The sequence below is a fragment of the Equus asinus genome, chromosome 26, assembly GCF_041296235.1.
Source record: "Equus asinus isolate D_3611 breed Donkey chromosome 26, EquAss-T2T_v2, whole genome shotgun sequence".
NCBI classification, from domain to species: Eukaryota; Metazoa; Chordata; class Mammalia; order Perissodactyla; family Equidae; genus Equus; species Equus asinus.
Genome location: NC_091815.1, coordinates 22775374 through 22899131, shown reverse-complemented (window position 1 = coordinate 22899131; position 123758 = coordinate 22775374). Strand labels below are relative to the sequence as shown.

The 123758-nt window shown below is 37.5% G+C and overlaps 3 protein-coding genes and 1 pseudogene across 6 annotated transcripts; 3 read left to right on the top strand and 1 right to left on the bottom strand.

The window, feature by feature from the left end:
* The first annotated feature begins 2751 nt into the window (after positions 1-2751).
* Positions 2752-4503, top strand: LOC106836146 (laforin-like). Its single transcript, XM_044759504.2, has 2 exons — positions 2752-3501; positions 3813-4503. Exons 1-2 carry the CDS (start codon positions 2886-2888, stop codon positions 3872-3874), a joined length of 678 nt encoding a protein of 225 aa, XP_044615439.2. The 5' UTR covers positions 2752-2885; the 3' UTR covers positions 3875-4503.
* An 18672-nt stretch (positions 4504-23175) lies between these two features.
* LOC106836111 (zinc finger protein 569) lies at positions 23176-80120 on the bottom strand. 2 transcript variants are annotated; one of them, XM_014848729.3, is made up of 6 exons: positions 79750-80120; positions 78323-78493; positions 53577-53634; positions 32972-33098; positions 32579-32671; positions 23176-25416 (listed from the first exon to the last, which is right to left on the bottom strand). In XM_014848729.3, the coding sequence occupies exons 2-6, from the start codon at positions 78325-78327 to the stop codon at positions 23609-23611; spliced, it is 2091 nt and encodes a 696-aa protein (XP_014704215.3). In that variant the 5' UTR covers positions 78328-78493; positions 79750-80120; the 3' UTR covers positions 23176-23608. The 2 variants fall into 2 exon arrangements, with proteins under 2 accessions (XP_014704215.3, XP_070355078.1); XM_070498977.1 differs by lacking the exon at positions 32972-33098 and having other exon boundaries at positions 79750-79965.
* An 870-nt stretch (positions 80121-80990) lies between these two features.
* On the top strand, positions 80991-83823 carry LOC123281310 (small ubiquitin-related modifier 2 pseudogene; annotated as a pseudogene).
* Positions 83824-89102: 5279 nt separating this feature from the next.
* ZNF570 (zinc finger protein 570) lies at positions 89103-111517 on the top strand. 3 transcript variants are annotated; one of them, XM_014848763.3, is made up of 5 exons: positions 89103-89558; positions 90375-90458; positions 93967-94093; positions 94420-94515; positions 107544-111517. In XM_014848763.3, exons 2-5 carry the CDS (start codon positions 90426-90428, stop codon positions 108899-108901), a joined length of 1614 nt encoding a protein of 537 aa, XP_014704249.1. In that variant the 5' UTR covers positions 89103-89558; positions 90375-90425; the 3' UTR covers positions 108902-111517. The 3 variants fall into 3 exon arrangements, with proteins under 3 accessions (XP_014704249.1, XP_070355130.1, XP_070355131.1); XM_070499029.1 differs by having other exon boundaries at positions 89131-89558; positions 90265-90458; positions 107544-111511; XM_070499030.1 differs by having other exon boundaries at positions 89292-89558; positions 90287-90458; positions 107544-111511.
* Positions 111518-123758: the final 12241 nt, after the last annotated feature.

Here is a 123758-nt window from a genome sequence, read left to right as displayed (position 1 = left end):
TATAAATGAGTCTGGACTTCTTTTCTATGAACTGTTTATATCTCTTGCTCAATATTCAGTTGAAAAGTGACCTTTTACTTATATAGTATGGAAATTAGCATCTTATGATATGATTGGCAAATACTTTTTTCCAGTTTATTTGTTTTTTGAATTTGTTTACAGTCCTCTTTTGCTATGCAAAATTGCTTTTTATGTTATCTAATTTACCAATATTTTCTTTTAAGGCATCTGAGTTTTGATGCATGTTTCAAAGGCCCTCTGCATCTTGAGATAATTTAAAATTTTTCCCATGATTTCTCCTGTTACTTTTGTGTTTTCATTTTTTTACATTTAATCTTTTTGTGCAAAAACCTAATTTTACCCCATATGGCCACCCCATTTCTCAGATCCATTCACAAATAATCCATCTTTTCCCACTTGTTTGAAATGTCACCTTTAGCATATACCAAGTTACCAGATGTGTTTTGGGTACATTCATGTATTTCCTATTCTGTTGCATTAATTTGTTTGTTCAAGTCTACTATCTCTGTCTAATTTTTTTGAGGGGGGGGGTTTGACATCTCTAGCCATAATTGTGAATTTGTCTATTTCTTTTTTGATTCTATCAGTTTTTATGTGTTTTGAAGCTCTTGTATTAAATGCATAAACATTTGAGATTGTTACGTACTCTTAAGTGATCCCCTTCTCATTACAACACTACCTTCTTTGTCCCTGGTAGTATTCTTTGCTCCCAAGTCTACTTTGTCTGATATTAATATACCCTTTCTAGCTTTCTCTTAATTAGTATTAGCATAGCATATCTTTTTCATCCTTTTAACCTATTTTTGTCTTTCTATTTAAAATGGGTTTCTCATAGGCAGCATACAATTGGGTATTGTTTTAAAAATTCAGTCTGAAAATTTCTGCTGTTTAATTGGGGTATTTAGACCATCCCCAATTAAAAAATAATTATTGAGGTGAAATTCACATAGTATGAAATTCGCCATTTTTAAGTGAACATTTTAGTACATTCACAATGTTGCACAACCACTATCTCTGTCTAGTTCTGAAATGTTTCCATCTCCTGAGTAAAACTCTGGACCCATTAAGCAGTCTCTCCTCATTCGCCCCTCTCCTCAGTCCCTAGCAACATATCTGCATTCTAGCTCTATGGATTTATCTATTTTGGATATTTCACATAAATGAAATCATACAACATGTGACCTTTGTATCTGGCTTCTTGAGCATAATGTTTTGCAGGTTCATCCATGCTTCATCCCTTTCTATGGCTGAATAATATCCCCCTGTATGTATATGCCACAATTTGTTTACCCGTTGATTTGTGGATGGCCATTTGGGATAGTTACACCTTTTGGCTGTTGTGAATATTGCTGTCATGAACATGCACGTACTTATTTCAGTTCTTTGGGGTATAGGCCAGGAGTGGAATTGTTGAGTCAAGTGGTAATTCTATACTTAACTCTTTGAGGAACTGCCAAACTGTTTACTATAGTGGCTGAAGCGTTTAACATTCCCACCAGCGGTGTACAAGGTTTCCAATTTTTCCACATTTACTTTCCTTTTTAAATTCACACTAACACTTACTTTCCTTTTTTAATGATAGCCATCCAGTGGATGTCAAGTGGTACCTTATGTGGTTTCGATTTGCATTTCCCTAATGACTAATGATGTTAAGGGTCTTTTTGTGTGCTTGTTGGTCATTTGTATATCTTCTTTGCAGAAATGTCTATTCAAGTCCTTTGCCCAAATTTTAATTGGGTTATTTGTCTTTTTGTTGTTGAGTCATAAAGAGTTCCTACATAACTCTTTATATTTTGGAGACTAAACCCTTATGGTATACATAATTTGCAAATATTTTCTCCCTACTGTAGGTTATCTTTTCATTTTCTTGTAATATCCTTTGGTGCACAAAAGCTTTTAATTTTTATGAAGCCCAATTTACTTACCAAATGACGTGTGAACAAAGGGATCATTATTTCTGTGCCCGCTTTCTCTCCCCTTCCTTTGCCCTGCCAGCTGGGAGACACTGAGAATTTTAACATCCTCCTTTGTCCCAAAGATGGAAACTACTTGTTCAGGAAGGCAGAGCTATCCCACGTCCTAGACTGCTCACCCCCAGACTCTTACATGAGGGAGAGATGAACATATGATATTTAGGTCACCGTATTCTGAAGTCTTTATTATATCAGCTTAATCTACACCCTAACTTATACAACTCCAGTGTGCCATACAAGTTTTACCATTTTCTGTTTGCGCCATGATGAAGGTTGAGAAGTGCCATGATTTGGACCAATTTTTATTGGTCCCTATTGCGAGCCCCTCCTCCTCAATGTCGTTGCGGGGAAAATCCTTTCCCTCCAGGTATTTAGCTTATTCTGGTCCCAAGACATACATTGAATACCCTTAATTCTTGCCGAAAAATTGGGCATATAGCCTGGGTGTTGGGCGTAGGAAGCCATTGCTTTGCCTTGGGCGGCACCTGGGGTAAAGGTTGGTGGGCCCTGGTGCTGGAAGCCCCCAAGATGCCCCCTCCTCCAGTCCCCCAGGAGCCCAGCACCACAAAAGACTGTACCTGCATCATGGGTTGCCCGGGCACAGTGAGTGAGTGTTTTCTCGAGGGCTCCCTTCCTAGTTGGGAGCCAGGAGCTCCGCCTCCCCCAGGAAGACATTTTCGTTGTGTCCACAGCACTCACAAGTCTTTTTCTCCAGCTCTGCCTGCTCTGAGACAGAGTGATATTAGGGAAACGGAGCGTCCCAAAGTTCATCTTACAGCCTCTGAGCCCGGTTATAACGCAATGAGCTGCCACAATTAACATCATCTGCGGGTCCCTTGGCTTGCTGTTCCCCTCGGACGAGCATCACCAGAGCGCTCCTCTCCCACGACGATGCTCCCAGCTCTGGGGCTTCCTGACCACAGCACCTTCGCGCTCTTCTGGTGGGAGGGTCTCTGGAAGCCTCCCTCCCCGCCCTACGGAGCTTCCTCCTTTCCACCGCTGCCCCGCGCCCCGGTCCCTTCCCTTCCCGCTACGCCCCCGCTCCTTGCGGGAACGCAGCTGCGCAGCCCTAGCTGGCTGAGCGGGACCGCGGGGCAGGGCTTCGGCTCCGGGGCGGGGCGCGGCGGGGCGGGGCGGGGCTTCGGCTCCAGGGCGGGGCGCGGCGGGTGGGGCGCGGCGGGGCGGGGCTTCGGCTCCAGGGCGGGGCGGGCGCCCCTCGCGCGGGTTACAACGCGAAGCGCCGGCTTCTCCCTCCTGAACTACCAGCCCCGGAGCCCTTCGCCCGAGCGTTTCCGGCCTCCCCCTTCCCCCAACTACATTTCCCAGGGGCCACTGCGGCCCAGGCGGTCTGGTGACGCGGCAGCGTGCGTAGGAGCCGTGTTAGGGTCGGCTAGGCGCGTCTGTGCGGTCCCGGGCCGCTGGGTGCTGCGACGCGCTGTTGCGGAGGGGCCGGCCTATGCGGGCCCGCCAGCGGCTGTGTGTCCGGGCTGCGTGCCCGGTTTGCCAGGTCTGTGTCCGTCCGCCGGTGTGTCTTCCAGGGTGCTGCTTAGAGCGTGTGTCTTTGTGACGTGTTGCTACGAGGGTTGAACGTGTGAGGCCGTGATAGCTTGCTCGTGGGCGCCTGCGCGTGACCGTGTCGTGCGTTACCGTGTGTGTGAGGGAGACCGTTGCGGCCTTGCGCCTGTGACGCGGTCACCAGCCTGGTGAGGTGGTGTGCGACTGTGGCTTGCCGGCGTGAGTGCCACTGGGTAACGCTTAGTGACCTAATGATAACCCGGTGTTTGCGAATAGGAGCATTTCTTTCTCTGCCTCAAATAGTGGCTGACTTTGCCGCAGGAGGAGGGCGAGTGTCTGAAAGTCCTTCGGTGGAAGGAGCCTGAGCCTTCGTCTTGCGTGTGGCGCCTCGCCTGGAGGTGGGCGCGCGCCGGCGCCGGGGCCCGTTTGCGGAGTGCGATAATGGCGCTGCGCGGGCGGCGTTTTCTAGGGTCTCTGATCTACGGCTGTGAATCTCCCCTGCTGCTCCCTCCTTTCCCCCAATAGCCTTAGAGAATCCCTGAAAAAGTGATCTTTGGAGAGAAGACAGGAGTTTCAGTCTCAGAGTGAAGGTTCCCAGCACCAAGATTCTCCAGCGTGGCGGACTTGGTCTTGTAATGAGAATTCACAAGTGTTTCTCCGTGTGACCTACAGAGAAGACAGCGGGAGCAGACTCCGCTCAAGGCCACGCCGGCTTACTCAAGGAGGGCTCGTCTCGGAGTCAGAGAAACCTCGGTTCTACGCCGGGCTCCTTCACCCACAAAGCGCGCGACTTTGGATGTTACCTTAACCTCTTTGTTTCCATCGTCTGTAAAATGGGGGAAAATACTTAACATTGCACTTTCCTTTTATGGTTTTCTTTTTTGAGAATCAAATGAGATAATGATATATACAAAGTTCTTACCTAGTTATTAGTATTAATGTCATTATTGCTATTAGAATTATTAAGGTGATTTAAACAATAAATCTTTGAGCATCTCTGGTGTGTGCACCCCCTGTTCAGGAGAGAGAGTAGTGAATCCAGCCCCTAGAGCTGAAGGCAAGCGCTGTGGCAAAATGCAGCCATTTTCCCAGGGATGCAAGCTGCTCCTTGGTGTCTGAGGGACTCAACCCCAGTATTATGGCGGTTTGGGGGGAATAAAGAATCTTCGTGTGTATCAAGAGTCAGAGAAGGAAGCAAGAATGAGTCTCGAATCGTGTGTTGGGAAGCTGCAAGACAGGCCCGGAGCCTTCTATCTCCTTTTTCTTTCTCCAGACGACAGGACTCTGTGCTTCTTACCAGAGGAGCGTGAAGGAAGAAGTTTGCATCACTTAAGCCCTAAAGCCGTGGCCCAGATGAGTTGATATCTTCCCTCTTTCTTCAAATAACCATCTTTTTTTTCATGACCTATGCTCAACATTTCGTCTAAAGTTTGCTATCCTAACAGGCTTCTCTGGGCAATGGGTCCTCGGTTCCTCCCACTCCAGGGGGTGAGAGGGCTGAAGCTATGATCTCAAATTGCCCAATCCCCACTCTTATTGTCCCTGCCCTCCGCACCCTCTCTTCACATACTCAGGAAATTATCCCACACATCCAGGGAACTCAGTGCTCTGCGCAGCCGTGATGATACAGAAATACATGCCTGGAAAGGAATTGGAAAGCTTTGCAACCTGTAGTATCATGTAGAATATTTATCAGCCTATGAGGCACGGGCACTGGCCATCCGGGAAGACGTAGGCCAGGGATGGAGCAGGACCTTGGAAGCCCCCTGCTAGATCTGATATTAACCCTTTAGTTTTAGGATTAGGGGAAATTGGGGTGGGGGGGTGGTCCCAGGATTTGAATAGGTCAGTTTGGGAGGTGGTTGGTGCAGCAGCTGTTTATCAACAGTCTGTAAGCCTGCAAGATGGACCATTCTCTTTGCATTTTAACATTTCTGAAATTGGGATGCCTTTTTTTCAACCAATATTGCCTTCAATTTGATGAAATACAGTAACATTACATCATAAATAGTAGTTTTGTTTTGCTTTGTTTGCTGACGAAGATTAGCGCTGAGCTGACGTCTGTGTCAGTCTTCTTCCCCTTTATATGTGGGTTGCTGCCACAGCATGGCTGATGAGTGGTGTAGGTCCACACCCAGGATCCACACCCATGCACTTGGGCCACTGAAGTGGGGCATGCCAAACTTAACTGCTGTGCCACGGGGCCGGCCCCTAAATAGTAGTTTTTAAGACCAGAACAGAGATAGTTCTCTGACGGGCCACCTGCTTTAGGAGGAATTTAGAAGGCTTGTGATTGGGGCCTTTAGCACAGAGATGTGGGTTAACAGGGTAGGGATTTGGCAGGAAACTGATGGGAGATGAAGCACAGGGTTTGTTGTTCCTGAAGGGTCCAGTTTAAAGTTGAAGCAGTTTGAGTAATGACCATGTATGTGCAGTTCTGGGTCAGCCTTAGCAGCTCTCTGTTCATCAGTGTAGTGTGGCCCATGGACAGTCACGAGTAAGGAGCTGATCTCCTTGACTTGAAGTGTGGGGACTCCCTGGAAAGGTTCCCAGAGGTCCTTGAACTCTCAGAAGTTGTATGTACGATGTTGCATATTGGGGCCTAGGTATATTTTTCTAGGGATCAGATCCAAAACTTGACTTAGATTCCCAAAGAAATATATAACCCATCTCAGTCAGGCTGTTATAACAAAATACCATAACATTTCTTGCTCACAGTTCTGGAGGCTGGAAGTCAGATCAGGTTGCTAGCATGGTTGGGTTCTGGCCACGACCCTCTTCTGAATTGCAGACTGGCAACTTCTCCTTATATCCTCACGTGGACCGAAGAGAGTGCTCTGCTCCCTTCATTGCCTTATAAGGGCACCGGTCCCATTCCTGAGGGCTCTATCTTCATGACCTAATTACCTCCTAAAGACCCCACCTCTAAATACCATTGTATTGGGGATTAGATTTCAACATAGGAATTTTGAGTAGATAAAAATTCAGTCCGGGGGCCAGTCCTGTGGCCAAGTGGTTAAGTTTGCGCACACTGCTTCAGTGGCCCAGGGTTTCGCCAGTTTGGATCCTGGGCACAGACATCGCAGCACTCATCAGGCCATGCTGAGGCAGCATCCCACATGCCACAACTAGAAGGACCCACAACTAAAAATACACAGCTATGTACCGGGGGGATTTGGGGAGAAAAAAGAAAAATAAAATCTTAAAAAAAAAAAATTCAGTCCTTACAATCCCCAAAGTGTTAAGAACCCCTGGACTAGAATCCCGACTATAAGGACTAGCAAGGGTGTTTACAATAATCTTGCCCTAAATCAGTGCCCTACAATGAATGCATAGCCGAGTAATTTATGGTTTGTGCATATCATAGAACTCTGTGCAGCCATAAATTATATTTAACTGCTCAACAATTAGTTACAATTGAGTATAGACAGGATATTAGATGATGTAAAGAACTTATTGTTAATTTTGTTTGGTGTGGTGCCATTTTGTTAGGTGCCATATTTTAGAGGTGTAACCTGAAATATTTCGAGCTGAAATGTCATATCTAAAGTAGTTCAACAAAATAGGCATAAATATTACACTATGTGAACAGTCTAAATTAAACATAGGTGATGATTTTGTGCTTATTCATTGCTCTCCTTTGTATATTTGAAATATTTTACAATAAGAACGTTTTTAAAAAGCATAAGTAGATTTTTTAAAAAGACTTTATTTTCTTAGAGCAGTTTTAGGTGCACAGCAAAATTAAAAGGAAGGTACAGGGAATTCCCATATACCCTCGGCCCCCACACCTGCCAAACGGCCTCTGATTACCTAAGCTGCTCTCTCTGGACTCCATATGATTTTCTTGCAGTCTGCACAATCCCCACTCATCCTGCCTCTTCTGTGAGACTGCACATGAGGTTCCCTTTACCTAAAATTAAACTATCTGTCACTCTCTTCCCAGTTCTCCTGGCGTTTGTTTAACCTGTCTATATTTCTCAGGGAAGGCTGCAGGCCCTCCCCAGAGCTAGGTCAGGTCCTTCTGCTCTCCCAAAGGCTTCTATTACATTAAAAGCATTTATCAGAGTGACTTTTTCTATTTAAAATCTTTTCCTTGAGATTATACATACTGTTTGTAACATATTAAAAAATACACAGATGTAATTTTTATTAGAACTCAGGCGCACACAATTCCTTTTTATCTCCATCTCTAATCCCCTCAAACTCACTGTGTCCTTACGTTTGCGTCTCCTTGTAAAAAATAAATGTTATTTTTTGTTTTTATTTTTAGTTTACACAAACAATATTGCACCATAGACATTTCTTAACTTCTTTCACTGTTGCAAAAACCATGTTCAGTTCTTTTATTCGAACTGCTCCATAACATTCCATCAAATTTCATTTGCCCATTCCCTCAGTGATGGATGCTAGATGGCCTCCAATCCCATCATCAAACACCACCCCTTCAACAGCACAGCAAACAAGGTTTGATTAAAGTTCTTTTACATATCTCCTATGGAAATGTGAAATTTTCTCTGGGGTATATACCCAGGAATGGGATTGCTGTATCCTAGGGTTCACTTATACTTAATTATTCTCGCCAGTAGTGTGTAAGAGTTCCTCTTAGACCACTACCAACACTTGGCATTATCCAGCTTTCTCACTTTTCACAATCACATATGTATAACTTGGTGTCTTGTTTAAATTTTATCTATTAAAAAGTTTGAACATCATTTCTTTGACTTGTTAACTATTTGGTTTTCCCATTCTGTGAAATGACTTCACATCCTTTTCTCATTTTTTTAATTGAGGGTATCTACTTTTTTCTTTTTGATTTTTGTGGTATCGTTGTATATTCTAGTTAATAGTCCATTTGATAGTTATGTATTAATGTTAGACGTTGCAATAACTTCTCTCAGCCTATCATTTTTTCTGGTAACTTTGGGGTCCTTTACTTAAACATTAATTTGGTGTAGTAAAAGCCATCTTTAAAATTCTTCTTTACTTCTTATTTGTGCTTTGTTGGATCTTGTTATAAGGTCTCTCCAACTCAGGTCACAAAAAGATTCTACAAGATTTTCTCCCATTAGTTTTATCTTTCACAATTAGGTTTTTATTCCACCTGGAATCCTTATTTGTATGTGGCACAAGGTAGTAACCCACTTTTATTTTTCTTATGTAATGAGTTGGTTTTCTAATATTATTTTCTAATAGTTTATCATTTCCTCACTGCTAAAGAGTGTATTTCTCTATTCTGTTCCATTGCTTTGTGTGAAAGTTAACAACTGTTTAGAGTGAAGAGTCCACATAAAATCACCCTCACTTCTGATGCTAATTGCAAGTTTGAGAGGTTCCCAAAACTACCCTCAGTCTTGATAATTTGCTAGAAGAACTCCCAGAACTCATGAAGGCTACATGGTTATGGTTTGTTACAGGGAAAGGATATAGATTAAAATCAGTCAAGGGAAGAAATGCATAGGGAAGACTCCAGGAAAAGTACCAAATGTTGTCCCTATGGAGTTAGGACAGTATCGATGTATAACAATACACCGAGTATTGCCACCCAGGGAAGCCCACCTGAGCCTTGGTCTTGAGTTTGTATTGAGGTTCCAGCATGTAGGCATCATTGGTTGTCCGTGTGGCTGATCTCAGTCTCCTGTCTCCAGCCGTTACAGAAGTTGACTGATACCACATGCCCCAAACTCCCACCCTAGATTACACTGTTACTATCTGGTCTGACCAGCCCTGACTCTAAATCACATTCTTAGACTATCCTGTGTGATCCAAGGCACCCAAGTAAAAGACATTCCCATCAGGCATGACATTTCAAGGGCTTAGATATTACCTCCCAAATGCCAAGGGAAAAGATCAGGCCTCTTTTTTGGCGAGGTTAAATTCTTTACCACACAGTCTATTTGTCTGATCTTATGCCAGCACAATGTTATTTTTATTACTTTAGCTCTGTAGTGTGTTTTAATCTGGTAAGGCAAGTCACTTAATATTCTTTTTCAAAGTTGACTTAGCTATTCATGGATTTCATTCCTCTAAATAGGTTTTAGGATAAAGTGGTAAAATAGATTAAAAATTCATACTGGAATTTTATTTGGCATCTCATTGAATTTACATATCAATTTGGAGAAAATGGATATCTTTATTTTGTCACCTGATCCAAGAACATCAGAATATCTTCACATTTATTCAAAACTTCTCCTTTAAGAGTTTAAAAGTTTTTCCATAGAGGTCTTGTGTGTTCTGTGTTAATTCCTAGATACTTATTGCTAGTGTAGAGAAATGCTATTGTTTCCAATAAAATGATCTTGAATCTAGAAAACTAGTCAAACTCTCATAATTGAATAATAGTTTGCATGTTGATTTGGTTGGATTTTCTAAGTAGGTGATCTTAATTTCTTCAAATGTTGACAATTTTATTCCTTACTTTCCAGTCCTCCCACATCTTATTTTTCTTGTCCTAGAGCATTGTTGAGGAATTCTAGTAACATGTTAAACAGCAGCAGTAGTAGTAGTCATTCTTGTCAAAAGTTTCTTCATTATGAACTACATTGTGTGATGGGATTTTGGTGTATAAGTTACATATAATTAAGAAAGATCCTTTTTAGTCCTAATTTGTTAGAGGGTTTTTTTCAGTCACTAGTCCGTAAATTCAATCAAATTACTTTTCTGCACCTGAGATAATTGTATTTTTCCCCCTTCACATCCCAAGGAGCATCACTGGGGTAAACGCTTTTTTCTTTTATCCTGAGGAGGCAGGGTCCTTGTTCCTTTTCAGCTCCGAGTTCCCTGTATCTCTGTCTTTAATGCAGGGCCTTTCTTCCAACTGTACAGGTATAGGATGTCCTCAAATCCTGTCCTTCCCATACAAGAGATGAGAAACCTATCCTTGACAGCTCTTTGCTGTCACTTGTTTGCTCTGGAAACTTGACTCTCTTGAAATCAATAGGATATTTATGGTGGATTAAAAATTGGCTGCAAATCATTTGACATTTTTCCCATTGTGAAGAGATATCTAATTCATCACCTCTTGAATCTGGGATGCTCTTAGTGGTCTTCTTGACCAACAGAATATGCAGAATACTTCAGAATATGCAGAAGTAATTTTCTGGAACTTCTGAGCCTAGGTCATAAGAAGCCTGGAGCTTCTCCTGTTTGTCTTAGAACACTCACTATTGGGATGATCTATTTTGGAACCCATCATACTAGTGAGGAGCTGAAGTAACACTGAGGCCATGTATAGGTGTTCCTGTCAACTGCCTCCACTGAGATCCTAGTCAACAGCCAGCATCAACTGCCAGCCACATGAGTGAGTCATAGCAGATGGCCCAAATTTGATGAAAGACATGAAACTACACATCCAAGAAGCTCAATGAACTAAAACAAGATAAACTCAGAGATCCACACTGGGGCACACCTCATTTTATTGCGGTTTGCAGATGATATTGTGGTTTTTACAAGACCCTCCACCAGCAAAAAGATTTTGACTCACTGAAAGCTCAGATGAGCATTTCTAGCATTTTTTAGCAATAAAGTATTTTTTAATTAGGGTATGTACATTGTTTTTTTCAGACTTAATGCTATTGCACACTTAATAGACTACAGCATAGTGTAAACATAACTTTTATATACACTGGGAAAGCAAAAAATTCATGTAACTTGCTTTATTGCAATATTCACTGTATTGTGGTAGTCTAGAGTCAAACATGCAATATCTCTGAGGTATGCCTGTATAATAAAATTATCAAAAGACAAAGAGAAAAATCTTAAATCTTGAAATCAGCAATAGAGCAGAGACTTGTCACAGACAAGGGATGCTCAATGAGATTAACTGCTGATTTCACATCAGAAACCATGAGGGCCAGAAGGCAATGGGATGAAAAATGTAAAGTGCTGGGGACAAAAAACCCTGTGAACCAAGAATTCAAAATTTGGAGCCAGCCCTGATGGCATGGTGGTTAAAGTTTGGCACTCACTCCTTCGGCCGCCTGGGTTTTCTTCCCTGTTGCAGAACCACACCACCCCTCTGTCAGTTGCCATGTTGTGGCAGCTCACACAGAAGAACTAGAACAACTTACAACTAGGATTTACAACCAAGTACTAGGGCTTTGGGGAGGAAAAAGAAAGAATTCAAAATTGGCAAAACAGTCCTTCAAAAATGAAGGAAAAATTAATATGTTTCCAGATAAACGAAAGCTAAGAGAATTTGTCTCTATTAGACCTGCCCTGTAAGAAAGACTAAAGGGAGTTCTTAAGGCTGAAATAAAAGGACATGAGACACTAACTCAAAGCCATACAAAGAAATAAAGATCACTGATAGAGGGAACTTCATCGGTGTATACATAAAAGCTAGTATTATTGTACTTCTGGTTTGTAACTCTCTTTTTGTTTTCTATGTGATTAAAAAGACAAATGCATACTATAAATCTATGTCAATGGGCATATGATGTATAAAGATGTAATTTGTGAAGTTAAAACATGAAAGTTTGAGATGGAGCTGAATAGGAGCAGAGTTAATGTGTTACTGAACTAAGGTGGTATCAATTCAAACTAGATTGGTATAAATTTAGGGTGTTAACTGTAATCCTCATAATAACCACTAATAAAATAACTAAAAAATAAATAAAAATGGAATAAAACTGGTAGACTAGAAAAAGGCATTATTAGAAAAATTGAGAAACAAAAATCATATAAGATGTATAGAAAACAAGTAAACAAGTAGCAAAGCAGCAGCAACTCCTGAATGATCAGTAATCACTTTAAATATAAATGAATTAAACTTACAAATTAACAGAGGAAGCAGAATGAATTAAAAAAATAAAAAACCTGATGCAACTATATGCTGCTCACAAGAGAGTCGTCTTATACCCAGAGACACAAATAGGCTCAAAGTTAAATGATGGAAAAAGATATTCCATGCAAATAGCAGCCAAAAGAAATCTGGAGTGGCTATAATAATATACAAAATGAGTTTTAGGTCTAAATTGTTACAAGAGACAAAGAGGAAATTATATATTGATAAAAGGGTCAATGCATCAAGAAGGTAAATTATATAAGCACCAAACAACAGAGCCTCAAAATATATGAAGTAAACATGGACATAACTGAACAGAAAAATAGTTTTACAACAATAGTTGGAGACTTAAATATCTCACTTTCAATAATAGATAAAATCTTTAGACAGGAGATCCATAGGTAACTGGAGGACTTGAACAACACTAAAAACCAACTGGCCTTAACAGACAGATTTGGAACACTCCACCCAACAAAGCAGATACACATTCTTGTATCTTGTATCTGCACATGGAACCTTCTCCAGGATAGACCGTGTGTTAGGCCATAAAGCCATTCTCTTTTAAAACAATTGAAAGCACACAAAGTATCTTCCCTGACCAAAATGGAATGAGGTTAGAAATAAATAACAGAAGGAAAACTGAAAAATTCACAAATATGTGGCAATTAAACTACCACTCTTAAACAACCAAATGGTCAAAGAAGAAATTACTGGAGAAATTAGAAAATACTTTGAGATAAAGGAAAATGGAAACACAACACACCAAAACTTATGAGAGGCAATAAAAAGCACTTCTCAGAGAGAAATTTTTAGCTGTAAATGCCTACATTAAAAAAGAAGACAATCTCAACCTAACTTTACACCTTAAGGAACTAGAAGAAGAGGAGCAAACTAAACCCAAAGCCAGCAGAAAGAGGAAAATACCAATGAAAGCAGAGAGAAACAATAAACGGAAAAAAATAATCAATGAAACCAAAAGTTCATTCTTTAAAAAACTCAACAAAATTGACAAACTTTAGATAAACTGTTTAGGAAAATAAAAGAGAATATATAAATAAAATCAGAAATGAAAGTGGGGACTTTACCAACCTTACAGAAATTAAAAGGATTATGACAGAATAATACAAACAATTGTACACCAACAAATTAAATAATCTAAATTAAATATACAAACCTCTCAACACACACAAATTACCAAAATTGATTCAAACAGAAATAGAAAATCTTAACAGACTTAGAACAAGTAAAGATATTGAACTAGTAGTTCAAAACCTCCAAATAAGAAAAGCCCAGGACTAGATGGCTTCACCAGTGAATTCAAACATTTAAAGAAGAAATAAAACCAATCCTATTCAAACTCTTCCAAAAGTAGAAGGGGGGGGGGAATAATTTCTAACACATTCTACGAGGCCAGCATAATCCTGATAACAAAGCCAGACAAAAATACCACTAGAAATGAAAGATGAATATGTTTTGTGGGTAGAGATACAAAAATCCTCAACAAAATAGCAAACTGAGGGGCTGGCCCCGTGGCTGAGTAGTTAAGTTCGTGTGCTCTGCTTCGGCCACCTGGGGTTTCGCTGGTTTGGATCCCAGGTGAGGACATGGCACTGCTTGTCAGGCCACGTTAAGGTGGCGTCCCACATGCCACAGCTAGAGGGACCTACAACTAAAATATACAACTATATACTGGGGGGATTTGGGGAGAAAAAGCAGAAAAAAATATTAGCAAACCGAATCCAACAATACATTAAAAGGATTATATACAGCATGATCAAGTGGGATTTATCCCAGGAATACAAAGTTGGTTCAACATAAGAAAATAAATCAATGTAATACACTACATTAATAGAACAAAGGGGGAAAAACCCACATGATAATCTCAATTGGTGCAGAAAAAACATTTGAAAATATTCAACACTCTTTCAAGATAAAAATGCTCATCAAACTAGGAATAGAAGGGAATTTCCTTATCATGATAAGGGACATTTATGAAAAACCCACAGCTAACATCATCCCCAATGATAAAAGTCTGAAAGCTTTTTCCCTAACATCAGGAACAAGACAAGAATGTTTCACCACTGGTATTCAACATTATACTGGAAGTCCTAGTCAGAGAAATTAGTCAATAAAAATAAATAAAAGGCATCCTAATTGGAAAGGATGAAGTAAAACTGTCTCTATTTGCAGAGACATGATTCCATACATAGAAAATTCCAAAGTAGCCATATAAAAACACTAGAGCTAATAAACAAATTTAGGAAAATTACAGAGTATGGGATAAGCACACAAAAATCAGTTTGTTTCTATACACTAGCAATTAACAATCCAAAAAGGAAATTAAGAAAATAGTTCTATTTATAATAGCATACAAAAGAATAAAATACCTAGGAATAAATCTAACCAAGGAAGTGAAAGACTTGTAGACTGAAAACTATAAAATGTTGCTGAACAAAAGACATAATTAAATGGAAAGACATCCATTTTCATGATTGGAAGATGTAATATTGTTATATTGTCTGCTCGGGCCGCCATGACAAAATGCCACAGACTGGGGGGATTGAACAGCAGAAATTTATTTCTCACGGTTCTGGAGGTTGGATCTCCAAGATCAAGGTGTCCACAGGCTTGATTTCTCCTGAGGCCTCTCTCCTTGACTTGCAGATGGCTGTTTTCTTCATGTGTTCTCATGTGGCCTTTTCTCTGTACATGCACATTCCTGGTGTTTCTTCCTCTTCTTAAAAGAACCCTATTCCTACTGAATTAGGGCCCCACCTTTATGACTTCACTTAACCTTAATTGACTCCTTAAAGGCCTTGTCTCCAAATACAGTCACATTGTGGGTTAGGCCTTCCAAATAAGAATTTGGGGGCATGCAGTTCAGTTCATAACAACTGGTAAGATGGCAATACTTCCCAAAGCAATCTACAGATTCAATGCAGTGCCTATCAAAATTTCAGTAGTCTTTTTTTTGCAGGTTGCAAAAACTGACTCTCAAATTCATGTGGAATTTCAAGGGGCACCAAATAGTCAAAACAACATTGAAAAAGAAAAACAAAAGTTGGAAGACTCTCTCACTTCCCAATTTCAAAACTTACTTCAAAGGTACCATAATTAAAATAGTGTGGTACTAACATAAGGGTAGACATATGGACCAATGGGATAGAATTGAGAGTCCAAAAATAAACCCACACATCTACAGCCAAGTAATTTTTGACAAGGGTGCCAAGACCATTCAATAGGGAACAAATAGTTTCTTCAAGAAATGGTGCTGAGACCACTGGCTAACTACATCAAAGAATAAAGATGGACCCCTACCTCATTGCATATACAAAAATTAACTTGAAATTCACCAATGATCTAAATTTAAGAGGTAAAAGTATAAAAGTCTTAGAAGAAAACGTGGGGTACATCTTCCTGACCTTCGATTTGTCAATGGACTTTCAGAGTTGACACCAAAAGCACAAGAAACAAAATAAAAGATAAATTAGAGTTCATAAAAATGATGAACTTTTCTCTACGAAAGGACTTTATCAAGAAAGTGAAAAGGGAACATACAGAATAGGAGAAAATATTTGCAAATCTCCTGTTTGTTTTTGTTTTTTGTCTTCTGGTTGGATTTTTATTTGATTTTGGTAAAGAAAGAACAGGGAAATCAAGCTGAATTAAAACTTAAAAGCATCTCCTAAAAAGGTCTAGACTCACCTGGATCATTAACTAGAATTCTTCCCCCTCCCCCCCCACCCCAGTTTTCCTGATATATAATTATCAGACCACATTGTGTAAGTTTAAGGTGTACAGCATAATGATTTGACTTCCACATATTGTGAAGTGATTACCACAATACATTTTGTTAACATTCATCATCTCATATAGGTACAAAAAGAAAAGAAAAAGAGAAAAAAAGGGTTCTTTCCTTGTGCTGAGAACTCTTAGATATACTATCTTAATTGGAGTTTGTACCTTTTGACCACCTTCATCCACTTCTCTCTCTCTCCACCCCTCACATCTGGTAACCACAAATCTGATCTCTTTTTCTATGAGTTTGGGTTTTTTTGCTTTTGTTTTTTGGATGCCACATATAAATGATATCATACAGTGTTTGTATTTCTCTGTCTGATTTCACTTAGCAAAATGCCCTCAAGTTCCATTCATGTTGTTGCAAATGGCAGGACTTCCTTCTTATTTATGGCTGAATAATATTCCATTGTGGTATATATATATATATATATATCCCACAACTTCTTTATCCATTCATCTGTTGGTGGACATTTAGGTTGTTTCCATGTCTTGGCTATTGTGAATAATGCTGCAGTGAACGTGGGGGTGCAGGTATCTCTTTGACATAGTGTTTTTGTTTTCTTCAAATATATTCCCAGAAATGGAATGGCTGGATCATATGGTAATTCTGTTTTTAATTTTTTGAGGAACCTCCATGCTGTTCTCCATAGTGACTGCACCAATTTACATTCCCACCAACAGGACATAAATGTACCCTTTTCTCCACATCCTTGCCAGCATTTGTCTGTCTTTTTGATGATAGCCATTCTAACAGGTGTGAGGTGACCTCTCATTGTGGTCTTGATTTGCATTTCCCTAATGATTAGTGATGTTGAGTATCTTTTCCTGTACCTGTTGGCCATTTGTATATCTTTTGTTCAAGAGATTCAAATCCTAACACAACTCAGCTTGGTTGTGTCTCTGGTTATTTCAATTAAAAAAACACATATATATTCTACCACCAATCTATTATGCTGTCAGAATTTTCTTGAAATTCCCTATGTTCTTTTCATACTATAGATTAGACCTAAAACTGATTCCTACTTCACCCCTCACTGCTTCAATTCATGTTTCCTTGTGTACCCAATAGGCTAGATCAGCAAAACTCACAAGGCTGACCTCAATGGTCAGTTTGTATATGTGCCATAGTACCCCTAATAATGGTGTTGTGGAACTTACACATGAGGAGACCTTCTTGGATGGTGTGCATGGCTCATGAGAAAATAAAATTGATAAAGAGCTTCTTACTTGGACTCATTTTACTCAGTATTTTTTCAACTGTGGTTCAAGGAAGTAATTGCTGGTTATATCCCACAGTATTTATCACTGATCCTTCATGCTGTTGGCTTAAGAGAGCAAAGTTCCTTCTAAATTATCAGTCTCCAATAGATTCTTTAGAACTCAGGCTGCTGCAAGAAAAGAATGATGGGATTTTTCTGTAAAGATCACAAATAGTCCTGTAATGGGCCAAACTAATTTCTCTCTTTAGTATTATTGCTTCAGCTGTTTTTGTTGCTTCTTCTATTTTGGCCTTTAATGATCACCTAACTTTCTTCCAGTATTCAGCTTTAAAATCCCATTCCAGAAGCTAACTGCTCAATCATCCCAGAGGAAAAAGGAAAACCTCTTAAGATTAGGAAGAAGGCAAGGATGTCTTCTTTCACCAGCACATCATACTGGAAGATTCAGCCAGTGAAATAAGACCTGAAAAGTAAATAGAATGCATGCAGATTGAAAAGGACAAAATAAAAAACTGTCCCTATTTGCAGTTGACATCATTTTCTACATAAAGAATCAAAAGGAATCTACAAACAAATATCTGCCCCACCCCCCGCCCATGTGAAACTTAGGTTTAAATCTAACAGTGTATGTACAGGAGCTGAATACTACAAAGCACAGATCAAAGAAATCAAAAAAGATCTAAATAAATGAAGAGACATTGTGTTTATGGATTAGAAGGCTCAACATAGTTAAGATTTCAGTTTTCTCCCAAATGATATAAAGGCTTAATGCAATTCCTATAAAAATCTAAGCAGGATTTTTGAAAAAATAGACTGGGTGATCCAAAGTTTATATGGAAAAGCAAAGGAATTAGGATAAAGCAATTTTGAAAAAGAAGAATAAATTGAGAGGAATCACTGTCTAGCTACAGTGATCAAGACAGTGTGATATTGGTAGAGGGATAGACACATAAGTCAATGGAACAGAAGAGAGTTCAGAAATAGACTCACACAAGTAGTCCACCTGATTTTTTTTACAAAAGTACAAAACAATCCAATAGAGAAAGGATAATGTTTTCAACAAATAGTGTTGAAACAATTAGAAATTGTAGGCCAAAAAAAAAGAATCTCAACCTAAATCTTACACCATATTAAAAAATGAACTCAAAATGTATCATAGACTAGGTAATTTTCATATCGAACTTTAAAATGTTTGTGCATCTGAAAAAAATGAAAACAAAACAAAAGCAGTATTTTTAGGATAAAAATAAATGACAAAAGAAAGATTTGTGTCCAGAATATATTACAACACTAAAAATAAGGGAAAAAAGTAATGACTCATTAGGGCCACACCCAGTGGCAGTGAGGTGAGGTAAGTTAGCTCTCTGCTTCACCGATAGGGTAGTATCAGCCAGGATGAACTTCCACACCTGCCCAGAAGCAATGAGGTAGAACTAGGTGGTTCCAGGCAGTGCTTCTCAGCAATCGCTTCTCACCCTCTTCCATGTTATCAGGGCACAATGGGGAGCTGAACTTCTACCCCCACCCAACAAACTCTAGAAAAAAGGTGGTGCTAGTCAGCACTCTGTTTCCCCTCCTTCATCCTCTCCACTACTGTTTCAGCTGAGCTGGATGGGGAGCTGAACTTCCATTTCTACCCAGTGAAAATGAGGTGGGTGTCAGTGCTTCACTTTTGCTTGGGTGGAGTCAGTGGAGCCCGACAGGGCACTGAACATCCACCCCCACCTGAACCTTCAAGCTACACCTAAACAGGGTGACTTCCTGCAAAAAGAAAGGTTAAATAGGATCTGGAGTCTCACAACACAGCATCCAAAATGTGTAGGATACAATTGAAAATCATTTATCATATCAAGAAACAGGAAAATCTTACACTGAATGAGAAAAGACAGTCAAGACTCATCAACACCAAGATGACTGGACTCATCTGACAAGGAATTTAAAACAGCAATCATAAAAATGCTTCAATGAACAAATTATGCACATACTTGAAACAAATAAATAAACAAAATCTTAGCAAAGAAAGGGAGAATATGAAGAAATGAGATATTTTGAACAGAAAAATACAGTAACCAAAATATAAGATTCAAAGGATGTGCTCAAGAGTAGAATGGAGAGGACAGAGGAAAGAATCAGTGAACTTAAAGATATAACAGGAGGGAAAAATATGCTGAGTCTTAGAAGGAAAGAAGAAAGTGTGAGGCTGACAAAGCATTTAAATAAATAATGGCAGAAAATTCCCCAACTTTGGCAGTAAACATAAGCCCACAGATTCAAGAAGCTGAGCAAACCCCAAACAGGATAAACTCAAAGAAATTCATGTCAAGACACATCATAATCAGACTTTAGAAAACTAAAGACAAGAAAAACGTCCTTGAAAGCAGCTAGAGAGAAAAGACACATTAACTATAGAGGAACAATGATTCAAATGTCAGAGACTTCTTATCAGGAAACATGAAAGCCAGAGGAAGTGGCACGTTTTTCAAGTGCTGAAAGAACAGTCAACCCAGAATTCTATACCAGCAAAAAATACCCTTTAGGGAAGAAGGTGAAATGAAGCCATATTCAGATGAAGGAAAACTAAGAGAATTTGTTGTCAGGAGATCTACTCTAAAAGAATGACTGCAGGAAGTTCTTTAAGCATAAGAGAAATGATAAAGTAAGGAAAGGTGGAACATCAGGAATGAGGAAAGAACAACAGAAAGAGTGAAAATATGGGTACATTTAATGGACTTTCTTTCTCCTGTTGAGTTTCCTAAATTATATTAGATGGTTGAGGCAAAAATGACAACACTGTCTCATGTAGTTCTTAAGGTATATAGAGGAAATGTTTAAGACAGACAATAAAGTTGGAGAATTAAAGGACCTCAGTTGAGATCAGGTTTAATGGAGAAAGCAAAGTCTCTTCCATAAATGATGTTGGGAAACCTGGACAACCACATGCAAAAGAATGAAAGTAGACCATTATCTTACACCATACACAAAAATTAACTCCAAATGGATTAAAGACTTGAATGTAAGATCTCAAACCATGAAACTTCTAGAAGAAAACAGAGGCAGTACACTTTTCAACATCGATCTTAGCATATTTTCAAGTACCATGTCTGACCAGGTAAGGGAAACAATAGAAAAAATAAACAAATGGAAGTACATCAAACTAAAAAGCTTCTGCACAGCAAAGGAAACCATCAACAAAACGAAAATACAACCTAACAACTGGGAGAAGATATTTGCAAACCATATATCTGATAAGGGGTTGATATCTAAAATATATACAGAAGTCATTCAATTCAACAACAAAATAACTGACAACCCAATTAAAAAATGGACCAAAGATCTGAACAGACAATTCTTCAAAGAAGATACACAGATGGCCAACAGGCACATGAGAAGATGTTTGACATCACTAATTAGTTATCAGGGAAATGCAAATCAAAACTACAATGAGATATCACCTCACACCCATCAAAATGGGTATAATTAACAAGACAGGAAATAAGTGGTGGAGAGGATGTGGAGAAAAGGGAACCCTCATACACTGCTGGTGGGAGTGCTAACTGGTGCAGCCACTATGCAAAACAGTATGGAGATTCCTCAAAAAATTAAGAATAGAACTACCATATGATCCAGCTACTCCACTGCTGGATGTTTATCCAAAGAACATGAAAACATGAATTTCCAGAGATATATGCACCCCTATGTTCATTGCAGCATTATTCACAATAACCAACACTTGGATGCAACCTAGGTGTCCATCGAGGGGCAAATGGATAAAGAAGATGGTGTATATATACACAAGGGAATACTACTCAGCCATAAAAAGCATAAAATTTTGCCATTTGTAACAACATTAATGGACCCTGAGGATATCATACTAAGTGAAATAAGTCAAAGGGAGAAAGTCAAATACTGTATGATCTCACTCATAAGTAGAAGATAAAAACAACAACCAACAAACACCTAGAGACAAAAATAGGATTGGTGGTTACCCAAGGGGAAGAGCAGATGGAGGCAGGTGAAAGGGGTGATTATTTGTATGGTGATGGATAGTAATTATATAGTAATGTACACCTGAAATTTATGTTATAAACCAATGTTACCACAATATAAAGAGATAAATCAGAAAAAAGGAAAAAATAAAGAATAAAATAAATAAAAATAAAAAGAAGAAATGAAATACTGATACATGCTACAATACGGATGAACCTTGAAAACACGTTCAGTGAAAGAAGCCACTCACAAAGGACCACATATTGTATGATTCTATTTATATGAAACATCCAGAATAGGCAAATCCATCAAGACAGAACAGAGATATGGGGGATGGGGGAATTGGGTAGTGATGGCTAAAGGAAGGGGGTTACTTTTGGGGGGAATGAAAGTGTTCTAAAATTGTGGTGATGGATGTACAACTCTGTGAATATATTAAAATCTATTAAATTGTATTCTTTAATTGGTTAAAAAATATTATCTCAACAATTGAGAATTTCTTTTGTTTCTTCACTGCTTTCAACCAGGGAAGAACTTGTATTTGAAATAAAAATTAAAAAATTGACCTCAAACAAATGCTATATACTGCTGACTTTTATTATCCTAATTAACATTATCAGAAGCAAATTATTATTTTAATTCAGGTTTGGTTTGTGTATTAGTAAAGATAACTTTCCATAAATATTAGTATCTGATCAAAAATAAGAATAAATTTTAAAATTGTTTCTATAGGTCCAGATTTCCTCCACCCATCTGATTCTTATTCTATAGAAAGACAAAAATAAAGGCAAGAAAGAATATTTTAAAATCAACATAATTTTGACAAGATTTCTTACCACTGTCATATTTGCTTTTTCTTTTATTAAAGAAATATTACAGATAAATATAACAACTCCCTCCAGACCTTTCCCAGTTCCTAAAAGGCAACCAATGTCATATATGGATCCAGGATCAATACACAGTACTGTTCTTTGCATTATTAAATTTATACAAATGTTATATCATGTTTCATTGTACATTTTGCTGTTTTCTCTCAATATTATATATTGTGATCTATCCATGTAATAATTTGTATCTCCCCTCTAAAACTGTATTCTACCATAGAAATAATTACATCAACTAACCTATCTCTCTACTAATGGAAATATGTTATGTCCAATTCAGAGTAATACAAACCATGATGCAGTGAACATAGTGATAGAGATATATCTCTGCGCACATATGTGGGTGCCTCTGAAGCCAATACACCAAACTAGAATGGACTGTTCCATATTCATGTGTTTTTAGAGAAATCCTGTTACTCTAAATTAATATTCTATTTCCATCATAGTTTTAGAATTTTGCTTTTTATATTCTGGTCTTCAATCTACTTGAATTTTACTTTTGTATGGCATAAAGTAGAGCACTAACATTTTTGCTCACATGAATCTTCCATTAATTGAACAGGCTATGCTTTCTGCAATGATCTCAATAGCACTATCATACACAAAATTCCCATGTCTCCTTCCTCCTAACCTCAATTTGTTTCCACTGATTGATTTACTCATCAAGAACATTGTTTAAATGACGCTAGCTTTAAATCAAGTATGTGATGATATCTAGTAAACTGTGTCTTCTCTTTTGTTTTTAACATTTTTTCCAGCTATTTGTGCTTCTTTACATTCCTATATGAAATATTGAATGTTTGTGAAATTCTTAAAATATAACTAGTGAAAACTTTGAGTGGAAGTACTTTAAACTTAAACTCAAAGGTGTGTGAGAGAATTTATGTTTTTTAAAATGTCAAATCTTTTCAGACAATATCATTTTTCTCAGTGATTCAGGTGTTCTTTTGAGCCCTTCAAAATGTTTTATAACTTTATAGATATCTCTCTCAAAATTCATTGTTGTGTTTATTCTTGGATATTTTATATCAACACATTTTCTAATTAACTACTTCTCATATAAAAGGTTATTTTATAGTTTATCTTTCTTCACAATTTTTTCTTGCTTAATACATTGGCTAGAAGCTCAAGTATCATGCTGATATGCTGACAGCAGATACTTTGTTTCAGATTTTAATGAGAATGCTGAATAAATATCATCAATAGATAAGATGTCTGCTGAAGGTTTCTGATGACCAGCTTTGCATTATACAATTTGTCAGCTCTGTAAGAATTCTTATGTTTCACAAATGTGTGACTTCTTTGAAAGACTTTCCCACATTCATAGTTTTTTCCTCTAGAACTGATTATGTAATGTGCAAGGAGGTACTAATTCCTTCTGAAGGCTTTTCCATATTCACAATATTCATGAGGTTTCTATTTCTAATGAGTATGAATTCTCTGGTGTCTAACAAGGTGTGACTTTTGGCTGAAAGCCTTACCACACTCATTACAATGATAAGGCTTCTCACCTGTATGTTTTCTCATATGAAGTGTAAGAGATGAGATTTGAGAGAAGGCTTTTCCACATTTACTACAGTCAAAGGGTTTCTCACCTGTATGACCTCGTATATGTATAGTAAGGGATGAACTTTGGGAGAAGGCTTTCCCACATTTATTACATTCATAGGGTTTCTCACCTGTATGACCTCTCATGTGTACAATAAGGGAAGTTCTTTGAGAGAAAGCTTTTCCACATTCATTACATACATAGGGCTTCTCACCTGTATGACTTCTCATATGTAAATTGAGCAATGAGCACTGAGAGAAGGCTTTCCCACATTTATCACATTCATAAGGCTTTTCCCCTGTGTGACTTCTCAGATGAAGAGTAAGGGATGCAATTTGAGAGAAGGCTTTACCACATTCATTACAATCATAAGGTTTCTCTCCAGTGTGAACTTTCTGATGTGTAATAAAGTTTTGCTTTTGGCTGAAGGCTTTACCACATTCATTACATTCATAGGGTTTCTCTCCAGAATGAATCTTTTCATGAGCAATGAGATTTGATTTCTGGCTAAAGGCTTTGCCACATTCCTTGCATATATAGGGTTTTTCTCCAGTGTGAATTCTCTGGTGTCTAACGAGATTTGACATCTGAATGAAGGCTTTCCCACATTCATTACATTCATAAGGTTTCTCTCTAGTATGAATCTTCTGGTGGGTAATGAAGTTTTTTTTGTGGCTGAAGGCTTTTCTACATTCCTTACATTCATAGGGTTTCTCACCAGTATGACTTCTCATATGTACAGTAAGGGCTGAGCTTTGAGAAAAGGACTTTCCACATTCATTACATTCATAGGGTTTCTCACCTGTGTGAATTCTCACATGTATAATAAGCATGGAAAACTGAGAGAAGGCTTTTCCACATTTATCACATTTATAAGGTTTTTCTCCTGTGTGGCTTCTCATGTGAAGAGCAAGGGAGGCAATTCGAGGGAAGGCTTTACCACATTCGTTACATGCATAAGGTTTTTCCCCAGTATGAACTTTCTGATGTGCAATGAGGCTCTGCTTCTGGCTGAATGCTTTTCCACACTCATTACATTCATAAGGTTTCTCTCCAGTATGAATTTTTTCATGATCAATGAGATTTGATTTCTGGCTGAAGGATTTCCCACATTCCTTACATGCATAGGGTTTCTCTCCAGTATGAATTCTTTGATGCCTAATGAGATTTGACATTTTAATGAAAGCTTTCCCACATTCATTACATTCATAAGACTGCTCCCTACTGTGAATTTTATGATGTTTAATGAGTTTTTCCTTGTGGCTGAAGGCTTTTTTACATTTTTTACATTCATAGGGTTTTTCTCCAGTATGAATTCTCAGGTGTCTGATGAGATCCAAGGTTTGGCTGAATCCTTTTCCACAATGATTACACTTAAACGGGGTTACTACAAGATGGGATGAGCTATTGCCAAATGATTTCACAGGTTCATTATATTTAAGGATTCTCTCATTATTACAATAGACAAAATTATTATGTTCTAAACACTTTCCAAATAAGTCATAGCCATACAGATTATGACTGGAAGGAAAAAAGTCTGAATTCAGAGTAAATGCATTTGCAAATTTCTTATGACATTCATTGACTTTTTCTTCAGTCAGTGGTTTTGTGAATTTATCTTCAAGTTGTGTCAAAAGTCTGTCCTGGATTTTCTGATGCTCCTCAATTCCCCATATTTCTCCTAAAACAGATTGCAAATAAATGTCACTTGTAACTTTTTCCAATATTAAAATATCAAGAAAATTTCAAAAAACATGCTATTATGGGATTGATTCTTGGCTTAAGGCCTAGTTTCCCATTATTAAGCAAATTCGAGGCACATATATGTCCTATTTCCTAAGCTTTAGGAGATTCCAGGAAAGGAAATATGAATAGACACAGATATTTATGAATACAAATAGTTTTGATTGCTTTAAATGAGATCTGAAAGAAAACAGATAAGTTGCTGGGTAAAAGGGAGAACGAAGAATGTACAAATAAAATAAGAAGCAATAATGACAGAGAAAAAACAAAAACAGGAAGTTAAAAAAAATCATAGAACTGTTTTGTAAGACTCTATTGAAACACACTTTTATAAACTGTTTTCACAAGCAATTTTCTGGAAAATGTAAATTACCAAAAGTAACTATTAAGATGTAGAAAACCTATATAGACCAATTTCCACAAAATAAACAGAAAAATATGAAAAGCAGTCCCCTAAAAACAAAACAAATAGAAAAGGCCTAGAGACAGTCACATGGGAATTTTAACAAACACATAGGGACAGCTCTGATGCTATATAAGATTTTTTAAAGGAAAAAAAGAGAATTCCTCATTTCGGGGGGTGAAACAAACAAAATATTAATATCAAAACCTGAGAAAGATGACAATTAAAAAAGCAAACCAGCCACCAATTTCACTTATGACTATCAATGCACAAATTCTACATAAAATATCAAAATGACCCAGGAATGTAAGTATGTTTTTCCCCCAGGAATATAAGTAGATTTCTTCTAGGAATATAAGTATGTTTCAATAGTAGAAAAATCTATTACCGTAAGTAACTATATTAATAGGTCAAAAGTGAAAAATCAATTAATCTCCAAAGATATTAAAAAGATGATAAAACTCAACATCTATTTTACATAAAAAACCCTTTATAAAATAGGAATAGACAGACACTCATTTAACTTGAGAAAAATCCCAAAGCACTCACAGTACAGTTAGGAATAAAAAGAAGATGAGTGCTTATCACCATTATTACAGTGCTGGATAGTGCATTAAGTAAGAGAAAGAAATGAGAGGTATAGAAACTTGGAAAGGAAAAGTAAAATTAGCATTATTTATCAGCAATGAAACTATTTAAATCAAGTCACCTGAAAAATTATAAAAAGAAATTAATTCACTATGTATAGTAAGTTAAAATTCAGTTTCAAAAACCTTCATATATACAAACAACTATTTAGAAAATATAACAGAAGATTACACTTACAATGGCAACAAAAAACATGAAAAATCTAGGAATAAATTTAATAAGAAATGCCAAAAAATTAGAAGAAAACTTTAAAATGCACATAGAGATTTGAACAAATGGAAGGGTGTTATGGGTTGAACTGTGTGCCATCTCTAAAAGATATGTTGAAGTGCTAACCCCCTGGACCTCAGAATGTGAAGTTATTTGGAAACAGGGTCACTGCAGACACAATGAGTTAAGATGAAGTCATACTGGGGTCGGGTAAGCCTCTAATCTAATATGACTGATGTTATAAAAAGAATGTCACATGAAGAGACAGAAGCATGGGGAGAACACTATGTGAAGACAAAGACAGACTCGAGTCATGTGGCTACAAGCCAAGGCATGTCTGGGGCTACCAGAGGCTGAAAGAGGCTAGGAAGGGTCCTTCTCTTACAGGTTTCAGAGGGAGCGTGGCCTTGTCAAGACCTTGATTTAGTATTTCTAGCCTCCAGAACTGTGAGAATAAATTTCTGTTCTTCTAAGCCACCCAGTTTGTGGTACTTTGTTACAGTAGCTCTAGGAAGCTAAGACAAAAGGCATATCACATTCTTGGAAAAGAACATTGAGCAGCAAAGGTGACAGTTATTCACTACTTAACCTATCAACTGAGAGTGGTTTCGATAAAAATGTCTGAAAATACAAGTGAGTAATAACTCAAAGGAAAATGATGCTTGGGTTGCCACCATAAAGAGGAAATGGGTAAGAGAAGAAGAATTACTTTTCAATATACATCCTTTTGTACTTTCAAAAATTTGTACTACAAGCATGTATTATGTATTTTTAAAAGTAAATAAATTTTCTGAACGCTGAAGTAATTAATAAAATGAGAACAAACAAAGGAAGGAAAAATTGGATGAAAGAGCTGTGAGATAAAACTGGAAGAGCCTATCTAGCATGACTGGAGAGAAAGTAAGTATAGAGAGTGGAGGGGAAAACACAGAGTGAGAAATTGAGCTTAAATACATGAATTTATCTTTGATGCTACCCCAAACCACACTAATATGAGATATAGAAATAAAAAGGTATAAACGAATGAAGACCACACCTCTACCCTAGAGAAGATGGGAGATTACCCTCTTAAGAAATGGAAGCAGAAAGGCTCTAGAATCAGTGACCCCAGGCAGAGAAATAGAGAGAAAGGAACTGGCTCAGTCACAGAGAAAGGAAGTGAAAGTCTACATACTGAAAGGTGAGACAGTCAGTCCTCTGGTGCTGCTTAGATCCAAGATGGGAAAATGGAGAATTTTCTCTCTCTGTTAGACTGAGAATAAAGTAAGAGGAAAAGTCCTGTGAAGCTGTAAAGCAGATAAAGTGAGAGACATGGCTGCAGATTATAAATGCATAAAAGAAGGCAGAGTACTAAACTTTTCGGTCACCTCAGTTCAAGGAAAAGCAAAAGATGCTGAGGGAGAAGGTAAGATTAGGTTGTCAAGGTAACATCCAAGCAGAAGTGAAAAAGAATTCCAAGGGGAAGGTCAAAATGTGACAGAAAGGACCTGTTTTAAGATGGTGGAATGAAAAAGTAACTGATCTCTTTTCTTCTCTACAAACAATGAGAATGAAAAGTCACTGATTCTTCAATGATCCTGGGGGGTGCTGTAACCCCAATTATAAAGAGTTAGTGTTGACAAATACAGTGCAGGCTGGAAAAGGGGCAGAACGGAAGTAAAAGGAGACAGCTGAATCATGCTCATCTTGGGCAGAGCAAGCAGCTGACTGTCAAGATGGACGTCACACCTTGAAGGGCAGAATTAATTACCCCATGATTACAACATTGAAGTTTGGGAATGTAGACCTGATATCCCAAGATATGTCAGGGAAGCCAGGACTGAACAAGGAAACACTCTGACATACTATCTTCTTAGGAAGAAGTTTGTTGGGGTGAGAGCACAAGTTTCAGCTATGAGAAGACTTACAGCTTATTTTTGGGATGAGAAGAAATAAAGTGTAAACATACTTACACACACACAATCGTGCAGAATAAAGGGCTTCAATGTGAAGCACAGATGCATTCATTACATCAAGGGTTGACAAACTTTTTCTTAAAGGATCAGATAATAAAAGTTTTAGGCTTTGTAGGTCATATAGCCTTTGACACAACTATTCAACTTTGCTGCTGTAATGTGAAAGCAGTCATAGACAAGATGTCAATGATTAGGTGTGGCTGTGTTCCAATAAAACTTTATTTACAAACAAGTGGCTGGACTACAGGCCATAGTTTGCTGATCTCTGCTCTAGATCAGAACACTCATTTTCCTTCCCCAACATCATCCTTCTTTAAAGCAGGTCAAGGAAGAACTATTCTCACTCAAAAATGGAAAGGTGCTGGAATCAGATCTATGAAAAGCATTATAAGAGAAAGAAAAAAGAAACATTATATTAAAAAGCAGAAAAAATGAACAATTATGGCACATAGTAAATTAAAATCTTGACTAGATGTATTGACACGAATAAAAAACAATGAAAATTAAGTTTATAGCATCTATAAATCAAGAGCTCAAAATATAAATTAAAAATTAACTGGCAGAACCAAGGAAAGAAATGGAAGAGAAAAATAAAACCAACTGAAATGAAGGAGACCATGCAAGTGTGGAAAAAGAGAGAAAGACTAGATAGGACTTTATTATTGAAATTATGGTAGAGTAACCTCACATTGCAAAACAAAAAGAAAATGGATAAAAGAGAAATTATGATGCATCGCTGGGAGCATAAATCTCCAAGAACACCTCAATACTGTGCACCAACCACAGCTGAGCATCATATACAAAAAAATAAACAAAACAAAAATAAACAACTATTAGCCAAAACCAGGTCTGAGAGAGGGAATTACAAAGCAAGCTGGAGGATGAGTCTGACCTGAGTACCTATCCAAACAAAAGCCCTGTTACCTGAAGTACAAGTCCCAGGTCAGCAATACGGAAGAGAAGCTCAAAACTGAAGTTCCTACAAAAAGCCAGGACCTCCAAAAGATGTTCAGCTGGTCCTCACTTGCTAATGCCTGTTTGCACCCACCAGGAGCACATGCAAATCATCTTCAGAAGACAGCAACTTTAAGTGAGGACAATACAATTATTCAAATTGGGGGCCAGCCCAGTGGCATAGTAGTTAAGTTTGTGCACTCTGCTTCAGTGGCCTGAGGTTCACAGGTTTGGATTGTGGGTACAGACCTACACAATGCTCCTCAAGCCATTCTCTGGTGACATCCCACAGACAAAACAGAGGAAGACTGCCACAGATGTTAGCTCAGCGACAATCTTCCTCAAGCAAACAGAGGATGACTGGCAACAGCTCAGGGCCAATGTTCCTCACCAAAAAAAATCATTGTAAATTAAGATTTAAAAAATTTGAATTCAAATCAGCAATCATCAAGCAGGCGAAGAAGCAGGTACAATAAATGAGTCAACAAAAACAAGATATTTAAACCTGAGGGCTTAAAATACTGGAATTGTCAGATACAAAATACAGAAGAGCTATGTAGAGTATTTTTAAAGAAGCAAAAGATAAAAACACAAACCTGAACAAGCCACAGAAATTATTAGGAAGGACAAGAATGACATGAAAACAAAAAACAAACAAAGTAAAAAGAAAAGAGAGAGAGAAATTTCTAAAAATACAAAATACTACTACTGAGAATTTTTTAAAAAGTGGATGAGTGAAAAAGATGAATAAATACAGTTGAAGAGAGTTAGTAAACTGGAAGATATAGCTGAAATAATTACTGAGACAGCAACACAGAGAGATAGGGTGGTAGAAAATAGCAAAGGAAATGAAAAACAATGTGGAGGAAAAAACAAGTAGGTCTAGTATCTATCTAATAGGAGTCCCAGAAGTAGAATGCAGAGAAAATGAAGGAGAGCCAATATGCGATAATGCGGGCTGAGAAATTTGCAGAATTAATGAAAGACTTAAGAAGAGAACACTAGGGTAATTTTATAACAACAGATTTGAAAATACAGATGAAACGAATTGTTAAATATAACAGATGACCCTGGAACATCAATATATGATAAACTTTTACAGACACAGAGGAAATTTAAATATTTGTAGAAATTACATTGTTCAATTCTGTGAAAATTAATTTTAAAACCAGGATTAAATGGATAATTTTCTGGAAAAATATAACATTATAAAAAACTAATGCAAAAAGAGAGAAAAAACATCTACACAGAACAGTTATAAAAGGAACAAAGAAAAAAAGGTGTCAAAGAACCTTCCCTCAATAATCCACAGGGTTCAAATAGCTCAACAGGGAAGATAAACCAGAATTTTAAGGGAGTTATACACCAACGCTATTCTAAGTGTCCCAGAACATGAAGGAAAGCTTCCAAATTCTATTTATGAAACCAGCGTAACATTGTCTTCAAAGCCTGAAAAAGTTAGAACAATTATTTAAATTCATAGCAAACGTGAGGATGAGTCATTATTAAGAAATATGTAAACATAATTCACCCATATACATAAAAGGGGAAAAAAATCATGATAATCTCCTATAAGAAAAGATTACTATTTTAACTACAGGAACATTAAAAAAACTCAAGGTGAGGGGCTGGCCCCGTGGCCGAGTGGTTAAGTTCGCGTGCTCGGCTGCAGGCGGCCCAGTGTTTTGTTGGTTCGAATCCTGGGCGCAGACAGGGCACTGCTCATCAAACCACGCTGAGGCAGCATCCCACATGCCACAACTAGAAGGACCCACAACGAAGAATATACAACTATGTACTGGGGGGCTTTGGGGAGAAAAAGGAAAAAATAAAATCTTTAAAAAAAAAAAACTCAAAGTGAATAAAAGTACTTCAAAGAGGAATGACCAACTGCAAAAAAATACTGGAAAAACATATAACAAAGGGCTAATCACATTAATATGTTGAGTTCACAGAAATTAAGAACTCAACAGAAAAAACGAGCAAAAGATACAAACTGTTCATAAAGAAAGAGATAGATTTAAAACATATGAAAAGATGCTTGTCTTCGCTCACAATAAAGGAAGTGCAAATTCAAACTATAAGTTATATTTCACCTATCAAATTGGCAAAGATTTAAAAAATGCTAACAGACTATGTTGGTAGAAATTGTTAGTACAAATATAAATTGTTACAAACTCCTTGGAGGGCAAAAAAGGACCTGGCAATAGCTATCAAATTAGAAATACATGTATGTATGTGTATGCATATATACGTATATATGTGTATGTATATATACACACATACATCCATGTATACACAAACATGCGTGCATATATACATGACAATGTCGCAGAATATGGGCGCTAACAGAAAAGGAGCTCTGACTGTAAAACTTTTCTTGAAGTAAAAGGGTTGTAGCCATTACTGGGGAAGTATGAGAGCAAAAGCTAAACATTACAGTGGGAAGTATGACTATGGGCACAAAACACGATGCTAAGGCATTTACAATGGAAGGAAGAAAAGAAAGTAGAGAGTAAAGGACTATAAATGTCAATAGGTTTATTTGAACAACTACAATTCCATGAATATCTGAATGCAAAAAGAAAGAATCCTATGTGAAAAGGTGGGCAGAGACACCGAAGATGCTAAAAGCAGAAAGATTATCAAAGTAAAGCTGGAAATGAATTAGGAAATGTTGATATCTAGCACACAGGTGAAAAGGCCAACTGATCCTTTAAGTTCTGTGGAAAGAAGTTCTAAGGATAAAAGCTAAGAATGTTATCTAGAAATGACATCCTACGTTTATAAAGAATTCACAGCAATTGTCACCATAAAAGTCTACAGTCTTTAGGAAAACATCTTTGAAGATTTCAGAGAGATCAATTACTCATGGATTAACCATCAGAGGGTCTGGCCCCTCTTCACCTGTCTGGTTCCCTCCCACTAACCTGGCCAGTGTCTCCTTAACACATCTTCCTCCACCCATGGTTCTTCTTCTTGCTCCAACTTGAAAATCACATCAGGTTTGGTGAATGGACAGCCTGTCAAAGAGAAGTGACATACGATTTTGGCATAAATACTAAAACAAAGAATCATTCAAGAATTGAGGCTGGCCCAGGGAAACTGGTTTTCTAAAGGACAAGAAACGTATGTTTTCTGGAGATGCTGCCCCCTGAAACATAACAGATGACGTTTTGTTTTGAAAGCTGCTCATTCAAGTGAGCAAAGGCATCTAAAGGCAAATTCACTCTAACACTTAAAGGTTCCACACATTTCAGAAAAGTGGGGGAAAAAAGGTACTTTAATCTCAGAATTTGAGTTATATAGGAAACTACCCTTACCCACTGTGATTAAGTTGTTATAGTTTTCTAGCATCACATTCCGGTACAGGTTCCTTTGAGCAGGATCCAATTGCTGCCATTCTTCCTGGGTGAAGTCAATAGCCACATCTTTGAATGTCACTGTTCCCTGTAACAAAACACTCCTACTCAATCTGAAGTCATCCATCGTAGATGATATGGACAAAACATATTGAACTGTGTTCTCATGGTACGCAAAGGTAAGAAGTCAGAAAAAAATTTACCTGGTTTTGTTATTTTCTAAAAGAAAAAAACCTCATATTAGCAACATCCTGTTAGTTTATGTTCATTCACTGAATTAGCAAGCAATATCTTTAATAATGACCATGGTTAAAGAGATCTTGGGCACCAATTTATACTGCGTGTGGAAATGGGGGAGTATAAACTGTACTCAAGTTAACTGGTTTGGGAACTCACTAGATGCCTGTGATTCGCTGAGGCAGGAAAAATGAAAACAAGATTTGGATGGAAGCAGAAGCAGGGAGAAAACGATAGCAAAATTTGAAGTACAGTAGGATATCCAACTGGAGATATACATTGATTTAGCAGTTGGACATACTGTTCACTAGATTGGGATAAATCCAGAATGAAATGAGGATTTATTATTTATAAGCCTATAATAAGTGTCTACAGACATGAAAAAGGGATATGAATGCTTAGAGTTCATGTATCTTGAAAGATGAGGGCTTTCTTCAACTAGACAGATGAAGAGCCAGACAGATGACAGAATCATACAAATACCAACAGACAAAGAAAAAGATTCATTAGTAAGTTTTTCTAATGGTCTGAATTAGAATTACAACCAGAGCTATGAGAAAACAGTATCAAGAAAGCTTTAGAATAAGTTTCAGAAATAACATGATGGTGACAAATTTCTTCAAAGCAATGTGATTTGAATATTGAAATATAATGCACTTTTCCCAGTTAAAAACTGAAATGCCCAAAAGTATATAAACATAAGAAAAAAAACTTCAATGGTACTAGAACAAAGAGAGCTGTCCATATTTCCTACCCTTTGAGGAATTTCTACAAGAGATGGAGTGAGATAAAAAGAAATCACCAAGAGTTAATTCACAATCAACGTCTCTAAGAATTTATTTCCAGGTCCTAAAAGGACCCTATGAACATGAACACTTACTAACACTAACGGTTCAGAGTAGGCTGTGGGACTGATGAGGAATCCTCTTTTGGAACCCTTTTCTCTGAAGATCAAGGTCTTTGAAATAAATAGGTTTAAGAAAACAAAGATTATGGTTGAATAAGACATCCCTTATTTGTGTCCCCCCGTCACCACAATTTGGCATCCATCCATGGACAAAAGTGCCTTCATGGGAGCTGTGGGATCCAGCACCATATGCCAAGGAAACTACCCTTACCCACTGTGCTAAGGAGTCTCAACCACCCATACGTTGGGTAATAGGCAGACAGACTTCAGTCCTGGCTGCAGACACTGCAGCAACCCATGAACTGACTCTAGCCCCTCTTGGTTGTGGTGCAGGAGCCCCTAGAAAAAAACCATCTTTGACAATCACCCATGAATGACAGAGCCTTTGTGGAAGTTCAGGTCTTCAGCAGAGAAGTTTCAGCACACCGCTGAGACTAAAAATATGAGCTTGAACTCATCAGAGAGGGTAAGATGAATGGTCTTACATTTTACTCACCTCACCTGTCCCCTGAGGCAGCACAGCTTAGGAAGATCTCACCTTGAGAGATCTTCTTGGCCCGTGATCTCATCCATGGAGGAAAGTGAGAGTGTGTGAGTGAGCACCTGGCTTCCTAGCTGTGCAGGACAGTGGCAAAGAGGCTCATTTCTCTCTCGCCCCACCCAGAGTACAGGATTCTGAACTGTATGACTGGGGGGTGGGAAGACTCTGTGAGGGGGGCAAACGGGACTTTCATAGGGCATTAAAGGGATGCAGATCCCACTAACTGCGTTGTAGACTCTATCAAGAAGCCTGCTGGGTACGCTTTACTTGTAGATACCCCCAACTGCCCCACAGCACCCCCAGAGCTCTGCAGGCTTGACACACACCCAGACCCCTACCCCGTAGCTGGGGCCCTGTGTGCACTCCTAATGGTCGTGGTGAGAGTGAGCTTTAGCAGATGGCTAGTGAGCATGTTGAGAGAGTCAGCATGAATTTGCAGGCCAGAGAAAGACGACAAACGTGAGCTCTAGCACCACCTTTGGGAAAACAAAAGTCAGCAAGCACCCTGCCTGGTGTATTGCACGAACAGGGAAAGAATACAAACTTTAAAAATCTGCTACAAGAGGGGCTGGCCCCGTGGCCGAGTGGTTGAGTTCGTGCGCTCCACTGCAGGCGGTCCAGTGTTTTGTTGGTTCGAATCCTGGGTGCAGACGTGGCACTGCTCATCAGACCATGCTGAGGCAGCGTCCCACATGCCACAACTAGAAGAACCCACAACGAAGAATACACAACTATGTATCGGGGGGCTTTGGGGAGAAAAAGGAAAAAATAAAATCTTTAAAAAAAAAAATCTGCGACAAGAGAGCAAGAAGAGTGGAGCGGGTGGATCCACTGAAGCTCTGAGAAAGCCTCAGAATCGCCAGCAGGACTGATGGGAGTTATTCCTCTCCTGAAAGTAGTTAATAAAGACTGAAGGAGGTGACTGCTATGTCAAATGCAAAGACAGCAATGCAAAACTTCAAGGAAGACAGAAAATCAAGGAAACATGATACCACAAAATGATCACAATAATCTTCGAGTAACTGATCCCAGAGACTTGGAGATCTGTGATTTACCCAGTAAAGAATTCAAGATAGCTGTTTTAAGAAAACTCAAAGAGCCACTAGAAAACACAGAAACACAATTCAATAAGATCAGGAAAACAGTACATGAACAAAATGAGAAGCTTAACAGAGAGAAATCAAAAAAAGAACCAAACAAAAATTCTGGAGCTGAGGAATACAATGAATGAAATGAAAAATGCCATAGAGAGCATCAACAGCAGAACAGATCAAACAGAAGAAAGAACTTGTGATTAGAAAACAGGAACTATGAATTATCCAGTCAGAGGAGAAAAGAGTGAAGGAAGCCTATGAGAATTATGGCACACCACCAAATGAAATATATTCACATTATAGAGATCTCAGAATAAGAAGAGAGAGAAAAGGGGCAGAAAGCATATTTAAAGAAATAATGCCTGAGAACTTCCCAAATATGTGGAGAGATTTTAATATCTAAGTTCATCAAGCTCATAAGTCACCAAACAAACTCAATTTAAAGAAATCCTCTCCAAGACACATTAAAATAAAACTGTCAAAAATCCAAGACAAAGACAGCATCTTAAAAGCAGCAAGAGAAAAGAAGCTTGTAACTTACAGAGAACCCCTATTAGGCTAACAGAATTTTTGGCAGAAACCTTACAGGCCACAAGAGAATGGGATGATATATTCAAAGCACTGAAAGAAAAAAAAGCTGCAAACCAAGAATATACTATCCACCAAAGTTGTCCTTCAGAAGTGAAGGAGAGAGAAAGACTTTCCCTACAAATGAAAGCTGAGGCAGTTCATCACCACTAGACCTATCTTACAAGAAATGCTGAAAGGAGTTCTTCAAGCTGAAATGAAAGGAGGCTAATTAGTAACATGAAAACATATAAATATACAACATACTAGAAAAGGTAAGTATATAGTCAAATTCAGAAAATAACTGTAATATGATGCTGTATTAACCACCTAACTCTAGTATAAAGGTTAAAGGACAAGAGTATTAAAAATAACTATAGCTACAATAATTTGTTAAAAAATACATAATATAAAAAGAGGTAAACTGTGACATCAAAAACATAAAAAAGGGAGTAAAATGGTAGAGTTTTTGTATGTGATCAAAGTTGTTAAGTTACCAGTGGAAAACAGAATGTTCTATCTATAAAATGGTTTATGTAAGCCTCATGGTAACCACAAAGCAAAACCTACAGTAGATACACAAAAGAAAAAGAGAAAAGAATCAGAGCACACCACCACATAAAAGAATTCACTCACAAAAGAAGACAGCAAGAGAGGAAGAAAGGAATGAGACAACTACAAAATAGCTAGAAAACAATGAACAAGATGACCTAAGTCTTTACCTATCAATAAGTACTGCAAATGTAAATAGACTGAATTCTCTAATCAAAAGTCACAGAGTAGCTGGATGAATAAAAAAATAAGACCAACCAGTATGTTGTATACCAGAGACTCACTTCAGCTTTAAGGACATATATATAGGCTCACAGTGAAGGGAAGGTAAAAGATACTCCATGCAACCAGCAGAAAGAGAAGTCAAGAACACAATCGCATTTACAGTCACAATAAAAGAATAAACTGTCTAGGAATAAATTTAACCAAGGAGATGAAAGACCTATACAATGAAAACTGTAAGACATTACTGAAAGAAATCAAAGAAGACATAAAGAAATGGAAAGATAGTCCATGCTTATGGATTGGAAGAATAAACATAGTTAAAATGTCCATATTACCTAAGACAATCTACAGATTCAATGCAATCCCAATCAGAATCCCAATGACATTCTTCACAGAAATAGAACAAAGATTTCTAAAATTTATATAGAACAAAAGACCCCAAATAGCCAAAGCAATCCTGAGAAAATATACTATTTTCTTCAAAATATACTAAAAAGCTATAGGAATCAAAACAGCATGGTGCTGACACAAAAACAAACAGATCAATGGAACAGAATTGAAAGCCCAGAAATAAAACCACACACCTATGGACAGCTAATCTTTGGCAAAGGAGCCAAGAACATACAACAGAGAAAGGATAGTCTCTTCAATAAATGAGGATGAAAGTAGACCTTTATCTTACACCATACACAGAAATCAACTCAAAATGGATTGAAGACTTGAATGTAAGACCTGAAACCATAAAACTCATAGAAGAAAATACAGGCAGTACACTCTTTGACATCAGTCTTAGCAGTATCTTCTTGAATGCCATGTCTACTCAGGCAAGGGAAACAAAAGAAAAAATAGACAAATGGGACTACATGAGACTAAAAAGCTTCTGCAAGACAAAGGAAATCATGAACAAAAGAAAAAACAACCCACCAACTGGGAAAAAATATTTGCAAACCATATATCTGACAAGGGGTTAATTTCCAAAATATATAAAAAACTCATACAACTCAAGAAAAAAACGAACAACCCGATCAAAAAATGGGCAGAGGATATGAACAGAAATTTTTCGAAAGAAAATACATAGATGGTCAACAGGCACATGAAAAGATGTTCAACATCACTAATCATTAGGGGAACGCAAATCAAAGCTACAATGAGATATCACCTGACACTCATCAGAATGGCTATGATTAACAAGACAAAAAATAACAAATGTTGGAGAGGATTTGGAGAAAATGGAACCCTCATACACTGCTAGTGGAATGCAAACTGGGGCAGCCACTATGGAAAACAGTACGGAGGTTTCTCAAAATACTGAAAATAGAAATACCATATGACCCAGCTATCCCACTACTGTGTATTTATCCAAAGAACTTGAAATCAACAATCAAAGAGGCTTATGCACCCCTATGTTCACTGCAGCATTATTCACAACAGCCAAGGCGTGGAAGCAATCCAAGTGCCCATCAACTGATGAATGGATAAAGATGTGGTATATATATACAACAGAATACTACTCAGCCATAAAAAAAAAGGCAAAACCATCCCATTTGCAACAACATGGATGGAACTTCAGGGTATTATGTTAAACGAAACAAGCCAGAAAGAGAAAGACAAACATTGTATGATTTCACTCATATGTGGAAGACAAACATATAGATAAGGAGAACAGACTAATGGTTACCAGAGGGGAAGGGGGAGGGGTGGATGAAAGAGGTAAAGGGGCATATACATATGGTGACAGATAAAAACTAGACTCTTGGTGGTGAGCATGATACAGTCTATATAGAAATTGATACATAATAATGTACACCTGAAATTAAACAATGTTATAAACCAATATGATCTCAATAAAATAATTGTTTTTTTAAAAAAGGTACCCATGCGATTGGAAACTAAAAGAGAACAGGGGTAGCTACACTTACAATAGAAAAAGTAGATTCTAAGCCAAAAACTGTAACAAGAGACAAGGTCATTATAAAATGATAAAGGGGTCAACTCATCAAGAAGATATAACAATCATAAATATATATGCACCCAACATTGCAGGACCTAAGTAATAAGCAAATTACTAACAGATCTGAAGGGAGAAAAAGACAACATACAATAATAGTAGGGGACTTCAATCCCACTTTTAACCATGGATAAATCATCCAGACATAAAATCAAATAAGGAAACACTTGATTGACCAAATGGACCTAAAAGACATATGCAGAATATTTCACCCCAAAGCACTAGAATACATATTCTTTCCAAGTATATATAGAACATTCTCCAGGAAAGATGACTTGGTAAGTCACAAAACAAGTCTTAGCAAATCAAAGACTGAAATCATACCAAGTATCTTTTCTGGATACTAGAAAGCAATAACAAGAGGAAAGCTGGAAAATTCACAAATACGTGGAAATTAAACAACACACTCCAACAACCAATGGGTCAAAGAAGACATCAAGGGGCTGGCCCAGTGGTGCAGTGGTTAAATTTGCAGGTTCCGCTTCTCCGCAGCCCGGAGTTCGCCGGTTCAGATCCCAGGTGAGGACAAGGCACCGCTTGGCAAAAGCCATGCTGTGGTAGGCGTCCCACATATAAAGCAGAGGAAGATGGGCATGGATGTTAGCTCAGGGCCAGTCTTCCTCAGCAAAAAGAGGATCGGCAGTAGTTAGCTCAGGGCAATCTCCGACCCCCCCTCCCCCAAGAAGACATCAAAAGGGAAATTAAAATATATCTTGAAACAAATGAAAATGAAAACACAACATACCAAAATCTATGGAATGTAGCAAAGGTAGTACTAAGAGGGAATAACGATAAATGTCTACATTAAGAAAAAAGATCTCAAATAAACAATATAACTTTACTTCAAGTAACTAGAAAAAGAAGAAAAAACTAAGTCCAAAGTTAGCAGAAGGAAGGAAATAACAAAGGCCAGAGCAGAAATAAATGAAATAAAAACCAGAAAAACAATAGAAAAGATCAACCAAATTAAGGACTGGTTTTTGAAAGATAAATAATATTTACAAACCTTCAGCTAGACTGACTAAAAAAAAGAGAGAGGAGTTAAATAAATAAAATGAGAAATGAAATGAAAGAGGAGACATTACAATTGATACCACAGAAATACAAAGGGTCATAAGAGATTAGTATGAACAATTATATGCCAACAAATTGGATAACCTAGAAAAAAATGGATAAATTCCTAGAAAAAGATAACGTACCAAGACTGACTCATGAAGAAACAGAAAATCTGGACCAATAACAAGTAAAAAGATTGGATCAGTAATCAAAAATGTCCCACCAAAGAAAAGCCCAGGACCAGATGGTTTCCCTGGTGAACTCCACCAAACATCTGAAGAATGCACACCAATCTTTCTGAAACTCTTCCAAAATACTGAAGTGGAGGGAACACTCCCAAGCTCATTTTATGACGCCAGCATTACCCTGATCCCCAAACCAGACAAGGACACTACAAGCAGACTATAGGTCAATATCCCTAAATGAATATAGACGCAAATTCTCAGCAAAATATTAGTGAACCAAATTCAACAGCATGTTAAAAGGATCATACATCATGATCAAGTGGGATTTATTCTTGGGATGCAAGGATGTTTCAACATATGCAAATCAATAAATGTGATATACAGTATCATCAGAATGCAGGATAAAATCATATGATCATCTCAACAGATACAGAAAAAGCATGTTGAAAAAACCCAACATCATTTCATGAGAAAAACTCTCAACAAATTGAATAACACACCTCAATGTAATAAATGACATCTATGACAAGCCCATGGCTAACATCATACTCATGGTGAAAGACTCAAAATTTTTCCTCTAAAATCAGGAACAAGACTCTCAGCACTCCTATTCAACATAGTACTGGAAGTCCCAACCAGAGCAATCAGGCAAGAAAAAGAAATAAAAGGCATCCAAGTCAGAAAAGAAGTAAAATTGTTTTTGTTTGCGGATGATATGATCTTATATATAGAAAATCCTAAAGACTCCACCAAAAACTGTTAGAACTAATCAACAAATTCAGTAAAGCTGCAGGACACAAAATCAACATACAGAAATCAGTTGCATCCATATATTAACAACGAAATATCTGTAAAAGAAATAAAGAAAATAATCCCATTCACAATAGCACCAAAAACAATAAAATACTTAGGAATAAATTCAACCAAGGAAGCAAAAGATCTGTACTAATGGAAGAAGACACAGACAAATGTAAAGATATCCTGTGTTCATGGATTGGAAGAATTAATACTGCTAAAATGTCCATACTTCCCAAAGCCATCTATAGATTCAATGCAACTCCTAAGAGACTTCCCATGGATTTTTTCCACAGAAACAGAAAAAAAAGTCCTAAAATTTACACAGAACCACAAAAGATTCCAAATACCCAAAACAATCCTGAAAAAGAAGAACAAAGCTGGAGGTATCACCTTTCCTGATTTCAAAGTATAGTACAAAGCTAGTTATCAAAACAGTATGGTACTGGCATAAAAACAGACACATAGATCAATGGAATAGAACAGAGAGCCCAGAAATAAACCCACGCATATATGGTCAACTAATATTTGACAAGGGAGTCAAGTAGACTCAATGGGAAAAGGACAGCCATTTTAATAAATGGTACTGGGAAAACTGGATAATCACATGCAGAAGAATAAATTGGACCCCTAGCTTATACCACTCACTAAAACTAACTCAAAATAGGTTGAAGATGTAAAAGTAAGACCTGAGACTGTAAAACTCCCAGAAGAAAACAGAGGGAAAAAGCTCCTTGACATTGGTCTTGGCAGTGATTTTTTGGATATGACACCAAAAGCCCAAGTGACAAAAGCAGAAATAAGTGCCACCACAGCAAACTAAAAAGCTTCTGCACAGCAAAAGAAACAATCAACAAAATGAGAAGGCAGTCAATGGAATGGGAGAAATTATTTGCAAACCATATATCTGATAAGGGGTTAATATCCAAAATATCTAAAAAACTCATATAACTCAAGAGCAAAAAAACAATCTGATTAAAAAATGGACAGAGGACCTGAATAGACATTTTTTCAAAGAAGACATACAAATGGCCAGCAAGTACATGAAAAGATGTTTGACATCACTAATCATCAGAGAATTGATGATTATCTCAAAATCACGAGATACCATCTCACACCCGTTAGAATGGCTATCATCAAAAAGACAACAGATAAGTGTTGATGAGGATGTGGAGGAAAGAGAACCCTTGTGCACTGTTGGTGGTAATGTAAATTGGTACAGTCACTATGCAAAACGCTATGGGGGTTGCTCAAAAAATTAAAAATAGATCCAGCAATCCCACTTCTAGATATATATCTAAAGGAAATGAAATCAGGATCTGGAAGAAATATCTGCACTCCCATGTTGAGTGCACAATTATTCACAACAGCCAAGATATGGAAACAACCTAAGTATGTGTCTATGAATGAAAAGATAAAGAAGATATACAACAGAATATTATTCAGCAACAAGAAAGAAGGAAATCTCGCCATTAGCGATAAGATGGGTAGACCTTGAGGGCATTATGCTAAGTGAAATAAGCCAGAGAAAGACAAATACTGTATGACCTCACTTATATGTGGAATCTTAAAAAGCCAAACGCATAGAAATGAGAGTAGAATGATGGTTGCCAGGGGATGGGGGTGGGGGAAACGGGGAGATGCTGGTCAATGGGTATAAACTTCCAGTTATAATGTGAATAATTTCTAGAGATCTAATGTACAGCATGGTGATTATAGTTAACAGTACTATATTATATACTTGAAAGTTGCTAAGAGAGTAGATCTTAAATGTTCTCATCACAAAAAAGAAATGGGGGCCAGCCTGGTGGTACAGTGGTTAAGTTCACACATTCTGCTTCAGCAGCCCGGGGTTCACAGTTCGGATTCCAGGTGCGGACCTACACAACCGTTTCTCAAGCCATGCTGTGGCAGGTATCCCACATATAAAATAGAGGAAGACAGCCATGGATGTCAGCTCAGGGCCAGTCTTCCTCAGCAAAAAGAGGATGATTGGCAGCAGATGTTAGCTCAGGGCTAATCTTCCTCCAAAAAAAAAGAAATGGTAATTATGTGACAAGATGGAGGTGTTAGCTAATGCTATGGTGCTAATCGTTTTGCAATATATATCAAATCAACAGGTTGTATACATTAAACTAACACAGTGTTATATGTAAATTTTATCTCAATAAAGGTGGGAAAAAAAAGAAACCAAAGGCAAAGAGTTGGGGCCAGCCCAGGAGAGTAGCCGTTAACTTTGCACGCTCCACTTCAGCAGCCCAGGGTTTGCTGGTTTGGTTCCCAGGTGCCAACCTACATACCGCTCATCAAGTCACACTGTAGCAGCATCCCACATAGAAGAACTAGAAGGACTTACAACTAGGATATACAACTTCTGTACTGGGCCTTTGGGGAGGGGAAAAAAAAGAGGAAGATTGGCAACATATGTTAGCTCAGGGCTAATCTTCCTCACCAAAAAAGCATACCTAAAAAAAAGCATAGCATTATTAAACAACTCCTGAAAATCCAGGAGGTTGTTGGGACTTTCCCTTAAAAGACCAAAATAAGCTTGGACAAAAGCACTTGGAGAGGAAGTAGGGCTAAGGAGAAAACAATGCAGAAAACTGGTCCTAGTATAATGGTTTTACTAGTTATACTGAAAGACAAGAGCACATAAGATGAATTCTTTCCAATGCTGCTTCAGCCTCAGATTTCTCCTCAGGAAGTTATATTTTCCTCAGGAAGATGGATCAATAAACTAGTAAATAAATTTTAAAAACCAACACCACAGATTTGGCAAGAAAACCCTAATTGCACCCAGCTCAAGAGTGAGAGAATCCAAAAAGAAATCATTAAAATAAACTTGAATAAAATACTTAATAAAAATAATTTAGTAAATGTGAAAGCATAAATAGCCTAAAAATGAGAAATCTAGAACTTAGATACATAAATCTCCATATTTAAAAGTTGATATTTTAAGTATAAATAATGAATTAGGCAAATGTTTAATAAAGAAAAAGAAATTCAAAAAAATACAAAATTAGGAATAAATACTAAAACAAACTGAATCTCAATGAAAAATCTCAATGGAATGAATAATTTAAAAAGAAATAGGAAAACAACATTGATCTAAAAAGAAAAAAAAGAAATCCAGAAGAATGTGATACTGTGGCACAGACTATTACTCCTCTACCCCAGTATTTATGCTCCCCCTTTCCCAAAGTTTTGACTGGGCACATGGCCTCCTGGAATAAATAATCATTCTTTAACTCCTTGGAAACTAGAGATTTTTACATGTCCAAGGTTCTAGTCAATGAGATGAAAGCGGGAGTATTATGTACAACTACCGGTAAGTGGGCTGAAAGGGATGAAGTATACCTTTTTCCCCAGCTTCCCCCTTCCTGTGGACTGCTAAGGAAACACAATGGCTAAGGCAAAGATAGTCATTTGGGACAAAGAGGTAGAAGGCACCTATTAGAGGACAATTAGGTAGAGCAATGAAATAGAAGGGTCCTGGTTCTCTACGCATTGGAGATTTAGGACTAGCACTGTTTTTTGGTACCTGAACTTCTGTATGAGAGAGAAACAAAATTCCGTCCTGTTATCTGAGATTTCTGTCACAGGCAGTTAATAACACTAGGTAAATCCATATAGACATATAAAAATGTTCACACCAAAAAGAGAACATTTCAAAGTACCACCTTTGTGGCAGTCATGGAAGTGTGCTCTTAGATCCCCTTCAAGAAAACCAGCTGTGAGAAGCATAGTTGGTAAACATCCTCCAGCTGCTCCATCTTCGCTTCTACTCTTGAGTTCATGCTGAGACCATGCTATTCCCAAGCTACTTCCAGCCAAAGACTAAGCACAGTGAGAGTATGAGCGCCTGGACCATTTCTACTTGATGTGGGACTGCTCTAATCGGAAAGCTTTGGTCAGCAACTCTCCATTGGCCTGGCTGAGACTTTCTTGCAGCTTCATGATGGTCTGAGTTGGCAGAAGAAAGAACCAGTAAGCTTAAAGATCAACAGATTAACAGAAACTATGCAATGTGAAGAAAAGAAAGAAAAAAGAATGAAGAAAAATGAGCAGAGATGCAGAGAAATCTAAGACAGCAATAAGTGTACCAACACATGCATAATGTGAGTACCAGAAGGAGAGAAAGGACAGAAAAATATTCAAAGAAATTATGGCTGAAAACTTCCTGAATTTGATTTAAAAACACTAATATACATATCCAAGACACTCAATGAACCCTAAGCAGGATAAACACAGAGTTATGAACCTAAACACATCATAATCAAAATGCTGAAAGTAAAGATAAAGAGAAAATGTTAAAAGCAGCAAGAGAAAACCAATCCATTATCTACAAGGCAGCCACAAGAAAATTAACAGCTGACTTTTCATCAGAAACAAGGGAGGCCAAATGGCAATGAGACAACATATTCCAAGTGCTGAAAGAAAAAACACTAATAATCCTATATCTGGTAAAGTTATCTTTCAAAAATGAAGATGACTATACTAAGTTAAAGAAGCCAAACACAAAAGGTCATACATTTTATGATTCTATTATATGAAATGTATGGAACAGGTTAATCCATAGAGACAGAATGTAGATTTGTGGTTGCCAGGGCTGGGAGGAGAGGGGAATGGAGGAGTCGATGCTTAATGGGTATGGGGTTTTACTTTGGGGTGATGAAAATATTTTGGAACTAGACAAAGATTGTGGCTGCACAACATTGTGAACAGCATTGTGAATACCACTGCATTGCTGACTTTAAAATGATTAATTTTACGTCCTGTGAATTTCATCTAAAAAAAAGTGAAATTTATTCCCAGATAAACAAAAATAGAGAATTCATTGCTAGCAGACTGGTCTCACAAGAAATAATAAAAGAAGTTCCTCAGACTGAAAGGAAATGACAGCAAACATTAATTCAAATCCTCATGAAAAAATGAAGAGCTCAAGTAAAGCACTAAGCAGAATGCAGAGCACACAGCAGGCTTGTCAATTCAGTTTTATTTTCCTAGGCATTCTGTTCTATGTTTCTGAAGAAATGAACTTTTTATTTGCAGATGAAAACTTAACATAGCAACAAAAGAACAAGATGATGTGATGTTCTTCCTCTAGGGCTACTTTTCTTACTTCTGGATGGATGTCCTTTGTCATCAAGAATATCTCGAGACCTTCTGGGGCCATATTTTATATTACCTTGGGCCTAATGTCAGCACTCAAAGACTCCAAACATGTGTGCCCAGTATACTAGTTAGGAAATGCTTTTTTAATGTATGTTTCCTTATTCCTCATGCCCCTTCTCCATTTTAGCTTTACTGAAAGAAGGAAGACAGAGGGTCAGATGGCAGGGGAAAATCTTCTCCTTCGCCCTGGAGGATAGAGAAGAAAGGCTATGGAGATAGGGAGGTAGGCCGTGAAATGTTTGCTCAGAACTCCCCACTCCAGCGCATTAACGTGGAACGAAAGAGAGGCAGTGAGTTAAGAGGGCAAAGCGCCGTGGTCAAGTCGGGAGAAGGACTTCACTGTAGCCCTTGGTTCCCATATAGCATACATACTGAGTAGGGAGTAACAGGACGCTTGCAGAAGGCAAGGTGACCCCAGAGGCTGTGGGCTATATGGAACCCTGGCACTCTTGGGAGGACATGACAGACTCAAGAGAAGATTATGGAGGCAGCAAGACCCAAAGGAAGCCAGGTGAAGGGAGAGGCCCTTGGACCATGACTGAGCTGAGAACTGTACCACAAATTCACCAGCTACAGAATGCCCAGAAAAAGAAACAAGCTAAATTACATTCATTAGTACTGAAAGCAGCCAGCACATATCCACGGAGGATCATAGGAGATCCCTTCCTCCCAAAGCTATGAAGATCTTCTTCCATGTCTCAGACACCACCTTAAGAGAGGACTGGGGTATGGAGGGGATCTTAATGACTGAGTAATTATTCAAAGAAACAATTTACAGATTGGACTAAGTTTTGAACCAGACTGCATTAAAAGTAGCTTTTTTTTTTTTTTCATTCTAGTAATCAGAACTCATAAGGGATATCAGAAAAAATTTTAAAAATACACTATATTTTCAATGCACAGCTCAGTGTAGTATGAATAATTCTGTGATCCTTACACACATAAAATCATTAAAAACATAAAGTTAAGGGACAAAAAATTAGGGAGTATGTATGACATGAAGAAGTAAATGACTTTCAGACAATGTTCAAATTCTCTAAAGAATTTATAATCACAAAATTTACTTTAATAAAACAGCACTGCCTTGGACAAAAGTCATAATTTTGAACATCTTGTCCAAAACAGCATTCACTGCGCACTTGTGGTAGGCACTGCAGGAAATCTGCTAAATAAAATAATAAGTGCTTACAAGACACTTATATCTTGGCTCCACCTTAACTTTTTTTTTCAGCTAAGGAAGATTCACCCTGAGCTAACATCTGTCACCAATCTTCCTCTTTTTTTTTGCTTGAGGAAGATCAGCCCTGAGCTAACATCTGTGCCAATCTTCCTCTGTTTTCTATGCAGGTCACTGCCACAGCACAGCTGACGAGTGGTGTAGGTCCCCGCCAGGGATCTGAACCTGGGAACCTTGGCTGCCAAAGCCAGTGCACCAAACTTAACCACTAGGCCCCAGCGCTGGCCCCTCCACCTTACCTTTTAATGCCAGAAGTCAACCTAACAAAAATCTGCTTTCAAGAAAGTCCTGGTGTCTGTCATGTATACCTTATTATAAATTAAATTAATGTATTAACTCTCCAGGAAGAAAAAAAGTACCCAACTGCCCCCCAACCAAGGTTACAGGGTTAGTTTAACACTCAAAAATTGATCATTGTAATTTACCACATTAATAGAAAAAAGGAGAAAATTGTTTGATCAAGATCGTATATAAAAGAAAATACTTGACAAAATTTAACACCAATTTATGATAAACACTCTTAGCAGTCTAGGAATAAAAGGAAATTTCCGTCATCTGGAAGATTATTAACAAAAAAAACCTACAGCAAATATCATACTCACGAATGATTGAAAGTGTACCCCTAAGACAGAGAATGAGACAAAGATGACTGCCACCACCACAACTATTCCATAATATACTGAATGTTTAGCAATTCAAATAACCAAAAAAGGGGGCATGAGGATTCAAAATGAAGAAAACTATTTGCAGATGACATCCTTGTAAACATATTTCAATTCAAAATAAAAATCTCAGCAGTTTCAACTGTGAAAATGGACTAATTCTAAAATTTATAAGGAAGTATAAATAGCCACAAATAGCTAAAGCAATGTTGAAGAAAAATAAAGATGGAGGAATCATTTGCATTAATCAGATATCAAGATTTATTATAATAAAGATATGATAATTAAGATAGAGTGGTAGTGACATAAGAAAACAAATAAAACAATAGAAAAGGACAAAGTCAGGAATACATATGCTAACATGAATTGTCCTGAAAACATAATGCAGAGTGGAGAAAAAGGGAGGTGCAAAACTGTAAGCCCATTAAGTTCCCAGTTATTTAAAATTCTAAAACACAGCAGCATTATGTAATGTTTATACATACAAATCTGTGTGGTAAAAATACAAAACCATGGACTCTGTGGACGTACTTAATATTCATGAGAGGGAGTGCCTCTGGGGACAGAGTATGTGCACTATTCTAATTATTTTATTGAAAAAAACTGAAGCAAAAGTAACAAAATATTAATATACGTTAATTCCGGCTATTTATTCTACTCCCTCTCTCTTCCTAGATTTTAAACCAATAAAGAAGGAAAGAAAGAGAAAGAGAAGACAGAGAGAGAGATGAAACAGCAGCTCTGCATTAGCTCTCCTATTCTGTGTTCTAACTCACTGACTTGATTTTTATTCTCACCAATTCCTTCTTCTAGTTTATCATTTTGTTTCTAATTTCTAGAGCTATATATTTTGTTCATTTTATGTTTATTAACTTTATTATTCAGCCTATAGGTTTTCTCTGCATTTTTTTTTTAGATGTTCTGTAGCAAATTTTTATGTCCTTCTTAAGCTGAGTTGCTTATGATAATTTAAAAAGTGCCTTCTGGAAGTTTTTCTTTTTGAATCTTTTATCATTATCTTCCTATTTAATTGTACTGTGGAACATGTATAGGTTATACTTTTGAAATTTACTGAATTTTATTCAGGCCTAATATATGGTCAGTTTCTTAGTTTACCTCATATCTAAATAAGAGATATTAACTATTTCCAGGCTATAAGCTGTTAATTAATTAGCTCTATCAAATTATTATTGGTAGTTACATTCATTTTGTTGTCTACGTGATCCATCTAGCATGAGCTAAGACAGACCAATGAAAGGCCTCTATTGACACATTTCTTATTTTTCAGTGTTCCTTATATGAATTTGCTGTGGTTTATTTGGTACAGAAGTAGTCCTAACCACTTATCTTTCTTATCTACTGCACTCATCATCATTTTAAAGCACTGTGCTTTTTGTTTGTTCAAAGCTTACTGTCTTGAATTTTATCTTACCTGATAGTAACGCATAGATTTTTCCTTTTTTTTAACTGCATTTCCTGGCTATACTTAAACAATGTTTAAAATTTCTCTGGGTCAAGAGCTTCCCATCTGTTAGATGAAAGCGTTGGAATAGATGTTCTCTTAAGTCTTCTTTGAATATTTAATCATTCTCAAAAGAAAAGGGAACAGCTAGGAAAATGAGGAGATTCTTTAAAGAATCCTGGATTTTTTGACAGACTGAGAACTTAGAGAACTCTCTAATAGAAAATTGTGGTTTTATAATTATCATACATTTATTTACTGCCTAGAATCCAGTTGGCAATTTGCCTCTGATAGTTCACTGTTTCAGGAAACATTACCTATTCCATAGTAGGCTTGTGAGGAATAATATAATACTCAGCATCTGCTATTAACTTTCTCATCTGGGTTAACAGCACCTTTTTTCAAAAATGGAACTGTGGCAGTAAGTTTTGACTCCTCCTTCTTCTTCAACAACTAGGTAGAGTGTGTGAAGAAGTTCTTTTAATGCAGTCTCAGTCGGCAACACCTTGTAAATCTCATATTTCATATAACATATTTTCACTATATGTTAAAACAATGAAACAGAAGGATTAAATGATTGATCCTTTTTCTGATAGCTCAGAGGTGTTTTGAGGGTCTTATAGGACTTGAGGTTTTCATTATGAATATTAATTGTCACTGAGGAGCACAAGAAAATAATTCTTATTTGAGCCCTGGAGTTACGAGTTTTTAATCAATATGCTACTGAGTTACCAGATGTGCCCAGCACTGGTTTAGGTCCTAAAAATACAGCAGTAAGAAAGACCCAAGTTCTAGTCCTCTTGGAACTTACACTCTACTTGGGAGAAACAAATGAAAACATAAACAAGTGAATACGTCAGATAAGACAGTGTGATGGTTAATTTTACGTGTTAACCAGGCTGGGCCACAGGGTGCCCAGACATTTGGCTAAACATTATTCTGGATGTGTCTGTGAGGGTGTTCTACATGAGATTAACATTTAAATCAGCAGACTGAGTAAAGCAAATTGTCTGCTCGAATGTGAGTGGGCCTCATCCAATCAATTGAAGGCCTGAATAGAACAAAAAGGCTGCGTAAGAGGTGCCTGACTGTTTGACCTGGGATATTGATCTTTTCTAGTAGCTTTAATAGCATGTTCAAAGTTCCTGAAACTTGGTCTGTTCCAACAGGAGAAATATGGTAGCATCACTGAAAGACAGTGAACGAGGGAGGGTGTAGCATGAGATCATGGTAAAGACACAGGCAGAAGGCCTATCATGTAGGGTTTTGTAACGGACAGTAAGGAATCTGAATTTTATTCCAAGTGTAATGGGAAGCCATTAGATGGTTTTAAGCAGAGAAGCTACTGCCTTAGGTTTCAAATGATTGCTTTGGTTGTTCCATGGAGAATGACAAGAATGGATGCAGGGAGACTAGTAGGCAGTTACTCAAGTACTTCCAGGTAAGAAACGATACGGCCTGAGTTACAGCAAGATCTATGGAAATGTTGACAAGTGATCAGATTCGAGACATGATGAACTTTTTAAAAACTGGACTAATCTGATGATTTTTTTAAAAAATCATTTTATTTGCATTTCATTAACGAGTGAGACACAGAGACAGTGGTTAAGATTAGAGGCTTCACAGTCATACTGCCTGGGACTGAAGCCTGATTCCACCACATCCTTCCCCTCTGCCCTCGAGCCAGTTTCTCAAATCTTTCTGTGCTTGCTTCCTCACTCATGAAAAAAAAAAGGAAAACAGACTCCTTATGACGATTATATAAGGCAATCCATGTAAAGCTTTGATTAACAATAGACAGTAGTTTTATTATTATTTGCAATTTTCTTGGGCATTTGTTCTCTTTTATTTTTTCAATCGTGAATTTCTTTTTCACCTCCTGTACACAGTTTCCTACTAGATTTTAATTTGGTTTGTAAATATGTATTTAAATACCAGACTGGGTCTGCCATATGTATTACTAAAATTGTTGCCAAGTTTTGCCAATTTACTTTATTTATGGTGATTGTATCAAAAAGGAAAATGTAATTTTTCTGAATGCAAATTTAGTTGAGCTTCTCTTTTATTGCCTATGAGTTTGGTATTATAAAAAAAGGCAGGCTAGTGAGCATAGAAAATACACTCGAGATGGTTGTCTTGGAGTAACTGGAGCTCTCATACGCTATTAAGAGTGTAATTTTGGACAACTACTTTGGAAAACTGTCTGGCAGTATCAATAAAAGCTGCTCTTATGAATAACCTACGACTCAGCAATTCTACTTTGGCATATATACAAAGGAATGTGTACATTTGTGCAACAAGAAAGTTCATAGCAACAATATTTGTAATTGTCCCAAAATAAAAACTACCTAAAAATGCCAATCAATAATAGAATAGATAAAGTTGTGGTTTATTCACATAACTAATATACAGCAATTCAATTAAATGAACTACAACTACCTGCAAGAATTCAACATGAATCTGACAAAGTATTAAACAAAAGAAGCCACATACAGAATACATACATTATATAAAGTTAAAAGATAGGTAGAAGTAATCTATGGGGATAGAAGTTGAAGAGTGGCTACCCTTGGGGTGGGACTTATGACTTGCAAAAGTACACAAGGAGTTGAACGGGTGTTAGGGTAATGTTGTATTTCTTGATCAACTGCTTGTGCTGGTTACACAGGTGTATTCACTTTGAAAATTAACTGAGTTTGAGGAAAAAACTAGAGATATAGAAAAGCTGCTAGATAGGGACACATGGTCAAAGAAAGGTGCATCTTAGTATACCAAAGCTTTGAGCTGAGGGTAGAAAGGCGGTAAAATGAGATATGTTCAATAGCTAAGAGTGCAGGATAAATCTGAAAGAGAAAGATTTTAAAGTATGTGTAAAGAAAAAGGATGAATTTCTGAGGAAAAGGAAATATCCTTGAAGAGGAGGCAGATATTACTTATTCTAAGAGTAAAATAAAGAAGAAATAAGGAGCCATGGATTCAATGTATTAAAATGACAAGTATTCAGAAAAACCATGTATAGCAGGCATTGTTCTAGGGGCTGGAGATACAGCGATAAACCAAATAAAACATTCTCCCTGTTCACATTCTAGTGGACTAAAATTATAAGAATTTACAAGAAATTATTACTTTAGATTGTAGCCCAATCTATACCAAATGCCCATTAAAAAATATAATTATGTAAGGTCATTTGACAGAAAGACATCTCTTTATTTCTTCAGATATGCTAGTTTTTGTTTTTAAAAAAATGAGGTATGACACGCATAGAATAATGAGGCAAAATGTATTAATTAAGTATAAAATGACACATTTTTATACATTTATATATTTGTGTACCCACCACCCAGGTCAAAATACAAAACATTTTCAGCACTCCAGATGATTCTCTCATGTTCTTTGCCAGCAAATACTCCTTCAGGGGTAACCACTATTCTGACTTCTCTCATAGATTAGTTTTCCTAGTTTTCAAACTTCATACAAATGGATCCATATAGAATGAACTCTTTTATTTCTGGCTTCTTTCACTCCACGTGTTTGTGAGATTTTCCATATTGCTGTGAGTAGCAATATTTTATCCTTAAGTACAATGCCAATTATGCAATGAATTTCTGCTCTGGTTTGCTTTACCAATATAATAATGAAATTATTGAAATTGAAAGTGAAGCCCAGCTTTAATCTCTCTGAATGAATGCATTTCTGCATAACTATATTTTAACTCTTCCCTGGTCTTAATCTTCCAACTCTATTTGCTTTGAAAGTATGTTTTATCTATATAGGATTTTCCAATTTACTGTATGGATTACTCCAATCACCTTAAACTGCACTGTAGAATAAGGCAGGTAACAAATACACTATTAAAAATTTACCTGGGACTCAGTCATTTCCTCTTCTTTTTGGGAATGGACAGGGCCTGAGAAGGCAGCGCTGGAGAAGAGAATAAAAGCCATTAGACCAGGGTGCTTTGTGGTTTCAGAAACCTGCACCCACAAGGTAAATTAAAGGTCACCCTGTAGCAAAATGATACTTGGATCCATCAGAAAAGCCAAGAATATTCAGACCACAGAGGTGCTAATAGGTAAAGGATGACTGGTATGCTCATGTGGAGCTTAGGCATAAGGTGGACAGAAATAGGAGTACAGGGGCTGGCCCCATGGCAGAGTGGTTAAGTTCATGCACTCCACTTTGGTGGCCCAGGGTTTCCTTGGTTCAGATCCTCGACATGGACATGGCATCGCTCATCAGGCCACGCTGAGGTGGTGTCCCACATGCCGCAGCTAGAAGGACCCACAACTAAGATATACAACTATGTACCGGGGGGATTTGGGGAGAAAAAGCAGGAAAGGAAAAAAAAAAAAAAGATTGGCAACAGTTATTAGCTCAGGTGCCACTATTAAAAAAAAAGAAATCTGAGTGCCTATGTGGGAAACATCCCATGAATTTATCAATAGCTCTGTATCAGAGAATGAATAGTTCACATGCAGCAAGAAGACACGTAGCTTCAGGAAAGCACATAACCAAGAAAATTGTGAAAACGCAAAACACCTAAGGTATTTTATTGTACTGAGACATTTAAAAAGATATATTAAGTAAATAAAATGGAAATTTATCCAAAATGGTGACACAATTGTATTTCAAGGAAGGAGTAAGAAGTTTGTGTGTGTGAGTGATGTGTGTCAGAGGTATTGGTGGTGGTAAGAGAGTTAAATCTTATCTTCCATAGTGAAAAAAAGAAAGTCTAAATTTGAAAAGTGCCAAATGATAGCAGGATAAACATGTGACTTAGAAAATTGAATAAATAAATCAAGTCGCAGTTAAGGGTTGAAAGTGGTTCTTTCTGGGAACAGGAATTAGTGATGGGGGAAAAAGAAACAGCTATAGTTTTTCTTATTATTACGACAAGTCTAGTAGCACTAGCAGCACTATTCGATTTTTTTAAACCAACATTCACATATTATTTTTACCAAAATACATATTTAATCAAGAAAACACATACCATTGCAATAGATTCAAACAATACCACAGTGTCTAAGTAGCAACACAGATGTCTCCCCACCCCATGCTCAGCCCACTTCCCAGTTTTAATTTGATAGAGAAAAATTTATCTATTAATTTACTGTCCTGCTTTTTTTTGGTGGTTGTTTGTTTGTTTTAATGGTCACACATTTGAAGTTTTTTCCCAAGGATCTTTTAAAAGAAACTTTAGGCCAGATGGATTACGGTGGGAAAGAACAGCGACCTGGGAGCAAAGAGATTTGCCTTCCAGTCCTCTCTCTGCCACTAACAAGCACTGTCGCCCTGGACAGCGATCCTTTAAGAGGACAGCAGAATAAGATGGTCTCTAAGTAGCTCCTCAGCACCAGGACTGTGAAATTCTGTAAAGGAGAGGTGATACATTCCTAAGGATGGAGAACCAGCATATGACTAGAGGCCAAATGTGGCAGATAATGTTACTGTCTAAAAATAGCCATTGCCTACACACTATTCCTTGAAAACTGAATCCCAATTTTATCATCATGGCAATGTACCTTCTCCCAAGGATGAATCACGACTGACCTAGGTCAATGAGGATAATCCCATTCCACTCAGCTGCCAGGTACTCACCTTCCAAGCATCCCTCACAGCTAAGAGTTACAGTGTGACGGAGTATTGGTCAACAGGAGTGAAGATGATGTCTACTGGGAAGGAGAAGGGGCAGAGCAAAATGGCGGGGTGAGCTGACCTGGGATTCTCTCCCCTCCAAAATACAACAAAGGATTGGAAAAACTGAATTTCAGAGAATAAGTCTAATGCCAACACGTTAGAGACCTACAATGCCAAGAAGGCAGAGAACATAAACCTGCGGATGGCCTCGGAGGCGCTGGAACGGTAGGAGAGAACGTCGCTCCCTCCCCTAGAGTCTGTGATTGCTGCTGCGCGGTCCGGGAAAGAGTGGGAGAGGGGCTGCGCGACCGGGAAATCATCCAGGACTCCTGCCGCTGATTTAGTGGAAACCCACTGACGGGGGGAAAGCTTCCATGCGCGGGGAGCCCATAAACCCAGGGCCTCGGGAGACCAGAGAATAGAACTAACCTGAATCCAGATTGGTGTATGAGAACAGCAGCCCCCCCCTCCCGGCAAAGCCACTGGCGCCACCATCTTGCCCGAAGGCGGAGAGCTCAGAATGCGCAGGCACTCGACCCCCATCTAGTGGCGACAGGCTGTAACTGCAACAGAATTCTACCACCATGTGAAAAAACCGCTCCTCTACCATCCAGCAATTTATAAAAGCCCCAGACCAGAAGGAAAACAATAAAAACATAGAATTAAGTCCTGAGGACTTGGAATTAGGTAAACTAAGTGATAATGAGTTCAGAGCAGCTATAATCAAAAAACTCAATGAAGTAGACAGAAAGATAGAGAAACAAGCCAATGAGTTCTGGAGTTACTTCACAAAAGAGATTGAAATCATAAAGAAGAATCAAACAAAATTACTAGAGATGAAAAACACAATGGACCAGATAAAACAGAATACGGATTCCCTCAATGCCAGTGTAGACACCATAGAAGAGCAAATTAACATAACTGAAGATAGACAGGCTGAATGGCTCCAGAGAGAGGAAGAAAGAGACCTAAGAATGAAAAAAAACGAGGAAAATCTCCGAGAGATAGTGGATTCAATGAGGAGTAAGAACTTAAGGATCATAGGAATTCCCGAGAACATGGAAAAGGAAAATGGAACAGAAAGTGTGCTTAACGAAATTATTGAAGAGAACTTCCCAAATCTAGGGATTGACGGAGAAATGTGTGTAGAGGAAGCTTTCAGATCTCCTAGATTTATCAATGTAAAAAGACCTACTGCAAGGCACATAGTAGTACAATCGGAAGAAAGAAAGATAAAGAAACAATACTCAGGGAAGTAAGAAAAAAGAAGAGAACCTACAAAGGAGCTCCTATCAGACTTTCAGTGGATTTCTCTACAGAAACCTTACAAGCTAGGAGACAATGGAGTGACATATTGAAAGCTTTAAAAGATAAAAATCTTCAGCCAAGAATACTCTATCCAGCAAGAATTTCCTTCAGATATGAGGGAGAAATTAAATCTTTTCCAGACAAACAAAAGTTAAGGGAATTTGTAACTAAAAGCCCTCCACTACAAGAAATCCTCAAGAAGGCTCTCATACCTGAAAAAAGAAAAAAGGGAGAGAAGGGTCACAATCCACAGACTAGGGAGACCGATGGATAGAACCAGAACAGGATAGCAAATATTCAACTATAGCATTAGGGTAAAGGTAAGGAAACTACCAAAACAAGGACGATCTTCTCACTCTAACTACAAATTCATAACACCAGTTGGAATAAGAAATGAAAATAATTATTTAGGAGAGGAAGAGCAAAGGGTCTAAATCAGTATTGGTCAAGTAAGTAAGAAACCACCAGAGAAGAGACTATATTATACACGAGATTCTAAATACAAACTTCAGGGTAGACACTAAAATAGAATACAGAACAGAGTCACAAATCATAAATAAGGAAAAATCTAAAAAACCCAGCATAAGAAACTACAGTATTAAATGTGTAGGCTAAAGCACACAGGAAAAGAAACGCAGGAAAACAAGATAATGAGCGACAGATTGACAGCATTAAGTCCACATGCATCAATAATCACTCTCAATGTAAACGGATTGAACTCTCCAATAAAAAGACACAGAGCGGCAAAATGGATTAAAGAATGAGATCCACAATTTGTTGCCTCCAGGAAACACACCTCAGCCCCAAGGTCAAACACAGGCTAAGAGTGAAGGGGTGGAGGAGAATACTTCAAGCTAATAGCAACCAAAAAAAGGCAGGTGTTGCAATTCTTAAATCAGACAAAGTGGATTTCAAAATAAGACAGGTAAAGAGAGACACAGAGGGACAATATATAATGATCAAAGGGACACTTCATCAAGAAGAAATAATGCTTATAAATATCTATGCACCCAACACAGGAGCACCAAGATTCATAAAGCAACTATTAACAGACCTAAAGGAGGATGTTAAAAACAACACAATAATAGTAGGGGACCTCCACACCCCACTCACATCAATGGACAGATCATCCAGACAGAAAATCAACAAGGAAATAGTGGAGCTAAATGAAAAACTAAAACAATTGGACTTAATAGACATATATAGATCACTCCACCCTGAAAGAGCTGAATACACATTCTTCTCAAGTGCACATGGAACATTCTCAAGGATAGACCATATGTTGGGAAATAAGGCAAGCCTCTACAAATTTAAAAAAATTGAAATAATAACAAGCATCTTTTCCAATCATAATGCTATAAGGCTAGAAATTAATTACAAGAAAAAAGCTGAGAAAGGCACAAAGATGTAGAGACTAAACAACACACTACTGAACAAGCAATGGATCATTAAAGAAATTAAAGAAGAAATCAAAAACTACCTGGAAACAAATGAAAATGATAGCACGCCATACCAACTCATATGGGATACAGCAAAAGCTGTATTAAGAGGAAAACTCATTGCAATACAGGCACATCTTAAAAAACAAGAAAAATCCCAAATAAGCAATCTTAAACTACACCTAACTGAACTAGAGGAAAAAGAACAAATAAAGCCCAAAGTCAGCAGGAGAGAATTAATAAAAATCAGAGCAGAAATAAATACTATTGAAACGAAAAAGGCGGTAAAAAGGATCAATGAAACAAAGTGCTGGTTTTTTGAGAAGATAAATAAAACTGACAAACCCCTAGCCAGACTTACAAAGAAAAAAATGGAGAAAGCTCAAATAAACAAAATCAGAAATGAGCGAGGAGAAATAACAACAGACTCTGCAGAAATACAACGGAGTATAAGAGAATACTACGAAAAACTATATGCCAACGGAATGGATAACCTAGAGGAAATGGATAAATTCTTGGACTCCTACAATCTCCCAAAGCTCACTCAAGAAGAGGCAGACAATTTGAACAGACCAATCACAAGGAAAGAGATTGAAACAGCAATCGAAAACATCCCAAAGAATAAAACCCCAGGATGGCTTTCCTGGGGAATTCTACCAAACTGTCAGAGAGGATTTAATACCTATCCTTTTTAAGCTATTCCAAAAAATTAGGGAAGATGGAACACTTCCTAATACATTCTATGAGGCCAACATCACGCTGATACCAAAACCTGACAAGGACACCACGAAAAAAGAGAACTACAGGCCAATATCACTGATGAACATAGATGCAAAAGTTCTAAACAAAATTTTGGCAACCAGAATTCAGCAATTCATCAAAAGGATCATACATCATGATCAGGTGGGATTCATACCAGGGACACAGGGATGGTTCAACATCTGCAAATCAATCAACGTGATACACCACATCAACACACTGAGGAATAAAAACCACATGATCATCTCAATAGATGCAGAGAAGGCATTTGACAAGATCCAACAGCTGTTTATGATAAAAACTCTGAACAAAATGGGCATAGAAGGAAACTACCTCAACACAATAAAGGCCATATATGACAAACCCATAGCCAACATCACACTCAATGGGCAAAAACTGAACGCCATCCCCCTGAAAACAGGAATGAGACAAGGATGCCCTCTATCACCACTCTTATTTAACATAGTACTGGAGGTCCTGACCAGAGCAATCAGGCAAGAACAAGGAATAAAAGGAATCCAAATAGGGATGGAAGAAGTGAAACTCTCACTGTTTGCAGACGACATGATCTTATATATAGAAAACCCCAAAGAATCCATTGGAAAACTCTTAGAAGTAATCAACAACTACAGCAAAGTTGCAGGGTACAAAATCAATTTGCATAACTCAGTAGCATTTCTATACTCCAATAACGAACTAACAGAAAAATACCTCAAGAACACAATACCATTCACAATCGCAACAAAAAGAATAAAATACCTTGGGGTAAATTTAACTAAGGAAGTGAAGGACCTATATAATGAAAATTACAAGGCCTTTCTGAGAGAATTGGATGACGACATAAGGAGATGGAAAGACATTCCATGTACATGGATTGGAAGAATAAACATAGTTAAAATGTCCATTCTACCTAAAGCAATCTACAGATTCAACGCCATCCCAATCAGAGTCCCAATGACATTCTTTACAGAATTAGAACAAAGAATCCTAAAATTCATATGGGGCAACAGAAGACCCCGAATTTCTAAAGCAATCCTGAGAAAAAAGAACAAAACGGGAGGCATCACACTCCCTGACTTCAAAACATACTACAAAGCTACAGTAATCAAAACAGCATGGTACTGGTACAAAACCAGGTGCACAGATCAATGGAACAGAATTGAAAGCCCAGAAATAAAACCACACATCTATGGACAGCCAATCTTCGACAAAGGAGCTGAGGGCATACAATGGAGAAAAGAAAGTCTTTTCAACAAATGGTGCTGGGAAAACTGGAAAGCCACACGTAAAAAAATGAAAATTGACCATTCTTTTTCACCATTCACCAAAATAAACTCAAAATGGATCAAAGACCTAAAGGTGAGATCTGAAACCATAAGGCTTCTAGAAGAAAACGTACGCAGTACACTCTTTGACATCAGTATTAAAAGGATCTTTTCGGACACCATGCCTTCTCAGAGAAGGGAAACAATAGAAACAATAAACAAATGGGAGTTCATCAGACTAAAGAGCTTCTTCAACGCAAATGAAAACAGGATTGAAACAAAAAAACAACCCACTAACTGGGAAAAAATATTTGCAAGTCATGTATCTGACAAAGGCTTAATATCCACAATATATAAAGAACTCCCACAACTCAACAACAAAAAAAGCAAACAACCCAATCAAAAAATGGGCTGGAGGCATGAACAGACATTTCTCCAAAGAAGATATACGGACGGCCAATAGGCACATGAAAACATGCTCATCATCACTGATCATCAGGGAAATGCAAATCAAAACTACACTAAGATATCACCTTACACCCACTAGAATGACAAAAATATCTGAAACTAATAGTAACAAATGTTGGAGAGGTTGTGGAGAAAAAGGAACCCTCATACACTGCTGGTGGGAATGCAAACTGGTGCAGTCACTATGGAAAACAGTATGGAGATTTCTCAAAAAATTAAAAATAGAACTACCATACGATCCAGCCATCCCACTACTGGGTATTTATCCAAAGAGCTTGAAGTCAGCAATCCCAAAAGTCCTATGCACCCCAATGTTCACTGCAGCATTATTTACAATAGCCAAGACGTGGAAGCAACCTAAGTGCCCATCAACAGACGAATGGATAAAGAAGATGTGGTACATATATACAATGGAATACTACTCAGCTGCAAAACAGAACAAAATCATTCCATTTGCAATAACATGGATGGACCTTGAGGGAATTATGTTAAGTGAAATAAGCCAGCTAGAGAAGGATAATCTGTGTATGACTCCACTCATATAAGGAATTTAAAAATGTGGACTAAGAACAGTTTAGTGGATACCAGGGGAAAGGTGGGGTGGGGGGTGGGCACAAACGGTGAAGTGGTGCACCTACAACACGAATAACAAACACTAATGTACAACTGAAATTTCACAAGATTGTAACCTATCATTAACTCAATAAAAAAAATAAAAATAAAAAAAAGATGTCTACTGGGGGGAAGGGTTATGGAAAATTTTTGTTTTCTGTTTAAAAAAAAAAGGATAGACATGAGAATAAAGCTCAACCCTCTTTTTTGTCTTGAACATGGATATGATGCTTGGATATTTGGCAATCAAGTCTATACCTTGAGGTAACAAGCATGAGAACAAAAAGTGACCTGCTAGAGGTGATGGAACAAAAGACAGAAGCAGCCTAGGTTTGATGACATGAGGTAGCCATGGAAACAGTTTGGAATCAACCTCCAATCCTCCTGTTAAGGGAGATAATAAATGCCTTTATTGCTTAAGCCACTACTAGATTCAACTGAAATAATCATTCTAAATAAAAACATCAAGTTTGGTGGTAAAATGATACAGGACTCAAATCAGAATGACCCAATGAGGAGATGTAATAAAGTAGAGGGACATGTTTGCATGTTTAAGGGGAAATAACCGCATTTTCCCAGGTGTGGTTCTTGCTCCCTCACCAACTTTCACTGCAATGCCCATCTCCCTCCCCTCACCCATTTCCTTTCCTCAGCCTCACCTCATCTCTGAGCAAGGTGAATATATAAACAAACTGTGGTCCGTCGATATAATGAATACTACTCTGTGGTAAAAAGGTGTGAACTGTTGATTCACACAACATGGATAAATCTTAAATACATGTTGCTAAGTGAACAAAGCCAGACCCAAAGCCAACATATTGCATGATTCCATTTAAACAATATCCTGGGAAAGATAAAACTGTAGGAACAGAATACAGAGCAGTGGCCGCCAAGGACTGGGGTCGGGGAAGCAGTGACTACAAAGTAGACTCACCCTGGAAAATCTGGGGTGACTAAACTTTTATATATGGTACTCTGCTGGTGAATACACGAAATTGTCAAAATCCATAAAACTATCCAGAACAAAGGATGAATTCTACTGTATGTAAATTTTCATAAATTCAATGAGAATGAAGGTGGAATCCAAAATGGAACGGATCATGCTTTTTGTCACACAAGGTCATGTTCTTTGTCTTACAGAGGCCATGCATATTTTCCTCTATGTTTTATCCTAGAAGTTTTAGGTTTGATATTTATGTCTATGCTCCATTTTGAGCTAATATTTGTAAAGGTGTGATGTGTGTGTCAAGGTTCCTATTTTTTGCATATGGACATCAAATTGTCCAGAACCATTTGCAGAAAAGACCACATTTTTCCACTGAATTGCTTTTCATTTTTATAAAAATAAAGCTGACCATATTTGTGTGACACTATTTCTGGGCCCTCTATTTTATTCTACTGATCTGTGTCTATCTTTTCACCAATAAGTATCATACTGTCTTTATTACTGAAGCTTTAAAGTAAATATTGAAGCTGGTACCGTGAATCTTCTAACTCTGTTCTACTTCAGAACTGTTTTGGCCACTCTATTTCTTTGCCTTTCCCTATACATTTTAGAATCAGTTTTGTGATATCTACAAAAAAGATAGCTAAGAATTTGACTGGGATTGTGTTTAATCTGTAGATAAAATTGAGGGGATATGAAAACATGAGTTTTCCAATCCATGAATGCAGTATATTGCTCCATTATTCTTTTCTTTCTTTTACCAGGGTTTTTTTTTCATTTTCAGCAAACAGTCCTTGTACATATTTTGTAAAATTTAATTCTAAGTATTTTATTATTAGGTGGGGTAATAAAATGGTATTTTAAAATTTTATTTCAAATTCCAATTATTGATTACTCAAATATAAAAATGAAGAACCTTTATACTGATTATGTAGGCTGGAACTATGTTAAAATTACTCAATAATTCTAGGAGCTTTTTTGTAGATTCTTTGTTTGGGGTTTTCTACTTAGAAGATCATATTGTCTTCAAATAGAAACAGTTGTATTTCTTCCTTTCCAGTTTGCATGTCTTTTATGTCTTTTTCTGGCTTTACCGCGTTGGCTAGGACTTAGCACTTGGGACTGCGGTGAATAATAGTGGTAAGAGAGGACATCCTTGCCTTGTTCCCAGTCTTAGGGGTAAAACATTTAGTATCTCACTATTAACTACAATGTTAGCTATAGGGTGTTTTTTAGTTTGTTTTTGCTTTGTTTTGTCTCTTAAGATAACCTTTAGTAAAGGACATTCCTTTCTATTCCTAGTTTGCTGAGAGTTGTTTTTTTCTGGGGTTTTCTTTTTGTGTGTGTGAGGAAGATTGGCCCTGAGCTAACATTTATGCCAATATTCCTCTATTTTATGTGGGATGCCACCACAGTGTGGCTTGACAAGCGGTGCTAGGTCGGCGCCCAGGATCTGAACCTGCAAACCCCAGGCCACTGAAGCAGAGCACACAAACTTAACCACTACACCACCGGGCCAGCCCCAAGAGAGGTTTGTCTTCCATGAATAAATATTGAATTTTGTCAAGTTTTTTCTGCATCTAGTGAGATGAGGATATGGTTCTTCTTCAGCCTCTTATTACGGTGAATTACAGTAACTGATTTTCAAATAATGAACTTGAAATTCATAATGCATTCCCAAGATAAACCCCATTTGGTCATGATATATCCTGTTTATATATTGCTAGATTCGATTTTTCAACTCAATATTGAGGATTTTTGTTTCTAAGTCCATAAGAAATATTGGTCTGTCGTCTTCTTGAAATGTCTTTGCCTGGTTTTGGTATCAGTATAAGGCTGGCCTCATACAATGAGTAGGCAAGTATTCTTCCTCTTCTATTTTCTGGAAGCGTTGTATAGAATCGTTATAATTTCTTCCTTAGATGTTTGCTATTTCACCTGTGAAGTTATCTGGCTGTGGAGTTTACTTTTCAGAAGGTTTTTAACCAGAAATTCAATTTCATTAATAGATATACAATTATTCAGGTTATTTATTATTGAATAAATTTTGGTAGTTTGTGTTTTTAAAAAAAATCTGTCCATTCATTCCCCTTCTTTCTATTTGCTTTGGGTTTAATATGCTCTTTTTTTCTCTCATGTCTTAAGGTGGAAGCGTAGTACTGATTCAAGCTCTTTCTTTTCTAATCATTTATAGTATTTAATGCTATGTATTTCCCTCCAAGTACTGATTCAGCTGCACACCACACATTGTAATATGTTGTATTTTCATTCAAAGTGCTTTTAAATTTCTTGTGAGAGTTCCTATTTGACCCATAGGCCATTAAGAAATGTGTTGTTTAATTTCAAGTATTTGAAGACCTTCCCACATATCTTTCTGTTCTTGATTTCTTGTTTTATTCTGCTATGGTCTGACAACATACTTTGAATGACTTCTATTGTTTTGAAGTTGCTGAAGTTTTTTATGGCCCAGAATACAATCTATCTTGGTGAATGTCCATGAGCACTTGAGGAAGATATGTATTCTGCTGTTGTTGGGTGGGGTGTTCTATAACTGTCACTAACATTTGAACACCGAAAAATTGACGCTGAATACCTGAATGTTAGTTGATAAATGTTTTCTAGGTCTTTTATAACCTTACTGATTTTCTGCCTCCATGTTTCATCAATTATTGAGAGGAGCTTTGAAGTCCCCAACTATAACTGTGCACTTGTCTATTTCTCCTTTTAGTTCTATCAGCTTTTGCCTCATATATTTTGAAGCTCTGTTGCTAGCTGCATATGCAGTTAGCAATTATGTCTTTTTAGAGAACTGACCTCTTTATCATTTATCACTATGTAATGTCTCTCTTCATCCCTGATAATATTCCTTATTCTTGTCTACTTTGTCTAATATTAAAATTGCTACTCCATCTTTCTTTTGATTTGTATTTCTGTGGTATATTTTCCTCTATAATTTATGTTTAATATATCTATCTTTATATTTAAAAAGGGTTTCTTGTAAATAGTATTTAGAGTATCTTTTATCCAATGTGATAAACTCCATCTTCACTTTTAACTGGTATATTTACATCAATGACATTTAAAATAATTATTGACATACTTGGATTAATATCTACCATCTTCTTAGCTGTTTCCTATTTGCTCCATTTGTTCTGCTTTGCTCCGTTTCCTGCCTCTGCTTGGTTTAACTGAGCACTTCAATTATTTTATGATTCTGTTTTGTTTCCTCTATTGAATTATTATTTATACCTCTTTTGAAAAGATACTTCAGTGGTTTGCCTAGGTTTTACAGTATACATTTCTTATTAATCTGAGCCTACCTCCAAATAAGGCTTCATGGCTTCACTTATGGTATAAGGATCTTACAACAATACATTCTAAATTCCTCCCTCCCATTCTTTGTGCTACCATCATATTTTTTACTTTTACCTATGCAATAAACACACAATAGGTAGTTACAATATTTACTTTAGATAATTTATCTTTTAGAGCAATTAAAAATAAGAAAATGAATCTTATTTTACCTGCATTGATTCCAATTCTGATGCTCTTCATTTCTTTGTGCAGATCCAAGTTTAACTGATATCATATTACTTCTACCTAAAGAACTTTCTTTAAGAATTTCCTATAGCGAAGGTCTGTTGGCAATGAATTCTCTTAGTTTTTTATTGTCTGAGAAAGTCTTTATTCTTCATTTTTGATGAATTTTTAAAAAAGATTTTTACTTTTACTTTTCCTCCCAAAGCCCCCCAGTACATAGTTGTGTATTTCTAGTTGTGGGTCCTTCTGGTTGTGGCATGTGGGATGCCGCCCAGGATTCGAACTGGCGAGACCCTGGGCTGCTGAAGCAGAGCACGAGAGTGAACTTAACCACTTGGCCACAGGGCCGGCCCCTGAGGGATATTTTTTCTAGGTAGAGAATCCTGGATTGACAGTTTTCTTTCAGCACTTTAAAAATGTGTCTCCATCATCTTCTTGCTTGTGTGGTACCTGATGAGATGTCTGCTGCATGTGAATCTTATCCTTGTTCTTTAGTAGCTACTGTTTCGTTTTCTCTTGTTGCCTTCAAGATTTTCTTCATCTCTGTTATTCAGCAGTTTAAATATGATATGCCTAAATGTGTTTTTTGTTTGTTTTTATCCTGCTTGGTGGTCTCTGAGTTTGTTGGATCTATGGTTTGATGTCACTAATTTTGGAAAAGTCTCAGCCATTATTTCTTCAAATATTTTTTCTTCCTCATCTTTTCTCTTCTTTGGGATTCCAGTTATGTATATATGAGACTATATATATGCATAATTTTGATTTCCAGCATTTCTATTTGATTCTTTCTTATTGTTTCCACCTCTGTGCTGAAATTACCCATCTGATCCATTACCTTTTAGTCATGATTATTTTAAACTCCCATTAGGTTCTTCCAACATCTATATCATATCTAAGTCTGGTTCTGATGATTGCTTTGTTTCTTTGAAGTGTTTTTTTCCTTGCCTTTTCACATATCTCAGAATTTTTGTTGAAAGTTGGACATCTTAGGTAGTACAGCAGATACAAAATTAAGCACTTCTTATGCTTAGAAATGAGCATGCCTTTCTCTGTCCTAGGTTTTCAGTGCGGGGTTTGTGCTAATCTAGTCACCAGTTGGGTGGAGTCTGAGGTTTGTCACTGTTATGGCTACATTTGGTACACCACAGGCTTCAAAGTCCTCTATGTTCAAGGTATGGGTTGGTTTGCTAGGCTTGTTTTCTCAATGTTATGTTTCTCCCTTGGCTTTGGGTATTCCATTTGTGCTGCTCCCCAGAGAGAATCTCTCTTGCAGGTCTCTCAAGTGTATTCCATTATTATTTCTATTTGATGCTTGTTATCTTAGTTGGGAGATAGGTGAGTGGTGGAGAAAAGAGGTTTCTTATGTTCTCACTAAGCCTTAGTCTTAGGCAGGTACTATGTCCATGGGTCACAGGGATGTGGCATTCACAAGTGCTCTTGCTTCTCCTCCAGCTGTAGTACTAGGCCTAGCACATACTCCTTCCCCATTCCCAAAGGTAGAGCTTTTTTTCAATTCCCTTTCCTAAACTGCAATAGGTTTCAACTTGTGCCCTAAGGTGACAGTTTTTGTCGCTCTTCATTATGCAGATTAAAGTTTTTGTACTGTAGGAAAAATAGGGAAATGGGTCTGGGCTGCTATTCTGCTCCCCAAGCCAGCACTACAAGGAAAAATTTCTCAGGACTCTCCTCCATCGTCCCTATGAGCATCCAATGGGATTCCTGGAAAAAAAGCCTACAAGAGTCTGAAAACTCCTCAAATTTGCAACTCCCTCAGTGGTTTTACACTCTTGCTAGTTGTGTCTTCTTACTGGCTTGCATGGTGTCTGGCAGTGTCTACCCCAGGTGAATGAAGCCTCAAGTCCTCTTTCTCCCAGAAGGCATCTGTTTTTCCTCAGATTTTAGGTTACTTGGTTGCCCTGTAAACTCAGTTCCCTGATGGGCTCAAAAAAAGTTCTTAATTTGTCATTTTTCCAGTTTTTTCCTTGTAAGGGCATAAGCCAACCTCTTTCCAGCTCTCTATGTCCCTGAGTAGAAACCCAAAGTCCCTCCATTACAATAAACTTTTGAGAAATGCTATGTTTGGAAGGCACACAGCAAAAGTCCGCCAGCTTATTTTGGTACGGGGCTCAAAAATGTCTCCCACATGAAGTTAGGATTAAGACAGTATCTTAAAGTTAAGTAAATTAGCTATGTTGGAGTAGTAGGTGGAGAACTGTTATAGGCAAAGCAATAGCAATTGGCAAGGCCTCAGGGAAAAGAGAATATAGTATATTGGAGGAATTCAAAGTTAAGCAGACTAATCAGGGAAATACCTTAGAAACAAATTCTCAGACTAGATGTTCTATTCATAGCAAATGTTATTTTTCTTTCTCCTTTGCAAAGAACTTACTGTGAGGTATATCAATTTGCTCAGTTTCTAAAGTACTATGCATAATTCTCTCCTGAAATGAGCTCTAATACAGTTAAAATACACATAACTTGGGCATCTACAACACCATCACCACCATTATCATCATCATCATCATCATCATCTATGCCTGACTGAATCCAAATTTTGCCAAAAACCCAAAAATCATTTAGAGCCCTACCCCTGGCTGCATTTCCCAAAGCAATTCTCTATACAGCCTGAGCTAACTTACACACTTGGGGATATGGCTCCCTGGTGAATAACTGAATATTTTCTTTTCACTACCCCCCAAACGTCTCTCCACTATTCCCATGTGTCCCTGGATTCCAGGTCCTACCACTCCATTTGGCAATACGTTTAAATTCTGGGGGCGGGGGGGGGGGGGTATGCTATTTATAACTATGTATTTCTTAAAAAATACAGAACACTTGCTCCCTTAAAAGCCACTGCATATGACTGTCCCCTACCTGAAAACCATCTCCTGATTACTGATCAGCTCCATCTTTCATTTGACCAACGCCTTCCTGTCCTTAAAGAAGTCTAATTAAGAACTACTTTATCCCTTGATTGGGATACCCTTCTATTTTGATCTATCTTACTCCTATATCCCATGGGCTTACCTGATTTGTGGCATTTATCATTCTGCAATAGAATCTGTTCATTTGTCTCCCTAGGACTATGAACCACTTATGACAGGGACCACTTACATGGCTTCTTCATGGCCTAGTACAATCACTTACATATGAAAGGGTGCAGTAAAAGTTTGTGCAGTGAATTTAAAATAACTATGATTAATATGTTGAGGGCTCTAATGGAAAAATTAGGAGAACAGATGAGTAAGATGAGCTGAGAAATAGAAACTATAAGAAAGAATCAAAAGGAATGCTAGCAATCAAAACTACATTAACAGAGGAGTACCTAAATATATAAAGCAATTATTAACAGACATAAAAGGAGAAATAGGCAGTAAACACTCCACTTTAACACTGCACTTAGACTAATGGATAGATCATCCAAACAGATGATCAATAAGGAAACACTGGCCTTAAATGACACATTAGACCAGATGGACTTAGTAGATATATACAGAACATTCCATCCAAAAACCACAGAATACACATACTTTTCAAATGCACATGGTATTTCAAATAAACAATCTAACAGTGTACCTAAAGGAACTGGAAAAAGAAGAACAAACCAGCCCCAAATCAGTAGAAGGAAGGAAACAATAAAAATCAGAGCAGAAATAAATGAAATAGAGACTAAAAAAAAGGAAAAAATATCAATGAAACTGAGAGCTGGTTCTTTGAAAATATAAAGGAAATTGACAAACTTTTAGCTAGACTCACCCAGAAAAAAGAGAGAAGGCTCAAATAAACAAAATCAGAAATGAAAGAGAAGAAATTGCAACAGACGCCTCAGAAATACAAAGTTTTTAAGAGAATACTACAAAAAGGTATATACCAACAAATTAGATAATCAAGAAGAAATGGATAAATTCTTAGAATCATACAACCTTTCAAAACTGAATCAAAAAGAAACAGAGAATTTGAGTAGACCAATCATCAGTAAGGAAAGTGAAACAGTAATCAAAAACCTCCCAAAAAACAAAAGTCCAGGACCAGACAGCTTCCCTCATGAATTCTACCAAACATTCAAAGAAGACTTAGGGGCTGGCCCGGTGGTGCAGTGGTTAAGCACACACATTCCGCTTCTCAGCAGCCTGGGGTTTGCCGGTTCAGATCCTGGGTGCGGACATGGCACCACTTGGCACGCCATGCTGTACTAGGCGTCCTACACATAAAGTAGAGGAAGATGGGCATGGATGTTAGCTCAGGGCCAGGCTTCCTCAGCAAAAAGAGGAGGACTGGCAGTAGTTAGCTCAGGGCTAATCTTCCTCAAAAAAAAAAAAAAAAAAAGAAGTATCAAAGAAGACAATACCTATCCTTCTGAAACTCTTCCAAATAATTCAAGGGGAGGGGAAGCTTCCTGACTCATTCTATGAAGCCAACATTACCCTGATATCAAAACCAGACAAGGACAACACAAAAAAAGAAAGTTACAGGCCAACATCACTGATGAACATAGATGCAAAACTCCTCAACAAAATACTAGCAAATCGAATACAACAATACATTAAAAAGATCATACACCATGATCACATGAGATTTACTCCAGGGATGCAGGATGGCTCAACATCCACAAATCAATCAATGTGATATACCACAAAATGAAGAATAAAAATCACACAATCCTCTCAATAGATGAGGAGAAAGCATTTGATAAGATAGAGCATCCATTTATGATAAAAATGGGTATAGAAGGAAAGGACCTCAACAAAATAGAGGCCATATATAACAAACCCATAGCTAATATCATTCTCAATGGAGAAAAACTGAAAACTATCCCCCTAAGAATAGGAGCCAGACAAGGATGCCCACTTTCACCACTCTTACTTAACATAGTATTGGAAGTCTTAGCCAGAGTAATTAGGCAAGAAAAAGAAGTAAACGGGATCCAAATTGGAAAGGAAGAAGAGAAACTGTCACTATTTGCAGGTGACACGATTTTATATACAGAAAACCCTAAAGAATCCACCAAAACTCTTTTAGAAATAATGAATACAGTAAAGTTGCAGGATATGATCTCACCATACAAAAATCAGTCGTGTTTGTATATACTAACAAGGAAGTAGCAGAAAGAGAAATTAAGAATACAATCCCATTTACAATTGCAACAAAAAGAATAAAATACCTAGGAATAAACTTTATCAAAGAGGTGAAAATCTGTACACTGAAAACTATAAAACGTTGGAACAAACTGAAGAAGACAAAAAGAAATGGAAAGATATTCTATGCTCTTGGATTGGAAGTATTAACATAGTTAAAATGTCCATACTTCCTAAAGCAATCTACACATTCAATGAAATCACTACAAAAGATCCGATGACATTTTTCACAGATATAGAACAGAGAATCCTAAAATTTATACAGAACAACAAAAGACCCTGAACAGCGAAAGAAATCCTGAGAAAAAAGAACAATGCTGGAGGTCTAACACTCCCTGATTTCAAAATATACTACAAAGCTATAGTAACAAAAACAGACACACAGATAAATAGAACAGAATTGAGAACCCAGAAATAAACCCATACATCTATGGACAGCTAATTTTCGACAAGGGAGCCAAGAAGGTATAACAGAGAAAGCAAAGTCTCTTCAATTAATAATGTGGGAAAACTGGACAGCCACATGCAAAAGAATGAAAGTAGACCATTATATTACACCATACACAAAAATTAACTCAAAATGGATTAAAGACTTAAATGCAAGAACTGAAACCATGAAACTCCTAGGGAAAAAAAAAAGGTAGTACGCTCTTCCACATTGGTCTTAGCAGCATATTTTCAAGTACCATGTCTGACCAGGCAAGGGAAACAACAGAAAAAATAAACAAATGGGACTACATCAAACCAAAAGCACAGCAAAGGAAACCATCAAGAAAACCAAAAGACAATCTAACAATTGGGAGAAGATACTTGCAAACCATATATCTAATAAGGGGTTAATATCCAAAATATATAAAGAACTCATACATCTCAACAATAATAAAACTAACAACCCAATTTAAAAATGGGCAAAAGATCTGAACAGACATTTCTCCAAAGATGATATACCAATGGCCAATAGGCACACTAAAAGATGTTCAATATCATTAACTATTAGGGAAATGCAAATTGAAACTACAATGAGTTATCGCCTCATGCCCATCAGAATGGCTATAATTAACAAGACAGGAAATAGGTGTTGGAAAGGGTGTGGAGAAAAGGGAACTCTCATACACTGCTGGATGGAGTGCTAACTGGAGCAGCCACTATGGAAAACAGTACGGAGATTCCTCAAGAAAACAAGAACAGCACTACCATAGGATCCAGCTATTCCACTGCTGGGTATTTATTCAAAGAACATGAAAACATGAATGTGTAAAGATACATGCACCCCTATGTTCACTGCAGAATTATTCACAATAGCCAAGACTTAGAAGCAACCTAGGTGCCCATTAAGGGATGAGTGGATAAAGAAGATGTGGTAAATATACACAATGGAATACTATACAGCCATAAAAATCTATGAAATCTGGCCATTTGTGACAACATGGATGGATCTTGAGGGTATCATGCTAAGTGAAATAAGTCAGAGGGAGAAAGTCAAATACTGTATGATCTCACTCATAAATAGAAGATAAAAACAACAACAAACAAACACACAGAGAAAGAGATCGTATTGGTGGTTACCAGAGGAAAGGGAAGAGGAAGGACAGAAAAGGGGTGATTAGGCATACGTGTATGGTGATGGATGGTAATTAGTCTTTGGGTGGTGAACATGAAGTAATCTACACAGAAATCAAAATATAATGATGTACACTTGAAATTTACATAATGTTATAAACCACTGTTACAGTAATAAAAAAAGTACCAAACAAAAATAAAATTAAAAAAAAATACATTAACAGAAATGAAGAACGCCTTCAATGGGTTCATCACTAGATTCAAAATAGTTGAGGAAACAATCAGTGAATTTGAAGATAGGTCAACAGAAACCCCCCAAACTGAAATGCAAAAAGAAAAAATAAAAAACAAAATAGAAGAGAACATCCAAACTATGGGACGACATCAAAAGGTATAACATATCCATAACCGGAATACCAAAAGAACAACTAAGTGAAACAGAAGAAATGTTTTAAGTAATAATGGCCATGAATCTTCCAAATTAACGACAGACATCAGACCACAGACCCAGGATGCTCAGCGAACACCAAGCAGGATAAATACCAAAAAGCCACATGTAGGCATATCATACTCGAACTGAAGAAAATCAAAAAAGAGAAAAATATGCAAAGAAACCAGAGAGAAATAACACCTTACCTCTAAAGCAACAAGGATAAGAATTACAGCAGAATTCTCGTCAGAAACCATACAAGCAAGAAGAGAGTAGAGTGAAATATTTAAAATGTTAAAAGAAAAAATCTACCAACCTAGAATTCTCTATCCAGGGAAATTATCCTTCAAAAGTGAAGGAGAAATAAAGACTTTCTCAAATAAGCAAAAACTGAAAGAATTCATCACCAATAGACCTATCTTGCAAGAAATGTTAAAAGTGAGGAAAAATGATATAGGTCAGAAACTTAGATCTATATAAAGGAAGGAAGAGCATCAGAGAAGGAATAATAAAGGTAAAATAACATCATCTGGTTCTTTTATTCTTAATTGATCTAAAAGATAAATGTCTATTTAAAGCAATAATTATAACAATGCATTGGGTAATTACAGCACATGGATAAGTGAAATGAATGACACAATGTCACAAGGAATGGGAGGGAAGAATTGGAAAATCTGTTATAAAGTCCTGGCAACATAGCATTTTTGGAAAGTGAACTCAGATTAGTTAAAAATATGTATTATAAACTCTAAAGCAACACTAAAATTTTTGAAAAGCATAAATGATACAGTAAAACTGAGATAAAATGAAAGCATATAAAATACTCAATGAAAACCAGAGAAGTTAGAAAAAGGAAGGGGAAAAAAGAAAGAGCAAACGGAACAAATAGAAAACAGTTATGAAGATGGTTGACGTTAATCCAATTACATAAATAATCACATGAAGTATAAATGGTCTATACATACCAGTTGAAAAATAGATTGCAGAATGGATAAAAACATCAACACCCAACAATATGTGTCTACAAGAAACTCACTTTAAATATAAGCACTCAGATAGGTTAAAAGCAAAGAGATGGGAGTGACATCAGTAAAAATGGAAAAGTAGGGAACTCTAGGGGTCTATCTCTCCCCAGAAACTGAAAAATCTGGCAAAACCTGTCAGAATCAACCTTACAGGAACCGTGGGAGATAGTGAAATGTTACAACAATGAAGTGAACACTTAACCAGGAGAGAGGCAACTTGAACATGGTAGGAGACCCGTGTGGCATTCTAACTAACCTGAATAGGTGAATACAATTCACAAAAGAAACAAAAACTCTAAGCCACTAGGAATAATTCGACCAACAGCTGTGTGAGAGCCTAATCAAGAAAACATATTCAGTTTATTGAAGTTTAAAAAAGTGGTTCTAAATAAATACCATGCTTAAAAACAGGAAAAGTCAACATGGTAAGGATGCCAGTTTTCCCAACAGTATCTATAAAATTAATATAATTGCAATCACAAATCCCAAGAGGTTTTTTTCATTCAACTTGTCAAACCAACCTTCAAATTTAAGATGAAAGAGCTGAAAAAAGTGAGAGGAGGAAAGACATGGATAGTAAGCTACAATTTATCTAAGAAAAGCGACATGAATTTATACACAAAAACACATTTACTTCTATTAAAAAATGGAATATAACTCCCCTAAAACTAAAAAATGCTAAAAAACAGTTAGTAATAGGAGTAGAGAAGGAATAAGGTGGTAGAGATACAAATAGAATAAAAATGTTTTGTATATTTGTTTTGCATATACTTTAATATACTTTGTTTTGTATATTTGATTCTCTAGCTACCTAAATATTTTACACAATTATAAGACAAAATTAAAACAAATGTTAAAACAAAAGCTATACCTAAAAATCAAAATCAAAATGAAACAAATGAACCTAATTATATATCACACTTGTGGCTTAACCACACAGAGAAATTAGTTCTAGTTACTACAAAGCACAATAATTGGACTGTTCTTCCCTAGAGGGCCATATGCTAAGGACAACAGATCCATAAAGAAATGTTAAATTACTTGCAGTAGGAATATTCTAAGTATTGATAATATTGCTCTGACACTATCTTATTTATATATGCATATACACATCTATAGATGGACGGATAGATGAACAAAAAAAATACAAAAATAAAACCAAAGTAAAGGCCCTGTAATTTAAAATTTTTTAGACTGGAAATAGCAGTTTGAACTGATGAAGCCTATTCTGTTAAAAATAATTCCTGCTAACTTAATGAATCTTGAAAACATGCCAAGTGAAAGAAGTCAGTCACAAAACACCACATATAGTATGATTTCATTTATATGAAATGTCTGGAATAGGCAAATTTATAGATACAGAAAGCAGATTAGTGGTTGATTATTAAACTGGGGGGAGGGAAGGGAATATGAGATTGACTGCTACTGGGTATGACATTCCTTTTGGGGGGACAAAAATGCTCTAAAATTGTATTATGGTCATGGGTACACAACCCTGTGAATCTATTTTTTTTAAAAAACATTGAATTGTACACTTTAAATGTGTAAAATGTATGGTATGTGAATTATATCTCAATCAAGCTGTTAAAAATTTTTTTAAAATATATTTCCTAGCTCTCTCTACACACACACACAGAAGCCTAAAAACAATGACTGTGCCAGCAGCAATAAGCACTGCAATTCTGGTCTCAAAATACCATTTCCCAATAAGAGGAATCAGGCCACTGTAGGGAAATGCCTGATGCCACACCCAGGGCCAGAAATGTTCGAAATGATCCTGAAGTAACCTGTCACACCAGAAATGTTGTACACTCTCACAGACTTCTGGGGATGTGATAAAAAGACTCTGAAGCCATCTTGAAGAGATAACCAAAAATGGGAATATTTGAGCTTCAAAAAGAAAATAACTACAATAGTTTGAAACATACCAAACATGTTAAAATCCATGACTATGTAATAGTAATAATAACAAGAACTCATTGGGAAATGCTAGGGAACCAATTCAATAGCCTGAAAACCTATAAGAGGGAAAGAATCAATTTATTCTGCCTTCCCTGTACAAACTGTACTTCAAAATAACCAGAGTTGATGAGGGAAATTTTTCTCTTTAGGAAAATATTCCAGGTAGTAAGTGAAGAAGGAATGATAAAACTCTAATATCATCATTTTGTAACCCCTACTGAAATAAAGCTGAAATCATCCATGTTTTTTAAAACCAGTACGGTGGTAAAAAGAGGGATTGTTGTATTTTGAAAACATTTTACAACTAAAGGGAAAAATATCCTTCTTTCTCTCTACCTTACTTCCGCTAGTACTTCAACCCAACAGTCTTACAACCCCATCAGGAACTTGCACTCCTTCATTCTGCCAATTTTTTTTTTACCATTCCTCACCCGCTTCTTATCCTCATTTTCCAACTTACCTGGCCTAAAATCCACAATCAATATAATTAATACCTGTCAACTTAGACTCCCCTGCCTCTCTCTCACACTATTCCTACTTATCTCTTGCAAGCAACACTTTGGTTAAACCCAACTCTCCCTGTCTGTGGCTACAACTGCGCAGATGAACACTGTGGGAGAAAAATCGAACCACCACGTGGAATGGGCTCACTCTAAATTCACGAAAACTAACATCAAGTGGGTCTTCGGTGCTGCCTGGAAATCATATTATATTTCTCTACTCTATTCTCTGTCCCACTTTCCTAAGTGATTATTTTATTCTTTTCCTCTTTCCTCAAACCCCTAACATTTGCTCTTGTTATTTAAGGACATGTCTACAGTATTCCTCCCCTTTCGCTCCTGCATCAAGTTTCGCTCTCTATTGAATCATTTCAATCAGTATACAGAGTTACCATATACCTCCTAACTCCATCTACCATTCCATTTTACTCCTGCCATTTACAGAAAAACTTATAGAGTTGTCTATACTTGGTATGTCCCATTTTTCTTCTCCAGTTCTCTCTTTGGCCCCATACTCCACTCTTCAGGGTCACCAATGACTTTCACGTTGTTAAATTCAATGTTCCTTTCTCCGTCCTCATTTTACTTGGCCTCTCAGCAGCATCTGACACCGTTCTTGTTAAAACTATTCTTCTCATGGTTTCCAGGCTATCATACTCATCTAGTTTTCTTCCAACCACTCTAGCTAGTCCCTTTCAATCTCTTTTGCTGGTTCCTTCTCACTTCCCAGACTTTGTACCGTTGGAGTTACCCAGAGATAAGTCCTTTACCTCTACATTTTTCTATCTACTCTACCCTCTAAGTGATCTTATCAGTCTATCGGCTTTCAAAATCATTTATATGGGGACTGGCCCTGTGGCCGAGTGCTTAAGTTCGCGCACTCTGCTTTGGCAGCCCAGGGTTTCGCCAGTTCAAATCCTGAGCATGGACATGGCACCGCTCATCAGGCCATGCTGAGGCGGCATCCCACATGCCACAACTAGAAGGACCCACAACTAAAAATACACAACTATGTACTGGGGGGCTTTGGGAAAAAAAGGAAAAATAAAATCTTTTAAAAAAAATCCATTTATATGCTGATAATTCCCAAATGTTATGTCTCTAGCCTAGATCTTAGATCATTCTTTTAAACTTCAGACTTGAATATCCCACTGCCAACTTAATATCTGCACCTAAATGTCTAGTGAGCATCCCACACTTCACATAATATAGTCCAAACTGAAGTCTCACTATCTCCCTACGCCCCAAGTCAGTGCTTCCTACTTTCTTTCCCTTCTCAGTTAGTGACAACTCCATTCTTCAGGTTGCTCAGGTAAAAAATATCGTGTCATCCTGTCACACTTACACTCCACATCAGTTCTGTCAGCAAATTATGTCAGCTCCACCTTTAAATTACATCTGGTACATGACTACTACTCACCATTTTTACCACTCTGGTCCAGGTCGCCAACATCTTTTCCCTAGATTATTGCAATAGTCTCTTGATTGGTCTCTCTGCTTCTGCCTTTGCCCCCACCCTCCTCCTCCATTTTTCTTCCTGCAGTCCTCTCATCAGAGCAGCCAAAGCAATCCTCCTAAATTGTAAGCAGATATCACTCCCATGCTCAAAACTCTCCAACAGCTTCCCATCTCATTCAGAGTAAAAGCTAAGATCATCAACATGGCCCATAAGGCCCAACCTGATCTGCCCTCCTTCCGTCTACTCACCATTCTTCTCTCCTCTCTCACAGCTCTCCTACTCGTTTGCTCTACTTCAACCACCAGCCTCTTCATTGTTCCAGGCATGTTCCCACCTCAGGGCCTTTATAACTGTCGTTCTCTCTGCTTGGAATAACCTTCTCTCAATTACATGCATAACTAGTTCCTACACTTCCGTCACATCTTTATTATTACATTTTCAGGATGCCTTCCTGGCTACCCCATCTAAAACTCCAACTCCCATCCCTAACTATATATCCTCCTGCTTTGCGTTTTCTCTTAGAATTTTTCACTATTTAATATATGTTATATTTAAATTACTTACCTCATTTATTATCTGGCCCACAACAAAGTACCATGACAGCAGGGAGTTTCTCTCTTTTGTTCAATGCTACGTCCCAAGCATCTAGAATTGTTCCCGTCACGCAGACAGCATTCAATAACTGGCCCGTGGATGAATGAATCCTTAATATGTGAAGAACTCTGGAAAAGAAATCTGAAAATAGAACACTGCTTTAGAAAAATACTTTAGAAAACAATTCACAAAAGAGATTTTTTAAATGCTTGACTTTAGTAGTAATCAAGCAATTGCAAATTAAAGAAATTATTTTACATCTATGAGGTTAACAAAGATTACTAGTATTAATGATATCCATTGTTATCAAGGGTGTATGAATACAGGCAGTCTCATACTATGCCCATAATACTGTAGATTATTGGGAATTTACAGGAGAGTAATTGGATAGATAGGGAGCCTTTATAGCGCATATATTTTGACCTATCAGTTTCACTTCCAGGAGCCTGGCCCCCAACAAAAAAATAAATTAGGAAATTGCACTAGGAAACATGTGCCAAATAGTCGCTGATAAACACATTTTTTATAGTGGCAAGAAGTTGGAAAGAATCAAATTACCCATCAACGTGGGTAAATGCATTAAAATGTTTTCTATGAGAAGCTTTAAAATGATGACATAGATCTGTAATTGTTTAAATGGAAAGATAGTAATTGCGTACCGTTAAATGACAAAGCTGGGTTACAGAACAGTATGTATAGTCTGACTACAATTTTTAAGCTATTATGCACATAAATAATAATACAAGAATGCATGTGTAGGTATTCAAAGAGGGAGGGGTTAAAACATGGGAAGTCAATTTTGATAGTAGCTGATAGAATTACGAATGATTTTGGTTTTCCTTGAGCTTTTCCGCATTTTGCGATTTGGGGCAGGGAGTTGGGGGCAAGGAGCAAGAAGTCTGTATGCACACAAAACAACGTGGCTAATACACGAAAATAAGATTTAAAATAACCAAATATTAAAATAAAGTGCTGGGGCTATTGATATCAAACATAAAAACATACTTCCAATGACCATAACCGAAGGAAGGAAGCACGGATACAGTCTCACAATCTACACACACAGCCGTACCCTCTCTTCCAATCACGGGGGTTCTCATTCACTCGCGACCCCGCCGTGATGCAAGCTCGCACCCACGTTCGTACCGAAACATAAAGGAAAAGCACATCCACAAAATCCGCTTAAACACACGGTCCCACGGCCACACTGAGCCACAGACAAATGTCTGGCAAATACAGGCACCTCACGCCACACGCCCACGGCCTCGGGCACCACCCGAGGGGCACAGCCCGGCCGGCATCCTCCTCCAACACCACAGCCGCCGGCTCCGCAGGCCCCGCTCCCACCCAGCACAAAGAGTCCCAGCCTGGGAGCTCGCGGCTTCCCGAGGACTCACCGCCGAGTCGCAGACACAGGCCCCAAGTCCACACTTCAACGCCCCCCGAATGGCACAGCCGGCGCGGGCGGAGGAAGGGGCACCCCGGGGTCAGCGCCGGCAGCCGCTGAGGCAGCACAAGCCTCGGTCCGTTAGGCGCAGGACAACACTTCCCAGCGGCCCCCGCGGCTCACCGGGCGGGACTCGCCTTCCTGTTTGCGAGCGGCGGGAGTAAGCGACCGCGGCGGGCAAGGGCGCCCGGATCTGCCCAGGACGCTCAGCTTAGAGTTCTGCCGCAGCGGCCTCCCTAGAGCCCGGCCCTCGGAGCAGGGAGTGCAAGCTGGCGCTGAGAAGAATCCGACAAGGTCCGCACCTTTCCTACCCCGGACTACATTTCCCAGAGGCCCTCGCGGCCCACGTCTGTTTTCTGCCGAAAGTCGCTTTCTCCCTGCAGTTGGCTGGAATCTTCGGGTTTCCAGGGTTATGGTACCTGATGAGTGAAGGAAGCACCGCAGAATTGGTTTAGTTCCGTCTGGCCCGGGCTGCCCCGGGGACTGGACTTCAGCGGAGGAGTGGCATTGTGTGACCCTATGTGGGAGATTTTGGCTGGGGAGTTTTATGGGGACGAGAGATTCTGTGGTCCAGTGACTCTTGGGGTCGTGCGAATTTGCGGCTATTTGTGTGACCATGGTCGCGTCGTATGTTGTGCCCGTTTGATTCTGACCCTGCAGTTTTGTCAGAGACAGCGTATTTGTGTCAATTCTTTGTGTGTATTTCTGCTTTTCTGACCCGCCCCTGTTACAATATTGAAACTTATAAAGTTAAGTCAGTAAACCAAAACAAGTCTCCAAAATATTAACTGGGAGAAATTGTAGACATTTGTGAGTCTGTATTACTGAAAACACCCGCACCCATGCTTTTTTACACTGTTTTACTCCACATCTGGTGTGTGTTATATGGACAAAGGTGATGCAGGGAATTTAGAAAGATATTGTTGAAGAAGGCGAAGACATTGAGCCATCAAATGAAAGTTCACGTCAAGAATTCAACGTAGCCTCAACATCAGGAATGAAAAATGTAAGTGGGAAAGTGGAGAAGTAACCAGGAGCAAAAACCTTAGGATCTAGCAAACTGGACTGTGTGTCCCTCCTGCCCTAAAAGACCTGATTCTTTCTTCGGCATTTCATATGGGTTCTGCTCCGACTTCAGAAGAATTAAAAAACAATTGACACAGTTGAAGACTCATTGCAATAGAGACTAAAATGGAGAAAGCATCTATGAAAACACTAGTGTACGCTTTTGTGCTATGGTGTGTTGGCAAAGAGAACAAAAAGCTACAGACCACGGCATGTGAAATATCAGGAACTTGTAGTCGTTGAAGGTATCACAAGGGCTTCTGGCTCCTAAGCTTCCATCAACCTACGCGAGCCCCGAGGACTGAGTTATCTCTAGGATGCGGTAGAACTTAGTCTTCTCTTCCCAGCCTTCCTTTCACTAAATGATAATGATCACTGTTTCAGAGTAGTGTGAATCTTTGTCTGGGAAGGGACAAGAAACTTCCCATCAAACACCACGTAGAACATGTCTTCCATCTAAGTTTTGCTTATTTGTCATGTGTCTTTACCAACAGTACATATTTTTCTGTCTACTGTAAGAATTCTTTCTGCTAATCATTCTGTTCAGAAATGAGAGAAGAACAGAGTTTGTTCTATGTCCATCCACCTTCCTGATTTCACTTTTTATACTTGTAGATGTCTATTTCTCCTTTTATTTCTGTTAAACTTTGCTTTCTATATTTTGAAGCTCTCTTAATGGATGATACATATTTAGAGTTGTGATAGCTTCTTGTTGGATTGATCTAATAGGCAATAATGGAATTTACTCTTGATTTATAATATTGCTTTTTGTCTTATTCTATTTCGATATTACTATATCTTCACCATCCTTTTGGCTAGTAGATGGTTTATCTTTCTCTGCTCTTTTACTTTTAACTTTTCTATTTATATATAATGAGTATGTCTCATTAAACAGCATTAGTTTAAATAAATATGACAATCTTACTCTTTAATTTGACATGTGTAGTGAATTTACATTAAATGTAGTTGGATTTTGGTCTGCCACCTTAGAATTTTTTTTCTTTTTGACCTAGCTCTTTAAAAAATTTAACTTTTTATTTTGAGATAATTCTAGATTTTCATGCAGTTGTAAGAAATAATTTAGAGACATCCATGTACCCTTTATCCAGTTTCCCCCAATGGTAACATCTTGCAAAACTATATACAGTATTGCAACCTGGGTTTTGACATTGATACAGTAAAAATTTAGAATATTTCCATCATCACAAGGATCCTTCATGTTGTCCATTTATGGCCACACCCACTTCCCTCTTCCCCGCAGCCCCTTCCTTAAAGCCTGGCAACTCTAATTTGTTCTCCATCTCTATAATTTTTCCTTTCAAGAATATTACATAAATGGAATCATAAAGTGTGTAATTTGAGTATTGGCTTTTTCACTCAGCATAATTCCCTAGATATTCATACATGTAGTTACATGTGTAAATAATTCATTCCTTTTCTTGCTGAGTAGTATTTCATGTGGATATACCACAGTTGGTTTAGCCATTCACTCATTGGAGGACATATGGGTTGTTTCCAGCTTTTGGCTCATATAACTAAAGCTGCTATGCAAATTCATGTATAGTTTTTTTGTGTGAACATAAATTTTCATTTCTTTCAGGTAAGCATCTAGGAAAGTTTTAGAAGGAATTTGGCAATTTATACCAAAGAAAAGCACCTATCTGGGATTTTGATTGAGATTGTGTTGAGTATATAGGTCAATTTGGGGAGAGTTGACATCTTTCAAATAGTGAATCTCATGACTCTTGAACACAGTATATATCTCCGTTTACTTAGGTCTTCTTTAATTTCTCTCAGTAATATTTTGTAGTTTTTAATGTACAGGTAATGTAATCTTCTGTCAGATTTACCCCTAAGTATTTCAGAGTTTTTGACGCTATTGTAAGTGGTATTTTTTTATTTGAATTTTCAATCATTCACTGCCAATATATAGAACTACCAGTGATTTTTGTACCTTGTGGTCTGTTACCTTGCTAAACTCACTTAGTATTTCTACTAGAATTTTGGAAGTTCCATTGGATTTTCTACATAGATGATCATGTCATCTGTGAAAAAAGACAGTGGTACCTATTCCTGTCTATTGTGAATAGTGGTACCTATTCCTATTCCAATCTGCAGGTACAGGATGGACCCACACCCAAAATTTGCTTGGGATGTTGAAACTGATGACACACCGCGCGCGCACACACACACACACACACACACACACACCCCCAAGAGAGTATGAAAAGTTTTATTATCCACACAATGAAGTTTTCTAGGGAAAGCAGGGCAGGCTTCCCTAGAAAGTCTGCAAATGGTTTGCAACAGCAAGGAAAAGACGTTGGCATGGAGTGTTTATGGCAGATGCTTACTTGGTTTAAATCTTCTGCTTGTGCCAAGGGAGGGAGCACCTGAGCTTGCCCAGATATGGGGCATAAGAGAAAGAAGAAGGAGTGAAGCTTAAAAGCTGTGAGCAGCTTCTGCGGCTGCTCCTAGTACTGTTTGTGTGCTCTTTCCGTGCAAACCTGGTGAAACAGCAGCTGAGGAAATTCAGGCCCTCTCCACGGCTGAGGAAAAGCCCAAGGAAGGAGTCAAAACTGACAACAACAACTGTAATAATTTGAGGGTGGTGGAGCAGGAGGCCCTGTGGTGCAGTTTAAGATTAAGAGGCGTACGCCACTGAATAAACTAATGACAGCCTATTGTGAATGGCAGGGTTTGTCAATGAGGCAGATCAGAGTCCAATTTGATGGGGAGCCAATCGATGAAACAAACACACCTGCTCAGTTGGAAATGGGGGGTGAAGATACAATGGATGTGTTCCAGCAGCAGACAGAAGGTGTCTGCTAAAAAAGGAACATTCTACTTTACTCCAGAACTCTGTCCTCTAGACCAAGAAGACATTCTCACTTAGAAAAACACTATTTGGTTCCACCACATCCTGACTACTACAGTATAGTTTTCTCTAGTCTTTCATTTTGCCTTTCCCCATTCCTTCATTGTACATAAAGTAACTGGTGTATGTGCACAAGCATACTGCTTTTTCAAAACATTGCTTTAAATAGCCAATGGTATGTTTTGATTGACATCAAATGGAGATGGGATGGGGAAAAATACTGGTTCTGTGAAAATACTCCCTTTCTATTAGTGGCATGCTCCTTCAGCTCTTATCTTTATATTCTGGTAACTTATTTTGCTCTCAGTTTAACAAAAAAGAACAACATAAGAATCCTTGCATACCTTGTTCAGTTGGAGAGTTTTAATGTTTTTATTTATCATTGTAAAACCAAGGGCAATTTTATAACTGTTTTTTGTACATAGCTGTTATATGTAGGGCAATCTGTCTTTGAGTAGGGATAAATTAAAAGAAATGAATCCTAGATAGCTTTACGTTCAAGTCAAGCATCTTGTTGTTTAAATAAACTTTTTTTTAAAAAAGCAACTATACATAACCAAACATCTAAAAATGGAATCAGACTCTTCATTACACTATCAAATCTGTATGCTATTTATTTCTTTTTCTTTCCTGATTTCACTGGCTAAAACCTTCCATACAAGATTGACTGGAAGTGGGGACTTTGCTGTCAAAGTGGATATCTTTGCTGTGCACCTGATGTTGGAGGGAAGGTATTCAGTTTTGTATTAAGTGAGATGGTAGCTGAAGGGTTTTGGTAGATGGCCTTCGTTGGGTTGAGAAATATTTTTTCTTTTTCTAGTTTGCTAAGTATACTTATCAGGAATGGATATTGATTTTTGTCAAATGCTTTTTCTGCATCCATTGATATGGTAATAATGTTTTTCTCTTTTAGTTTCTTAATATGTTGAATTACTCTGGGCTTCAAATCTTAAACCAATCTTATATTCCTGGGATAAACACTGCTTGGCCATTATGCCTTATCATTTTTATATATTGTTGGATTCAATTTGCTAAAATTTTATTAAGAATTTTTGGCAAATAGGTTCATGAGGGATATTGGTCTGCAGTTTTAGGGGGAGTAATGTTTCTGTCTAGATAACTCATAGAATGAGTTGGGAAGAATTTCCCTCTTTTCACTATTCTAGAAGACTTTATATAGCATTGTTATAATTTCTTCCTTAAATATTTAATAGAAATTAAAATTAAGTAGAAATGTTTAATAGAATTTCCCAGTGAAGACATCTGGGCCTGGTGGTTTTTTGTAGGAAGGTTTTAGTTACAAATTCAATTTATTTTGTAGATACAGGGCTATTCAGGTTGACTACTTCTTTAATACATCTTGATAATTTGTGTTTGTCAAGAAATCTATTTCACTAATTTGTTTAATGTATTGGATTTAAGTTGCTATGATATACTTTGTTATCCTTTTAATATTTGTAGACTCTGTAGTGATGTCATCTCTCTCACTCCTGATGTGGGTAGTGTGTGCTATCACCCTTTCTTTCCTGATCATTCTGGCCAGAGCTATAATCTTTATCAATCTGAAATAATTAGCTTCTGCTTCATTGATTTCTGTTTTCTATTTCATTGATTTCTGTTCTCATCTTTATTTCCTTTGTTTTGCTTACACTCTGTTTAGTTTACTCTTCTTTCTCTAGTTTCTTGAAGTAGAAAATGAAGTTATTGTTTTGAGACTTTCTTCTTTGCTCATATAGGTATTTAATTCTATATATTTCCCCCTGAATACTGCTTTAGTGGCATCCCATGATTTTTATACAATGTGTTTTGATTTTCTTTAGGTTCAAAATACTAATTTCCTTTTTGATTTCTTCTTTAGTCCATGGGTTATTTAGAAATGTGTATGTTTCTAAATATTGGGTAATTATCCAGATATCTTTCAGTTATTGATTTCTAATTTAATTTCATTGTGGAAAGAGGCTTGTTTTGCAGCACAGACTATGTTCTATCTTTGTAAATGTTCCATGTGCATTTGAAAAAAGTATTTTTTGCTGTTGTTGATTGCAGTGCTTTATAAATATCAATTATTAGGTCAAATGATAGTGTTTTTAAAAGCTTCTGTATTTTAACTGATTTTCTATCTACTTGTTCTAATAATTACTGAGAGTGGTACTGGAATCTATAACTTATAATTGTGGACTTGTCTCTTTCTCCTTCTGGTTTTATCAATTTTTGTTTCTTGTATTTTGATGCTATTATTAGGTGCCTAAACATTTACGATTATTTCACCTTGAAGAACTGACCACTTTATTATTATGAAACGATCCTCTTTATCCTGTAATATGTTTTTGCTCTGAAATCTACTTGTAGATATTAATACAGCCACTCCAGCTTTTTTTAAAAAAACAGCTTTATTGAGATAAAATTCACCACCATACAATTTACCCATTTATAGTATGATTCAATGATTTTTGGTATATTACATTATTAAATTTTCATATTATTGTAAAATATATATAACATAAAATTTGCCATTTTAACAGTTTTTACGTGTACAATTCAGTGGCATTAAATACATTCACAATGTCGTGCAATCACCACCACTATCTATTTCCAAAACTTTTCATCATCCCGAATGGATACTTTGTAACCACTAAGCAATAACTCCCAATTCCTCCATCTTCCCAGCCCCTGGTAACCGCCACCCTATTTTCTTTCTCTATGAATTTGCCTAATCCAGATATTTCATATAAGCAGAATAATACGATATTTGTCCTTTTATGTATGGCTTACTTCACTTTGCATAATTTTTTCAAGGTTCATCTATGATGCAGCATGTATGAGAACTTTATTCCTTTTTATGGCTGAATAATATTCCATTTTGTGTAACTATAGAACATTTTGTTTATCCATTCACCTGTCGATGGACACTTAGGTTGTTTCTACTTTTTGGCTATTTTGAATAATGCTGCAATGAACATTGGAATACAAGTATCTGTTCAAGTCCCTGCTTTCAATTCCTTTGAGTGTAAACCCAAGAGTGAAATTGCTGGGTTATATGGTAATTCTATGCTGTGCTTTTTGTGGAGCTGCCAAACTGTTTTCCATAGCAGCTGCACCATTTTATCTTCTCACTGTTGTTGTACAAGGGTTCCAAGTTCTACACATCCTCATCAACACTTGTTATTTTCAGTTGTTTTGATAATACCCATTCTAGTGGGTGTAAAGTGGTATCTCGTGGTTTTATTTGCATTTCCCTAATTACTAATGATGTCGAGCATCATTTTATGTGTTTATTGGCCATTTGTATATCTTCTTCAGAGAAACATGTTCAAGTTCTTGCTTATTATTGAATGGGTTCTTTGTCTTTTTGTTGTTGAGTTTTACGAGTTCTTTATGTATTCTGGACATTAAACCCTTATCAGATAAATGATTCACAAATATTTTCACCCATTCTGTAGGTTGTCTTTTTACTTTCTTGATAATGTGCTTTGTGTACAAAAGTTTTTAATATTGATGAAGTCCAGTTTATCTGTTTTTTCTTTGGTTGCTTATGCTTTTGGTGTCAGATATATCTAAAAATCCATTGCCAAATCCAAGGTCATTCCAGATTTCTTTACACAGCATTAGCATAGTGTATCTGTTTCCATCCTTGTACTTTTAACCTATTGGTATAGGTATATTTAAAGTGAATTTCTCATAGGCAGCATTTGGTTGAGTCCTGCTTTTTTTATCCCATCTAACATTCAATGCCTCTTAATTGGGATGTTCAGATCACTTATATTTAATCTTATTATTGATATAAACCTTCCATTTTGTGATTTGTTTCCCATCTGTTATTTGTTCCCTTTTGCACTTTCTGACTTTTTTTGGATTGAATTTTGGTTTTGTTTGTTTGTTTGTTTTTTGCTGAGGAAGATTAGCCCTGAGCTAACATCTGTGCCCATCTTCCTCTATTTTATATGTGGGTCAATGCCACAGCATGGCTGGTGAGTGGTGTAGGTCCATGCCCTGGATCTGAATCTGCAAACTTGGGCCACCTAAGTGGAGCATGCCCAACTTGACCACTAGGCCACTGGCTAGCCCCTGGACTGAATATTTTTTATGATTCCATTTTATTTCACTTGTTGTATTATTAGCTACAACTCTTGTTAGTTTAGTGGTTGCTTTAAGGCTTAGAATGTACATCTTTTACTTATCACAGTGTTTGTTCAAGTGATATCATATTACTTCACATAGACTATAGGAACCTTACAATAGTTTGTTTCCATTTCCTTCTCTTCTCCTGGTCTTTGTGCTATTGTTGTCATACAATTTGCTTCTATACATGTATAGATAGATAGATATAAAAACCCTAACTACATTGTTTTTTATTTTTATTTAAACAGTACTTTATCTTTTGGTAAGATTTATATAATAAGAAAGTCTTACATGTGTATCCTGTAGTTACCATCTCTGGCAGTCTTCATTCTTTTGTGTAGATCCAGATTTCTATTTGTTATCCAATTGCACATATATTAGGCCTCTTGAAGTCGCCCTTCCCCTCACTGATATTCTATTCACTATTTTTAAGTTGATTTTCTCTGTGTCTATCCCAGCACCGGAAACAACATCTGGCATATAGTCAGGAGCTTTCTAATCAGATACCACAGGGCAGAATTCCCCACAGAAACCCACATCCATTAGTCTAATCCTCAACGTGTCCCACGCACTATCTATCACACTCCTACTCCACTCTCCACCAGTCATTCCCTTTCTATCGTAGCACATTCTCCCAGTTAACATCACAAATGTCAAACACAGAAGCACACACGTGGTCACAGGATCGCAGCATGCACACCCCAACCCACAGAAGAATTTTACATAATTACTCTCACAAAAATACACATACAATCACAGAATCAAAGGGTCAGGCAGCAACTCACAAAATCACAGGTGACAGAAGCTTGTTGTGAGGAGATAATAAACAAAAACTTAAAATGTAAACACTACTGTTCTAAGGGGATATAGAGTCAGGTTAAGAAGCCATGGAGCCCCAGGGGAGAGGTGTGATGGGCAGGCCCTCTTTGGAAGTGCGACATCTGTATCTGAATGTAGGGAGTAACGGAACTTTGAAGATACCTGCAGAAGAGCCATTTTAGGAAAAGGGGACACACTCTCAACCACCACCGCCAAAACACAAAAACAAGAACCACACGCAAAGAGCGACACTCTCTGCCCCGCCCCCGCCCGTCTTCGACGTAAACCAGTCCGGAACCTGGAACGCACCGGGGGAGGCGGGACTGGGCGGAAGTCTAATGCGCACTTGCGCACCCTACGCCCCGCCCCCTTTTTCGGATACCTCCGCTCTGCTAGGAACGCGCCTCCCACCCACTTTGCGTAGGCGCGCGTGCACCAGCGTTCGCACGCAGACCCCGCCCCCTGCGGCTGCCCCGCGCCTGGAAGTTCTCCGCCCCGGTTGCTAAGGGAGCTGGGCCGAGCGCTTGTGCCTGCGCACTTGGTCTCAACCGGCAAGCGTCCGGCTCGGCCCCGTGCCCGTGGCGGACGCAGGCTCGGAGCTGAGAAGATTCCGGACTTCTGGGCTCCTGCAGGGCCAGCGAGAGGCCGGCGTTACGAACCCCCAGCGGCGGCGTTTTCTGGGCAGGACTACATTTCCCAGTGGCCTCTGCGAGCGCCGGGCCGGTGGCCCCTTTGTGTCCTCCGGAGGCCCAGTCGCTTCTTTCCGGGCCCACGGGGGCTGGAGTCCATCCGTCTCCTAGGGCTGGAGGTGGGCCGGAGTGGAGATTGCCGGAGCCTTCGGGGCGGGGCGGGGATCTGCCAGCAGTACAGTCCTGCAGGTAGGGAGCGGGCTGAGGAGTGGCCTGTGGGTCGCCCGAACGCCGGCCCCCCGGGCCCTCTGTGTGACTCTACGTGTGACGCCGTGGTTGATGCCGTGCACTGTGAGACTGTCACCCGATGTGCGTGTTCACGTACCTGTGTGACTGTGGGTGCGAGTGAGTCGATGGTGCCGCAGCGTGTGAGACTGTGGGTGGCGGTGTTGCCGAGCCCTCGGCCTCTTTGTGACTGAGGTGTGTGAGACCGTCGGTTGTGACACCTAGTATTTGAGGCTTGGGGGTATGGGAGCCGGTGACCGTGTGAGACTGTGAGCATACCCATGGCCGCTGACTGTGATGTGTGGAAGACGGTGGTTGGCGCTGTAGTTTTTCAGAATTGTTGAGTATTGGGGCCGGGGTCGGGGAGACTGAGTGAAACCGTGTGTAGCTTAAAGCTAGCGGAGTGATGACAGTGTGCGACCAAGTTTCGGAACCGCTGATACATTGGAGAGGAGAAAGACTGTGGAGTCGGAAGGACCTTTATTTGATCTTGGTGCTGTTATTTATTAGTTGTGTGTCTTTATGTAAATGATTACATTCCTGGGAGTTGTTATTTGTAAAATCTAGAAAATCTATTGTTGTAATAATAAATTAGGAAGTGATTTAGGCACGGGTTAAATAGTATGCAGACAAATTCCTAGGTCTCCATTATGCTTTTTCTCTACTGGAGAGGATGCTCCTCTCTTTAACAGGAGGAAAGTGAAGCCGAAAAATTATAGGCTGGTGATTCTGGATGCTGCAAGGAAAGCCTGTTTTCTCATGTTCTCTTCTCCATCTCAGTCATCTAAGGACACTCCCATTTCCCAAGAGAAGAGCCAAGAGGAGGAAAGAATGGCGGTTGGACTTCTGAAAGCCATGTACCAGGTAGGCTGGTGTTTTCTCTTTTCTGAAATATTTTCCTGCTTTTCCAAACAAGGCAGACATTAACTTTCCTTCTGCTGAAACTTTTCTGGGTAACCAGTCATGTTGCTTCTTAAAACTTTCCAGTGGATTCGTACGTCATTCAGGATAAATGCTTAAGTCCTTGCCTTGGCCTGCAAGGCTCTACATAATCTGGTCCCTGACTATCCCTCTGACCTTATCTAATTTTTCTCACCCTATCTGTAACTCACCCTCTCAGTTCCAGCCATGCTAGCTTCCTCGTAGTGGGTTGAGTATGTTCTTAACTGATGGCCTTGAACTTGCTGTTCCCTCTACCTGGAATGCTGTTCTACCAGATACAGACCAACTTATTCATTCTAGTCTCTGCCCAAACATTGTGCATTTATGTAACAAATTTTTATTAAGCACCTAGTAGGTAAGAGGGCTTAGTCCTTGGTCCTCTGCTCTGTCTACACTCACTCCTTTCGTGATCTCATCCTATCTTATGGCTTTAGGTACCATCGATATGCCAACAGCTACCAAATTGTATGCAGCCCAGACCTCTCTCCTGACCTCTCGACTTGTATATCTGTCTGCCTACTCAGCATCTTCATTTTCTTATGTGATAGATACCTCAAACTCAAACATCTCACACTGATTGAAATGAGCCATTGGAAGTTTGGGGGCATAGGAATGACGTGATCTAATTCTCATTTTAGTGGGATCGCTCTGGCTACTATTGGGAATAAAACAAATGGGACAAAGATAGAAACAGGGAAACCAATTAGAAAACTCACATCCTCCCCAAGCTCAGTTGCTCATGCTAAGTCTTCCCTCAGGAGGTTCTGTTTATTCCGCCTTCAAAAATTATCCAGCATCTGAGCACTTTTTTTACTACTACCACTGCTTCCGTTCTGGTCTGAACTGTCATCTCTCACCTGGATTATTTCTGCTGTACTCTCCTAACTTGTCTTTCTACTTCCACTCTTACTCTCTTAGTCTATTCTGAGCAGAGCAGTCAAAGTGATCTGTTACACATGTCGTATTATGTCATTCCTATTCACGGTGGGGATAGAAATAATAGAAAGTATAGATGACTCTTTCAAATAATTTAGCTATAAGGGGAGAAGGGAAATGGGTAATAACTGAAGGAGAAACTGGTCAACAAGGTTTTTTAAAGATGAATATATGTTGATAGGCTGATGAGATTCAGTAGAAGGAAATTTGAAGATGAAGAGGAGAGAGGAGGGAATTGCTGGAACACTGTGCTTGCGTACGTGAGAGGAGCTGAGATCTAATGTACAAGTGGAGGCATTGGCCTTTGCTGGGAAAGTGGGCTGCTCCTTGATAGTAGTAGGAACAAGTTAGAGGATATGGGCACAGAAGCAGGTAGATGTGTAAATGTTGTGTGAGTTTGTGGAAATTTTCTTAGAATGACTTTTGTTTTTTCAGTGAAACGGAAAGCAAGGTCATCAGCTGAGAGTAAGGATGGGGTAGAAGTATTGTGAAGGGAAAGTAGCAAATGGTCATATAGGAGAGTGGTGGAATGAATGGACTAGAGAAATGTATCATGTAGGTAGCATTTTGGCCCGGTTGAGCTTAGTGCTCATGAATCTAAAGTGAGACCAATTAGCATGGTTGGTATGATTTTCTATAGCAAAGTTAGCTGTTCAGGGTACTTAACTAGAGTATGCTGAGAGATGGCTGTGGTTTACCTAGGTGAATACAGTTAAGTGAGAGAGGGTAGGGAAGTTGAGGATGTATGCATAATGGTTGTGCTAGGAAGTGAGGGGATGCAGGAATAAGAAGCAGTGAGAATGTGGTAAGATCAGTGGTTTGTAGGTTCTGAAGGTTCAAAGAATTATCCTAATTGGGGTAACAGAGGGCAAAAGTTATAGTAGGAGGTGGAAGTCAGAGTGGGAGAGTTGAGATTATGGCGGGTTTGGTACTTCCTGGTAATGACAAGGTCTAGGGCATGACCATGGGAGCAGATGACTGTAGAAGTGTGGAGGACAACATATTGGAGGAGAGGGGGTTGGAGAACTGAGAGGCCAGGTTGTTGGGAGGATTATTTATATGGATCTTGAAATGACCAAAGATTATGATAGTAGCAGCATTGGAGAGAGTGACAGTGAGCCAGGTGCTGAAGTGTGCAAGGAGTGACGGAGAATTGGTATCTTCCTGGCGTTGGTAGATAACTGAAACAAGGAGGGATAGTGATGATATAGTCTGACTTCAGGAGATAGGTGTCTTTTAGGGAGGAGAGAGGAGCATAGTCTGGAAACAAGCATAAGGTGCAGAGAGGTCACCTGCCTCAGCTCCGGTGCTGTGGTACAAGGAAGGTGGGAAATAAGACAGTCGGCAAGTGCCAGGGCTTTGGGGAAAGTAGTCCTCTCAGCTGGGAGCCATGTTTCTGTAAGGGCATAAAGGTGGAGGGAGCTTTGTTATGCTTCAGACTGGTTTGACTGTAATTATGAATGGACTTTGAAACTAAGTATTATTGTCATTTGTTAGAGGTCAGATATTTTAAGGTTAGAATTTAAGCTCCTTATAGTGACATTGTAATTGTTTTCATTGACGGTGTAAATTAACTTAAGTCAAAGAATCAGTTGAAAAATGTGTATGTCATATATAAAAATATACAGTTATTATATATATATATATATATATATAAGCTAAGGCTTATATAAGAAAATTTTAAACATTTTGGAAGCATATATACCGTATGAACCAAACTCTAAAAAGGAACGTTTTTGCAACATATGAGGGATGTTATTGCTAGGGCAGAGAGGGAGAGATTCACAAAACTTCATATAATTAAATAAGAAAAAAGATTACTGAGTGTTGAAAAAAACCTTTTTTTTTTTTCCCTGCTTTTTTTCTCCCCAAAGTGCCCCGGTACATAGTTGTGCGTTTTTAGTTGTGGGTCCTTCTAGTTGTGGCATGTAGGACGCCGCCTGAGCATGGCTTGATGAGCAGTGCCATGTCTGCGCCGGGATCCGAACAGGCGAAACCCCGGCCACCAAAGCGGAGCACGTGAACTCAACCACTCAGCCACGGGGCTGGCCCCTCTGGTCTCATTTTTAATCCTCTTATAGCTTCTTGAACTTTTCAAGCGACTCATTTTTACTTAAGTTTATTTGGCAAATATTTGAATGCCTCACGTGTGCCTGATACTGATCCATAACTGGGGACATGGCAGTGACCAAAACAAAAACGTACTCTGCCTTCATGGAGCTTACATCTCAGTGGAGGTTGGGGAGTGGGCTATAAATAACAATTGAGTGCTGTGGAGAAAAATAAAGCAAGGTTAGGAGAATAGGGAAGTGGGGTAGGAGCATTGCTGTTTTTACACAGAATGATCTCAGAAGTAAAAGCCCTGAGGGGCAAGGTACTTGACAAATGCGAGGATGTAGTATCAGCGGGAGGCCAGTGTGCCTGGGGCAGGATGAAGGAGGTGAGTATGGTGAGAGATGAGGTCATTTCACTTTGTTTATTTGTTTCATTTCAGGAATTGGTGACCTTCAGAGATGTGGCCGTAGACTTCTCCCAAGAGGAGTGGGATTGTCTAAATTCTTCTCAAAGGCATCTGTACAGTAACGTGATGTTGGAGAACTACAGGATCTTGGTATCACTGGGTAAGAACATCTTCTCCTTGCATAATTGAGCTTCTGTGCACAGGGGCTCTTTGCTGTCTATCGCCATTGTAATTTTTGGATAGCATCTACAATTCTTGGCTGAATGTCTGCCAATGTAATGGTTTAATATTTGTAGTGTTAGCAATGGATAGGTCTGTTAGTAATCTACGTCAGAAGCTTCAGCTTCCCTGTCCTTTGAATACCTGTCTTTTCCACATTTTTTCTGGCTTCTTGTGAGCTCCATCTTCCCTTATGATCAGAGGATTGGATGTGAGTTCTGGGATATCCACAACATGACCAAATTCTGTTTCTTTACTTCTGTGCAGGACTTTGCTTTTCTAAGCCAAGTGTGATATTGTTGTTGGAACAAGGGAAAGAGCCCTGGATGGTGAAGAGAGAGCTGGCAAAAGGCTTGTGCTCAGGTGAGTGAAGAGGAAATGGGCAGGAGAAACCTTTGCAGGTGACAGCTCAGTTTGACTCAAAGGTATCACCTCTTCACTCTTCTTTATTGGCATGGTCTTCTCAAATGTTCTAGGTATTAGTAGAAACTGTGGACCTTTTAGAATGTTCTCCCAAATTTGTTATTTTTAACTCTCTCCCCTTTCACACTTTGCCCCCTCCTTTCTAGTAACTCATTTATCTATTCTCTGAATCCCGTTCCTTTCCAGTTTCATAAGCGTCTTCCAGTCTTTAAAAAATCTTTTGCTAATCTGATAAACTTCTGAGCTCTACAGACAGCTGTAACTGGAGTACCACGGTGAAATCTTGACACTTATGTGCAGTAAAATTTTGGGCAAGTTACTTAACCTCTCTGTGCTTTTGTTTTGTCACCTGTAAAATAGGGTAATGCTTTTAAAGTGCTTTGATTAGTTTGTATCTCATGTTATGAACTCACTAGCTGTTAGCTGCTGTTGTTATAGTCATGTGCTGCATAGTGATGTTTCAGTCAGTGATGGACCGCATCTGTGATGACGGTCCTGTGAGATTAGTGCAGTAGAGGTGCAGTAGGCTGTACCATTTAGGTTTGTGTAAATACACTCTGTGATGTTCTTACAACGATGAAATCACCTATCGATGTACATCTCAGGATGTATCCCCGGCATTAAGCGACACTTGGCAGTAGTGGTAGGAGTGTATGTCCAAATGCCTCATTTTTCTCTTAATGGTCAGTTCATTCATTTTTCCATTCCTTTAATCAACATTCATCAAATTGGTACTTTAAACAGAGCACTTGCAAGATTCTGGGTGTATATAATATATATATACATCTATATAAATAATCAAACAGCTGAAAGGCTAGTAGCAGATCCTATATAGCTGTAAATGGCGTATGTGAAAAGAAAGCTGACATAAAGGAAGCTCAGAGAAAGAAGTGAGAGGCAGAGGTGTCTGGGTAACTCGGGAGATGATGGTTTTTAACAAAAACACAGGTCAGAAGCTGGAAAACATTTGAAGGAGAAGAGATTCAGAGTTTAGCTTTGTCATATAGGACGGATTTTCAGACAGACATAGAAAGCATTAAGGTCAAATGCAGGACTAAAGTTCAGAAGAAGATTCGGGTTAGGGTAAACACCTCTGTCAACCCCCCCACCCCCTCTCCCCAATCTTTTATGTCCTTGTGCAATTTTCTAAGAAAAAATTACGTGGAACTGTAGTGTCAAAGAATATATGATTAAATTTTATTTATTATTAAATAAATCATACGCACATAAATGTATTTTAGCATATAAATGTAGTTTAAATAATAATAGAACAAAAGCCCATGTACCTACTTCTTAGCTTAAGAAATAGAAGATTGTCAGTCATTTTAGGCCCTTGAGGGCCCCTGCCTGATGGCCGATCCCCACCTTTCCCTTGGTCACCATTAGCCTACAATTTTGCTTGTCATTTCTTGGCTTTTCCTTATAGTTGTGTCATGTGTCCCTAAACAAAATACTTATATTTGCATATTTTCAGCTTTTTGTGCATGGGATCATATTGTACGTGTAATTTTGACTTTTTTAACTCCGAATCATATTCCTGAGATTCATCCATGTTGATTTTAGTAGCTGTGGTTCATTGAATTTTTTTTCCTGCTGAAGTGTAGTGTATTCCACTGTGTAAACCACAGTTTATCCATTGAAGGTCACTTGAGTTGCTTCAGTTTTATGCTGTTATACATGTTACTGCTATAACCTTATTATATGTGACTACTGGTGCACGTGTGCTGGAGTTCATGTAGAGAATATAGCTAGGGATTTACTAGATAATGCTATTTTACTCTCCAAAGTGCTTGTGCTAATTTCTATTTCTAACAGCAGTGTGTGAGAACACTTATTGCTCCACACACAGAATCGACAAATTGAAAAAACTTTTGCCAACTTGGTGTGAATGAAATATTACCTCCTTTTCCTTGCCATCTGAATGTCCGCGATAGCTAAAGAAATTAGGCATCTTTTCATATTTGAAATGGCCATTGGATTTCCTCTTCTGTGAAATTCTGGCTCAAGTCTTTTGCCCATTTTTAGCAAGGTCATCTTTTATATATACATTTGTAGTTTATATTTTTCATTTTGTTTTAAGAAACCTTTCTGTATGCTGAAGTCCCATAGATATCCTCAAATTGTCTGCTAAAGGTTTTCCTTTTATATTTAGGGCCATAATCCAATCAAAATTGATTTTTGAGATTGAAGTAAGAATTTAATTTCTGTGCTTTATGAAAAACCAGATGTCCCAGACATTTTTTGAAGAAATGAGCTCTCTTTTGCTCATTGTTCTGAGTGTTACCTCTTAATATATCAGGTTATAGTAAATTTATGGGTCTGATTTTGTGCTCTGTTCCATTTCATTGATCTCTGTTTCCTCATGTCAGTACCACACTGGCTTAATTAAAATAGTTTATTATAACTCAGTTATCTGTCTATTAGGGCAAGTCCCTATACCTTGTTTATGTTCTTTAGAATTTCTTGTTTGCCCTTTGACCATCTAAATAAAGTTTAGGGTCAGCTTGTCAGTTTCCACCAGAAAACAATGAAGAGCTATTAGCTTTCGATTCAAATTTTATTTTATATATCAATTTTGGAAATTTTTCTATTTGTAAACAGGTTTCTCTCTCCATTTGTTTAGATTTTTAAATTTCCTTCAGTATGTTTTATAATTTTCTCCATAAAGACCATGCACGTCTTCTGTTAGATTAATTCCTAGGCATCTTAGTCTTGTTGCTGTTAAATGTTGTCTGTGTTTTCCATTTGGTGCTCATCTATAGAAATGAAGTTACCTTTTATACATTGACCTTATATCCAGCAATGTTGCCAAGGTCTCCCATTAATGCTAGTAATTTTTAGATTTCTTTGGAGTTTTTTCTGTAGGCAGGCGTATCTGTGAATAATGGCAATTTCTTCATTTTAAATTTCTGTACTCTGAATTTCTTTTTTCCTTTTGCCCTGCCTGAGATCTCCAGTATAGTCTGAATGGAAGTAGTGATAGTGGCATTCGTGTCCACTTCTGGTCTCAGTGAAAGTGCTTTAATATTTTGTTGTTAATAATTCTGATAATTAAAGGTTTTTGATAGATACCCTTTCATGACTGTTTGCTAGAGTTTTGATCGTAGAAAGCTTTTGAGTTTTAACAAATGGTTGTCTGTATCTGTAGATGATTAGATGGTTTTTAGTTTTTCATTTGTTAATGTGATTTGCATATTAGGTTTTTAATGTTGAACCAACCTTGTATTCCTGAGAAAACCCATCTGTATATCTTTTTCTTTTCTTTTTTTTAAAGATTTTACTTTTCCTTTTTCTCCCAAAGCCCCCTGGTACATAGTTGTGTATTTTTTTTTTTTAGTTGTGGGTCCTTCTAGTTGTGACATGTGGGATGCGGCCTCAGCATGGCTTGATGAGCAGTGCCGTGTCCGCCCCCAGGATTCGAACCGGCGAAATCCTGGGCTGCCAAAGCAGAGCACATGAACTTAACCACGTGGTCATGCCGCTGGCCCCCTATATCTTTTCCATTCATAACTGGCTGCCATTTGTAATATTTTTAAGTTTTTTGCATCTGTGTTTATCAATGAGGTTAGCCTTCAGTTTTTCCTTCATGTACTTATCTTGTCAGATCTTGGAATCATGGTTGTCCTAGCCTCGTAAAATCTGTTGGTAAATATTCTTCTTTTTCTTCCTTAGAAGAATTTGTGTAAAGTGAAAATTATTTGTCTTTTGAATATTTGGTAGAACTGTGTTCATCTTGGCCTAGGATTTTTCTTGTGAAAAGAATTTAAACTAATAATTCAATTTCTGTTGTTAGAAGATTGTATGTTTTCTATTTCTCTGTAGTCATGGAGTTATGGTATTTTTTCTAAAAAATTATACTTCTCATATAAGTTTTCAAATTTACAAGGTAAAGTTGTCCATTGTTTTCTCTTATCTAAAGTTGCTAGTATATGTAATTATGACCTCTTTTTCCTTCCAAAAAGGGAGAAACAGATCTTTCCAGGGGTTTAGCAATTTTTAGTTGTTTTCAGACATTTTTCACTTCACTGATCCTCTCTTTTTAAAAAATTTCATGTACTTCTCCTCTTTATTATTTCGTTCCTCTTACATTTATGTATGCTACTCTCTTTTTAACTTTTAAAATTAGATAATTCATTGTTTTTGAGGCTTTCTCTTTTCTATTATAAGCATTTAAGACTGTATTAGGAGTATATTCTGCATGTTTTGATATGTAGTATTTTTCTTATCATGTATATCTAAGCATTTTCTACTTTCTATTCATTTCTTCGTGACCTATGAATTATTTGAAAGTTTTAAGTTCCAAATTTAAGTTTTTTGTTTCGTTTAACTACATTGTGGTTAGAGGATGTTGTCTGTTTAATACATATTCTTTGACATTCTTTGAAACTTGTTTTCTGTCTTAGGGGTTAATTTTGGTGAATATGCTGTGTGTCCTGGAAAATAACATCTGTTTTCTGGTTGTGGAGTTCAGCATTTGATATATGTTCATTGGACTAACTTCATTAATTTTACTGGTCAAATCTTGTGTGTCTCTATTGATTTTTAAAAAAATCTCTTTGAGTCAATTACAGGGAGACGTTAAAAACTTCTACCCTAATGGTGAATACATACATGTTTTTGTAATTCTGACCACTGGTTCTTTATATTCTGACAGTGTTTTATTAGGTCATATATTTTTGGAATTGTTTTGTCTTTCTGGTGAATTCTTCCATATATTGTTATTATCCTCTTTAAACCTAGTGGTGATTCTTCCCTTAACTATTTTGCTTAGTGTTAATATAGCTATATTAGCCTTTTTTGGTTAATATTTATTTGGTATAGTTTTTTCCACCCCTTCACTCTCTTGCTTTTTATGTCTCTTGTAAACAGTATATAACTAAACATTTTTTAGTCCAGTCTGATAATCTATATCTTTTAACTAAATGATGGTAGTCAGTTACTTCTTTTTGGTATTACTAATAGAATTAGATTTATTGCTACCATCCTATTTTCTTTTATAAATTCTCCTTTTTCCATTTTTTCTTGTTTCTTGACTTTTTCTCCATCTGCTAATTTGAAAGTTATACAGTCTGTTTCTATGCTTATATTGGTTATCTTAGAAAATTTAACATTTATAATCACCTTACCAAAATCTAAAGTTAATCTTTATCTTTATTTTCCTCCCTTTGAAAATGTAAGAACCCTGGAATAGTTTAACTTCACTTAACCTCATTTCAGTTCTTATTTCTTTTACTCCCATAAACTAATGTTTTGTTTCATGAGGTTATAAAATTAGACCATTATTTTGTTTAGTAAGTGCTGTTTAGATTTACCCACATTTCATTTTGTTTGTTCACAGTTCTTTCCTATGTCCCAAAACTTTTTCCTGAATCAAATCCTTTATCAATAGATATAGTATTCCTATAAGCTGTTTTGTTATTATTACTGTGCTCATTTGTTTTGTAATTTATTTTGCTATGATGCAAGAACCTTTTTTTATATATACAATCATAAATTGATGGTTATTATTTTTATCAGCACTTTAAAGATATCATTCCCGTTCTTTTCTGGCTTCTGTTGTTGCTATTGAGAGGTCAGTTCTCATTAATATTGTCTTCCTTGCTACTTTTGGAAATGTCTGTCTTTTGTCCTTGTTATTTTATATTTTCACTATGATGTATCTAAATGTAAACTTCATTTTAGCTGCTCTAGTTGGGATTTATTATGATTTTTGTGTCTGACATTCTAGTCGTTAGTGGGTTACGTGTAATTATCAGTGGTTGTTTCTTCACATAGTGCCACTCCCCTATTCTCTGTATTTTCTTCCTAAAACTCCAGTTAGATGTCCCTAAGACCTTCTTACTCTGCAGGGATAAACTGATGCTCCTAGCTTCAGTCCTCCCTTACTTACTTGAAAGTGCCTTCTGGAGTCTTTTTGACTCTGGAAGTTTGCCTTAATTTCTTACCAGCTTTGCAGCGCATCTAAAAATATATTTTCTATATTTTATACAACATTTTAAGTTTATTTTATTTTTTTATTTTTCCTTTTTCTCCCCAAAGCCACTCAGTACATAGTTGTATATTTCTAATTGTGGGTCCTTCTAGTTGTGGCATGTGGGACACCACCTCAGCATGGCCTGATGAGCAGTGTCGTGTCCGCGCCCAGGATCTGAACCAGCGAAACCCTGGGCTGTTTAAGCAGAGCCCACAAACTTAACCACTCGGCCACTGGGCTGGCCCCTTAAGTTTATTTTTAACCAGGCAGGTTTGTCTTTATTACTAGTCTGCTGTATTGCTGGATAGGGATCCTATGCACTACTGAAAGGATCTGGCTACTCACTGCTGTGTTGCTCCCTCTAATTTTATACCCATATACATTCCCTCTGAATGAGAAAGAATACATCCACACCTTTTGATAATGTGATAGATTAAATATAATATCACAATGTATTTTCCTGATTTACATTTCTTTGAATAGATGAGGTTGTTACTGTTACATGCATTTATTACCCTTTTTTTTTTTTAAAGATTTTTTTTATTTTTTTCCTTTTTCTCCCCAAAGCCCCGGGTACATAGTTGTATATTCTTCGTTGTGGGTTCTTCTAGTTGTGGTATGTGGGACGCTGCCTCAGCGTGGTCTGATGAGCAGTGCCATGTCCGCGCCCAGGATTCGAACCAACAAAACACTGGGCCGCCTGCAGCAGAGCGCGCGAACTTAACCACTCGGCCACGGGGCCAGCCCCTATTACCCATTTTTAAAGTTTTGTGTGTGTGTGTGAGGAAGATTGGCCCTCAGCTAACATCTGTTGCCAATCTTCCTGTTTTTGCTTGACGAAGATTGTGGGTCCTTGCCACAATTGTTTGTTGTTGCCACAGCTAACATCTGTGGCAGTCTTCCTCTATTTTGTATGTGGGATGCCACCACAGCATGGCTTGATGAACAGTATGTAAGTCCACACCCAGGATCTGAACCAGTGAACCCTGGGCTGCCAAAGCAGAGTGCACGAACTTAACCACTCAGCCACTGGGCTGGCCCCTAAAGTTATTTTTAAAGTTGTCTTTTTGTATCATTTGCCTATTTTTAATGGACTGTTTGTCCTTTTTGCTTATTTGTAAAGTTTGTTCCTTATTAAGGATTGTATTCTTTTTCTTGTGTTAAAAACAGACTAAAAATTTTTTTAATTATGGTAAAATACATGTAATAAAATCTACTCTCTTAACCATTTTTAAGTATATAGTTGAGCAGCATTAATTACATTGATATTGTTGTGCTACTATCACCAGCATCCTTCCACAGAACTCTTCATCTTGTGAAATGGAAACTGTGTACCCATTAAACAATAATTCACCATTCTCCCCTTCCCCATGTCCTGGCAACCACCATTCCATTTTCTGTCTATGAATTTCACTACTCTAGGTATCTCATATAAGTGGAATCATACAGTTTATCTTTTTGTGACTGGCTTATTTCCCTTAGGATAATGTCCTCAAGGTTCGTTCATGTTGTAGCATGTGTCAGAATTTCCACCTTTTTTAAAGCTGAATAATATTCCATTTTATGTATATACCACATTTTGTTTATCCATCCGTCTAATGATGGGCAGTTTGGTTGCTTCCATCTTTTGGCTGTTGTGAATAATGCTGCTATGAACATGGGTGTACTAATATCTCCTTGAGACCTTGCTTTCAGTTCTTTTGGGTATATACTCAGAAGTGGAATTACTGGTTCTTAGGTTAATGCTATTTTTAATTTTTTGAGGAACTACCATACTGTTTGCCACAGCAGCTCTATCATTTTATATTCCCACCAATAGTGCACAAGGGTTACAATTTCTTCAAATTTTCACCAACACTTCTTTTCTTTTTTTTTAATAGTAGCCATCCTCATGGCTATAAAGTGGTGTCTCATGGTTTTGATTTGCATTTCCCTAATGATTAGTGAAGTTGAGCATCTTTTCATGTGGTGGTTCTCCATTTGCATATCTTCTTTGGAGAAATGTCTATTCAAGTCTTTTACCTATTTTTAATTGTGTTTTTGTTGAGTTGTAGTTTTTTAATTATTCTGGATATTAACCCCTTTTCAGATTTGTCATTTATAAATATTTTCTCCCATTCTGTGGGTTGCCTTACTCTGTTGATTGTGTCCTCCAGTGCACAAAAGTTTTTGATTTTCATGAAGTCCAATTTGTCTACTTTTTCTTTTGTTGCCTACGCTTTTGGTATCATCATAAAAAATCATTGCCAAATCCAGTGTCATGAAGATTTTCTCTGTGTTTGCTTCTGGAATATTTAGGTCTTAACATTTAGGTCTTTGATCCATTTTGGGTTAAATTTTGTGTACGGTGTAAAATAAGGGTCTAACTTTATTGTTTTGCATGTGGATATCCAATTTTCCCAGCACAATTTGTTGAAAAGTTGTTCTTTCCCTATTGAAAGCTGTTGCATCCTAGTCAAAAATCATTTGATTGTATGTGTGAGGGTTTATTTCTAGGCTCTCTGTTTTCTCTTCCATTGGTCTGTATGTCTCTCTTTATGCCAGTACCACACTTTTTTGATTACTATTGCTTTGTAGTCAGTTTTGAAATCAGGAAGTGTGAGACCTCCAACTTTGTTCTTCCTTTTTGAGATTACTTTGGCTATTCAGGGTCCATTGAGATTCCATGTAAATTTTAGGATCAATGTTTCTGGTTTTTGAAAAACATCTTTGGGATTTTGAGAGGTATTGCCTTGAATCTGTAGGTAGCTTTAGGTAGTACGGACATCTTAACAATATTAACCCTTCTGATCCACGAACATGGCATGTCTCCATTTACAAGCATACCTTAGAGGTATCGTGGGGTGAGTTCCAGACAATCACAGTAAAGTGAATATCATAATAAAGCAAGTCACATAAATTTTTTGGTTTCCTAGTGCATATAAAAGTTATGTTTATGTTTCACTGTTGTCTATTAAGTGTGGAATAGCATTATATCTAAAGAAACAATGTATATACCTTAATTAAAAAATACTTTATTGCTAAAAAATGCTAACCATCATATCTGAGCCTTCAGGGAGTCGTAGTCTTTTTGCTGGTGGAGGGTCTTATAAAAAGCGCAGTATCTGCAAAGTGCAATAAAGCGAGGTATGCCTGCATTTATGTCATCTTTAATTTCTTTCAGTGGTGTTTTGTAGTTTTCATTGTATGTGTCTTTCACCTCTTTGGTTAATTCTTAAGTATTTTATTTTTTGATGCTATTGTAAATGGAATTGTTTTCTTAATTTTCTTTTCAGTTTGTTCACTCTTAGTGTTTAGAAATGCAACTGATTTGTGTGTGAACTTTGTATCCTGCTACTTTGCTGAATTTGTTTATTAGTTCTAACAGGTTTTTTTTGTGTGGAGTCTTTAGGGTTTCTGTGTATAAGATCATGTCATTTACGAACAGGTAATTTTACTTGTTCCTTTCTAATTGGGATGTTTTAAATTTGTTTTTCTTGCATAATTGCTCTGGCTAGAGTGTCCAGTACCATATTGACTAGAAGTGGTGAAAGCAGGTCTCCTTGTTTCGTTTGTGATCTTACAGGAAAGCTCTCAGTCTTTCATCATTGAATATGATGTTAGCTATGGGGTTTTAGTATATTGCTTTTATTAGGCTGAAGTAATTTCCTTCTATTCCTAGTTTGTTGAGTGTTTTTATCATGAAAGGGTGTTGAATTTTGTCATATGCTTTTTCTGCATCAAGTGAAATGATGATATAGTTTTCTTTGCTTCATTCTGTTAATGTAGTATATTACATTGGTTTTCATTGAACTATCCTTGCCTTCCAGGAATAAATCCCACTTGGTCACGGTGTATAATCCTTAGAATGTGCTGTTGAATTCAGTTTGCTAGTATTTTGTTGAGGATTTTTACATCAATGTTCATAAAGGATATTGGTCTTTAGTTTTCATATACTGTCTTGGTCTGGCTTTGGTATCAGGGTAATGCTTGCCTTGTAGAATGAGTTTGGAAATCTTCCCTCCTCTTCAGTTTTTTGGAAGAGTTTGAGGAGAATTGGTGTTAATTCTTCTTCAAATGTGTGATAGAATTCACCACTGATACTGTGTGGTTCTAGCCTCTTCTTTGTTGGGAGGTTTTTGATTACTGATTTAATTGCCTTACTAGTTATGGGTCTGTTCACATTTTCTGTTTCTTTATGATTCAGTCTTGGTAGATTGTGTGTTTCTTAGAATTTGTCCATTTTATCTTAGTATTCAAAAGAACATTGCCAACCAGGGAGCTCTCTTGAGCTTCAGTGTCCAGAGTGTTTTTGTTTGTTTTATTATGTAGGCATGATTGAGTGAAACATTACCCAATGTGACTCAATCTCCAGCACTCCTTCCCTTTCCAAAAGTCAGGCTGATATCATGATGGCTCAAAGCTCCAACCCTATAATCATTTGGTCTTTCTGGCATGGCTAGCCTCCATCTGAGTCATCTCATTAGCAAAAAATATCTCAGGGTGCATAATGACTCACCTTATTAGTATAAACTGTCAGGTGTGGTCCAAGGGGCTCACTATGAATAACAAAGACACTCCTTCCACGAGTTTAGAGGTTACCTCCTGGGAACCAGGGACAAAGGCCTGCTAAATTCTTTATTACACAGTTCTTTAAAAAAATCACAATGAGGCTCTGATTGTAATTGAATGAAAAATAGATAAATTTAGTGAGAATTAATGGCTTTACACTGTTGATTCTTTATATATGAAAGCAAAGTGTGCATTTTCTCCCTTTATTCAAATTTTTTGAGGTGGGCCCCTCATTAGAATTGTAAAGCTTTTGCTCATTTCTTGTAAAGTTTATTTCTAGGGTGTTTTCCCTCTTTGTTTTTGTTGTCAACGTTAAAGGTATCTTCTGAGGTTATTTTCTTTATGCTTCCTTCTATTGCTTTTTAAAATTGGTTCTATGGGACCAGCTCCATGGCCAAGTGGTTAAGTTCTCGCACTCTGCTGCAGCAGCCCAGGGTTCAGATCCTGGGCGTGGACATGGCACCGCTCATCAGGCCACGTTGAGGTGGCGCCCCACATCCCACAACTAGAAGGACCTGCAACTAAGATATACAACTATGTACAGGGGGGGTTTGGGGAGATAAAGCAGAAAAAAAAAAAAAGATTGGCAACAGTTGTTAGCCCAGGTGCCAATCTTTAAAAAAAAAAAAAGTAAAATAAAATTGGTTCTAAAATTGCAACATACTACATTCTTATTTGAAAAAAATAAAGATGTACAAATAGTATATCTCCCCCATAGCCTCTACTTTGTATTGTGTGCCTTTTATTTATCTAATGATTCATTTGTGGTGTTTTGCAAGTCATAACACATACATAATTCTTTTTAATGGTTACTTTTATTAGCCGTTGTTCTTAGTATTAATTATTTTTGTGACTTTTATTGACTAATGTATTCCAATACTATTTGTGTAATTTTGGTAGTGTATTTTATTCTTTTCAGTATAAATCATCAAACAAGTTGATTTTTATTATAACCATTAATTTAATATCCCGTGGTATTAATGTTCTCAGTCCTGATTTCTTTTGTTGTTTACATTTATTCCTTCTTAATCTCTTTTGCTTTCTTCTCTTTTCCCAAATATCTTAATGTTGGAGTGCTCTAGGGTTCATTCCTGGCTCCTTTCTCTTCTCTTTATCCACACTCATTCTCTTGGTAATATAGCCTCCTTAAGTACATCTATATGCTGGGAACTCCCAATTTAAAATCTCTAGTCCAGAGCTCTCTCTTAAACTCAGTCTTATGTGTCCATCTGCCTTCTCAACATTTCCATTTCAAAGTCTAAGGATACCTTAAGTTTATTATGTTCAAAACTGAACTCCGCATCTTCCCTACCTCACCACCTAAACCTGCTGTTCCCATCACTGTTGATGCCTGTTCCATCTTTCTGTTGCTCAGACCATAAATTTGGAAGGCATAATTGTCTCATCATTTCTGTTCCATTCCATATCTAATCTGTCAGAATATTTTCTTGGTTTTTCCTACAAAATACACCTAGAATCTCACTCCCTTGCTATACCTTCATTGATATCTCTCTAGTTTGAATCGTTGTCATCTCTCACCTGGATTACTACAACAGTAGGTCTACAACAGTAGGTCCCTTTGCTTCTCCCCTTGCCCCTACCTTCCAGTATCACTCCTCTACTCAAAACACTTCAGTAGCTCTCCATCCCACTCAGAGTAAAAGCCAAATTCCTTAAGAAGCCTAGAAAGCTTAAATAATCTGGTTATCCTTTGCCTCCTGACTTCATCCCCTACTACTCACTCCTCTCCAGCTACGCTCGTCTTCTGGCTATTCATCTAACAAATCAAACTTTTAGGCTATTTCTTCTGCCTAGAATGCTCTTTCTCCAAATATCTAAGTGACTAACTTCTTCATTTCCTTCAAATCTTAGCTTAAATGTTAACTTATTAATAATTCCTACTTTTGACTTCACCAACACTCCTGATCTCTTTTACTTTGCTTTTCTTTTTCTGTAGCACTTAGTACCTTCTAACATACGATAAAATTTACTTATTAAGCATGTATTTCCTGTCTCTCCCAAGAAGTAAGGTCCATGAAGGTGTAAGGATCTTTGTTTTGTTTACTGTGATATCAAAAGCATCTAGAACAGCACAAGGCTCAGTGAATCTTCTTGAAAGAAGCAACTAGAAGAATGGAGGTTATTTCAGTGCCTGTATTATTCATTTATGCACAAAATTATAGCTGAGTCCACCCCCTTCCATAATTCCTTCTTGACTTGAGATTTACCTACTGACTTTCTTATAGTTCTGATCATTCCTTCTCAAGTTTCTGTCTGACCTATTTTCAATTTCTGTTCTTGTACACTTTACAACTATGAAAGCCAGTGTTCTTGTGGGTTTTATTTGCTATTAAATTCACATACTTCACTTTATGAATGTACATTCGTAAATGTACCTTCTGGTACATCAGAGAGGAGACATTTTTTTCTTATTGTTTTTCAGGCTGGGAATCGGTGTGTGAGACTGAAGAATTAACCCCAAAGCAGGACATTTATGATGCACAATCATCTCAGAAGATAATAGAAAAACTTACAACCTGTGGCCTTGACTACTCCAGTTTGAGAGAAGAATGGAAATGTGAGGCCCGTTTTGAGAGGCAACCATTGATTCAGAAGGCATGTTTCAAGGAAGAGACAATCACTCGTGAAGAAGCCCTTATTGATAAAAGAGGACGAGAATATAACAAATCTTGGGGAACTTTCCATCCAAACACACTGCTTCATACACAAGAGATAATTCCCAAAGAGGAGAAAGTACATAAACATAATACACATAAGAAAAGCTTTAAAAAAAATTTAATGGCTTATAAGCCCAAGAGTGTGTATACAGAGAAGAAACTTTTGAAATGTAATGACTGTGAAAAAGTCTTCAGCCAGAGCTCATCCCTTACTCTTCATCAAAGAATTCATACTGGAGAGAAACCCTATAAATGTGTAGACTGTGGGAAAGCCTTCAGCCAGAGATCAAATCTTGTTCAGCACCAGAGGATTCATACTGGAGAGAAACCCTATGAATGTAAGGAATGTAGGAAAGCCTTCAGTCAGAATGCACACCTAGTTCAACATCTGAGAGTTCATACTGGAGAAAAACCTTATGAATGCAAGGTATGTAGGAAAGCCTTCAGCCAGTTTGCCTACCTTGCTCAACATCAGAGAGTTCATACTGGAGAGAAACCCTATGAATGTATTGAATGCGGGAAAGCATTTAGCAATAGATCATCCATTGCTCAACACCAGAGAGTTCATACTGGTGAGAAACCTTATGAATGTAATGTCTGTGGGAAAGCATTTAGCCTTCGTGCATACCTTACTGTACATCAGAGAATACATACTGGAGAGAGACCCTATGAATGTAAGGAATGTGGGAAGGCCTTCAGCCAGAATTCACACCTTGCTCAACATCAAAGAATTCATACTGGAGAAAAACCTTATAAATGTCAGGAATGTAGGAAAGCATTCAGCCAGATTGCCTACCTTGCTCAGCATCAAAGAGTTCATACTGGAGAGAAACCCTATGAATGTATTAAATGCGGGAAGGCTTTTAGCAATGACTCATCCCTTACTCAACATCAGAGAGTTCATACTGGAGAGAAACCTTACGAATGTAATGTTTGTGGGAAGGCTTTTAGTTACTGTGGATCCCTTGCCCAACATCAGAGAATTCATACTGGAGAGAGGCCCTATGAATGTAAGGAATGCAAGAAAACCTTCAGGCAGCATGCACACCTTGCTCATCATCAGAGAATCCATCTTGGGGAGTCACTCTCACCACCCAATCCAGTCAATCATCAAGTCCTGTAGACCCTATCTCATCAATATTTCCAGAATTTATACTCTTTTTCTCCATCTCTAATGTTGTCACCCTAATCTAAAATTCATCTCACCCGGATCACTGCTATAACTTTCTAACAGGTCTTCCTGTATCAACTTTTGGTCCTGTTAAATTAATTTCCCACGACGCTGATCTTTTTGAAGTGTAAGAATACATACATCATTCCCTCCAGTTAAAACTTTTTTTGGCTTGCTATTGTTCTTAAGCTAACATCCACAGTCTTTTAAAATTACCTGTGAGGTACTTCATTATCTGGTCTTATATACCTTTCAGCCTTGTTTTATTCCAGTCTCCCTCTGTGGGCACTAGGCACTTCCCAGGACTGAGAGCTTAGATTTGGAAAATCCTAGCTCTACCACTGGTGTGGCATTGTGTGACTTTGAGTAATTTGCTTGACTTTTCCAAACCTCAGGGGTTTTTTAATTTTTAAAATAGGGATAATAAAGGATACTGTATTATAGAAATGTGAGTATTAAATGAAATAGTGTCTGTTGTAGATTGATGCATATTAAGTAAGAAATTTGCATGTAAAGTACTTCACATAGTGCATCAAATATAGCAGCTATCATTATAAATAATAATAGCTCATATGTATTGAGTGCCTACTATGCACCAGGCACTGTTCTACATGTTCAGCATATATTAACTCGTACTCCTTACAGCTAAAACAAGATTCCTTAGTGGACAAAGAACATCCCTGGGAAGCAGCAGGTCAGAATTGAGAAAACCTAAAAATTTTAGAACATAAGTGAGAGCCTTTGTATTCTAGGTGAGTAATCAATATAGACACAAGTAGTAGAATTAATAACACTTATAATGAGTTTTAGGAAGTTTCTAAAGAGAATCAATTGAATAAACCAATTAAAATGAGGATTCACTGAGAAGAATACAGAACTTATATTTAGATCAAGAAATGAATAGAGCATATCACAATTAACTCCAAAAAACCAATAAACATGGAAATTCATACTGTCCCATAAAAAGGCACCAGGCCTAGGTAATCATATGAGTGAATCGAGGAAATTTCAAACGGATTTAAACTGTTCCATACCATAGAAAAAATATAAAGTTTATAAATTTTTTATTCAGTTTTTGTAAAATTGAAACCAAAAGGGGATCAAGGGAAGAAAACTGCAGACAAATATATACATATAGGTTTTCATTCATTCAGTGATTTTGAGTAGCTGCTATTTGCCAGACACTGTTTTAGGCATGAGGAGACAATGGTGATCAAAGACCCTGTCTTCATGGAGTTAAGCTCCAGAGGCTGAGATAGTTAATACAGGCATACCTCATTTTGTTGTGCTTCGTTTTGTTGTGCTTTGCAGATATTGCATTTTTTATGAGACCCTCCATCAGCAAAAAGATTACAACTTGCTGAAGGTTCAGATGCTGGTTAGCATTTTTTAGCAGTAAAGTGTTTTTAAATGAAGGTATGTACATTTTTTTCAGACATAATGTTATTGCATGCTTAATAGATTACAGTGTAGTGTAAACATAATTTTTATATGCACTGGAAAACCAAAAATTTCATGTGACTTGCTTTATTGCAGTATTTGCCTTATTGTGGTGGTCTGGAACCGAACCCGCAATATTTATGAGGTATGCTTGTACTTAAATATAAAACAACAGATTTTCTAGATCCAGAAAACTGAAGAGTAATAAAAAAAAGTTGAGGAGTATTATATAGCCTAGGTTGAAGAGCTGCAAGATAATTATCAGTTATTCCTAATTCACAAATTCATTGCAATTCAAACCAAAATTCCTCAGTGGGCCTTTTTGCCCTTGAACCTAACAACTTTGTTCCGAAATTCATCTGTGAAGTGTGAATTCTTAAGAACAGCAAGAAAATGATTGAATCTGATCTATGTGTAGAAATTTTGCATATGATAAAGATGGATCATATCAGTAGACAAAGGATGGATTTGGGGGTGTTAATACAGTACTATTGGAAGTAGTTGTGTTTAGGATAATTTGGCAATATCTGGTAACATTGAAGATGTGGATAAATCTTTGACCTAGCAATTCCACACCTAAACCTCTACAGAGTCTTTCCTCCTGTGTTCAGAGAGAGGTACAGGAAAGTCCACTTCAGCTTTGTTTGTGAGAATGAATTTTAAAGCAATCAGAATAACCATGAGGGTGAATATATTAGAACCCAAGTTAAAATGAATGAACTAGAGACACTTCTATCAACATGGATAAATCTTAAAAACAATACTAATGAAACTGAACCAGAGAGTGTTTTGTATGATATGATACCACTTTTTTATATAAAGTTTAACGACATGCAAATCGATGCTGTGTACGTTTTCCATGGCTAAATACCATATAGAAGTAGTGTAATAACATTCATGGAAATTGTCATCTAATTCAGAACAGTGGTGACCTCTGGGGAGGGAGAAAAATGAGGAAAAGATGCAAAGGGAGATAATCTTTTAATCATTTATTTCTTTAAAAAATAAGCAGATATGGCCAATTCTTATAAATCCATAAAGCTGGTTGTGGGTTTATAGGTAGGTTCTTATTCTTTGTATTTTTCCATATATTTAAGCTATTTCATAATAAAAAAATAAGGAACATTTAAATATTTACTTTTGTCAGTTATTTCCTCCTTATACCTCAGGCATGCCACTGGTAGTCTCATCTGTATTCACCATTCTCTTCAGAAAGAAGCTCACATATAGTAGACTTCCAGATGCAATCATTGGTTTTTTTTGTTTATTGGCACCTAAGCCCACATCTGTTGCAAATCATCTTTTTTTTCTTCTTTTCTTTCTCCCTGAAGCCCCCCCCAGTACATAGTTGTATATTCTAGTTGTAGGTCCTTCTGGTTTGTGCTATGTGGGACACCACCTCAGTGTGACCTGATGAGTGGTGCCATGTCCATGCCCAGGATCCAAACTGGCAGAACCCTGGGCTGCCAAAGCGGAGCACACGAACTTAACCACTCGGCCATAGGGCCACCCCCAATCAGTTAACAATTTGGTGACTATCTTTCCATGTGTCAGTGTTTGAAAATGACTGTATTTTTACCTTGGGGGTTTTATAACCTACTCATTATGTATTTTTCCCCATCATTTTTTTCTCCCCCCAGCTTTATTGAGGTAGATTGACAAAATTGTGTGTATTTAAGGTGCACAACGTGATGTTTTGATATATTTATACATTGTGAAATGATTACCACAATCAAGCTAATTAACATATCCATCATCTCACATAGTAACCATTTTTTGGCATGTATGGTGAGAACACTTGAGATCTACTCTCTTGCAAATTTCAAGTATACAGTACATTATTAGTAACTGTAGTTACCATGCTGTATATTAGGTCTTCAGAACTTATAACTGAAATTTATACCCTTTGATAAATATCTCCCCTTTCCCTCATCGCCCAGCCTCTGGTAACCACCATTCTCTCTGTTACTGTGAGTTCAACTTTTTTCAGAGTTGACATATAAGTCAAGTCATATGATATCTGTCTGTCTGTGTCTGGCTTATTTCTCTCAGCTTAATGTCCTCAAGGTTCATCCATGTTGTAAATGGCAGGATTTTCTTCTTTGTTAAAGGTGAATAATACTCCATTGTATATATACCCGTATTTTCTTTATCCATCTGTCTGCAGGCACTAAGGTTGTTTCCATATCTTCGCTACTATGAATAATGCTGCAGTGAACAGAGGAGTGTAGATATCTGTTCGAGATCCTTATTTTATTTCCTCTGGATATATACCCAGAAATGGGATTGCTGGGTCATTTGGCAGTTCTGTGTTTAATTTTTTGAGGAACCTGCATACTGTTTTCCATAATGGATGTACTAACTTACAGTCCTACCAAAAGTGTACAAGGGTTTCCTTTTCTCCACATCCTTGCCACACTTATCTTTTGACTTTTGGATAATAGTCATCCTAACAGGTGTGAAGTGATACCTCTATGAACTTGTTGTAGTTTTGATTTGTATTTCCCTTATAATTAGTGATGCTGAATGAACATCTTTTCACATATGTGCTGGCCATTTGTCTTCTTTTGAGAAAAGTCTTTTGAGGTTCTTTGCCCATTTTTAAATTGTTTTTTTGCTATTGAGTTGTATTAGTTCCTTGTATATTTTGGATATTAACCCCTTATCAGATACATAAATCATATTTTTTTTTTTTTAAAGATTTTATTTTTTCCTTTTTCTCCCCAAAGCCCCCCGGTACATAGTTGTGTATTCTTCGTTGTGGGTTCTTCTAGTTGTGGCACGTGGGACGCTGCCTCAGCGTGGTCTGATGAGCAGTGCCATGTCCGCGCCCAGGATTCGAACTAACGAAACACTGGGCCGCCTGCTGCGGAGTGCGCGAACTTAACCACTCGGCCACGGGGCCAGCCCCCATAAATCATATTTTTTTTTTAAAGATTGGCACCTGAGCTAGCAACTGTTGTCAATATTTTTTTTTTTTTTTGCTTTTTCCCCCCAAATCCCCCCAGTACGTAGTTGTATATTTTAGTTGTGGCATGTGGGACGCCCCCTCAACATGGCCTGATGAGCGGTGCCATGTCCGCGCCCAGGATCCGAACCGTGGAAACCCTGGGCCGCCAAAGCGGAGCATGCGAACTTAGCCACTCGGCCACGGGGCCGGCGCCAATATTTTTAGTATCTCATAAGGGGTTAATATTGCCTCCCATTCCGAATATTTTCTCCCATTCCATAGTTTGCCTTTTTGTTTTGTTGATGGATTCCTTTACTGTGCAGAAGCTTTTTAGTTTGATGTAGTCCCACTTGTTTGTTTTTGCTTTTGATGCTTGTGCTTTTCGTGTTAAATCCAAAAAGTCATTGCCAAGATCAATCTCATGGAGCTTTTGGCCTATGTTTTCTTGCAAGAGTTTTATGGTTTCAGGTCTTACGTTTAAGTTTTTAATACATTTTGTATTAATTTTGTGTGTGGTGTAAGATAAGGGTCCAATTTCATTCTTTTGCATGTGGATATCCAGTTTTCCCACACCATTTGTTGAATAGACTACCTTTTCTCCATTGTGTATTTTGGGTGCCTTTGTCAAAAATTAGTTGATCATACATGCAGAAATAAATCCATCATCATTGTTAATGTTTACAGAGCACCATTGTGTATGCACCATGATTTATTAATTCCCTGTTTCCAATCTAAATGCCTAGCATTTTCATGGGCTAATTACTATCGTTTCAGAACTCAGTTTTCTCAGCTGTTAAAGGGAGATAATTTTACCTTTGTCATAGAACTGTTACATGAATTTATGATACCACATATTAAATGCCTAGCAGTACTTAATGCTGGCTATTCTTATATAAAATGCACAGGGGGAAGGAGAAAGGAAACTGGAGAAGGGAAATGGTGTGAGGTTATTACAGTAGAAATGGGGTATAGACTGAAATATACTTATAGGTATGTAGCATTCGGGAACAAAGGTACACAGTAACTCCGGGTTAAAAGATGTATGCCTACATTAATTTAGTCCTTATGGTTATAATCAGTATACAGAATTTTTGTTTTGGTAGTTTACATTTTTTAAATTATATTTTCATTATTTACAAATCAAATGGAAACACAAGCAATGAAAAATATGAAAGAAATTGTCTTTGTCAGAACTTGAGAGAGGCCCCAGACCTACATACGTGCATGATTGAGAGTATCAACAGGAAATAGGATGGCAGAATGGAGGGGAGCACTTGTCTACCACACTCCAACCGAGTGGAGAGAAAGTTAGTAAAAGCAGTAGATAGGAGATATTGCCCTCCTCTGCTCCCCTCTTACCTCCACCCCTTAGACTGAGATGTATAGATGTACAGCGCTATAGCTCAGGGCCTTCCAGTAGTTAAGGAAATAAGTACTGAACTTAAATACTTTGGTCATAGGTCCCTAGGATCTGCAATATCACTGTGCTGCCTAAATGCTATGCGCATAAACAGCTCTGAGGTGGGCTGTACTCACCAGGCAGCCAGGTATTGAACAGGAATATGCTCCATAGATTTTAGACTGACAAGTGGATACAAACAAGAGACTTTCCAAATTTAAACTTCCCAGTTTCTGAGGCAATTCTCTCTTCATCTACCTCTGTCTCTACTGAATGAGAAATATATTGGATCAGTAATTGTCAGAAAATAGTTAAAATAACTCTAAGCTCTTGGCTTTTGTCTGGGGTCTCTGAAATCTCTGATGGCTTTCTTAGCTATACTGAACTACCTGGATCAGCACTGCCCCATAGATAATGAGCCATATACTTTAACTTCAGATTTTCTGGTTGCCACATTAAAAAAGTAAAAAGAAGTTGAATTTAACTTTTAAATATTTCATTTAACAAACTATATCTAAAATATTATTTCAACATGTAATCAATATAGAAAGTACTGAGACATTTTACATTTTTAAATTCAAGCTAACCACCTTTCAAAGTGCTCAGTAACCACACGTGGCCAGTAGGTACCACATTGGACAGGTGGAACCTTTAACAAAAGGAACAGGCTGATGGAGAAAAAATGCTAAATATATGAGAACACTCCAGGGATATAAAAGATGGAGGCCAATCAGAACAAGTGACACCCAATGAAACAATTCAAAGAAAAAAGGAAAGAATTTTTCTAAAAATTCTAATTGTATTCTCAGTGCAGTAAAAAGGGAGAGTGCTGGAAATTTAAAAAAATCAAAGATATGACTCAAAGGAAAAAGAAACAGAAAATGAGCAGAATGGATATTGTAGACATTTTGAATATCTACCTGAAAATCAAATGGCAGGAGTACCAACAACCTCATTTGAAGAAGTAAAATGTCCGATACTGTCAGGAAGGGAAGGGAGCTCAACCTCACCAATGAGTGCAGGATCCTGTGTCTGTCTGTCTGTCACTCACTGTTTCTCTGGGTGCCTTGCTGTTGTGTAGGAAACCAGTGAAAGAACTAAAAGCAGGAACAGGTAAAAGAGGTTGTCTCACAGAGGCAAGAGTGTAAATAAAATCCCTTTGAAGAGTAATTTGGCAATCTTCAAAAATATGAAATGCAAATACTGCAATCCATGTCCATATGTGCGTATATCTTGTATGTTATAAATAAACATAAGGGAAAATTCACCCTTAGCAGTGAAAATTAAATATAAATTGATATAAAAGGCACACGAAGAAAGAAAACTGGATAGATAACCAAGTATAATATGATTAAAATAGTATTTTTAAAAATAAAGGTTTTCATAATTCTTCATTTCTCCAAGAGGAAACTTCTGGTCATTCCTGCTTACACTCTGACTTCTGTTCTTGTCATTCTACTGAAATATTTGTCACCAAGGACCATTTTTCTTTTTGTAATTCCAAAGGTCTAGGCTCTCCCTTTCTAAGTCTGGTTCTCTTCTAAGTCTCTTGCATGTGCCATTTTCGTCTTTCTTCTTGACAGCTAAAACCATATTGTCTTAGTTCTTGTATTTCCTTAGAAACCCTTAGCTCTTCTCTCTCAGTGTTCTCTCTTCATAACTGATTTCATGACCTCCCAAGATGTCAGCCACCACTTCTGTGTGGTCGACGCCACAATCATAGCTGTTGTCCCAAGGGTCTTCTGATATTCAGTCTCACTGATCTACTTGGATTTTTCACCTAAATCTCAAACCTTAAACGTTCCAAGACAATTGCATCATATATATATATATTTTATGAAACCAACTCTTCTGATTTGTCTTGATATGTAAATACCACAGTTTCCGTCCAACTCAATCAAACTTAAAACTAAAATTTCGAATATTCTCTAGACTCTCATCTGTAGTATCCTTTTGAAAATTTATTGTGGAAATTTATGTGAATACTAAATTATTATGTGGGCATAAATTATTTATGTGGGCATATTATTATTCTCCATTACTTTAGGTGTTATTTGAAGTTTTTGATCAAGTTAATGTTCTCCATAAAGGTCAAGCACATTTTTGCTGGGTTTATTCCTAGGCACCTTATTTCTTGTTTTGTTGTTTCTTTTGTAAATTATGTTTTTTGAGGTACATTTTCTTCTTTCTTGCTGATACATAAAAATACAATGGGTTTTTGTTTAGTATTATAGCCCATACCTCCCATCTATAATTTTCTATAGGTTTAGATTCTCTTGGGTTTTCTGTATCCTCTCTGAATAAGGACAAGTTCTTTCTTAGTCTTTTTATTGTGTCTTCTGGCCTTCCCTTCCCTCTCTGCCCTCCTCTCTCTCCCTCTCCCTCCCCACCTTCCTTCCCTTCTTTTTATACATCCATTTTATTTGCCTTCTAGAACCTCAGTATAACGGTGAATTGAAGTAGTAGTGCTAATTATCCTTGTCTTGTTTCTAATTTTTAAGGAAAGATAATTCTGATATGTTACCTTTTAGTATGATGATTATTGTAGGTTTTTAAGGTAGATACTCTTTTGTCAGATTAAGGAATTTACCCTCTTTTTATGGTTTTCTTTGTTACAAAACAAGAACAGTTTTGAATTTTAATGATTTTTTTCTGAGACTCTTGAGATGATCATATAATTTTTATTCTTTAAGGAATTAATGTGGTAAATTTTGTCAGTAGATTTTCTAACGTTAAGCTAGCCTTACCTTCCTGGCATAAACCAACTTGGTCATGATGTGGATGTATGCGTGTATAAAAACTGTATTTAATTTCTAATATTTGATTATTATTTTTAAACAATCATATTTAAGATTGATAGCTAATTTTTCTTTCCTTTTCTATTTGTGTCTGTTGTTGCCTCTATGGTGGTATTGGCTTTGTATAATGAGTTGATGCTCATTTTCTCCTATTCTCTGGAAGAACTGGTTCACAAATGGAATATTTGTTTTTTGAAAGTTTGGGGAAACTTGCTGGTAAAACTGTCTGGCCTGATGTTTATTTTTGGAGTTAAGTTTTAAAGTAGTTATTCAGATTCTTTATTGTTTATTTAAATGTTCTATCTTTCTGTAGCTTTGGTAAGTTGTTTTTCTGAAACAAAATCTTTATTACAACGTTTTCCCACTTATTAGTGTGGAGTTTTCCATAATAGTCTCTTATTCTGTCTATCTCCACTGTATCTCTGTTGTGTCCCTACTTTCACTTCTAATATTTGTACCTTCCTTTTCCTTTTAAAAATCAATCTTGTCAGCAGATCTTATGTTTCATTAGTCTTAATGAACCCGCTTTTGTCTCTATTGGTCCGTTTTTTTAGTTATGCTTTCTAGTTCATTAATTTCCACATTTACTTCCTTTCTTCTATTTTGTGTAGTTTTGTGCACAGACACATGCACTGAGGTCAGCAGCCTGCACACGCCTCCCATTGCTGTCCAAACTAATCCTTTCCTTGAGTTTGCGTTGAGCCGCCTCCTACTTCAGCTTCCATTCCATCTGGTGATGGAATACCCTTGAGGTCCTGCCTTCCGTGATGTTATTATACTGCGACGGCAGATAGGCTAAGCTGCCCTTGACCGCTTTAATCTAATTTCCTATTTATTCAGTCTCTTAAGGATTCCAGTTTTGTGATCGGTGATATGTTTGTCTTCTTGTTTTTGAGCATGACTATATTTCCAACATACTGGCCTTTCTCAAGCACACTAGTGTGTTTTTTTTTCTGACCAGTTATCATTCCCATTATTTTTTAACTAGTTGTTATTCCCCTGTTTACTTTGTATCATAGCATATTTGTTTCCTTCACAGCACTTCAAAAGTTGTATTTTAAAAATTATTTGTTTATGAAGCAGCTGGTCTGAAATTGAATCTGACTTTCTCCCTCCATCCCTCTCTCTTTCTTTATCTCACTCAGGAAAATGCCTTTTATCTTCATTAAGTCCACAGGCGTCTCAGTCCAAGGTGAATTTTTAATATTGAATAAGGGTTAACTACATGTAAAAACCTGCAGTAAGTGACCGTCGCTATCCGTCTCCTGATCTGAATGGATTCTCATGACAATTACCCATATTCTAACACGTGGACCATCACTTATAAGTGGGGCATTATTGCCAGTGTGATAAGCCTGTGGGGCAAGGGAAGTGATGTGCCATCTTGAGTCTGATTCCTGAGTTTGACCACTTTGGTGCTGTGGAGAAGAGATGAGCTAAGGCATTTTCTCATCTGGTACTTACAATAATGCTGTCAGAAAGAGACTAATGTTCCTATTATACAGATAAAAATCTGAGGCTCAAAGAGCCTCTTACAACTCTAAAACCAGTCTTCAAAATGAAATACCAGAAGTCTGATGGAAAATAAGAGAACAAAATTATTTTACTGCTACCATTATTTTTTGTGAATGTGATGGGATCATTTTAAGGACACCAGATGATATTGGAATAAGGGGAAAGAACTGTACAACTTCTTGAGTTGCATTTTTTAGATAGATAATTAGTAAAACTGCTGCAAGACTTTTTAACGTGGCACATTCTTTTCTTCTAATCTATTTTTATTGAGATGTAATTCACATGCAATAAAATTCACCCCTTTAAAGTGTACAATTCAGCATTTTTAATATATTCACACAGCTCTGTGAACATCACCCCTGTCTAAATCCAGAACATTTTATCCTCCCACGTGATTAACAATCACTCCCTATTTCCCTGGCAACCACTGATCTACTTTCTGCCTCTGAATTTGCCTATTCTGGATATAAATGGAATCTTACAATATGTTATCTTTTATGACTGGATTCTTTCATTAGCATACTGTTTTCAAAATCCAACCATGTTGTAGCATGTAGGAGTACTTCATCCTCCTTTTTTTTAAAAAAAAAGTTTATTTTTTGGAGAAGTTTTAGGTTCACAGCAAAATTGAGTGAAAGGTACAGAGATCTCCCATATTCCCTCTACCCCCACACATGCATAGTCTCCCCCATTATCAACATCACCCCTCAAAGTGGTACATTTGTTACAGTTGATCAGTCTACGTTGACACATCATCAACACTCAACATCCATAGTTTATATTAGGGTTCACTCTTGGTGTTGTTTATTCTATGGGTTTGGATAAATTTATGATGACATATATCCATCATTATAATATAACACATAGTAGTTTCACTGCCCTAAAAATTCCCTGTGTTCCATTTATCCCTCCCCTCCCACTAACCACTGGCAACCACCAATCCTTTTACTGTCTCCATAGTTTTGCCTTTTCCAGAAAGTTATGTAGTTGGAATCATACTGTATGTAGCCTTTTCAAATTGACTTCTTTCACTTATTAATATGCATTTAAGTTTCCTCCATGTCTTTTCATGGCTTGATAGCTCATTTCTTTTTAGCATTGAATAATATTCCATTGTCTGGATGTACCACAGTTTATTCATTCACCTGCTGAAAGGACATCTTGGTCGCTTCCAAGTCTTGGCAATTATGAATAAAGCTGCTATAAACAGCTGTGTGCAAGTTTTTGTGTGTACATAAGTTTTCAACTCCTTTGGGTAAATACCAAGGAGCATGAATGCTAGATCACATAGTAAGAGATTCATTCCTTTTTTGTTTGGTGAGGAAGATTGGCCCTGAGCTAACATCTGCTGCCAGTCCTCCCCCCAAGACCACTCATGTTTTGTGGCTAGAGGAAGATGGTCCCTGAGCTAACATCCATACCAATATTCCTCTATATTCTCTGTGGGAAGCCTCCACAGCATGGCTTGACAAGCAGTGTCTAGGTCCATACATGGGATCCGAACCTGTGAACCCCAGGCCGCTGAAGCAGAGTGTGAGAACTTAACCACTATGACACTGGGCTGGCCCCCTTCAATCCCTTTTATTGCTAAGAAATAGTCCATTGTATGGCCCCATCACATTTTATTTATCCATACATCAATGGATGGATATGTGGATTGTTTCCACATTTTGACTATTATTAATATTGCTGCTATGAACATTTGTGTACAAGATTTGCTTGGACATATGTTTTCCTTTCTTTTGGATACGTAACTAGGAGTGGAATTGCTAGGTCATATGGTAATTCTATGTCTTTCTTTTTTTAGATTTTAGATCTTTCTTCTTTTTTTACTGTAGATGTTTATAGCTATAAATTTCCCTTTTAGCACTGATTTGTATGTATCCCATAAGTTTTGGTATGTTGTGTTTTTATTTAAATTTGTCTCGCGATATTTTCTGATTCTCTTGTGATTTCTTCTTTGACGCATTGGTTAAGAGTGTGTTTAATTTCCACATATTTGTGGATTTTCCACTTTTCCTTCTGCTATTGATTTCTAGTTTCATTCCACTGGGCTCACTGCATCCAATAAGTTTTCATATGTTGTGTTTTAATTTTCATTCATCTCAAGGTATTTTCTGATGTAAATTTTGATTTCTTCTTTAATCCATTGGTTTTTTAAGAATGTGTTGTTTAATTTCCTCATATGTGTGAATTTTCCCATTTTCCTACTGTTATTTCTAGTTTCATTCCATTGTGAGTGGTAAAGATACTTGGTATATTTTCAGTATTTTAAAATTTATTAAGACTTGTTTTGTGGCTTATTGTATCATCCATCCTGGAGAATGTTCCATGTGCACTTGAGAAAAAAATGAGTATTCTACTGTGATTGGGTGGAGTGTTCTGCATATGTCTGTTGGTTTATAGTTTTGTTCAAGTACTCTATTTCCTTACTGACCTTCTGTCTCATTGTTTTATTCATTATTGAAAGTAGGGTATTGAAGTCTCCAACTATATTGTGTCAGTTTTTGCTTCACATGTTTTGCAGCTCTGTTGTTAGATGCATATTATGGACTGAATGTGTGACCCCCAAATTCATGTGTTGAAGCCCTAACCCACAATGTGATTCTAGTTGGAAATGTGGCCTTTGGGAGGTAATTAGGGCTGGATGATATCATGAGGGTAAAGCCCTCATGATGAGATTAGTGCTCTTATAAGAAGAGACATCAGAGAGCTTGCCCACTCTCTTTCTCCATGCTCAGACAAAGAAGTGGTTATGTTAGCACACAGCAAGAAAGTGGTGACCTGCAACCCAAGAGAAGAGCTCTCACCGGAAACTGATCATGCTGGCACCCTGATCTCCAAGTTCCAGCCTCCAGAACTGTAAGAAAATTAATTTGTATTGCTGAAGACACCCAGTCTATGGTATTTTGTTATTGCAGCCCAAGCTAAGACAGTGCATATATGTTTATAATTGTTATATTTACTTGATAGATTGAAGCTTTTATCAATATCTCTGCCTGACCTCAGAGATAATGGAACAGAAATTTCAGTGACCACACACAACATGGAATACACACTTTGCAAAAATAGCTTGGAAGTCACTACACAAATGGATGGCTGCAGTCCTCAACAAAAATCAGCAATCCCTGAAGAAGGGAAGAATCTGATTTCCAAAGTTACATTATATTACTCAAAATGTCCAGATCTCAAAATTAAATTACAAAGCATACAAAGAAACAGGAAAGTATGTCCCATTCATATATAAAGAAAAGAATTTGACAGAAACTATCCCTAAGGAAATCCATTTGAAATTACTAGTCAGATACATTAAGCCAACTATCTTACATATGCTCAATGAGCTAAGGAAAATCATGGACAAAAAAACTAAAGGAAATGAAGAAAGTAGTATATATACAAAAATGAATGTCAATCAAAAGGTAGAAATTATACAAAGGAACCAAAAAGAAGTTCTGGAGCTGAAAACTACAACAGCTGATGTGAAAAATTCATTAGAGGAGTTCAGTGGCAGATTTGAGGAGGCAAAAAACTTAGTGAACTTGAAGATAAGGCAAGTGAAATGATCTAGTCCAAAAAGCAGAAAGAAAAAAGAATGAAGAAAAATGAAAAGAGCCTGAGAAACCTGTGGGACACTATCAAGGATATTAATATATATATAATAGGAGCCCAAAAGGAGGAGAAAAAGGGGCAGAAAAAATATTTGAAGAAATGACTCCCCAAATCTTCCCAAACTTGATGAAGACATGAAATATAAACATCGAAGACTCTCAATGAACTACAAGCAGGGTAAACTCAAAGGGATTCACACTGAGACATGTTGTAGTTAAATTATTGAAAATCAAAGACAAAGACAATCTTGAAAGCAGCAAGAGGTAATCAATTTGTCATGGACAAGGGAGCTTCAATAAGATTAACAGCTGGTTTCTCATCAGAAACCATGGAAGACAGAAGATGGTGAGATGATATGTATATTTAACATCCTGAATGAGAAAAAAAAAGCTTTGACAATTGTTCTATATTTAGCAAAACAATCCTTCAAGAAGGAAGGAGAAATTAAGATATTCTCAGATGAACAAAAGCCAAGGGAGTTTGTTACTAGTAGACCTTCTGTTGTGACTTTGTTAAATTAACATTTGTTAACTAGAGCCCCAGGGTATTGGATAGTGAGCTGCAGTTCAACAAAAGGCCACAAAGGAATTGAAGTTGAGAATTTTTATTACTCATAAGTCCTGGAGGAGGTACACAGCACGCTTTGAGGGGCCATTTAAGAAGGTTACGACAGGGTGCAGGCAGAGAGTGCAGCAGGACCTAGGACACACGTGTCTGTCAAGGTCTGTGGGTGGAGTGTTTTGGGGTTCCCATCCTATGGCCGGATTGCTTAATTCAAACCAAAAAGAACAGGGTTTGGGTAAGTTTCACGGGGATCTTATTAAAGGGGCACACAAGGGGGTCAGGGGTCCCTGGTTGTCAGGAGAGACTATTACAAGGGCTATTGGGGGAATCATATCAGAAACTTACATTTACTTGTGACTCTGTGGGTTGTTATCTAGGGCATACACTTGAGGGAGGCGCTAGTGTTAGTTCAAGGCCCTTGCAGGTTGTTTGATGACACAAAACGGATGCTGAGGCAGCAATATTAGGGAGTAGCTTGGCTAAACTTTCAACACCTTCCTTACAAGAAATGCTTCAGGCTGAAATGAAAGGACA

Excerpts from the sequence above, each read along its gene's own strand:
- LOC106836146 (XM_044759504.2), top strand. The coding sequence starts at position 2,886 with ATGCTCCCAGCTCTGGGGCTTCCTGACCACAGCACCTTCGCGCTCTTC. Across the intron at positions 3,502-3,812 it reads CTGCGTGCCCGGTTTGCCAG|TGGCTGACTTTGCCGCAGGA; the intron begins GTCTGTGTCCGT and ends TGCCTCAAATAG.
- ZNF570 (XM_070499029.1), top strand. The coding sequence starts at position 90,354 with ATGTTCTCTTCTCCATCTCAGTCATCTAAGGACACTCCCATTTCCCAA. Across the intron at positions 90,459-93,966 it reads TTCTGAAAGCCATGTACCAG|GAATTGGTGACCTTCAGAGA; the intron begins GTAGGCTGGTGT and ends GTTTCATTTCAG. Across the intron at positions 94,094-94,419 it reads CAGGATCTTGGTATCACTGG|GACTTTGCTTTTCTAAGCCA; the intron begins GTAAGAACATCT and ends ACTTCTGTGCAG.
- LOC106836111 (XM_014848729.3), bottom strand. Across the intron at positions 33,099-53,576 it reads AGGAAATGACTGAGTCCCAG|GGAACAGTGACATTCAAAGA; the intron begins GTAAATTTTTAA and ends GTTTTGTTACAG. Across the intron at positions 25,417-32,578 it reads GTTAAGGAGACACTGGCCAG|GAGAAATATGGGGAATTGAG; the intron begins GTTAGTGGGAGG and ends AATCTGTTTTAG.